At 33.9% G+C, this 144,179-nt stretch overlaps 1 pseudogene; it reads right to left on the bottom strand.

Moving 5' to 3' along the window:
- On the bottom strand, window positions 19,994-98,334 carry LOC106509056 (annotated as a pseudogene).

A 144,179-nucleotide genomic window follows, 5' to 3' on the forward strand; every position in this document is an offset into this window, starting at 1 on the left:
CATCCAATTGGTATGATTTCCTGTATAGAAAATTCTAAAAAAGTGACTAAATTCTACTGGAACTATTAAGTGATTATAATAAGTTTGTAGGATTATAAGTATATTATACTAACAATGAATAAATTGAATTTGATGTTGAAAACAAAATACCATTTATATTAGCATGCAATAGAATAAAATACTTAGGTATAAATCTAAAAAAATACATATAAGACCTATATAAGTAAAGCTGTAAAACTTTGATGAATTAAACCCAAGAAGAATTAAATGGAGAAACAGTTCATGTTCATGGATAGGAAGACTGAATGTTGTCAAGATGTTAGTTGTTTCCAACTTGATTTATGGACTTAATGCAAATCCAATCAAAATCTCACCAAGTTATTTTGTGGATAACAACAACCTGATTATCAAGTTTTTGTGGAGAGGAAAAAGACCGAGAATAACCAACATAATATTAAAGAAGAACAAAGTTGGAGGACTGATGCTACCCAACCTCAAGACTTAGTACGAAGCCTCAGTGATCAAGCCAGTGAAGTACTGGTAAAAAAATTAGACAAATATGTCAAAACAGAATAGATAACTCAGAAATAGACCCACATACATATAGTTAGCTTATCTTTGATAAAGGGCACAGGCAACACAATGGAGAAAAGAAAATCTCTTCAACAAACAGTGTTGGAACAACTGGATATTCTCCTGCAAAAAAAAAAAAAAAAAAATCAATCTAGACACAGACTTCACACTCATCACAAAAGCTAACTCAAAATGGATACCAGACCTAAATATAAAACGCCTAAAACATATCAGCAAAGTCCTATATGACCTGGATACAGTGATGATTTTTCAGATACAGCACCAAAGACAAAAACTGTAAAGAAATAAATAATATTATGTTACATTATAATATTAATAAGATTTTATTAAAAATTAAAACTGCTCTGCAAAAGTCAATGTCAAGCGAATTAGAAGGCAAGCCATGGACAGGGAGAAAATATTTGCTGAGACATCTAATAAAGAACTGTTATCCAGTATATACAAAAAACCCTTAAAACTCAACAATAAAAAAATTAAAAATGGGCCAAAGGTCTTACTATAAGCCTCATCAAAGAAGATACAGAGATGGCAAATAATCATATGACATGTTATCAAATAAATAAAAATTAAAATGATTTACCGCTCTACACACATTAGGAGGGCCTAAACACAGAGTACTGACATCACCAAATGGCAGAGAGAACACGAAGCAGCAGTAACAATTATTCATTATCATTTAACATTATTTAGTATACTTTGCCAGTTATAATAAATTTTCAGAAATATACATAAGGCCATGGCTTGCATTGACAAAAGTTAGCAGAAAACTGAATTCAAATGGTTAAATAATTTAAAATGTGCACATTTTCCAAACAATAAGTCATAGTCTACAAGATAAGAAAAAATCATTAATCTTCTGAAAAGTTAAAAGTGATCTCTAAGTATTTAAAGTCATCGATTAGGATCTATTTTAGCATTGTGAACGAAAACAAGGTTTAACACATCTGACACCAATAAATTGCCACTTATTACAAGGAAAATAATAATTATATTCTTGAGGAAAATTTTAAAAGTATATTTCATAGTTAGATGTGCTAATATATTTTCAATTATATGGTTTAATTATCAATGGGGTTTCAATGTAATAAAGAGGTTGCAGGTTTGAAAGATAAAGGCTGTTTGTTTTACTTTAACCTTCACATACTGAAAAAGAATCTACTAAAGATTCCCCAAGGAAAGCATAATTACTTTGATAAAACAAGCTTTATTGAAAATATTTGGAGGCATTTTTCTTCAGGGCACATTGCATTTGAAGTGCAATTTAGTGGAAATAATTAAGCTCTGTTTGAGGCACTTAACCTGATCCACTGACTCATTTTTTTTGTCCATGGCCACATCTAATAGAATGTAAAACAGAATCAACTTGTTTGTCTATAAAATTAGCAGAAAAATACCACTAATAATTATCTCAAAATTATTATGTCCCAAACTAAGCTTTTATATTTCCTTCCAAACTTGCTTCTCTGCTTATCCTCTTCCTCTGTAACTACCAACTAAACTATTCCCTTGTACTGATCAAAACCCTTGGAGTTAGCCTTTTCAAATACCTTTTTCTCTCACTCTACAAACTATCCTCAATGGCTGTACCTTCCAAGGTACCCATTTACACCATTTCCACTGCTACTCCCTTTGGTCTAAGCCACCATCATCTTTTGGCCTGGTTTATTGCAACCATTTACTGCAATAATACCAAGACAGAAAAATGGAAATAACATGACAAATTTTAAACACAGCATATTTCCTACAATATAAGCTGGAAGGCTAACAGACAAAAACCAGAAAACTTAAATAATTCAGACTTTGACAACTGCAGGGCTCAGTAGCTCCTATAAGGCTGGGGAAACAAAAGAGAAGATATGGCAACATTAGACATTAATAAGTTGGAGTAGGGTCCCTGTGAGGCTGGTGGTTATAAATTTTTTAAGAAAGATTTAAATTTTTATTTTTATTTTTATCTTTTTAGGACTGCAGGTGCAGCATATGGAAGTTTTCAGGTTAGGGGTCTAATTGGAGCTGCAGCTGCCAGCCTAGGTCATAGCCACAGCAATGCCAGATCCAAGCCACATCTGTGACCTACACCACAGCTCATAGCAATGCCGGATCCTTAACCCACTGAGCAAGGTCAGGGATCAAACCCACGTCCTCATGGACACTAGTTGGCTTCACTACCACTGAGCCATGGTGGGAACTCCAGGTGGTTATGAATTTTAAGATATCACCATATTGCTATTTGCAGATCCTTTGACAAAGAGTCATGGACAACAAGTGCTGAAGAAATACCGAACAGGTTCTCATAGTGCACAGTTGGTGCTGTCTGAGTAAGGCTGGCACCTGTAATGGGGATCAGCAAGGCAAGTACTGCTGTGAGTGCCAAAAGTAATGTCTGATTATCTGGATAAATATAGAGCAAAGATGAAAGATGGATACCAAGCATCTCTTGGCACTTTCTGCCTTCCAATATCCTAGAGCCCTCCATGGCATACCTAAAGAGGAGCCAGAGGCGAAAAGTTGATAGAACACTTAGGTTGCCAGATTTAGAAAAAATAAAATAAAAATGATGATTTTATGTCAATGTAATGAAAAAAGCATTTTAGTAAAACTATTCTCCAAAAATGCACAGGACACACTTTTACTGCTCAACTCCTAGCACTAAGAACAGTGTAGGAAATTAATATATAAAAATTAATTTAGTGAATAAATGAGGTTATACAGTAAGATCTAGATTACTGAAATCTATAGCTTTTATGTTTATTAGCTATTTGACATTCACTATAGAAGAATGTAAATTCAAAAGTTACACCCCTTCCTATAATTTTAATCTACATCTACTGATAACACAAACTCTCCTTAGTGTAGCTAATTGCATGTCTTAATTGATGTTATGAAATATATAATATCAAATATATATTACCCATACATGAAATATGGAAAACTGGATTTTAGTTATTAATGTAGTTTTCAATAACTTAAAATGGTATAAACTCAGTAATACTATGTACTCAATTGTAAGTCAACTTTTCTAAACAGAAATGTTAACACACTAAAGACCAGTAATTACTGATGGACTAAAATGCAATCTCCAAGAAAGTGAAATGTATAGATGAAAGTGTGCCCTTTTCTTGACATCTTAAAAATCCAAAGAATTTTTAGTTCCAGTGCCAAATTGTGAACAAGCCAAGTTAGATTACTTTTGTAAAGCAAACACCCTTCCAGGGTAGGAAGTGAGAAGGTAATCACAATCAGAATTGACATCTTTGGAATGGATTAGCAATGAGATCCTGCTGTGTAGCACTGGAAACTATGTTTAGTCACTTATGATGGAGCATGATAATGTGAGAAAAAAGAATGTATACTTGTATGTGTAACTGGGCCATCATGGTGTACAGTAGAAAAAAATAATGTATTGGGGAAATTTTAAAAAACTATATATATATATATATATATATATATAAAAGAATTGACATCTCCAGGAAAGAAATTAATGTGGAACTAGATGGCATTCTCTTAACTACTCTTTAGATTCAAAATTACAATGGATCTCAGAAATTTTTAGTCTATTATCCCTTGGGTAAATATGAAAGTATGTATTTAATGTTTTATAAGAAATTGTAATTTTTTTAAATGTCAGGTTTATTGAGGTAAAACTGACAAATACAATTGTAAGATATTTAAAGTATACATCATGATGATCTATTTATATATTGTGAAAGGATTCTCCCTATCTAGTTTATCAATACACACATCTCCTCACATAGTCTTCTTTTTTTTTTGGTGACAAATTTAAGTTCAACTCTAAATGTCCATTAACAGATGGATGAGGAACATATACACAATGGAATACTACTCAGTGTGATTTTGATTTTTATTTCCCTGATGATTAGTCATATCAATCACCTTTTCATGAAAATGTTGGCCATTTTTATGTCTTCTTAGGAAGAATGTTTATTTAGTTCTTTTGCTCATTTCTTAAATTTTTAATATTTTGATACTGAGTTATGTGAGTTATTTATATAGTTCAGATATTAACTGCTTGTTGGTTTACAAATATTTTCTCTCATTTCATATAGATGACCTTTTCATTTAGCTGGTGGTTTCCTTTGCTGTCTAGAAGCTTTTTAGTTTGTTATAGTTTCATTGGTTTATTTTTGCTTTTGTTGTGTTTGCTTTTGGTACCAAATTAAAAAAAAAAAAGTCATTGCTAAGACAAATGTTAAAGAGTTTAGCCCCTATATTTTCATCTAGAACTTTTGTGGTTTTAGGTCTTATGTTCAAGCATTTAATCCATTTTGAATTGATTTTTGAGCATGGTGTAAGATAAGGGTCCAGTTCCATTATTTTGCTGTGGCTGTTCAGTTTTCTCAATACAATGTATTGAATAGACTGTCCTTTCCCCATTGTATATTATTGATTCCTTTGTCATAAATTAATTGATCATAATATGCATGGGTTTATTTCTGGTCTATTTTGTACCATTGCTCTTTGTGCCTGTTTTGATGCCAGCCCCTTACTGTTTTGGTTATTATGCCCTTGTAACATCGTTGAGATCAGGAAGCATGATGCCTCCAGCTTTGCTCTTGCCAGATTGTTTTCTAACATGGTTGCATCACTTGACATTCCCACCAACAGTAAATAAGATTTTCCCTCTGGCCACAACCTCACTGACACTTTATAAGTCAGTCCTTTCAAATATTTTAATTTTTAGACTTTATAGTTGTTATATAACGATAACTCAGTGTAGTTTAATTTGAATTTCTCAAATGACTACTGATGTTGGCAATCCTTCAATGTGCTTCTTTGCATACTTTGTTCATACTTTTATTGGGTTGTTTTCCTTAATATTGAGCAAGTGAAGATTTTTCAGAATAACATATATTCTATCATTTCTTTAAAATCATTATGTTAAATTTAAATATAAAAAGTTAATTGCTAAAAAACTATCAAGTTGTTAAATATTCTCACTTCAGAGTAATATTCAAAGGAATGTGAACATCCCACAAATTTTAATGATTTGATCTCTGGATAATCAGCTAGTTCTTAATTTGAAACTTCATAATTATTAAATAACTTTGAAACTTCAGAGTTATTAAACAACTTTGCCCTGCTTATATGTAAATTATGCATGTATTTGACAGTGTCTTTAATTACCTTGACATTGCTCAGTAAAAATCAGGATCTGTCCATAACATGTTGGGGCATCATGTACTCAGAATAAGAGGTGAAATTTTTCTAATTCTCACATTTCCCTAAATACTATACATAATTTTTAGATATTATGTTTCATAGAAATTATTTATTTTTACATATTTTTCATTAATCATCTCTTCTTTCTTCTCAATTTAACTCACTGGCAACCCTAGTGCAGTATTTTTTTTTTCATTTTTTTTTATTACTCAAATGAATTTATCACATCTGTAGTTGTATAATGATCATAACAATCTGATTTCACAGGATTTCCATCCCACAGCCCAAGCACATCCCCCCACCCCCAAACTCTCTCCTCCAGAGACCATAAGTTTTTCAATGTCTGTGAGTCAGCATCTCTTCTGCAAAGAAGTTCCATCTGTCCTTTTTTCAGATTCCACATGTCAGTGAAAGCATTTGATGTTGGTGTCTCATTGTATGGCTGACTTCACTTAGCATGATAGTTTTCTAGGTCCATCCATGTTGCTAAAAATGCTGGTATTTCATTCTTTTTGATGGCTGAGTAATATTCCATTGTGTATATCTTCTGGATCCACTCCTCTGTCGATGGACATTTAGGTTGTTTCCATGTCTTGGCTATTGTAAATAGTGCTGCAATGAACATCAAAGTACATGTGTCTTTGCAAGTCGTGGTTTTCTCTGGGTAGATGCCCAGGAGTGGGATTGCTGGATCTAATGGTAGTTCTATGTTTAGTTTTCTGAGGAATCTCCATATTGGTTTCCACAGTGGTTGCACCAATTTAAATTTCCACCAACAGTGTACTAGGGTTCCTTTTTCTCCACACAGTTTAAATACAGTTTTAAACTGACTATAACTTGGTGGTTTAACTTTGGATGCATAAAATATAAATATAGAAGTAAATTAATATAATAATGTCATCTATCATTTTTGAGATGATTACGAAATATTGAATGGGATGTTTTATTTCACTGATCATTATTAGTTGTCATTCTGAGAGTATCTTCTCATAGAATAAGCATCTGGAAAGTATTTTTTTATGAATTAAAATATAATAAAATTCATGGCAGTATTTTCACAGAAGGAGTTGGTGACTACAAAAGATTGCTGCTTAAATCAACAGAACAAAAACACTGATCATTTGGAAGATTTACAATTGGAAGGGAAAGTCTTGGAAGGGTTGCCTGAGTAATATTTAATAATAAGTTAAACAGTTGGCAAAATATATGAAATAATTTCAACTGGGGATAAATTTTTCCTCTTTGCTCTATTGAAAATTATAATGTTGAAGCATATTACGTAAGACTGGTGAATATTTGAATATTTTCTTTAGAAAGCACAGATTCTTCCTATGCACTTTCTAAAGGGAGTGAGAATAACACTATTTTCATCATGTTTTCTTTTTTTTTTTTTTGTCTTTTGTTGTTGTTGTTGTTGTTGTTGCTATTTCTTGGGCCGCTCCCGCGGCATATGGAGGTTCCCAGGCTAGGGGTTGAATCGGAGCTGTAGCCACCGGCCTACGCCAGAGCCACAGCAACGCGGGATCCGAGCCGAGTCTGCGACCTACACCACAGCTCACGGCAACGCCGGATCGTTAACCCGCTGAGCAAGGGCAGGGACCGAACCCGCAACCTCATGGTTCCTAGTCGGATTCGTTAACCACTATGCCAGGACGGGAACTCCCATGTTTTCTGACTATAAACTGTGGAGGAAAGCACATGTAAAACAAAACTACAAATGGCTTTGATTTCACAATCCTCTTTAGAAGGCACTCCATTTCAATGGAGAAAAGGTAGGCACTTGCTTTTTATCTTTACACTGTAATTGAAACTATTAGTATACCATGCAAAAGCATATGGGCAGTGAAAACACTTTGCCCCTGTGGAGACAAAAGCAGTATTTTTTTGTTGTATAAAACATTATAATGTATAATAATAGTGATGTTTCTAAAAGTGAACTACTGTATTATTTCAATAGTGTGTGATGTACTGAGTTCTAGTTTGATAAATTTCACTCTTTGTCCAATTTTATGAAATATTGAATATATTATAAATGAGAGAAAGGACTGCTGAGTTACTGATAATGTGAATTAAAACAACTTAAGGTGGAATTGCATGAATCTAAAATTTTTATTATTTTCTGCCTTTCTACAGAACAGTTCTCATGGAAATTTAATCCTTAGTTTAAAGGGTTATGGTGTGATAGCTCAGTGTTTTCATGTCTTAGTAAAAAGCTCAATCATAATCATTTTTGCTCTGTGTCATTTTAATATCTATTCATACATATAAAACTTGGGTGTAAATCTTCAAATTTTGAATAAGCCCTGGGCATTATGCATGCATCATGCTAACACTATATTTTACCTAGATTTATCAAAATAGGATTGTGACTGATTATCAATGTAAAATAATTCAATTTTGAGATTCTTTTTATTAAAATGTCATTTTTGCTTATATTGTCAATGTAGCTGGGTACAAACCAAAATAACAAGAATATATTTTTTTATTCACTTATTCTTCTTTTGGAATAAAATTCCCAGTTTCAAATAACAAAATTATTGGCCACATGACATTTGTATTCACAAAGGACATATTTCAACTTGATAAATATATTGATAGTTGCATGATTTAAAATAAAAAAATGGGATATAGAATATTATGCATGCTTTTGATGAATCAAATTACATTGCTATATTCATCACAATATGACCCTCACTGTAATATATTTGACAGTTTGCTTATGTTATATTCACAACTACAGACATACAAAATTAACTATACAGAGCTTTGGAGATTCAAGGATGCAAGCTGAATAGCTAATATTTTCTTTGGTATCTTAATGGAACACATGTAAAATGGTTAAGCACTTGTAATTTTTGGAAGGTAGTTTACAAAATCAAATTCAGATGAGTTTATTTTCCCCGTTTAGATTGTTGTAAATTAGTGAAATTTATTTCTTTTTTTGTCTTTTGTCTTTTTAGGGCAAAAAAAGAGTTTTTTTTTTCAGTTTATTTTTTCTAGGATATTATTGAGCACATTGATAAAAACTTTATTGACTTAACAAATAAAGACTTTTGCTTCCTTACAAATACTAGTTCATTTCAGTTTTTAGTATAACTATACATATTTTTTTTCTGAAATACTTAAAAGTTCTAATATAATTTGGTTTTCAATTTTGAACACAGCTAAATCTATAAGATGATTTAGAAATTAAGTGTATTTCATATAGATGCTCATAATGCTCCTGTAAGATCAAAGAAATTAGTAGAAAATTATATAGCGTAAACAGGGATAGCATAGCATAAAGATCTGGATATGTTTTCAAATTAGCTTTACTCAGCGATAATCAAACATCCATTAGACATATAACAAAACATCTCTTTGTGATGACTATATAAATGGGGTACTTAGCCAGCATCAATTGGATTAAGGGTAGTAACAAGATATTACATGTTATTACATGACTTGTAGAAACTGATTTTTATTTTTATACAACTATTTTTAGATATAAACTGGTTATTTAAAAGAAACAGAAAGAAGTAAAGAGGAAGAAAAGATAGGAAGAAAATAACCCTAAAGAATTAACTTACTTTGGGCAATAACATTTTCAAAATGAAATGTAAGTATAGATAGCCTTCCAAAAGATAAATTTAACTCAAAGTGAAAGTTTCTTTAGAAATAGTTAAATCCTATCTGGAAAGAGCTCAGTCTGAGGTGCTAGAAGTGAATAATTACACAGCCAAGTCCCACTCGTATTTTACATATATGTGTATATATACATATACACACACATATATATGTTTTATATTGTTGGCCTACTTAAAAAAACAGAACCAGAAATGGCAAAAACCTATCTCCTGCTGTTAATCTCATCTCCATTAAAGTTTCACCTGGGAGCAATCATAAAGCCTTTAAGGAAATAGGAGTCATACAGAAAATTAGAGTTTGAGTAAGGAGAAGAATTTAAGAATAGAGAATATTCCTGTGAGGCAGAGCCTGGCAGGGTTGGATATTTGCAAAATGAGGTTTTATTAAAGTTGAAAGTAGAGGAGAGTTTCTTATGTTTGGAGTAAGCAGAGCGGAATATTTATGTGTGAAGATGAAGAAAAGAACCCTCAAATCTTTGGAAAGACACCAGAAACAAAAGTTCTCCCAAGACTGCTTTGGAGAATATTGTAAGAATTTACCTTTGCCTTTGGTGAACATTTTATCAACTCAACACTCTTCAATTTCTCATTGGGTGACACAATATATGAGTCATAGACTTGGCAAAGATAATGTTTTAAAGGAACGAATCATCTCAATCTATTAGATGAATCAATATTTTCCAGTAACTCATGCTTTTTAAAAAAACTATTTTATCTCTTCATTTTGTTTCTTGCATACACTTAAATCTAGATCATTTTTTCTTTCCTCAAGTTTGTTTGTTTTTTTGTTAATTTATTTTTGGGCCACACCTGCAGCATATGGAGGTTCCAGGCTAGGAGTCAAATTGGAGCTGCAGCTGCTAGCCTATGCCACAGCCTTGATGGATCCAAGCCACTTCTTCAACCTACACCACTGCTCACAGCAACACCAGATGGTTAACCCACTGAGAGAGGCCAGAGATCGAACTTGCATCCTCATGGATACTAGTCAGATTTTTTACTGCTGAGCCATAACGGGAACTCCCTCTTTCTTCAAATTTATAATGTGTATTACCTTTGTTTTATTATACAGGTTTCTGCTGGCTTATTTTTTGTATACAGTAGTAGTTTGATAACTATTTCATCCAATTAGTGAACATTTTGAGTACCTATGATGTTCTAGGCAAGGTACTCTTTACCAGTACTACCCCAGTGAACAAACACAGTCCCTTAAGTATGTAGCTAACAGAAAAGTTCAATTGAGGAGCTTAAATTAGGATGTGAGTGTTTTAGTTGACTTTTATGCCATTACTACTTCCAAATTTTGTTTTTATTACTCTATCACTTAATGCAATTTAATGCAATTTCCCCATACATAGCCTATCTAATTGATATCATATTTCACAATTAACATTACTTTAGGAGATATTTTTTTGTTTATTTTTACACATATTATGCAATTACTTTTTAGCTGTCTTGTTCTTTACAGTTCTTCAGAAACTGCTTCAGACACATTATTCCACTCATTTTTTTTTTTTTATTGTGAGAACCTTTATTATCTGTCTTACTGGATTTCTTCAGGTTGTTTTCTGCATATTCAAAAACTCTTTATCATAAAATACAACACTTTTAAAACATTCAGTACACATGGCTTCAGACTATAAGCTTTTATTTTTTTAATTTTTTTTTTTGTCTTTTTTTGTCTTTCTAGGGCCGCACCTGCGGCATGTGGAGGTTCCCAGGCTAGGGGTCCAATTGGAGCTGTAGCTGCTGGCCTACACCAGAGCCACAGAAAGGCAGGATCCAAGCCATGTCTGCGACCTACACCACAGAGCATGGCAAAGCCACATCCTTAACCCACTGAGCGAGGGCAGGGATCAAACCCGCATCCTCATGGATGCTAGTTGTGTTCGTTAACCACTGAGCCATGACAGGAACTCCTTTTTTAAATTTTTAAATGCACTCTTCTTATAATACTCTCAGGTATTGTACAGCTAATTTATTCATGTTACCTCCCTGCCTGCCTGCCTTCCTTTCTTCCTTCGACCCTCTCTCCTTCCTGTCCTTTTCTTCCTTCCTTTCCTTCCTCCGTCTTTATTTCCCTTTTCCTTCCTTCCTTCCTTTCTTTCTTTCTTTCTTTCTTTCTTTCTTTCTTTCTTTCTTTCTTTCTTTCTTTCTTTCTTTCTTTCTTTTTCTTTCTTGCCTGCCCAGTGGCATATGGAGTTCCCAGGCCAGGGATCAGATCTGAGCCACAGTTGTGACCTAAGCTATACCTGCAGCAACACCAGATCCTTAAACCACTGAGCCAGGCCAGGGATCAAACCTGCATCCTAAAGTTCCCAAGATGCTGCCAATCCTCTTGTGCCACAGCAGGAATTCCTCAGGTTACCTTTTAAAGTGTTATATTACACTAAAAGATAATAAACCTCAGGATGAAAATATTGTGCTCTCACACATACACATTTAATTCCTGGTGATCAATAAAGTTGGTTGATTTAAAATAAATAGGGTATAAGCTACTAATTTTCATGATTATAATTGCAAAGGGCTATTGTATGTTTTTACTTTTCTTATAAATTTTCTGTAATCATTATATATATATATACACACACACATATACAGTCCTTATGCATGATTTTTTTTTAAATAGAAAACATGAAAAAATATTTTTGCACTTAGTTCTTGGAGTGTTATTCCTTTGAAGATTAGCATCAAATATGATGCATTTAAAATGTGATATCACTAGTTATTGGAATCCTTTGAACTTCTAAGACCTAGTATAGACCTTATTTATAAAATATTTGAAGGTATTCCCAATGAGCAGTAAAATGTCTATCATCTGAAAGGTCAGAGCCTATTTTATTTTAAATACATATATATATAATTTGTATCATAGCTGATGGCACATTGCCTTAAGCTTTATTTGAGATCTCTTCTCCTCTGAGACTTTATATAGGCTTGGCTCAATGCCTGACCTCTCTACTTCTTTACAGCTAAGCGCCAAATGCTAATAAAAATCCACTGCATCAAATGGAAAATATCTGTTAATGAGTATATCTCTCTAACAGATGTAGGCATTTGGAGGATGCTTTATTCAACTATCTATTTCCCTGCACACCAAGAAGTTTGGCACAGGGAGGACAATAAATAAATGTTTGCTGACTGAAGTGATCCTTGAAATATATTCTAATTTCTGATTTCCAGGTATGCTTTAGATTAATAAGACCTCATAAAATTTCTTACTTTGCCTTATATTTTCATTCACAATAGTAAAATGTACAGTACTAAAACAGCACTATAGAGTCTTTTTTTTTTTTTACACTAGATCTTAACTTCATAAGAACAGATATTATTTCTTCTCTTAAAGTACCTGACACATATTGGTACCAAAGAAACATGTCTTGAATGAAGTTAATTACATGCTAACAAAAATGATTACACTATGTCTTTCATAATGAACTATAGGCACCTTTATAACTATGCTGTTAATTTTTGTGTTTTCCATGAAAAACATCAGAACTACTATTGCCTGTTGAAATAATATACTAATTCTGTTATTATATGTTGCCATAAGTTTGAAGCAACATCAAAAAATCAGTATTTGGGGGAAGAAGGCAGAAAAATGAAAGTTTTAGGGAACTCAACATCTAGGCTATGAGTGGAAAAGACTTCCACTTAAGAGAGGAAAAAGTGGATCAAGAGGGGGAATCCTGAAAGAAAACAAGTAAACCAAAAATGAAAATATGTCCTGTGCATCTCTAATTTCTTCTTTAATAGCATTATGTATAAGGTACACACAAATTATATAGCTTAATTACGACCTTTCTCATAAAAGGAGAATATATTTAATATCCTTAAACTCCTTCGTCTTCCTTGGTATTTTTCACAAAATAAAAGCTCAGACCCATTTGTCTTAAAAACAGAGTAGGACTGAATTCTTTTTAGCATTTAGCACCACTAAGCCAGCCTTAGCCAAGGACTAACGTGCCTCAGGATATGTAAACACCTGTCTGCTTGAGTATGTTGCTATTGGTAACATTGGTAGACAAGGACTACATTAACTAATGGGAAGTTTTTGTAAAACATCCACCACACATTTGATAAGGTTCTTTCTTGCTATGTCTAAAAGAAGTCTGACCCTGCTCATAGGAATATGCTATTGTTTTTCCCAATCTCATCAAACAGTAAAATGAAATGAGACATTGATATCTCTATAATGGTAAAATGAATACAATTTATGGTGAGTGCACTTGAAAATTTGGGGGAATCAAAGATGTCTTTTTAAAATGACCCTATGTCGGGCAGCAAATCCATAAAAGTGACATTTTTTGTGGGTCAGTGTTGTGGCTTCTTGACCTTTAAATTCCACCATTAGCAATGTGGATCAATAAATCTTAGAAATGACCTCAATTAAAGTTAGTATGTCCTTATTATACTTACAAGAAAATGACCACAAACAGTTTGCTGTGAAAGCAGTCTGAGTGAATGGAAGCATTTTGCTTTATTCATTATGTGATCTTCTGTGCCAGAAGTTATTGAGAGTCATGCTAACCACTTGTATCAATTTAGAAAACAGATATCCTATACAAAGATGGAAACTTGATGGGATTCTGGACTATGCTTTTGTCAGGACACAGTGGAATTTTATTTCATGTTTCAGAGTTAATAATAAATATACAATCATCAGACCAATAATGTGCCTATTTATGAAATAATAAACTCCAACTTATTTTATGTATTTTTAAGGTGATTCCATTTATCCAGCAAACATGTAATTAATTTCAACTATTTGACCAGCAATATATTGAGTCAGTGGGGATAATGATGAATAAACCAGTCTCACTACTTTAATTAAGAAATCCATGGATCTTAATTTACTTTGTAAACTATTATAATACAATACGATATGCATAGATATAATTTTCAAGTTATTGTAGGGTTATAGAGAAAGAAGGGATTTTGTCAGTTTATAGGGCTATAAGGAAGCTTCATGGAGGAAATTACTCAGAAGACACTGAAAAACAAATAACATTTTAAGAAAGGATGGATGGAGTATGTGAGGGTATATGAGGAGTATGGAAGACATGTTTCTTGGAACATGACAGGTTTCTTGGAAACTACAAGTGATACAGCTTGTGATAAGTTCTATGCTGAATAAACAGACTGGTTTTGATATCGGTTTGCCAGGTAGTAGATAGACTTTAGAGGAGACTATTCACAGAATCTAAAGCATGTGGACTTTGAAGTTGCACAGACTAAAAACTCTGCCTAGCAGTAAAAGAAGCATGACCTTTGGCTAAAATTCAAGGCTTTTGCGCCAAACTTCCTGGGTTCAAATCAGGACTCTACCATTTCTTGGAAGCGTAAGGTTGCTTAAATTTATCTGGAATAATACGTGTCTGCTGAACAAAGGATACTTCTCCTTCCTCTTCTAACATGCTGAAATACTAATAAAAACACCATGGGTGACTCTGTTATTGTTCCTTCTGATCCACTCCTTTTTCTGTGTGAGAAGATATTAGATTCTTACCCAGTCAGAGAACCCTCAGAGTCAGTGGGCTGTGAATAAAATGTCACTTTTAGCATCTCCATGCAGAAGTTTGGGGAGCCACTGCTTATTTCCAGCTGCCCTATTTCCATCTACCCTTGGTATAGTAGCTCTTCTTTCCCTTAAAATCTAGAAAAAGGAATCACTGCAATTCCACAACTGACAAGTAACCTGAAAGGAAAAAATTGACTCCAGAAGTCAAAGAAAAGTGAAGCTCTTAATGGTATCAAGCAATTATCTTACTTGTATTTTACAAACTTTCATTGACCTTAAGTATTGCCTTAGATGCATTGGCTTGTAAACTTAGTCATCATTTTTTTATTTTTGCTATTATACTTATCAGATCTGTTCAAACTCATGCTTAAATTATTCATCTGTTTTTTCCTAGCTAAGTATCCTGCTTCTGATTTTAGAAATACTATAAAGACTTTCTCTCTTCCTCCTAATACTTTGTCAAAAAGGAGAAATATTTTGGAAAGTGTCTGAGAAATATTATTTATATGACCCCAGGCAAAACCAGTATTGTGCATTGATATGTGCAAGTTTAATGAATAGGTAAAATTGCATGTTTCTTGAAAGTTTGTGAATGCTTTTAGGTCACACAAAATGAATAGGTTAATATAAACTATTTCAGAAAGTCAAAGTATAATCACTGAAAAAATAAGCAAGGCTATAATTACAACTATTTTAATCATATTATAATATGCACATAAGAAAGCATGCTACATTTTATTTCAAAAATACAGAGATAAAATTTGCATGTTAAAATACATTATGCTTATGCAAATCAAATACCATAAAAAATGTTTTCAGTATGATGAGTCTAATGTTGCTTTTTAGATATATACTAAAACAATGAAATTCATGTCACATTTTTTTATTCCCCTTAAAATTCTTTTATGTATAAAATACAGTTCACTTATGAAAATGAACCAACTCCCTTACCTGGTATCATGTGCTGAGTGTTAAGATGTTTACTCATTCACAAGCAACTGTGCAAATTTGAACTACAATTTGATTCAAGAGAAATCCTACCCAGTAGTTTATTTATAAATAATAAAGTGGATTCTTTTTTTTTTTTTTGTCTTTTTGCCTTTTCTAGGGCCGCACCCGTGGCATATGGAGATTCCCAGGCTAGGGGTCTATTCGGAGCTGTAGCAGCTGGCCTATGCCAGAGCCACAGCAACACAGGATCCAAGCCACGTCTGCAACCTACACCGGAAACGCCGGATCCTTAACCCACTGAGCAAGGCCAGGGATGGAACCTGAAACCTCATTGTTCCTAGTCAGATTCATTAACCACTGAGCCATGACGGGAACTCCGGATTCTTAATATACAACTATAGCTTATCTTGCCAACAGGTATCTACATCAGTAAATTTTAGTAGCAGAATTGTAAATTCAGTGGTCAGATTACAAAAGATTGTATCTGTACCATCCGTTTTGGATTATAAGGCTATTGGAGTTTTCCCAGAATTCTCTGGCAGAATACAAAAAATGCAAAGCTAACAGAAGTATTCAGAAGAATTTATCTTCCAATGTATGGAAAATATATGAGCAAAAATCTACTGAAACAAGCATAAGTAAACTGACTTGATTTGAGATAAAATAAGATTTCATTAAAATTGGAACTTGTTATCAATATTAGTATATCTCTGTTAACATGCTGCAAGATGCATTTCTCAAAATATATTTAAAAGTTATTTCCACTAATATGAAAAAAAAGGGAAAAAGATGTTTAAAGTTTTACATCTTGACTAAAAGGGATGGTGTCAGTTTATAATATCTCATTTTCATTTTTAAATTTTAGAGCACTTTATAGTATTGTTATATAGTATTCCATTTTATATATATCACTGAAAATGATAAAGTATCATATATGCCAAAGTGTTTTTCAAACAATACTAAGAACACTGAATTGTTTAAGAAATCAGTTTTGTCTTCAAGGATTACTAACTCAATTACTGGAATTAATATACTGTAGGAAATCTATTTGGGAATACTGCACACCTTTGCCTTTTTACTTTTTTTAGGATTATTATAAATGCCATGCCAGCAACTTTGTGTATATTGATCACATGGAACTATTGTTAAAGACAATTATACATTACCTTAATATGAATTATAAATAATAATGGTAGCTTGTACTTCTCAATAACTGAAACTAAAAATTCTTAATTTTTTGAAATCAATATTAAGCTACCTTACAGAAAAGATCACCCATCTATTAACATCTACATAATATCCAAAACAGCTCCACAAATTGATTTGCCAGCAACAGCTTCCCAAAGTAATCTGACTGAATTGAAAGAGAGAAGAATTAAAATGAATGAAGGAAGAGGTGAACTATCTGTGTTTAATATCCAGTTTCATCAGAAATCGATTAACTAGCTGACTTTGGGTCCAAAAGAATTAATTATACTCAGTCTCCAGTATAATTAACAACACTATGGCCATCTCCCAAAATATTCATTAAACAGTCAGGAACAATATGAAATTCAAATTAAAATTGAAAAAGAGATTAAATAGAAGTAGTCATCTCTAAAAAGAATCATACTACATCTGAGATGAAATCATTTGAGCAATACAAAATATGGAAATACATTTTGTGTTACATTTAATTATCATTAATTCCAGCACTGCAAGCTGGCAGCTATTTTAGGCTCATTACAAGGACTAAAATGGGCTAGAATGTTAATATGTATCTATCCTCATTGGAATAATGGGAATATGCTTCAAAGTTAAGGAAAGTTTAAAAATAAAGTTCATAGATTCCATTAATTCCTTACATTTTCAATTAGAAGTATGTGTTATATATAAACTATTGATAATTATGATACAACAACAAAAAATAGTTAGCAGAAAAAAATCCAGCAACTTTTCTCATAAAAAGTTTTTTAAAATATTGGAGTTGCAATCGTGGCTCAGTGGTTAACGAATCTGACTAGGAACCATGAGGTTGAGGGTTCGATCCCTGGCCTTGCTCAGTGGGTTAAAGATCCCACGTTGCTGTGGCTGTGGCGTAGGCTGGTGGCTACCGCTCCAATTCAACCCCTAGCCTGGAAACCTCCATACGCCACGGGAACAGCCTTAGACAAGGCAAAAAGACAAAAATATGTAAATAAATAAAATAAAATATACGTGCTTATTGTGTTTTTATAAAAACAATTTTTGCTTTTGCGGATTTAAATGAATCCCCATTGTTTAATGAGTCAAATTTGAATTGTGTATTCATAATTTGAGAAACATTATTGATATATTTTGTAAAATGAAAGACTGTTATAATATTTGGGTCTTATTTACAATTTTCTTATTCTGCTGAAGGTATGCTATTTATTTCATATTACAACCAGAATGATGACACATGCACATACTAAGTCAAACGTGCACTAAGTGGCATGATACTTCAATCATAGCAGAGTGGCTCAGAAAAGTATGTATTTAAAATGTAAAATATCAATGTATGAAAAATACTAGTGTAACATATTTTTAAACTGATATCATATGTTTATATCTGTGCCAGGAATCAGGTTTTAACTGCTCAAGCTGATAGTATGGAAATGAGTTTTCAATTCACTATAAGAAAAATAATCATATCTATTTTATAGGAAAATATATTTCATATATATGAAAAGTATACATGGTATGGTAATTAATAAAACACTTAAAAATATATTGTTTTAAAAAAGTTAAGTCATGCTTTACTCAAAGGCATAACTAAAGTTAGATTCTGCAGTTTGAAAGTTGCAGTTTGGAAATGTATGTGTGTGTATAACTTGTATAAACTTTATGAAATCCTTTTTAAATATCCATTAATTTTATTGTTAAATTCAATATATGTATGAAGGATTCCCAAATAAAGTGATTACTTTTAAAAACTGTGAGAACAAAACCTTAAAATGATTATTTTTAAAAATGGAGGCAAACTGAAAACTGACTTAGAAAGTATGACTGATATGACACAATTAGTCTACGTAATTGGACCAAAACCATTATTAACTTCAAGTGGAAATGTGGGAAGAGGAATGTAAATATAAAAACACTTTGATGGTCCTTGGATACACCTGAGTTCTAAGCAGTGTCAGTGTATTTTGGAGTTTATGGAGCAAACTTCTAAGTTGTCTATTTCTGAGCAATAAAGGAAAAAATTAAGCTATGTTTCAATTCACTAGGAACACACCTTCAAACACAATTCAAATTTAAATTTCAGAGAAAGAGGAAATAATCTGAAATGAAGTTGGCTTAAAAATATTACAGCAAAACTGATGAATTTCAAAACTGGGGATTTTGGAGGAAAGCATAACATAAAATCTAGGAGAAAAATTAGTTAAATTAGCTCTGAAATACCAAGAAAATTTGAGATAGATGTAAGAAGTAGTCTAAGCAAACATACTACCCAGAACAATGTACAAATATTTAGCTAAAGTGAATATTTTCTTTAAAAATATGCAAAAAAAATGGAAAGAGGAAAAATGCATTGAAACAAACCCAATACTCTTGAAAAGAAGAAAATAAGATACCCAGTCTTAAATTTCAACTCTTACATTTTATTTAATGTTTGATTCTAAAATGGGCTCAGATAACCCATTAATTCTTCAAAGAAAAGGCTTATTTTTCTATCAAAATATTGATTGGACTAGCTTAAGAATATCATACCCTGTTTTAAACAGGGAAGATGGAGGGTTAGTGTACTTTTCAGATTGCATCCTAAAAATACTGCAACCTACTTTAAGACTCTTTAAAGCCTTTTTGGAAGATATATGGAAAAAATATATTGGAAATGATGTCACTTTATATCTCCATTTTTTTATACGCTAAGATCAGCTATCATACCAATCCAAGGGCATTGAGCATATATGGTCCTATTTTTGAAAATAAACCATATGGTCCTGAGTGAAGAACGTAATGAAGAATGCATATTTTCATATAGTAGTTGGTATCTAAATGCATCTGCTGGCACCAGCAACTGTTGCCAGGGAAATTGTTAAAATTTTAATTTAAGAATTGGTTTCCACATAAGACAAATTTATTATGCTGTTGAGTTGGCTGAATTTTCTTTCTTTTTTTAGAAATGCTTTATTTTCCATCCTCCCATTTCTATTTTAAGAACTTGTGGAAGAACTTTGGACCACTCAGTGGTTTTTCCTACCCATTCAGTGGCCTGAAAAGTGGGAGCTGCAGAGCAATCTTCGGTGCAGGCTGAGCACTCCAGTCTTCAGTAGGGAACTGCTGGAAGGACCCAGAAGGCACCTGCATGCCTTTGGACCAATCTGCCACCTCAGGTTGAGTAGCAGTGAACTCAGGACCTGGAGCATTCTATTCACCCTGAAGTTCCTCCTTGGTCACAGCCATCTCAGCCGCTGCCTCCTCCTCCTTTTCAATCTCTTCAGGATCTCTGTAGAAGTAGAAATCAGGCATGACTTCCCATGGGTGTTCACGGGAGATGGTGCCACACATCCTGGGCAAGCATTCACCACATCAGACCCACTGAGTGAGCTCTCTTGTTGTTGCACAGGATGGCATTGTCCACATAACGCAGAGGCGAGTCTGTGTTACACAGAGCAATGGTAGGCAGGTTAATATAAGAGGCCTCTGTGAGAGGTTGGTGGTCAGCTCTTGGATAAGTAACCACCAGAAGTCTTGGCTCCCAGAAGGCTGCCTGGATCTGGTTAGTGAAGTTTCCAGGAGTGAAGTGGCCAGCAATAGGAGTGGCTCCAGTGGCAGCAGCAAACTTCAGTATAGCTCACTGGCCAGTATTCCTGGAGGATGTGACACTGACATCAGCTGGGTTTTCAATGGCAACAACGTCACGAGCCATCCACAGAAGTTTCTCCCGGGTTCTCTTCAGATTTATGATGTAGATGCCATCGCTTTTCCTTTTGTAGATGTAATGTTCCATTGGGAAGTCAAGCCTGGTGCCACCTCAGTGGGTTCCTGCTGCAAAGAATTAGAGGACATCCTCCTTTTTCATTTACAAGACATCAAGGGCTCCAGACAATGTGAAAGTTTCCCTTTAAGTCACAACAGGAACCAAGAACAAAGCCATATGGACTCCTATCCGGGCAGCACAGAAAGAGTTGGCTGAATTTTCAATTTTTAAAATTTTAACCAGAATTGTATTAAGTACTTAAGTCACATAGTAGCTGAAGTTATACAATATATAAAATGTGTAAATGCAGTTCCTTTATATAAGAACAGTATATACTTTTTAATCATACACATATACAAATGCATTGAAATTAGAAGAAATTTTGTAAGATGTTGTCAGTGTAATAAAGGTCATTTTTACTGTGGTGTGGTTTCTGAGTTGATCTGCTTTTGATCAAGCCTAGAATTATCATGTGATAGCCAAGTGAGGATTAACATAATTTTAATGACATAAAGTTAGTGAAAGAAACATTCTGGAGAATAAAAGCACATTAACAAGTTTTCTATTTTACTATGCAAAGGATCTATTAAATGGATTTAACAAGCATGGATTTCTAAACACCATTGAAGGGCTGTAAAGCAGTGGCATCTCAGGAACCTATGCTACACAATTATTAAATATCTTCTTGTCATACTTCATAGATTCCACTTTTAAGTTTGACTGAGTCCTTCCTTGACTGAAAAAGCAGACAATTTTTATTTCCAAAAGAAATTTATGAATGGATAAAATATGTTTATTTTAATAATTGGTAAAGAAATTTAAAGTTTATCAGGTAAAATACTGAAAAAAAAATCCTGAGATAATCACCAAAATATCGACATGGATGTAATACAGATATGTGAAAATTATTATAAATTGAACTATAGACCTAGTAGTCAGAAAATTATAAACAACTAAGAGAGTGTCTGAATTGTGGTAAATCTGGCTGAAATATCCAAACACCCAGAATCAGAACATCAATTTATTGTATTGGGGAGCAGATATTACAAACTGAAAGAAAAGCAAATAGAAGGTAGAAGATTCCAGACCTAATGGAGCAAAAGCCGAGGTTAGAACAAATGCGCAGTTCAGTCTACAGCTGCTGTATCAACTGGGTTTTATTTTTGTAAAGTGAACGCACATTTTCTAATAGGAAGTGAGAACAGCAGGCTGCCCTTTCCCAGTTCCTAAATGAGTGAATCATGTCATCGTCTCATCACAACTACCATCAGCTTGCAGTGTCAGCGGCTTTCCTTCAAGGATCCTCAATATCTCATAAACTCAGCATAGACTGAGCTGGCTTCATAAAACTCTGGGGGAATCAAACTGCTCTCTCCTCTTATAAAGAACACGTAGACTTTGTGCTATGTAGCAATAAAGTACACATCAAATTCAAGGAGACATTTTCATTCACATTTGAAATCCAGTTTAACAACTATTTTGTTGTTCTTAATTGACCTTCACCTCTAACTATTTGTTGAATTTTTCAGTGGAGAAGTATTTCCTCTCCTAATAATTAATTGGTAGACTAATTATCTAACAATGCTGTTAGAGACATGGCATAATGTACACCAGGTGTCAGCAAATTACAACTAGTGTGCCTAAATTTTTTAAAAAAGTTTTACTGGAATACAGCCATGTCTATTTGTTTACATATTGATTCTCACTTTCCTGCTAAAATAGTGAAGTTCAGAGTTTATGAGAGAGATTTCTGGGCTCCAAAGGTGGAAATATTTACAGAGTCTTACAAGAAAAATTTTACCAACTTTTAGCATAGAGAAGAAAAGTTAGATTTAGAAAAGAAAAGTTAGATTTAGAATCCAGGATCCTGAAAGTAAGGTTTGTCTTCACCTATTTTATAAGGCATTCCACTTCATGAAACCTTAGTAAGTACACATATAAAATAAAAATAACCATTTCTATATCTCAAATAGAGATGAATGTTGAAAATTACCTATAAAATACAAAACATATATACAAGTTTTTACCACCTAGGGGATACTTTTTTTCCCCTTTAATTTCTTATTGATCATTCAACAAATAATCACCTAGCACATAGGTATTCTATTAGCTATGAGACATATAATAGTAAATAAGGTAGGAAGAGTTTTTAATCTTAAGTGATTCAAAGCCTTGAATCTCCCAACGCTAAGATAGGCTAAATAAAATTTAGACAAAAAAGGACTTCAAAAAAAAAAAAACTTTAAATATGTCAGTTTTCCTCTTAACCATATTCCATTACCTCTCCAAACTGCAAAGTGACTATTTTATTTTCCCCAGTTCCAAAGTGTACCCTCTGGAAGGAAGTCACTATACAAAATCCACTCTTTTTCTTCTTCTTTTCTTTTTAGGGCCGTATTTCAAATATGGAAGTTCCCAGGTTCCCAGACTAGGAGTTGAATGGGAGCTGCAGGTGCAGCCCATGCCACAGCCACCACGCAGGATCTGAGCCACATCTGCTATTTATGCTGCAGCTTGGGGGAATGCCAGATCCTTAACCTACTGAGCAAGGCCAGGGATCAAATTGCATCTCATGGACACTATGTAGGGTTCTTAACTCGCTGAGCCACAGCAGAAACTCCACACAGCCCACTCTTTTTATTTATTTATTTATTTATTTTGTCTTTTTGCCTTTTCTAGGGCTGCTCCTGCGGCATATGGAGGTTCCCAGGCTAGGGGTCGAATGGGGAGCTGTTGCTGCTGGCCTACGCCAGAGCCACAGCAATGCAGGATCCGAGCCATGTCTGCAACCCGCACCACAGCTCACGGCAATGCCATATCCTTAACCCACTGAGAAGGCCAGGGATTGAACACACAACTTCATGGTTCTTAGTCAGATTTGTTAACCACTGAGCCACAACAGGAACTCCCACACAGCCCACTCTTAAGGAGAGTAGGGTTGTGTTATCTTTCCTTGAGCGTGGAATATTTGTATTAACTATTTAGAGTTATTTTGCATAGGTTTTTCTATTATTGTTGATTATTTTTTGTGTTCAATCATTTATAGTCATTACTATAGTATAGTATGATAGATTTTTTAATACTTTTGTTTATAATTTAGTAATACTTTATTTTGTTGGTAAAATCATTCCAGCATTTGCCATTGGGAGTTCTTCAGTTGACCCTATGTCCTTCATCAATATTTTTCTTTCACTTTCTTTCTTTAGGGAACCATAACATGTTCCAGGCCCTCTTATGTCCCCAGATCAGCCATTTCTTCAAGGTACCTTTTTCTTTATTTTTGAGAATGGTATCAGAAACCAAAATCTGGGGGCAAAGTAGGTTTGTTGTTACTGGGGTTTTATTTCTTTTGGCCTTTAAGGCTTAATAAAATTACCAGTCTTCTAGGAAACATATTTGTTACTTCTTTTGTTTTCCCATCAAAATCTCTGAATATATAAGAGGACATCAAATACACTGTAATCATCAATTTACCTCTCTGGCTGTGATAGGGTTTGCATTGAGTCTAGAGCCATAACACATGGGTAATCAGGATGAGAGAGAGAACAAAACAAGAAGAGAAAGTTCAGTTAATGATGTTGCCAAGTAGATCTTAATGACAAAATTTAACAAATAAGAAGTAACAGTATAATCAGAAACAATCGCAAAGATTTTCCTGCTATAGAGGATATGACATTTGAAATTTGAAAGATTAAAAAGATTTTGTCTATGACACAAAGAGGGTGAATGCATTTATATTGAAAGAAACCATATTTGAAAACACACGAAGCCTTGGAATTTTAGTGAATTGAAGATCTAAATCTTTTCATATGGGAAGACTGAAGATATATTTTATTATTAAAACTTATAACAATAAATCAATAACAAGAGCAAAAACAAATTATGAGGGCAGAATTCAGACTTCCTGTTTGGACTTTCAGACAAGAAATTTCCAAATGTCATTGTAGTCACATCAATCTTTTTAGTATTGTACATTAATTTCAATTATTTGTTAAATAGCAATGATCTTTAAGTCACTTGAATCAATCTTTAAAAATAAAATATACGAAGTAATAAAACAACAGAAATACTTACTTGTATGCATGCCATATGACTATTAATTTTCTTTTAAACTCCATACCACTTGATAAGAAGAAAGACTGTATTGGATTTTTCAGATACATACATAGAAATTTATATTCTGGAATAATCTTTGTGAGACAAACACTGATTGATAGTAAAAAGTGAGAGATATAACTATTTGTTTGGCCTTTTCAAAAACTTTAATTTTTATGTTCAAAAGGATAATTCCATCATAATTGGCCTCAGCCAATTTTTACACCTCACTGCATGAATTATGTCAATCACTATAGACTGTGCTGAATTAAGGCTGAAGTGTTATTTACTAAAGTTCAATAATTTTGATTCCCTTTATACAACTGGTCTCAGCCTGAAAAACAAACAGTAAACTCAGCTTGAAAAAAACAACCAAACTCAACAATTTACCATTTCTAATACTGCTTATGAAATGTTGTAAATCATCTGAAAATTTGTGAGTAAAATGTATTAACTTTATTGTGTATGAAAAATTCTGGATGATTTTGTAAGTAATAATGAATAAAATTGCACATAGAAATCATTCATAAAAGTTAAAATAAAACAGAAAACTGAGAAGAAAATTTGAGAAGCTGCTTTTATGTTTAATCAGCCTAGCAACAGACCTAAGGTCAGGATCAGTAATATCATGGCTCTTCAGTGTATCTGATTAATATATCAATGTGCAAAGGAGGAAGGTCAATGTTTTTAAACTTTCCTCTACTGGATAATTTTTATTGTCTCAAAAATCCTCCAAAGCCACAACCACTTGTGATTTCATAAACAGTGATATTAATTACTCAGAGCGGGTGTTTTTGACACATATATTTGGTCATTACCAAATCATGGGGCTAAAGAATGCTAGAAAGTGGGTGCAATGTTTAGCCAAACCACATAAAAAAGGAGAGAGCATAGTAGAACTGACAGTGGAAAAGTAAATCTGGTTAAACATTCAGGGTGTACTTCTGATAGACAATTGTGCTGTGATGGAAAGTTGAGAGCTGTGCTTTTTCAGCATTGACTCCAGCATTAGACCAGCAATGGAACAGTCAGTCCTGTACCTGACTCCCAGTCTTGCCTTTCCCTACATCTAGACACACAGAGATTCTACTTACTTTACCCCAAAATGTTCATTTGTAAAACAAAGGTGCAAGGTCTCATGTCATAGCTTTCTAGTAAATGGCATAATAGATGGAAAACACTTGGCACAGTTCCTGGGACAAATGAGAATAAATAAATATGTAATATATCAGTTATCATCTTCTATTTAATTCCTCTATTTTTATGTAAATGGGGAAAATAGTAAGGGATGAATTAATGAGCTTAAAATATATGCTTCTCAAACACATATATGTTTGGAGGTACATGCATGATTAGTTGATAAGAAAGTTTACATTGAGTTGTAAGTGGCTACTTAGCAGTCTAAGAAAGACTGTGATTTAGGGAAGATAGTTTATAATTTTTAAAGAAGGTAAATTAAATTTTGGATCTTTTGATCAAAGACTGCCCTTGAAGAACTCATCAAGGTAAGTAGTTTTGCAAGGAATTAAAGTCAGAGCCTGAATTATAGTGATTTTGTGACCAATAATGTACTTTCTGAGGGCTCTTATTACTTGTTAATTATATATTTAATACTAATAGGACTTGCAAAAGATAAAAGATATGATAAAGAGGTATGTGATCTATAAATAGTAATGCTATACCATTCCCAAATTAAAAACAGTTAAGGATGCAATATTATACAAATTAACATCAAATAACTTTGACATATTGTGTATTAACTGACAAATTGTTTTTATTATAATTGTAGCTTTATAAAATAGCTATATTCAAAAGTATTTAAAATTGTTTGAAATATAAAATGACATCTATTTGCATTAAAGAAAAATAAAACCTTTAATCTCTTCAAAGATTCATTTTATTGTTACAAACTTTAAAGTTTTGATAACTTCAATTAAGCCTTCCTATAGATCATACCACTTTTTTTGTTGCTGTTGTTCTTTTTAGGGCCACATCCATGGTATATGGAGGTTCCCACACGCTAGAAGTTGAATTAAAGCTGTAGCCATTGGCCTATGCCACAGCTATAGCAACACCAGATCTGAGCCACATCTGTGACCTATATACCACAGCTCACGACAACACCAGATCCCCAACCCACTGAAAGAGGCCAGGGATTGAACCTATGTCCTCATGGATGCTAGTAGATTTGTTTCAAATGAGCCATGAGGGGAACTCCATAGATCATACTACTTTTAATTGAGAAAATACTCTCTTACTGCCAAATGGAATTTTCTAAAATTCTCCTCCTTCCACTAAAATAGTAAATAGAAAGCAACATCAAACCTAGAAAGAAAAGTATAAATCAGTCCCACCTGATAGTTTCTTAAGAGGATGGCTGATGTAGTTGTTTGGGTTGAGCAACATGGGACAAAGACATATGAAAAGTTGCTGACCAAGAATTAACTACCCTGCCTGCTTATATCAATACCTGACCTTGCCAGGGAGGATGTGACACTTACCAGACATGATACATGGAAAGGAGGCATGCACTTATTTGTCACATTCCTCCCCTGCACATCGTTTATGCCATGTTTTTCTCACCACCAGCCCATCATAAGCAAAATGTCTCCTCACAATCACTGTTGATGCCACCCTGAGCTCAGCCCATCCATTTTGGGTGTCTTAATAAATCTCTATTGCTTTACTGACTTGGCCTTGTGTTTTCCTCCCTTGACAAACCTAACACCACCCTTAAAGTCCTATGGAAGGCAGATGTGGGACCCATTATCCAAGCTTGGTGGCAAATGGCATTAATACATAGAAAGTAGTTGACACAGGCCCTACTCCATAATAAGACTAAATAAATGCTAAAAATAATAATATTTTTCTATTTGATGTCTCTGATTGTATAAAATTCCCACAAATGGTTGAATTTGCATCTACAAGATCACCAATAAATTCACCACAAAACCACAAAGATCCACAGAGGTGACAGTAGATGTAGACACAACCAAGGTGTAGCCTCACCTGCATGTGCTATGCTGTGGTATCTTTGTTATGGCATCTTCACTAGAGAAAATTAACATAGCCTCAAGTATAAAATTCTATGCAACCATCCCCATAACTTTATCCTTTGTAGATTTATATGACCTTGCATCAAATGAAAAAAAAAAAAACCCTCAAAAGGGAAAAAAATATACAGAATGAAATCCATTGAAATGTAGGCTTAAAAACATAAGTTCAGTAACTCAAGGATTTGAATAGCACATTACATCTCGTTCACAGCCTCATATATGTTCTTAGAATTTCCTTTCATATCCATTTCTCTACTGTCAATTCCAGAATCCCGACGTTTCCTTGTCTCAGGGGCTTAACTGATAGTGCAACCCTAAAACTCATTCCTAGGCCAAGATCACCACCTTTACCATCAAAGTTGGACAGCTAAGTATTGAGAACATCCAAATGAACCAAAATGGTACCAAATATATTTTTCCTTGTCTCCAACGTGTAACTGCATCCCTATCTCTAACTGACGAGGAATATCAATGAACCCTTCCAAGACAATGTTTACCTCCTTGCCTGATAGTTCTCTGTCCAAAGTTATCCCAAGTGTCTAATGGTCATTTGAATCTTATGATGAGAATAATAAGATGCTAGCCTTTAACACCTATGTGTTTCCACTTGGCTCTTAATATCTTTGTCTTTTGTCATGGAGCTTTCTACAGAAATGCTCCCCTGAGCCCAGTCTGAGCCCCAGATTATGAACATTTGGAACTGACTTGAGCCCAAACTCAGAGAGAGCCAAGTCCAAAGGATCCATAACATGAAGCAAAGCCTCTACACTGGCCTCATCCTAGATCATCCAGCCCCAGTCAACCCAAAGTTTCATTAGTGACAAATGATGTGTTTTCAACCTAATAATTGTGACTAGGTTTCTTACACAGAGAAAACTAATACAGAAATTGATAACTGGAGGTAGGGTGCTTATGGAATAGAAACCTACACTTTGTGGTAATAATATGAGGTGAGCAAACAAATAGAAGGCCAGAAAATGACTGTGAAACTGTTATATGTGCTTGGTGAAATAACTCATGAAGACATTTTGGAAAACTGATATATGCAGATATTTGAAGATAAAAAAATTTACTAGTGTACTATTAGACCAGATAAAGGTAATTCATAGGCAGAAGTATGTGTGAGCATATGTGGATCATTTCTGAACCCAAACTTGAGTGTCCAAGCCCAGTGGATTAAAAGCCTCTGGAGGAGCTGTCAGCTAAGCTGTCCAGTAATACACCTACAATAACAAAGGATGCTTGTGTACACCCCTGAATTGTGGGGTGGTTTGTCCTTCAGCAAAAGTTAAACCACCTACCAGGGAAAACAAGACAGTTGAACCAATTCTAAATGACCCCTTATAGTTTTATTTATAAAGTTTCATATTTAAAAATCACTATAGTCTAGAGGTGTGAGAAAAATTTAGCAGTCAGTGAAAAAAATACTAAATAAAAGAGAAAAGTAGAAAATTAAGAAACAATTTATAATGCTTATGTATAAAGAACAGGATGGTCTGAGGTAAATGGTATCAGGATTGTGAAGGTTATTTTGCCAGAAAAAGAAACAGACCATAGGAAAAAGAGGATCTGGGGAAAGAAAAACTTGTGGGACAGAGTATTAGGGGAAAATTAAGTGTAGCAAGTAAGGTGGAGAGGAACAATGATTGAACTTAGTAATATTCTATAAATTTGGAGTTGAAAAAATTCATTTAATCATTCCAAAATATCATATGGAAATTTATATTAATTGAAGGATTTGTGTAAATAGATTTTTAGGGCACTTAGATTTTTGTAAAATACTATGTTATGTACTGAGAAAGGCATAACTGTAAGTCTAAAACATAAGTTCACAAAGTGCGTCCCGAATACTAAATTAATGTAAACAACACAATGGTCGGTTGCATGCAAAAATATATATTTCCCCAATATTGTTATTATTTCCAAATATTTTAATTTTTTCCAACATACAATCTCATAGTAACACACAATCAACATACAATCAACATAGTAATCTCAATAGTCATACAATTCCTACTATGCTTGGGAAAAAACAACTCAGTTTTCCTATTATACCCTTTTTCTCTCCCTCCCTGTCTCTCTCTCCTTGCTCTCTCTCTTATTCTCTCTGTATTTCTTTTACCTCCCCTCCATAATATGTAAACCTGATGTTGGATGTGTCTTAAAAGTTTTTAAACACTGGAATCTAGCCTTGATTGTTCTTTTTTTTTTAAAGTTGTTCAAATGATTGATTATGGATATGCTACCAATATCTTGCTTTCTGTGGACTGTGATGTTTTCCAGTGGAGTTTAAAAATAAATAAATAACAAAGAAACTTTTAAAATGCATTGTCCTTTGGCTTTGGGGTTTGGAGTAATCATAGCGAAAATGCTTTGCTGGCTGATTTCATGTTATGGACTGGGCTCCTTTCTCCAAGTACAGTCATAAAATTGCTTTGCCATTTTTTTCAATTACCAATAAAAACTGTCAAAGAGCCGTGCTCAAAAGTGAGTCGTTAGCTGAAGTCAGCTCTTTTATTTATATTTAGTGGACCCACAGTACCTCTAGCATCTAATACACCAACAAAGATTTAAGCATCCAAATGATTATCTGCTACCCTAATGCCACATAATGCTGTAATTATTCTTATTCGCCTGTTCCAGTATAATCTATAGAGACAATTCTAAAAGGAGAAATATTAATCATTTTCAATCACAGATGTTATTCTAGGGAAAATACTTCTGATGCAACAAATTACCAAAATATCTGAAGCATAGCACATATGTAAGCATTTGTCAATCTAATAAAACTCTATTCATTAAGACACTTAAAGGACTTTTTGGTTGGCTCTGTGTAGTAAAGTAGGTTAAGTGCTGCAAAATTATATAATATCTAGGTTTTCTAATGGCAGGCTTGAGCACAGATATCATCTGTTCTTAATCACTAGTGCTGGTGGCAAAAATGTTATCACTCATGACTTGCAGGATTCAAATAATGATGCAATTATTATTAAACAGGGAATAATAGTGCTGTATAAACAATGACTTTACAGAGAAAGGAAAAACCGATGATGCGCTATTTATAGGATTAAAGGGTATAAGCAATGGTTGCACAAAGCCTACATGATTTCTTCACTGAAAGAACAATTCATGAAATGCATTGAATAGCTTCCTAGTATATTTAGCATACATCAGAATTGCATGATGATGGCAAGGAAAGTCTTCTGCTTCCCTATGAATTTCAAAGAGTCATAGATGCCTAGATGAGTGAAAAGACTTGACATAAATTCAATCTCCATATTTTGAATACATGGAGGCCAAATAATATGCTTTATTAAACCATTAGTCTTACTCATTTATAATATGACCTGCGATTATATGAAAGTAGGAGAATCCAAGAGGCCAAAAATACATAGGGCAAAATGCCATTTAAAAGCAAGGGCAGTCTTCCACTGTTATGATTAATTATGTCTCCATCTATACTCTGCACGATGAAATTTTTGTGCACCATCCATACAAATGAGCAAACACACAGTGATTTAGTGAAAAGAGCAGAGGCTTTGGAAAAAAACAGAACAAAGGGCAAGCCATTGACTACTGTCAGGCTGTGCAAGTTTTTATCCATCAGTGAAATAAAGTTAATAATACATATTTTATAGGATTATTGGATGGAAGCCAAGTGATGAGGTGAAAATTTCTTTCACACACTTAGAAAATGGCACTCCACAATGAGTGGTTCCATTTCCCTTTTCTTAGTACCCTCTTACAAAATAAATGTAGTGAATCTTCTATCAACTACATCTAATTGTAAAATTTAGATGCAGATGCCAGTAATTTAAAAATTTGCTTTGGAAATTCTGTTTACTATTATTTTTGCCTGAAGAAATACATTCATAGACGTTTTAAAAGCACCTCAGTAAACCAGGGTGAGACTGTGGACTGATACACAGTGTCAAAGATGGTAAAGATGTTTAGCATAAAAGAGGGACATAAATGGAGTATCTTGAGAAAAGTGAATGAGACAAGCAATAGAATGGATGGAAAGCAGAGCTGATCTGTCAACATGATTTCGGAGATGTGTACTGTTGTAGACCACAGCATTGATTCTTAAATGAACTACTGATGCATTTTCAATGCTTTCCTCTTGACAAATTCTGAGCCTACGTAGTACTTTTTTTAAAAAATTAAAAAATAATAATTTAATAATAATTATTAATTATTTAATAATTATTAATAATTTAATAATTCTTCCCATGGTATAAAGAGTACAAGAATATCACAGTAGTTATAAGAAAGGAAAGAGACTAATATAAATATGTCAAACTTATATATCTAAATGGTCATAATGTATTTATTCTAATATGGCCCTAAACAAATTAAAACAAGCGCCCCTTTAAGCCCAGTCCTCTGTATATTTTGCTCTCCTATTCTTTCCCATTTGTAAACTATATAAATATTCAACCAGGCACTTAGGTTAATTATTCTAGGATGAACACTAAAGTCTCTCTCTTCCTCATACCACATTCAATTTATTGACAAACGCTCTCAACTCTACCACCAAAATTCATCCTACTTCAAGAATTTATCTTTGTTAGAACTATACCCGCCATAGAACAAAGCACATTTTTCAACCAAGTCTTCTAAAAAGCCTCCTCCTAAACCCAGAATAACTCATCTTCTGCATAGTTCTTTTGAAAATACAAATTATGTGACATTACTTCTCTATTTGTTCATCTGAATCATGTGGCCCCACTTTCTGTTCTGCAAACATGTTAAATTTGTGTCTGTCTTAAATGTTTCTCCTCTTCAGTGCTGTTTCTCTTCAATGATGTTCCCCCAGAATGTGGCCTGAAAGGCTCTTTCTCAGCTTTAAATCTCAACTCAAATATCATTTCCTCAGAGAAGATTCTCCTCTGGTACAAAGTCTTAAATGCCCTCCCCCATTATATTCTCCTCATTTAAATGCAAACTTTTGGAAAACAGTATTTAAGACTCTTGCTTGTTGTAGTCTGGAGATTAGCATGTTACTCATTTATGGATACTGGCAGAGGACTAAACACTTCTGAGTCAGAAACAAAGGATGTTATTTATTTTGAAGCAGTAAGTATATGGAGTTTCATCATCACTCTTCCCCCCCCCCCGCCAAATCCCATCCATGGGATCTAAGAAGAGAAGCACAGGTAAATGGTATACATGCTGTGGGTTTACCTTGCACATAAGGTACAATCAGTATGGGGAGTCTATTGGTTTCATGGTGAGCCACAAGCAAGCATGCCCCTTGTATGTTGCCAATAAAACTCTGGGGAATGGTTGGATGAGCAGTAGTTAGGACCTCATTCTTGACACTTTTCAGAAAGAAGATGCAGGGACATTCAGAGCCCGTGGCAGATTGCACCTCCCCCAAAGACATCCCTTAACCTGACAGATTCTTGTGTGATCTTGAATTTTACCATGAGTATGTCATCTGCTCAACTACTGTTATTAGTCTGACCAAGAAAGGCTAGTTAATTTGTCTTTAATAGCATGACATTAAAGCTACTATCATGATTCCAAACTGAGCACATAAGGCTATACAAATGAGACCAAATAAAAGTACTAAGTTCACCATACCCTGTTCCCAACCCCCAGGCCTAAGACACACAAACCATTTAAAAGTCCAAAACTGACTGAGATGAAAGTAAGTTTTACGGTGAACACCCAACAATGTTGGCATCCATATTTCAGACCTCCAGCCTCCAGAACTGTAAGAAATAAATCTCTATTTTTTACAAACCATCTGGTCTGTGGTATTTTGTTAGAGCAGCCAGAATGGACTAAGACAAATCCCATGAGCGCCTTTTGGAAAGTCTATCACCTGGAGGGAGAGTATATCCACCTAGTTGGCCTGAGATTGCTGTTAGGGGAAAGAAAGTAGTTCTAAATTATAAAAAATATAAAATTTTAAAAACATTGTTTATGTATTTAACAGAAATTTCACCTTTCAGCAAAACCAACTGGGTCCTAAAGAATATTTAATATTTAAAGGACTAAAAAAAATTATATTTTTAGTTATTACTCATCCATTTATTGAGAAGTTATAAGTTAATTTGAGCATTCTAATCACTGTATTTGAACATGTATAAATGATACTGATAATTAAACTTTGGGGAAGTCATTTAATTTATACTCTCAAGAAGGCTTAAAGTACATTTTGCATCTCTATTGTTAGAATTGGTCACCCTGAATGTGCTATATCAATTCCATATCATGTGTGTGAGAGAGAAAAGGAGGGAGAGACGGACAGAACATGAATATCCAAACATGTTTTCTGAGAAGTAAATGTAATAGAGTCCATGTCTACTGAACTTACTTTAAAGCCCTTATTCATAGAGTTTATATTTACAAAAATGGTAATCGCTTATTTATTCAGCAACTAAAGGCATACTATTTCAGTATTCTTTATTTGAAGTATAGTTGACTTATAATACTATATTATTTTTGTGTGTACAACATAAAGATTTGATATTTTTATGTATTATGTACCATATAAAGTCATTACAATATAATTGATTGTTTTACCTGTGTGGTACATTAGATCCCTATGACTTATTTATTTTATAACTGGTACTTTGTATGTCCTAGTCCTCTTCTCCCATTCTTGCCAGATCTCATATGAATATCTTTGCAAGTGAATCAACTGACAAGGGATTGATCTCCCAAATTTATAAACAACTTCTACAGCTCCATACCAAAAAAACAACCCCATCAAAAAATGGGCAGAAGATCTAAACAGACAGTTCTCCAAAGAAGACATACAGATGGCTGAGAAGCACATGAAAAGATGTTCAACATCACTCATTAGTAGAGAAAGGCAAATCAAAACCACTATGAGGCCAGAATGGCCATCATCAAAAAGTCTACAAACAAGAAGTGCTGGAGAGGGTGTGGAGAAAAAGGAACCCTAGTACACTGTTGGTGGAAATTTAAATTGGTGCAACCACTGTGGAAACCAATAGGGAGATTCCTCAGAAAACTAAACATAGAACTACCATTAGATCCAGCAATCCCACTCCTGGGCATCTACCCAGAGAAAACCACGACTTGCAAAGACACATGTACTTTGATGTTCATTGCAGCACTATTTACAATAGCCAAGACATGGAAACAACCTAAATGTCCATCGACAGAGGAGTGGATCCAGAAGATGTGGTACATATACACAATGGAATATTAGCCATTAAAAAGAACAAAATACTGGCATTCTTAGCAACATGGATGGACCTAGAAACTATCATGCTAAGTGAAGTCAGCCATACAATGAAACACCATCAAATGCTTTCACTGACATGTGGAATCTGAAAAAAGGACAGATGGAATTTCTTTGCAGAACAGATGCTGACTCACAGACATTGAAAAACTTATGGTCTCTAGAGGAGAGAGTTTGGGGGGTGGGGGGATGTGCTTGGGCTGTGGGATGGAAATCCTGTGAAATCAGATTGTTATGATCATTATACAACTACAGGTGTGATAAATTCATTTGAGTAATAAAAAAAGTAAAAAAAACACTTTTAAATAAAGCTCATGTATAGTATAGGGATAGAATTAGTAGGGTGCAAATAAATAGTTAACAGCTGTCTCTCTAATAAGATTATGCACATATCTACTATGTATGGCTTTATTATAAATTTTACTGATGTGAAGGAAATGCATCATAAAATTGACAAATGATAATAAAACATTTACTATACTTTATTATAAAATCATAAGTCTTTGATTCCTGGAGAATATACTCATTGATTTTTCCTGAGCTCTTCTACCTAAGTCCAAATAAGAGCTGCAATTGATAAACAAGTGTAGCAGGGACATGAATGTTGTTTAGCAGTTTCCTTTATACCAGGGAGTAATATGAAAATGAAAAATAAATCCAGATGTTGAAATGTATCTTGTTGGTTAATGATGTGAACAATTTTCAAACACTTGGAGAATATTTTCTTAATTATTTATGCTGTTCATAATATAACAGCTATAAATACACACATTTTCAAGTTTAGGCTTAATTAAACACAACTTCTTAACATTTTCTCAATCACATTTTAAGTGCAGATAGTTAGCAAAATTGTAAATCAACTCTGATTTATAGTGCTTATCAAGTTCTCGGTGAGTAAACTGATAGTGTTGTAGATTTCCAGATAACCCATTGATATTACTAAATGCAATGTTGTTGAGAAGAAATGCACATTAGTACATCATTTAATAGTATTCTACCATGCAGACTCTCAAGACATAAATGACCTCAAAAGCATAAATACATTAAAATGCAACATGACAATTAAGAAATGATGAGTCTTGAGTATTTATTAGCTTTCATTTCAACATAATTCATTCAATTTTAGATTAATATTATTTAATTGTTTAACAATAAACTCACAAAAATTTGTAAAAATTTAACAGTCACTCTCTCAAACTGGTGCAATCCCAGTCCAGTATACTACTGGGTAGAAGGAAGATGAGCAGAAATGTACATTACAAACAACTGTAGAAACAGCACAGAAATGGTTTAGAATGGGTGAGGATTGGGCAAAATATTGCCTTTAAACATTTAAAAGAGTTCATGTGGGAAAGGAACAGTTCCTAATTATGAATCTAGGGATTTGTTATTCAATCAATGATACAATTTAAAAGAGATTATCTTTGATTTGATATAAGAACCCATTGAGAACATTTAATCCTCACAAATGTAAGGTAGGCAACTGTTTGTAGTCATGAAATGAAGAGAGCTTGAAAGTTGTCAGCCCTGTAGTTTTGAAAAGAAAAGAACTGAACGAATTCAAAAATCAATACCTTTCCTTGGATAGAGAACCAAGTTCATATGATAAACTCCACCACAAAATCTGGAGAGACAGAGGAATCCAGTGGGACCTGTTTACCTAAGGAAGAAATAACTGGAGTCCTTAACTGAGAGTAGGCTTCAGTGGCAACTTTATAAATAAAAAAATAAAATTAAGAAACTACTGATGGCTGCAGTCTTGGAAAGACTCCCCTACTTTTGTTGGGCTTTCCTCCAGGAACCACCAGGTTCTCACAAATTAAAAACAAAAACGAAAACAAAATTCTCTATGTCTCTGGAGTGAGGAAAGGTGAGAACAATGATACTGTGGAAGACACCTAGTATTGGACTTCAAGGCTCCTTCAAAGAGATAGAACTCAAAGTCTCTGGCCAAGACAAGAATTACCAGACCCTTATCATTGTTCCACCCGTCTCATTGTAATGCTACCACCCCTTTGAACAACCTGGCCTACTCCTTCCTGTCTCTCCTAGGAAAGGTATGTGGGCCATTCCTCACCCCCAAAGATGCAATATATGCCTCCAACTAACCAGCAAATATATTGTATGACCCCTTTTTCCCTAGCCAATCAGCAAAACAACAGGTGTAGCTCAAGACCTCTCCTCTCTCAGGGCTATACAGACACAACTGGGGTCAGTTTCCCCTGATTGTCAGGAAGTCTTTCTGATGCACCAGCACTGTCTTTTATCTCAATAAACTCTCCTTTCATTTCACGTTGCTATGCTGGAAAAAAACATTTTTTTTCTGACCGCATGCACAGATCAGGACACCAAGAGCTTTCTCCATAACAATAGTCTACTTTCCAAGGAAAAGACCAAAGCCTTATTCACACTTCAGCACAGTCCAGCCCTTTTATCTCATCTGAGGTGGGCAAAGAGGGAAAGTTGTGACTAGAGGAAAACTTAGACAAGTGTGGCAGTCCAGAGATACAGACCCAGTACAAGGCTGACATTTAATCATAATACAGATCACACCCTTCCTTGACAATTTACCATCTCATCTACAGTGCTCCAATATGATAACTGCTGAAAAGTTTCTGAGGTGGAATAGTTACAGAAGCCCAAAGTTAAGAGGGAAAATAAAAACAAGGACAATAAAGAGATCCAAAATCTATGGGAATTATAGCTATAGAAAACCTTTAAGAAACGAAAGAGCCAGGTTAACATATAACCTCATACTATAGGCTGACTGAATTAATTTCATATTACCTAATACAAATGTTTATTTTCCAACAAAAGATTATAAAGCATGGTACAAGGCAAGAGAAAAAAAAGAGTCTAAATAGACAAAGCCAGCATCAGAACCAGACTAAGATACAGCATTGATGTTAGTATTATCAGACAGGGGATGTAAAATAAACATGGTTAGTCTGTTAAGGATCCTAATTCATGTTGACCACATGCAATGACAAATGAGTAATATAAACATGGATGTATAGATAAGTTTAAAAAATATTAGAAGTCAGAAACTCCACAACTGAATGAAAAATACCTGTGATGAGCTTACCAGTACTGAACATGGCCAATGAAAATCAGTGAGATTTATGAGAGGTCAATAGAAACTCTCAAACTGAAATGCAAAGAAAAAAATTAAAAATCCAGTACATTGAACAATTGTGGATAATATCCAAAAGTGTAATATACATGTCAAACCCAACAATGTTTAAAAATTTTACACCACAACTAAATGGGATTTATTGCAGGAATGTAAGGCTGGTTCAACATTCAGAATTTGATCAATGTAATCTACCACACTAACATAAAAAAAACGATACTATCAATGAATTCTGTCCCCCTGAGACAAAGAAAAAGAAAAGATGCCCTCTCATCAGTCTTATTCAGCATCATACTGAAAGTCCTATCTAGTGAAAGAATACAAGAAAAAGAAAGATTAAAAGAAAGACATGAAAGGTTATTTTGGCTCACTCGCAGCATGCAGAAGCTCCCAGGCCAGGGATCGAACATATGCAACACTTGTAATCAAAGCCATAGCAGTGATAACACCAGATCCTTAACCCACTGAGCCATAAGGGAACTCCAAAACATGAAACTTCTACCAAAAATTCATAGGTGACATGAATCTCTTAGAAAATTCCAAAAAAATCAACCAAAAAACCCTACTAAACTAATAGCAAGGTCACATAAAACATCAATGCACAAATGGAATTCGAAAATGTTAAAAAAAACTATACCTGGAGTTCCCGTCGTGGCGCAGTGGTTAACGAATCCGACTAGGAACCATGAGGTTGCGGGTTCGATCCCTGCCCTTGCTCAGTGGGTTAACGATCCGGCGTTGCCGTGAGCTGTGGTGTAGGTTGCAGACGCGGCCGGGATCCTGCGTTGTTGTGGCTCTGGCGTAGGCTGGCAGCTACAGCTCCGATTCGACCCCTAGCCTGGGAAACTCCATATGCCGTGGGAGCAGCCCAAAGAAATAGAAAAAAGACAAAACAAAAAAACAGAAAAAAAAACAATACCTTTTCAATAACACCAATAAAAATGAAAAATTTAGGTATAAATTTACAAAATATATACAAAATACATGTGGAAATATAAAATTTTGATTTAAAAAACTTAAAAAGAGTCTACTTCTAGATTTATGGATTAGATGATTGAACATTGTCAAGAAGTCAATTCATTACAACTTGATCTATAGATTCAATGTAACTCCAGTTAAAATTCCAGAAAGATATTTTGTAGACACTGACAAACTGATTCTACATTTTATAAGGAAAGTCAAATAGTCTAGAATAACTGACACAATATTGAAGAAGAAGAGCAAAGCTGGAGGTTTCACATTGCCTGATTTCAAGATGTACCTCAAAACTACTGTGACCAGTAGAAGATTTTATTGGAGAAAAATAGACACATGCTTCAGTGAAATATGATAGACGCCCACAAAGAGCCCCCTATAAACATCAGCAACTGAGCTTTGACAGAAGATCAAAGGCAATTCAGTGATACTGGATATTATTTTCAATAAATGGTGGTAGAAAAAATAGATGTTTGTGAAAATTTACAGACACAGATCTTACACTTTCACAGAAAATAATTCAAAATGGATCAAAGACCTACTTATAAAATGCAAAATTATAAACTTACTAGAAGAAAACATAGGACAAAATCTTCATAACTTTTGACTTCATGATACAAGTGGGCAAGCCATGAAAAATGAATTGATACATTTAAATTATATAAAACTAAAAACTTCTGCTTTGAAAATAATCTTATTAAAGACAAGTCACAGATTGAAAAAATAGATTTGCAAAATACATATCTGAATAAGAACATAGAGAAAAAATACACAAAAATCTTTAAAAACCTAGTAAAGCAGTATGGAGATTCCTCAGAAAACTAAATATAGAACTACCAAATGATCCAGCAATCCTACTCCTGGGCATATATCCAGAGGAAACTTTCATTCAAAAAGATAATGCACCACTATGTTCTTTGCAGTACTATTCACAATAGATATGGAAATAAGCTAAATGTCCATATACAGATGAATGGATTAAGATGTGGTTCATATACACAATGGAATACTACTTAGCGATAAAAAGAACAAACTAATGCCATTTGCAGCAACATGGATGGAACTAGAAGTGCTCATACTAAATGAAGTAAGTCAGGAAGAGAAAGATAAATACCATACGATATTGCTTATATGTGGAATCTAAAATGTAGCACAAATGAACCTATCTTCAGAATAGAAACGGATATAAGGACATAGAGAAGAGACTTGTGATTGCCAAGGGGGAGGAGGAGGAAATGGGATGGATGGGAAGTTTGGGGTTGGTATATGCAAACTATTATGTTTTCAATGGATAAACAATGAGGTCCTGCTATAAAGCACAGGGAACTATACTCAATCTATTGGGACAGAATATGATGGAAGATAGTATGTGAAAAAGAATGTATATACATGTATGACTGGGTCACTATGCTGTATAGCAGAAACTGACACAACAGTGTAAATCAACTGTACTCTAATAAAAATAAAATCTACAAAAGAAATTTTAATAATTTTAAAATGGGCCAAAGATAATACAGATGACTAGTGTAGTAAAAGATATGCAATATTATTTTCCATGAGAGAATTTCAAAATAAGATACTACATAATTATTAGAGTGCTTAATATCCTAATACCTGACAATAGCAAATTAATTAAGAATGCAGACCAAGAGAAACCTCATTCATTGTTAGTGGAAATGCAAAATGATACAGCAACTTTTGAAGACAATTTAGCAGTTTCTTACAAAGCTGAAAATAACCTTTATCATATGGTCTAGCAATTATACTTTAAGATATTTACCCAATTGATTTTTTAATTTATGCTCACACAGAAATCTGTACCCAATATGTAAATATTTTTTCATAATCAACAAAAACTGGAAGCCATCAAGAAGTTTTTCAATAAGTGAATTGTTACAACATATTTTTATTGTAGTTATTATTTTCATTATACAATGAATTATTACTGAGCAATAAATAATGAGCTATCAAGCTGCAAAAAGATGTGGCTGAATCTTAAATGTCCATTGATAAGTCAAATAAGCCAGTCTGGAAAGGCTACATAGTGCATGATTCCAGTTAGGCTATAGAGAGAAAACTATAGATCCCATAAGAACAGTGATCTTTGGACATCGGAAGCAGAGTTTAAAAAGGTGAAAAAAAGGACAACTTTAAAGAAATTTCTCTATGCCATAATATAATGCATTATATGATATAGATGATTCTGAAGGAATGCAGAGGGCTCAGGCTGGGGTGGGCAATACTTGTCCTATTTAATAACTTGCACTTTAGTTTTATATTCAAAATGATTTGCACTTTAAGCGTGAGAGATAACTCTTCTGTCCCCTCAAACAAATTGCTTTTATTCTAAATTTGTCATAAAAATCAAATAAGTACTTTTCCCTGTTCTGCTTTGATGCAATTGTTTAGCATGAACATTTTTTAGGGTATAGTTTGACTAACATCTGGATATTATTGCAAATTTGCCTTCAGGGATATTTTTCTGAATGGCTGCTTTGAAGAATAAAATTATAACTTTTCTCGTTTGAAAGAACACACTAGATTTGTTTTTTTCCCAAATAGAGAAAAAAAATCAGGACACAATGGAATCAGGCATATGTCACTCATTCATTAAACATAATCTCAACCAGTTTCTCTAAGAACAAAAGAATGTGCATAGTGGTTTTCATACATGCAGGTTATATCCCTTTAAAACTCTTAAAGCAACAGTACATTTATGCTTAGATATTTTTTAAAAGTATTTCAAGGATTGATTTCTGCTCATGTGCACAGAATGTGAGAAGCAATGAGAAAGTCCTTGAACAATAACTAAAATACCAGGTGCTGATTTTGTAGTCCAGAAATGTTTACATAGACAATGGGTTCTCATCACACATACTTGTTTCCCATTACTTTTCTCCCTGTGATTCAAATAAATGTTCAAGGCATGGATCTTTTTCTAATTGTAATTTCTTAATTAAGTTAATAGAGACAAGCACTGTGAATGTGCATCTCATGGTGTGAAGAAAATATCACCCACCAAGTAACATATCCCCTACTGAGGTGATTATATTAACAGAACTGTAATTAAATGAACAGAAACTGTTGGTTTCATGAGTTTTCTCCTGCACAGTATTTCATAAAGTGATTAAAGGCTCTCTTAAGCAGAGACCTTATATGGCCTTAGTATTGAAATAAACTCTATAATAAAAGTTATTTTGTTAATACTTATTTACATGATGGTAACCACTATAGAACCTGTCTTAGAGAACATCTAAAATATATACTCATAGATAAGCCATGCTCACTGAGCTCAAAAAGAATAGACATTCACAACACTATGATCAGTGTAAAACTTTTTAAGGTTCTTAAATGTTTGATAATAAATATATTGTCCAAAACGATTGTTTTTCATGGTTTTACAAATTACTGTATGTACCTCTAATTTTTTCTTTTTCTTTTTTTTTGTCTTTTTGCCTTTTTTCTAGGGCCGCTCCAGCAGCATATGGAGTTTCCCAGGCTAGGGGCTGAATCAGAGATGTAGCCACTGGCCTACGCCACAGCCACAGCAACGCAGGATTCCAGCCTCATCTGTGACCTACACCACAGCTCATGGCAATGTCGGATCTTTAACCCACCAAGTAAGGTCAGGGATCGAACCCACAACCTCCTGGTTCCTAGTTGGATTCGTTAACCACTGCCACGACGGGAACTCCTGTACCTCTAATTTTTTTATAGCAGTTCATTGAGTAGGGGCTATAGAATTGGATGCATGGGAGTTTATAGAGTTCATAGAACAGATTAAGTCATAGACTTTCCAAAAAGTGAATGAGGATGCTTATTGATTGAGAGCATAGATGATTGCCAAGTACATCTGGGTTCAAATATTGGCTCTGATAACATTTTCTATTGAGACCCCTTTGGAGATAAGCATTTACAAATACCTGCCACCCCAGTGTGTTTTCTAGGTGGTACACTCCTGTCCATGGTGGCCTAAACCTTTAAATAGATACAAACACATTGGCACTAGGCATTCCTCACTGTGAGCAGCCAATGGGAAGAGAGGTCTCTAATTTTTCATCTATTTCATCTCTTGTCCCATGCCTTTAACTGATCTTCCAGAGTTGTGATTATGCTGACAGTTAAGAGTATATGGCTTTTCCACAACTGAATTGAGTAAATTTGGGTAAATCACTTAATCTATCTGAACCTTGCATCTTCTACATGTAAATAGCAATTATGTCTTAATTTAGGTTCCCTAAAAATTTTTTTAAATAAGTTTTGATCAGGAATTTTATTTAAAAGGAGATAAGAAAGAGTAATGAAGGAGTAAAGAGAGTGAACAAGAGAATAAGAAACAACCAATAGAAAATGTTGTAAGCAAGGAGTTCAAGACCTCTGAGAAACTGACATGGTGCCTCCCAGCATTGTCCAATTATGAAATGTAAAGCTGGGAACTTATCTACTAGATTTGCTCGCCTCGTTAGTTAAAGCCCACTAAGCTGAAAGGCACTGTGTGCTGAAGGAAGAAACTGTCAGTGTGCACCTGGGCTCCATAGGAACTGCCCAACATGGCATTCATTTTTATTGTCATTATTATAATGATGCTTATTTTTTTAAATTATTCTTCAATGAATCACGTGTTTTGAGACAGTTCATCATCTACTCATTCTCTCACATAGATTGAAAATAAAAGACTTTTAATCTACCAGTTTATAAAGTATATCATATATAGACTGTGCAGAATGTGAAGGAATGGACATAGTTTATGTCACTTTTCTTATCTAATTGCTAATGGTCTTAAACAAATCCAACAATCTTTCTTTAATTTCCACTTCTAATTGGCTGTGGTAATCACCAGCATTAAATTAGTCTCAGATAAATTTGAATAGCATCATATATTCTTTTTGTCAAAATACCTATATGAAGCCCTCTTATTGCTGAATAAAGTGCTCCCCCTCTCTCCCTCCCTCTTTCTCTCTCTCCAACCATCCCTCCCTCCCACTGCTTCCACTACCCCCAAACCTGAATTGGCTCTGCGAGATCTTGTGTAATTCCTAACTATCCTATCAGTGCAGAAATGTCGTTCTTTGTCTTCTTTTCTACTTCCAGTCTTCTGCTATACCATTTTTTCTCCTTTTCCCTCTCATAGTACAATCTGTCACATGTTTTTAAATTATTTTCCCTCTAACTCCTTTTGTTAATTTATCCTTTCATTTAACTGTATAACTGTATTCCATATGTTGTACAAGGTGCAGAGTTTTATCCATCAAATATGAAATTATCTCTGCTTAATTATATTATTTTCCTGTTTTTTTGTGAGGTAAGTAACAGATTAATTGCTAATCTATTTGTTTATTTCTAGTATTTTTAAATTATCTTTTAACAGTTTTTATATACTAAAAGAAAAATATTGACATGATTTTTTTTTGAACTATGTATATATATATACATAGGCAAATAAAGAAAAATATACAATAGTTACAAAGTTTAAGAATGTTTCAGAATAGGTGAGACACTATTTGTACCTATTTATTCCAGTGTTCTTGTTTATTTTTTGTGCTTCATTGCATTTACGTTTTCTTTACAGATATTTTTCATGTTTACTGATACATGATTTATACAAAACAAAATATTCAAATCTAAGTTAACTTGATGGATTTGTATTTCACATCTGTATTAACACAATTCTGAGTAAAATATACAATATTTATCCTAAATTTTTATACTTTTTAAATGTAGATATATTCAAATAAACAACTGCATAGCGATATAAATATTATATGTTTTCAACTTTTAATGATCCTAGGAGTTCCTATATGGCTCTGTGTGTTAAGAATCTGACGTTGTCACTACAGTGGCCCAGGTCATCTCTGTGGCCCAGGTTTGATCCCTGACCTGGGAACTTCTGCGTGCTGTGGATGAGGCAGAAAAACAAACAAACAAAACAACTTTTGGAGTTCCCATCATGGCGCAGTGGTTAATGAATCCAACTAGGAACCATGAGGTTAAGGGCTTGATCCCTGGCCTTGCTCAGTGGGTTAAGGATCACGGCATTGCCGTGAGCTGTGGGTAGGTCGCAGATGAGGCTCGATCCCGCATTGCTATGGCTCTGGCATAGGCCGGTGGCTACAGCTCTGATTAGACCCCTAGCCTGGGAACCTACATATGCTGCGAGAAGCGGCCCTAGAAAAGGCAAAAAGCCAAAAAAAAAACCTTTTAATGATCCTAATGAAGTCTTAACCATTCAAAAATTTTATCCAAAATTTGTGCTCCAGATTAATAGTTTTTAATATTATTCTTTCATTTAATTTCAACCTGATTTTAACCATTAATAGTCATTTACTCATTTTGTATCATGTTTTTCCTTTCAGATTCTAGGAATGTGAAAATTTCTTTAAAAATTCTTTTCATTGAAAATACTCAAGGTTAAGTTCTTGATATGCCAGTTCCAAGCTCTTTGTTAGAACGTTTATTCACATATACATGATAAAAGCTAATTAAGATAGTAATGTTTGAATTTATTGGTTAGAATTTTTTAAATATTTGTGCTTTTTTTCTGTAAAATGCATTAGAAATGATTAGTTATTCCACAATGCCACATATAATCCTGTTAGTTTTCATACAAGATGCTTTCTCAAAAAATTTTATCTAATTTTTAACACTTAAAATGTTTATTGTTACCTCATTACTAGCAACGCCCCCAACACACACACAGAGTGCATTCTTGGTATGGCATCCAAGATATTTTTTTTACCTGACCCTCAAACTAGAATTTTTGTAGTCTTAAATCTCAAACAAATTTGCCTAACTTCTCAATTAAAATAAGTATTTTCAGTTTTCAGCATATTTTGTTTTCTTCTTTATATGTGTCTACATTTCATTTGCTGCTCCTTTAGCCAAAGATATGCTTTTCTCTTTCTCTCTCTGTTTCCCTCTCTTTGTTTCACTGTTTCATTTCTTTTCTCTCTGCCTAAATCTAAGATCCAGTTTAGAGGTTAAATTATCTGTGTGGCTTCTTTAAACAATGCAATCTGTCACTTTTGTCTCAGCACCCAGGTCATACACTCCCTGACTCTATGGAACATGTCCCACATTAAGTTATAATAATTTATTTACCGGACTTCATTTCTAAGAGAGTATAAAATTAAGGGGAGGTCCCATATCCTAATCATCTGCATATTCCCAGGTGTTTTTGGAATATGGTACATTGGCTGAATAAAAGAACAAATGTGAATACATCCCTGGGTACTAGTGAATTAGGCTGATGTTTCCCAGTTATTTTCTGGCAGAATTTTCTATATGGAATGTGTGTTTCTTTCTTGATTTCCATGTAATTTTGAACAAAGTGTGTATCTAACCATGAAATTGTTTGTGACAAAACAAATCCCCCATCTAAAGTAGGTCATAATAAAACTCACTATTTTAAGGATGAAAGAAGCAGATTGGAGCCACAGTATTTCTTTTATAACATTCACTTATGGACTTGTTTTCTAAGTATTTGAATTAATACAAAATGTCCCAAATGATAGGAGATTAGGTTCTTCACATTAGCTAATCCTTTGGGAAGTAACAGCACGCCCAAATGTCATTTATCCTAAATCAAAGGCCTCAGACATTTGGTGAAATACAGCAAAAGGAGAGCTACTTTGACATGCTAATGATTCAATGTGTTATTCATGAAATGTCACTCACCCTGGACACTGATATCAACTCTAGTAGAGAAAACAGTTATTATACTTTGTTTTATTACATTTCCATGATTTACTTGAAAAGTAAATATGAATGAAGAGGATGATAATCTTTGTTTTTGGAAAATCAAATTTTCAGGGAAAGAATTTTTTTTTCCTTAGACCCAATTCAGATTTCTAAAGGGCATATCACTATTCATAGAAGTATGTGTCTACATTCCTAACATGATCTTTTGCTTCCATACATCAGTAGGTTTTTTGGCATGAATGTGTCTAATGCTATACTGTAGACTAATAGATACATTCTGTTGAATGTCTTCTATACTAAGTGTTTTTGTGTGTACTAGTGTATACTATGACCAGTAATAACAATTCTTAGAAAACTGAAACTCAGAGAATATACAGAACTTCCTACAGTCACATTCAAAAACATAGCAAGAAAGGATTTAAGTTCATGTTTACCTTCTTCTAATGGCCATTCTTTCAACATCCTTGTATTAGTTAGTAGGCTACCTTTTACTATAGACTCAAACAACTGCTAAGTCTCAGTAAATAGCAAAAAGTAAGTTTATCTTTTGCTCATTTTATATATCCTATGTGAGTTACCTGAGAGAATCTGCTAATCAGCATGACAGATTTCCTGCATCACCACAGCAGTGAGTAGAAAATATGATAAAAGACACTCTGGTCCTTCAAGTTTTCACATGTTAAGGAGCACATTTCTGTTTATAGGACATTGACTAAAGCAATTCCCATGGTTACCACAAACTCTGAAGAGTGCTGGAGAGTTCAATTTTTCCATTAGCCTGGAAAAACAGAGCTGTAAATATTTGTTAAATGGTATTGATGACTGTGCACCATGTTACATCCCAAATGCATTCAGAAAATACTGTCATATTTAAAAAAAAGAAAAACTGTCATATTGGTAGCATAGTTCAGATAAATATATATTATATACATTCTAATATATATTGTTAGATACATATATATGTATTCCTATAAACCTGAAACAAAATAAAACATCTTATAAGCAGCAGCGTGTGAAAAAAAAGTATGTACAATATTCATTTCCAACACTTCCTAATAGTGGACTTTGAATGCTCTGTTTCAATTTCCTTATTTTACCCCCCTTTAATTTTACTATTTTTTAAAAGTGAAAATTGTACCTTATTCTGTTCTCCATATTTCAAATAAAGCTGAAAGTGTGCTGCCCATTACTTGCCCTAAAGCTCTGCTTATTCATTTCAATTTTATACATATAATTTCCAAGTGTTTCCGTAATATGATTGGTTTAAGTGAGGACTACAAACCAGGCACGTGTTAAATACTTCCTGGTTTTTATCAGCTTGGCACTAACACTCCTGTGGAAGATTAGTATATTTTTTTTCTGAAATCCTATTCCCCTGTGCTTTGCAATGAAAGTTGCTCACATGAAATTTGCAAGCTAGAAGTGAAGAAGAAATAGTAACACATGACTGGTCTTGGGAGTCACACATAGCTGCTTACTTAGACATGGTGGTCCTCATTCACTGCCCCATAAACTCCTGTCACAGTCAAGGCAAATTTCACAAAAGCTCCCCAGATGCTACCTTGCTGTCCCAGTTTATTTACCACATGGCCCCAGTTGCTCAACTCTCCTATACTAATTCTTCCTCCTTCCCTGATATTTGAGGTTGGGATGCTTCATGATTGTTTCTATGACACCCGACTTCCATTTTGCACATTCTTCTCACAGCTCCTCCAACATTCCTGTGGATGTCTCATTCCTTCATTGGACACCTATAATATGTATTTTCCAGACCAATCACAACTTGATACAATAGCCACATCATTCAGCCTGGCACGCATGGTCTTCCATACTGAGGCATAACCATATTCTTTACTTTCTTCTTATACCTCTTCTTAAGTAGGTTACCCTCAAAATGAAATATTCACTGCATAAAAATTCATATTTCACTCTACATCACAGTTCTGGTTACTGATTCCTTCTTCGTCATGATTTACCTTACTAATGATTACTAATTTTTTAATGAGCTTTTTTAAATGCTGCCTCATTCTTGTTATTTCCTTATTCACTTCAGACAGAGGTAAAAGACTCTCTTTAGATATTCATAGTCATCTCACATACCTTTCTCCTCTTTGCATTATCACATTAATCTTGTCATTAAAATAAACATATGCATATTTGGTAAAAATAAAAATGGGAACTAGGATCCAAGATTTCTTGTTCTCATTTTTGTTTGTTTTGTTTTGTTATTTTGCTGAGATTTTCAGAGTTGTTTTTAACAATGATTTAGAGTTCTGGTTAATGTGAAAAATGTTTGAGATAAAGTGATTTTGATGCTATGTAAATCACTCATATAATTTATCACTAATCATGAAATATTTTGTGGTGTCGATATTAGCAATTAGTTGTAAAGGAGAAGAAAGCAAACATTAAACACATACAGTCTTTGTTTTGTTTTGTTTTGTCTTTTGTCCTTTTTAGGGCCACACCTGCAGCATATGGAGGTTCCCAGGCTAGGGGTCTAATCAGAGCTGTAGCCATCGGCCCACACCAGAGCCACAGTAATGTCAGATCTGAGCCACGTCTGTGACCTACACCACACCTCATGGCAACACTGGATCCTTAACAAACTGAGCGAGGCCAGGGATCAAACCAACAACCTCATGGTTTCTTGTCAGATTCGTTTCTGCTATGCCACAATGGGAACTCTAGACCCGAAGTAAAATTTGAACTTAAAATTATGTCTTTAAGCATGAGTCCCCTCATCTTTTAATGGAAATGATACTTTAGAGATCTTAGTTTAGTGACTTCTCAATAGTACTTGACACTTGTGATCAATTAATCTTTCTGAAGACTCTTTTCTTTACCTCAATAACAGGTCTTAATTCAGTCATTTTTAATTCCTTCACTAGAATTGTCTTTCACTCATAAAGACAGATGACTTTAATGATCATTTTTCCATACCTTAATGTAGTAGGCTATGCCTTGCCTCCATTCAACCAAAATACATAACCAGATGATTCAAGTCTCACAAATTCCATGCAGACACTTTAAATTCAAAAGGTTCATGTTGAACCCAGATATGGTCTTACTCCAGCATAACTTACATTAGTAAGAAGCATCACATACAAACTTGTGAAATCCAGTTTTACAAAGCAATCAATTTTAGTATCTTCTTTTTCCTTACTATCCACTCCCCATCCCCAATACCAGTAACTAATGACTTACAAAATCTTATATATTTTACCTTATAAATAGCTCATGAAACTCTCCTTTTTCCTTCACCTGGAGTAGAAACAACCCTAGTTTCTCCTAAAAAAACCACAATAGTAATAAATTCTATTTTTTTTTCCTGTGTCATTCCTTCCTCTTTCCAATAGATTCTTCAACAAGTGAGACCATTAGAAAATGCACATTTAAACAGGATGAAAATCTATGGATGACTTTTCAATTTTCTTAACAGAAAGTGTGAATAAGTAACATTACCTTCCAGTTTCTTTATGATGTTTGCTTCCCTGAGTTTCCCTGATCCCTTACAGGTATCCCATGTCTTCCTTTCTCTCATTCACACTGATATCACTGTTTCAAGAACTTTGGCATCTAAGCATCATCGTCACTATGTTTGGAACTTCTACAGATTCTCAATGCCAACTTACCTATCTTCACCAACTAACATCCAGTTTTAACATAGTGATGTCTTCCCTGCTGTTATTTCAGGGAAGCCATTGATCCTATGACCTAGTTAAACTCTCTTATGTGTTGCAAGAATATGTTGTTGTTTGCAGATTCCTTGACATTTTCCATATTAACAATCACATTGTTTTCAAATAAGGGCAGTTTTATTTATTCCCTTCCAATTTGTATCCCACTGATTTATGTTTTATTATACCAGCTAGATTTTCCATTCCAATGTTGTATGGGAATGTAAGAGAGGACTTTGTCTTATTAAATCTTAGCTGGAGAGTATTTAGTCTCTTATAATGAAGTATGTTAGATATAGATATTTTGCAGATACACTTTATAAGATTGAGGAGTTTCCTTCTATTACTACTTTTCCAAGAGTTTTTTTAGCATGAATGTATATTGAATTTTGTATAAAGCTTAATCAATAATCAAGTGTAAACTGTGGTCTTTGATTCTAGCCTGCTTGGGAATAAAAAAAGGTAAAAATATATTTTGCAGATAATCAAGGCCAAATAGTCACTGGGCACTTAATAATTTGGGGGAATTATTTTTCTTTCTTTCTTTCCTTCTTTCTTTCTTTTTTTTTTTTTTTTTTTTTTTTTTTTTTTTTTTTTTTTTTTTTTTGTCTTTTTAGGGCTGCACTCATGGCCTATAGAGGTTTCCAGGGCATGGGTTGAATTGGAGCTATGGCTGCTGGCCTACGCCACAGCCACAGCAACACCAGATCTAGCCCATGTCTGTGACCTACAGAGCAACTCACAGCAAAGCCAGATCCTTAACTCACTGAGAGAGGCCAGGGATCAAACCCGTGGTAACAAAGGGTTTATTACTGCTGATCCACCATGGGAACTCTCAGGAATTATTTTTCAATTGGTAAGTGTGGTTTGAAAATCTGTCACTATTTTCTGGTGATTCATTTTCATATATTTTATGATGAACATCCTTATGATCTATAAATGATTCACAGAAAATTACAGCAAAATATTAAAAATGAGTTATCAAGTCAGTGCGTGTGTGCATGTTTGATGTATTTTCTACTTCTTTTTTTTTTTTTTGTCTTTTTAGGGCCCCACTCATGGCATATGGAGGTTCCCAGGATAGGGGTCATATAGGAGCTGTAGCTGTCAGCCTGCACCACAGCCACAGCAATGGAGGATCCAAGCCGCGTCTGCAACCTACACCATAGCTCATGGCAACACCAGTTCCTTAACCCACTCTTGGTTAAGGGATCAAACATGCATCCTCATGGTGGCTGGTCAGATTCATTTCTGCTGAGCCACGACAAGAACTCCGATGCATTTTCATTTTTACATTTATGAATATTTGGTTATTTTCATTGGGGAAAAATATATGTATATTTGCCAGAATATCACAATTGTACCGTACACTATTTTGCATATATTTGTTTTGTTAGCAAATCTCTAAACATTCTAATGAAATATTTTACTGAGTTAGCTTATTTATAAATAAACATATTTGTGCTATTTGAAACACTGTACATTATGTCACTCAGTTCTTTACAAATACGTTTCACAGCCAATTTCTGGAGAAATCCTTGCTCATGAATTTTTGTACTTTTAAATATAAACCAAATTCTAAATATGTTACCTTAACTTTTAGGTTTTATATAGGCTTATGAGTGTACATAAGCATATATGTTATATATACACGTGTATGAATATCGATATACCATATATATAAATACATTTAACTTCTCCATGCGTGAAACAGGGAAAATAAAAGTTACTTGTTGAAGTGAGTTCAAACTATGAGGTTCTAAATTACAAGTCGGGAAATAACGAGTACCTGGTCATAAAAAAACTCTGAAGACAAGGTATGTAGCTTAGTCAAGTCATGGTTCTATGAGGATATGTGAGGTGAAACCAGAAGTAAAAGTCAGGAAATCAGTGTCTGCTATGTCACGAATCATTTTCCATCCTAAAAATGTGTTCAAATTACATCAAAGAAAGAAGGTTTTAAAATTTGTCTTGGAGATTGTTATGGAGTTAAAAAATTCTAAGGCAGAGGAGATGGTATTTACTCAACAAATATGCTTCTTTTCACAACCTATATTTATTGTATAGTTCCTTTCATCCTGAAGTGCTTCACAAATTGATTTACAAACTCTGTGTACTGCAATCATTTTCATTTCTGAAATGTACCTCATCCGCTATGCATACATATATTGCATTTTATGAATTTCAGGATGTGGCATAGTAATCCCCAAATATCACTTTGAGTCTGAAATACTATTTTATGGCTTCATGAAAACAATATGACAAATTGCTTACTCTGGTTTCTGTGACAAATCTGACTTTGCAGTAAGCAGAGCCCTAATTGAAATGTACACTTCAACTTGCAGGCAACAGAAGACAAAAAATATCAACTGGGGGCTCATGAATGGGTGATGCATTAGTTAGAAGGAAATTTATTGGGTTGCCGTTGTGTATAGAAAACCTATTTAGGTGTTATATGGGGGAAATAAAAAGTGCAGCCTCTGGCCTTGATGATCATACAAATTAATTTGCACAGAAAAAACATATCCACATCTAGATTTCAGTATTTTCTTGAGGTAGCATGCCAGCAGATGTGAGCAACATGTGGTTTAACCTCAGTTCACAGGTGCTAAGTTAGTGCAGTGAGAATAATCAAAACGGGAAGGTCTTAGAATCCTGAAGGAAGTTAATTTGAACCAGGTTTTTATTGGTTCAGAGGTTAAAATACTCCTACCATTTATTGGTATGTTTATTAATATAACCATAAATATATTGATTGTAACAGCACTTAAAATTAGTCTGATTTCTGTATAATTTTTTAATTTATTGGCTCAGAAGATGATTCATCCATTCATTCATCTACACATGCCAGTAACCAACCACATATTCAAACCATCATTTACTAGACACTTCATTTATGTCAAAAAGTAGGGAAAAAGTCAGTAACAAATTTAAGAAAAAAGAGAATCACTGTCCTCAAGAGACGATTACTATTATTAAGATAAATATTTTTAATAGCTGTAACATACAAATTTTTAAAATTAATATATATTTAAAATCCTATTAGCTAAAGTCTGGTATATACCTGTGTGTATTTATGAATACAGAGTAGGCTGAATTGCATGCTCCCAAAATTTATATATTGCTGTCCCAACACCCTGAACTTTAGACTGTGACTATATTTGGGGACAGGGCCTTTAAAGAGTTAAGTAAGGTAAAATGAGGTCATAAGAGTGAACCCTAATACAATATGACTGGTGTCCATATAAGGAGAGTAAATTAGACACAGACAATACACAGAACATGCATGTTTGAAAAGTGTCTTACTAGCAATATCTTTTCCATATTATGAAAATATTAGTAGAACTGTTCTTTTCAAATCAGTAGAGGAAATTTTAACATAGTGTGTTATATTTTCAAATTGATATTCACTATGAAACTGGAGGTATATTGCTATAGAAACAATTTTGTCCTCAAGATACAATAGATTGCAATGTAAAATGCAGAGAAAGGGAAAAAGGGACCCCAGAACCAAGTAAGAAATAGGAGAAATAAGGAATATGGACTGTGAGAAGAGAAAAATTTGTAAAATGAATACCCAAAGAAAAGGTGAATATAGTTTTTATTCCTATTTATGATTACTTTTCCTAAAACAAATAGAAAAATAGATAATAGAAACAACAAAAAAAGATAAATTTCCCTGGGTGTATTTTACTCAGTAAACATAGTCTTTCATTTTTTCCTGCCTATAAGTATATGCTTATATTAAAAATATATCTCCTTTTCTTTAAAATTTCCTGAGTATACACAAAGCTCTTTGCTTACACCTGAATAGAAATATGATTTTAGATATTATGGGAAATCTGAGGTATCTGCTATCATATTTATGAAAGTTAGTATATCATATATGTAATACATTCATGAACAAAATTTATTTACATAATATAATCATATCTATAAATATACCCATATAAATGTACACAATATAGAGCTAAACACAGTACTTTATTCTGTGAAATTCATAGATTATTCATTTAATTTCCATTATTATGCTACTAAGAAGATGTCCTCACAGACCTTTCTTTGGAAGATCTTGCCACTTTCAGGGGCCCGAAAATTTGTTGCAGTTCACAAAAATAATAATAGAGCCATAATTGAAAAGCAAACTTAGTAGATGGATAAATTGCTACAGGATATAAGGAAATAAAGATATAGATAAATAGATACCTAGATTTATATTTCTAGATGTATGTTTCTTCTTAGGTATTGAGTTCGTAACTTCCCACTTTTCAGTAAAATCAAAGGATGGTGTACCCACATTTACAGATAATGAAACAGTATCAGAGAGGATGTCTCTTATTTATTTTCAAAAGTCCATGCTATATATTTGGTAACTAATATAGATAGCTATACATTAACACAAAGTATTCCTATGAAAGTAAATTTTATTTTTATTTTTTTGCTTTTTAGGTCTGCACCCATGGCATATGGAGATTTCAGGCTAGTGGTTGAATTGGAGCTACAGCTGCTAGCCTACACCACAGTCACAGCAATGCAGGATCCAAGCCTCATCTGTGACCTACACCACAGCTCATGGCAACAATGGATCCTTAACCCACTGAGCGAGGCCAGGATTCACAACCTCATGGTTATTAGTCGGATTTGTTTCCGCTGCACCACAATGGGAACTCCAAATTTTGTATTTTTAAACTGTTTTTAGAACTTTTCATTGCTGACAACACATTGTTAAGAATGTGTTTATATATCTTTGTTGTTATATTTAGACATAGATGCCCTCAATGTGGACAGAATATACAAATGAGCAAAGGATCCATACGTGAATTACTCTGTGTTGGAAAATTAGCTAAAAAAGACTGAATTAAAAGCAGAGTGGCTGCTTTAATATATATGAACTATTTCTGAGTTTTACAAAATAACCTAATTTTTGAGTCATTATGATATATATGATATGTGTTTTTTCTAGACTCCTGAGGGGCCTTTATTCACACAAATTTTCATGCAACTATATAATTTTCTTAATCTTATTATTTTATTTTTCTATTTTTCAATGTGAGTGTACTTGGTAAAAAATATGTAACTTAAGGAAGTGAATGCTAAAATTATGAAAAAAGTTATTTTATGTACCCAATACATATTGTGTTCTGACTAAAAGATCAAATTTTAAATTTATTAATTGAAAAAATTACACATTTTAAATTGTATCTGCCATGAAATACATAATATTTATATTTTGTTTATGTTTTTACTGTCACTTAATCCACAAAAGTGGCTACACTTGATGAAATGGGTGTGGTACCTGGCCTTAATATTTAGTTATAGTCAGCACACTCCTGTTCAAAGCTGAATGGACCATATATTCTCTGCCAGGAGCTAATGGTCATTTACCAGGAGGAAGCTAATATAAGATCCTACATGACAACAAAAATATATGACCTTTGATCAAATTAGTAAATCCACATGGGCTAAATGAGAAGTGAAGTGGGCCAAAATGCTTATTCTCAAAAGTTAGAAAAGGAGAAATACTCCAAAAATAAGGGTCAAAATATTTGATAGGGGAAAACTCTGAGGGTGATCATTTGAGTTAAGCTTCAAATAATTTCGAAGCTTTTAAAATTTTTTAGTTTCTTGACTTTGCACACCATCATAGTTAAACATGTTAACAGGTGCAGAATATATGACATGTTTTTCTTAGTAAGATTCTTACTTCTTTTACAGCCATGCATAGTCTTCAAGTAATGTCAGAGATTATTTGCAAGAATATATTTTTACATGTAATTTCAATTTAAATTTAAGAATATTAAAATGTGATATTTATTGATTCTGAACATAAGTAATATTATTCTTATATTTCGAATTGGTAATTCACCAGTATTGCATTAAAAAAATCCATTCCTGGTGGTTAAAGCTATAGTAAACTCAGAATTGATCATTGCTTATATTCTGTCACCTAAAGAGTTTTTGTCTCCTATAGATAAAATTTCATAATAATTATTTGGGATCTGCCTATGCAAATATTGACAACAACATATTGAAAACAATATCAATTCTTTGAATTTATTTAAATGGTAAAGTCTAAATTTCTATAGCACTCCCCCCATACATAGTAGTTTTATTCATGTGCAATAATTGTATTTGTTTATAATAGTGGTCATATTAGGAATGATAGGTATCAATTGCTTTCTTAAACAGAAGAGATTCAAGGAATGTGGGAGTAGAAACAGAAATCTTGATCTTCCATGTCTGAGCTCCTGTTTTTCTTAAAGTCGATGGTAATTGGCCAGTGAAATGGAAGAAATTACTTGACTAAGTTTTATAAAACACAATACTTGAAACCTATCCAGGACAGACTCAAATGGAATTAAATTTAGTTGAGAGGAGGGATGCTCATTTTAAGTATTCATTTGATTCTTATATACACATTTGTCAAAGAAACAACATAATTTATAATTCTTTATACTTTATAAATACAATTGATATTTATAGTTCCTTATAACATAAATTCATTCCTTAGTTTGTAAGAAAGGTCATATGATGAATTAAACATCAAAATGATTCAATAATCATGCTCTTATTCTCAATGTTAATTATTTATTTTGAGGAATTCCATCTGTCCATAAGTTATTAATAATGGTTTCTGATCTTTCTAGACATATCATAATCTAGAGGCAGTAAATAATTAACAAACTAAATAATATATTTGAATATTATGTGTAAAGAGATCCTACATTGTTTTGAATACTTTTATATATCCACAAAAATGTGTATATAAAATAATTATCACTTACATATATGCATAAATATTTATCCTCTATTTATATTATATATTTTATTTAGATATCCCACATTTAATATAGGGAGGCAATTAATTTTAAAAATTTTAGCTTGCACTAAGGTAAAATTGATTACTTTTTAAGAGTGTACTTTGAGTGAGAGAGAAGTTATAGACATTCTCAAAACAAGAGGAAACTTATTTCAGATGTAACTTAGTAGGCCCAAAATGTTTTTTAGGATGTTAAAATTACTAGTTTCCTCAACTTCCTGATAGGTTTATATAATGAATGGCAATTAAAGGGCCACTGAATGAACAAGAAGGATAACAGAAAAATGTTAGGTATCTAGAAGAGGAAATTGAAGAGAAATGAAATTTCAGAGAAATCAAAAAGGAAAGGAGAGTGGATAATTAGAGTGAAGGCAATTAGCTAAAACTGAGCCAAGAAACAGAGATCAAATATAAATTTAGACAGAAATTGCTTGGATTGTCCTCTCAATATTGAAGATGAAAAGTCATTATTAATATAAATTATGGGACAAAGTCTTCCCTGTTAAAAAAACAGATGAGCAGTGTTTGTATTTTTAAAACATATAGTTTGATAAATATCTCATTTATGTCATTTAAATTTTCAAATACATATCTCCATGAAATTAGCCAAAGAAAAGTTTATAAGTTTTAATATAGTTCATTTTTGCTGTTTGTTTCCTTTGGTCATTTGATGTCAATCTTCACATGTCTAGTTGCTTGCCGCTAGCTGGTCAATACAGTAATGTGGAAAATAAAGCACAACTGATACGGTCCTAGACAGTTATATTTCCTGCTTTGCCTTCATAGCTGGAAATGGAGAAAGGAGCTCTATCACTGGATGTAGATAGAAACAGATAATGATCCATATAATCTCACTTTTTGGAGTAAACAAAGAGATGTTCTACACTATAATTTTCTTAAATACTTTTCTAGAACTTATTCTTGAAAACTAAATCAAAGAAATTCCCAAAACTCTTCTACGAGGTATTTTCAAAAAGACATAAGATTGCATACACCTCTAAATAGGATTCTCAATCATGAAATAAAGAAAACGTTGCCTTAATTCATCCTTCACACAGAATGAATGAGAGCTGAGTTTTCCTTCAAATAATTTTCAAGAGACTGAGGCTTGAGTGCTTCATCAATTTGAAAAAGTGAAGAGACACTTCTAGAACCAATTTGCAACATCAATAACTGGAGTTTGCTATAAATACTTGAAGTATATCACACAGAAGAGTGATGTAAGTGTTTCATTTTTAAAGTTTCTAGTTCATTGTATTCAAAACTTTAAATACAGTCTTACCTATAACAGACATGTCCTCCTGAAAGATGTAATTTTTTAAAGTATGAAGCAGTCATTTCCAGTTATTGCAAAACAAGGTGAACTTCTATTTTAAACTTATAAATCCATCAAACTATATTTACTTTCAACAATCAAAGACAGTTCACATGGATAGCTGAAAAAATCTTTGCTTAACATTCAAATCTTAAAGATTTAAGTCTTCTTTTAAAAAATAAAAGACTATTAGATAAAGTACAGCATTTCTCACTAATGATATGCCAATAGTTATAACACAGATAATCCTAGAAATATATGAGGCTTTTTCCCCACTAATTTTTGCTAGTAACCCTGATTATGAGTCTAAGTTTTTAAGATATGGTATAATTCATGCTTTTAGATTTAAACATATCACAACTTAATCATCTTTAATTTGACTTATAACCTATTTGAGTTTATGTTCTATTAGCAGAAAGTAACCATGGAAAAATGAACTAAATATACTGGCTGCTTTCTTAAATATTTCAGTCATCTCCATTATGCAGATAATGAATCTTAAGATCAGAAGGGAAAATGGAATAAAGACAAAGCTAAAATCCCAGCTTTCAGTCCTCAATATTTATATTCCTTATATTTCAAAATTTATATTGAATATTTATATTTTATAAATTATATACAATAAATATATTTATATTAACTTGACCACATTACCCAATTCTCTTCTCTGAAGAGAGCAGTTACAATTAAATGCATGTTTTACTTTCTTATCAACCCTTCTAAATCTTTCATAAGGCTCTTAAATTCATTTAAACAGACATAAAATACTATATTAATAAGTTATTTTTTGAAGTCAAAGACAATATGCTTCATATCTGTGTCTGTGCAACATTAACAGAGTATTTGAAATATATTTTTGTCAATCATTGGCTATTTATATATATATTTTTTAGTTTTTTATGATTTTTATTTTTTCCATTACAGCTGGTTTTCAGTGTTCTATTTTCTACTGTATAGTATTTCTTTATCACCTGTTCTTGATTCAGAGGAGTTTTTTAATTGTAGTATTTACCCAACTTATATTTACTTTGTAATACTGAAAAATTCTAGTGTTTAAAGCAGTAACCCCAAATAATTGTCTATGTGTAAAAAATGAAAGCTATCTGCTACCTAGGCTAACAGCTATTAAACCTATTTAGTAGTAGAATTTTTAAAATCAAAATTTTCTTTCTGTATGTAATATTTTCTTAATAGTTGATAATTATAAGGTGATAATATTTGCCTGCAGTAAAGCCCATATTTGAGACCATGAGATTGTTGTATCAATACATTACTTGAAATAAGGAATAGTGAATGAATGACATAACAAAATCAATTTATTTATCTGTATTTATTGAGTTAAGAGGTATCACAACACAAAGATTTATTGATATATATAATTGGAAATATTAAGATATGGTAATGGTTTCCCTAAAGTCTCATATAAATTTCATTTAAAAATGATGCAAAAATTTGGAAGAAATAGAATGATTTGCTTTCGTTTGTGTACATGTTTTAAAATTTCATCACTATCAAACTCTTAACAACCCACTAATTTATTGATAAATATTCATTTTAAGGTGGTGGCTAAACATATCATCCAGCCAATTCAAATTTTTACTATATATCACATTATTTAAAAAATTTATTGGATATTCAAAAATATATTAAAATATATCAGTACTTCAGTGACTATACTGTCACTCAAACTTAAAAATATATATTCTTACTTTTAGTTTTTAAATGTTTACTTTATTCCACTTAAGTAGTATCGATTACATCTGAGAAAGAGATGGCCACAAAACTGATTTATGATGAAACAATAACTCTTAAGAACTATAGTCCAATTTTATACATATCCAGGCATCCATAGACAAGCATATCACAATTAAGAAAGGTGGGTATTACTACGGTATTTTACATAAGATAAAAGGGAAATATCAATAAACTTCAGAAAGTAGTAAATTCAGCTGTCCCTTAAGTATGGGTATGCAGTTGTAACAAAGCCATAGAAAATGGCTTATAAAATGTTGTTTTATTTTACACTACTCTTCTGTCTCAAAGGATATAACATTTTTCACTATACATTTGAGGACTATAGTCAGTGATTAGCAACATACAGCAGTGGTCCAACTCCCCAAATAACAATAACTATTCTAGTGATGGTTATATTTTTTCTCTATGCTACCATAAGCCATTGTACAGACAGCACAGTGAAGCTCTAATAACCTACTTAAACTCTTTCAGCTTATTGAACATCATCAAAGGCACCTCAAAAATAAAGTAAAAATGGAAAAACTATCAATTTAAAATGTCATCTTAGCGTGATAAAACTTTGAGGCTAATATAATCCCCCCCAAAAATACGTTTGAGTCTTAAATTTTATAATACTGGAACTTCGTAATACTGAACTCAGAAACAGTCTTTTCATGCTATGTGGAGATATTAACAAGTACTCTTTAAAATACTCTTCATTTTGTAAAATAAAAGAAAAAGTGCACTTCTCAGTTCTGGTCAGTTTGGCTGTGGTAAAAAAAAGACATACAAATCCCTTTGGTTTACAAGACAGGTATTTACAATTCAATCAAATGAATGTTCTGCTGACATGGTATGGCCCATAATCCATGTTTCTTTTACAACATCCAAATAGCCTAATATTTTTAATAACAGTATCGAGATATGATTGATATACCACCTTTTTAAAGTATAAAATATAGTTTTTTAAACAATCTTCACAGAGCTGTACTATCATTACCAACAATTTTAAGACATTTTTATTTTCTGAAAAAAATCCTATCCCTCTTATTAGCCACTCCCAGTTCCACATGTCTACCCATCAGTCCCTGGAAATATCTTTTCTACTTTGTGTGTACATATTAACCTATTTTGAACATTTCATATAAATGAAATATGTTGACTTTTGTGACTGAGTTCTTTCATTTAACATAATGAAAGTTTGGGAGGAATAGAATGCTTCCACACTGCTGGGAATGTAAAGTGGCACAGCTGCTAAAGTAAACACTATGGAAGTTTGTCAAAAAATAAAAAATAGAACTATAATTCCCACTGCGGCTCAGCACTGTGGCTCTTCAGCAGGTTAAGAATCCTACTAGTATCCATGAAGATGTAGTTTCAGTCCTTGGCCTCACTCAGTGGATTAAAGTATCCAGTATTGCAATAGGCCGGCAATTGCAGCTCCAACTAGACCCCTGGCCTGGGAAATTCCATATGCCTCTGGTGCAGCCCTAAAAAGAAAAGAGAACTACCAATGATCTAGGAACCTTACTTTTTGGGTATATACCCAAAATATTTGGAATCAGTATCTTGAAGAGTGATCTACACATTCATATATATCACAACATTATTCATAATAGCCAAGCTATGGAAACAACCCAAGTGTCCATCAACAGAAAAAAATGGATTTTTTTAAAGAAGGTGGTATGTACATAGAATGAAATACTATTCATCCTTTAAAAAATAATGAAATTCTACTATCTGTGATAGCATGTTTGAATGTGGAGACATTATGCTAAAATTATTGTCAGCACAGAGGACAAATACTGTGAAATTCCACTTATGAGGTATTTGATAGTATCTTAAAGAAGCAGAAAACAGAATGGTGTTTTCCATGGCTCGGGGAAGAGAAAATGAAGAGTTATTCAATAGGTATAAAGTTAAAGTTACACAAAGATGAATAAGTTTCAGAGATATGCTATAGAAAATAATATCTACAGTTAACATGATACTGTACATTAAAAAAATTTGTTAAAAGGATAAATCTCATGTTAAGTGTTCTTATCAAAAAAAAAAGCAAAGGAACACAAATATTTGGAGGTTATTGATATGTTTATTACCTTGTTTTTGTTATGTTTGATGTGTATATGCATATGGCAAATTCATCGAGTAGTATATATGTGAAGATTTATGTTCATTTTAAAATCAGTACATTTTATTTTTTTAATTTTACAAGAATATAGTTGACTTACAATGTTGTGTTAGTTTCATTTATAGCAAAGTGAACCAGTTTTACTTACATATATGCATTCTTTTTGAGATTCTTTCCCATATATGTAATTACACAGTATTGAATAGATTCCCTGTGCTATACATTAGGTCCTTGTATATCTATTTTATACAGATTAGTGTGTATATGTTGAAACAACTTGACCAAAAAATCTTTCTCAGAATTTTGAGATCCATTAAAATAAGGCTTAGTGAGAAAATAAATAAATAACAAAAAGCATTTCTCATATATTTTGGGTTTTTTTTTTTTTTTTTTTTTTTGGCTGCATCTATGGCATGTGGAAATTTCTGGGCCAGGAATCGAACCCTCATCACAGCAGTGACCCAAACCACCTCAGTGACCATACTGGATACTTAACCCATTGCACCACAAAATAATTCTCTCTCATGCATTTCTTTAAGTCTTTTTTCTTCAGTATTCTATTTTATATAGGTTATCAGGTGAATATCTGAGTATGTCAAATGCATGGGCAAAAATAACATTAATTTATTTAGCCTTATTTTCTTATTTTAATGCCCAGCACAACATTCTATTGTATGCACTTGATAACATATTGTATAATAATAAGAGCAATTTTACTAGTGTAGCACAACAATCATACACTAAATTATCATAAATTAAGTAATTGAAAGAGCAAAAGAAGACAAAGCCATAACCAAGGGCAAGCTTTTATTTGGTCTTTAGAATTTATTTTTCATAAGGAAGGAAACCATTGATGCTATTTGAAAAAAACATAATTGAATTAATGAATAACGATAGTCATGCTCTGATTTCCTTAAAAGAGATTTTATGGCCACCTTTTACAATAAGAGGCAATTGCCATACCTGTTGAAAGATAATGATGTTTTGGATTGTTATGGAGGAATGTTACGAAGGAAATGGAGTAAGCAAAACAGATAATGGATATATTTCTGAGGTAGAGTCAATCCTTTGCAAATGATTTAAATCTAGAAAGATAAGAGTCAAAGATGTCTCTAGAGTTTTGCATTGGCAGCTGAGTCAAGTGGGGTTGACAGCCCTTGAGATACAGATGTCCAGGGAAGGAACATACTAAACTGCATGAAAAGGAGATTTTAGAAGTTTGCATTTCAGATGCTTTTAATACATTCATATAGAGGTGATTAATTGGACATTAAGGTTCAGAACTTAGCGAAAAGGTCTGGGGTAGTATTATTTGGTAGTGGTAGTATCACAGATGGCTGAATTATCAAAGCAGATGCACACAGATAATAGATCTACCTCAGCATCAAACTTTCCGAATACTTAGTGCCGAAAGTAGGGAGAATTGCAGCCCAACAGTATCAGTCTCTCAGATAGCCACAATCTCAACAGATGCAGCTTTCAATACAACATAAAACTGAATACAAAGCAAAACAAAACGAAACAAAGCAAACAGGCCCATTTCCCACCCTGTGAAGAGTTTTGATATTGGGGGAAGAGACCAACACGAGGTGTATGGGACAATTTAGCTCAGAGGAAGCAGTTTTAGTGTGAGTTTTCCTGGTTTCTATGCTCCACTAATCACACAGGGAGATAGTCTATGCAGCTAACTTCCACTCTCTAGCCAGCTTTGTCCTTTACAACTCTGCATATCAGGTTTTTTTTCAATAATTATAGTAGAGGAGTTCCCCTCGTGGCTCAGTGGTTAAAGAATCTGACTGGGAACCACAGGGTTGCTCAGTGGTTAAGGATCCGGCATTGCCGTGAGCTTGGTGTAGGTGGTAGACGTGGCTTGGATCTGGTGTTGCTGTGGCTCTGGTGTAGGCTGGCGGCTACAGCTCCGACTGGACTCCTAGCCTGGGAACCTCCATATGCTGTGGGTGTGGCCCTAGAAAAGGCAAAAAGACAAAAAAAAATAATAATAATTACAGTGGAAAAATGGCATGACCTGTTAAAAAACCAAAAAACCAAAAACAAACAAACAAAAAAACTCCTAGGTAAGAACTTTCTCAGAAGACTTGAGGCTATAAATCCCCTTGGTATATTTACAAGTAGATTTTGCTGAGATCAGCAATGCCTCCTGCATGCTCAGGAGAGAGGGAATGAGTTATTGACCTGCTGTTAAATCCTTTGTTCCTGGAGCCATCAGCATGCAAATGATATCTATATCTGAAGAAATGGGAGTAGGACACACATAGTAATGTTGTCTACCACAGCAAGAAAGTATGAGCAGCAGTATTTGCTTTCACCTACTCTTATCCAGGAGTAGAGTAGAGAAAGAAAGTATGGGATATGGGAGAGGAATGGACTGAGTGTTTGGGGTTAGTAGATGCAAACCGTTATATTTATAATGGATAAACAACAATGTCCTATTGTATAGCACAAGGAACTATATCCAATCTCCTGGGACAGATTATGATGGAAAAGAATATAAAAAAGAAAGTATATATATGTGTATAACTGAGTCACTTTGCTGTAAAGCAGAAATTAGAACATTATAAATCAACTAAACATTAATAAATTTTTAAAAGGAGAATGCAAACAAAATTTTTTATTTAGGAACTTTTTTTAATCCTATATATATATATTTTTTTTTTACTGTACAGCATGGTGACCCAGTTACACTTACATGTGTACATTCTTTTTTCTCACATTACGTGTTCCATCGTAAGTGACTGGACAGAGTTCCCAGTGCTACACAGCAGGATCCCATTGCTAATCCATTCCTAAAGCAACATTCTGCAAACAAAATTTTTTAAAAAAGAAAGCATTGATTACAAAATACCTTGAGGTCCTGCAAGGTGAATACCATGGAAAGAAAATACATTTGTGTGTGTGTGTGTGTGTGTGTGTGTGTGTGTGTGTGTTATTGGTGTAGGGGATGAGAAAATGTATCAACCAAAAAAGAGCTTGCTATAGATTTTCTTTGACTTCCTTGTCACATATGCTGGATATCTGAGACTCTAAATATGGGGTCCATAGTAAGACATGGCAGGAAACCTCAAACAATAATCAGGGACTACATATGTGGGTTCTCAAAAAAAAAAAAATGACAGAGAAGCTCGAACAGTAGTGAAAAATAAAGTACATTTATACTGTCATCCAGGTTGGATGGCAATCTCTTATTCCATAAAATGGACCACAAGTCTTCAGTTTAGTGCTATTGGCCAAAAAATATAAATTATGTTTCAACTATATTCTATAAGCAACTTGAATGTCAGTTTTGATTTGTGGTAATGCTATGACTTAGATTTTTATATAAAAATTTATATCTAAAAAATATTATCTCTCTCTGTATATATATATACAAATATATTCCCCTAATATGTGTGTTAGAACATGACAGAATCTACTTAAGATTTGCTTGCTTCCATTTTCAAATAGATGTCCTCCTTTTGAAATTTCTGTGACTGTAAAAATTAGCTCACTTGGATAGAAATAGCTTTGCTAACTATACCTTCTCGGACAGGTATTGAGTATTTTGTTTTTCCAAGTCATCACTGCTGAATTTGGAGACAAAATTAAGGTCATGTACACCAAGTCCATTTATCTCTATCATAAATACAAACATCATTGGACCACATGAAGATTATATTTAAATTAATTAAATAAGAAAGGTTTGCTATAGGAGATAAGAACAATATGTATTTTATTTCAGCACTAGGTTGGGCATAATTACATGCAACAAATGAGAAAGTATATCATAGTCATCATTTTTTAAACGTACCTGTCCAAAACTTCATTTTGTTAATTCTCTACACCTCGAGTCATACCTTCCCTCGTCAGAATCAAAGAGTGATGTTTCCAAAGATGTTATGTCACAAGTCAAGGCCAAATTTGAAATTTGTCATAAAGAGAGAGTATGCTTTCAGCTCTCTTAGCCATTTTCATTGTGGAGGTATTACTTCATTTGTACCATTTTTGTCAGAGATATTTATCTGGTATCTGGCCGCTAGCTTTTTGGGTGTCTAGGAGTATTCAGTGGATCAGATTATTTGTTAACAAATTGTGCTATTTGGACACAGGTTAAGTCCTGGCTGTGTATCACCAAGTTTGATTTCCTGACCCTTCCAGAAACTGTCAGCCACCAAATAACCAAACAGCCACCAAATAATACCCTTTCTGTTTAAGCTAGAGGAAGCAGATTTTGTAACTGAATCTTGGCAAAGACATAATAGTCTCATCTATTCAAAGCTGAGAAATTGGCAAAAAATACTTAGCCATATGTGGCAAAGGTAATTGTCTCTGTTTTTGCCTGGTGTGACTTCATAAACTGTCCAGAGAATTAGTGCTAATTCACTCTTGCACATCCTGAAATGTACTTGTCCTCTCTATGTATGCACCAGGATGAGTTTCCTCATTACTTTCCCTTGAGTCTATTCACATTCATTTGAAATGCCAAAACCTTATTAACTATATATCTAAGATACATTTCTTTACTCTGTAAAATATTTGTCTCCTAACATCTAACTTGTCAAGGTGGTTCCCCATTTACACAGGGCTACAACTCACCTCACAGAACCTGTTGTTCTCTCAACAATTAGCAGGTGAACACTGTTCTTGGACCACTATCTTTGTGGTCAATACATGCTGTGTATTAGATCTCCAAAATCTATTTATCTACTAGTTACAAGTTTATGCCTTTAACCAACATCCCCCAATTCTATTAAAGCCCAGTCTCCAGTAACCATCATTCTACTCTTTTTTTTAATATAAGTTCATCTTTTTTAGATTCTACACATACATCATCTCATACAGTATCTTTTGTTTTTTGTCTAACTTATCTCATTTAGCATAAGGCCTTCCAGGTTCATCACTGTTGCTGCAAATGGCAAGATCTTTTTTTCTTGTGACTAAATAATATTACATTATAGAAATAAACCACAATGTCTATCCAATATTTTGAAAAATTTAAGAACTAATAAATATGAGTAGAGATATGGAGCCAATATCAATGAAGGAAGCACATTAGAATATGGGAGTTGAGCAACTTGAAGGAATTTATTTTTAGACACACAAATCTAAATTATTGATTTAGCTAGAATTAGTGGATACACTTAGGGTCCCAGAATTTTCCTCTATGAAGTTAAAGCATATATTCTTAGTCAAAACATCTTTTTCATAAAAGCTCAGTTGTATGGTGAAAATGAGAAGGGAATAGACTTAATATATTAATATGAAGTAACCATTATAATGAAAATTAAATAGTAAACGTTATGGATGGTTAGTTATAATTCCTCTGATGTCTCAGAGAGGACTTAGTTATTCTCAGATTGTAATTGGTATGCAAATCATCTTAAATAGAAAAATGCAACATCCCTTTATTGAAAACATGAGTTTATAGAGTGCCTATAGTCAGTATACGAAGGGAAGGTGCACACACACATGCACACACACACTCACATATGTCCATGTATATATAGTATGCATGTATCACAATTGGTTTATCTATTCCTCAATTGATGGGCATTTGATTATTATTGCATAATTTGGCTCTAATGAGTAAAGTAACTATAAAATTTTCACATAAAGGTTTTTGAGACAGACATATATTTTATCTATTTCTGTATAAATATTTAGAAATGGGATAGCTAGTTTTATGATATGTGGTTAAATTCATAACATAATGCCAACTATCCTGGAAGTTGTGATTACATTTTGCAATATGCTAATGTATGAAGTTCAGTTGCTCCATTCCCCTTACCAGAACTTTTAGTTGTCTTTTTTTCATTGTGCTTTTTAAAATTTTGGACATTCTCAATGTGGTGGTATCTCAATGTAGTTTTAAACTGATTTCCTCTGATGACTAATTATGGTGAGCACTTTTTTCTCATGGTTATGTTTCTCCCACATATCTCCTTTAGTGAAGCTGCACAATTTTTATTGGGTGCTGTCTTACTATTGAGTTGTAAGAATTCATATCAGCTTTGTGTTTTGTTCATATTTTCTTCCAGGCTGTGATGAATACTTTTGATTTGTTAACATTCTCTTTCAAAGAACATATGCTTTTAATTTTTACAAAGTTCAATTTATCAAGCTGTTTATAAATCATAGTTTTTATATCCTAAGTAATCATTACCTAACCAAAAGTTGCAGGGATTTCTCCTATATTTTATAGATATTTTACATTTTTAAATTGTGTATTTGGGTCTATGAACCATTTACTTTGAATAAGATTTAGTTTCTGTTGCAAAGTATGCATAAAAGTTTAGGTCATTTTTTTTTCCCCATAAGGCAAGGGTGGAGATGGTGATAATTTGACACAATTCACAACAGGAAAAAAAAGAAGATCGTGAAAAGGGAAGAAAAATAATTCTACTGTGGAAGTGCAGGGGCTATTCAATCTATACTATCAAAAAAGGAAGAGTTTTACTTTATCATCCACCTTAATATAAAGAGATATATTTCAATAGCTAAAGCAAAAGAGAAAGTATACATTGAAGTTTTCCAAATTATAAACAAATCTCCATGTAACTTGAAAATTTGGACGAAGAATGTGTTATAATTTTTCTTAATAAACTTTCCAAATTTAATACCTAATAATCTACAGACATCCTTAAAAATGTTTTCTATTTACTCTAGTGAAAGTGCAATTACAAAATAGAAAATCAAATCTCAAGTGAATTGCACTGCTTTAAGGAATACAATTTCTATTGTATGTAGTGGCATTGTTCCTTTGTGTAGGAGTTGGGAGGAATAATTATCTCAGACTAATTTCAGTGCATGACAGTTCAATTAACCAGAGAATATATGAATTAATATAGTGTTAATATCCATGGGGGAAAAACAATGTAAAAGATGCACAGTCTTACTGTTGAAAAACCAGAGGAAATACCTCTTTGTGACAATGCAGGTGGTATAATACTGCATACAATCAAATTTTTACTGTACAACATTTTGGAACAAAACTGAATTCTGTCACATATGGTAGTTCATTGTATTATGATCTGCTACCCTCTATGGTGTAGGTAAACCACATTTCCAGATGGCAGAAGTAAATATGGACTCCCCATGATGAAAAAACACTAGGCAATTTTAGTTTTGGCATACTACATAATTGTTGAACAGCAAACAAAGATGAGAACAAAGAGACATTTTGGAAAGTTTATTGATTGCTTTTATTATTTCCTGCCTCAATAGCTAACACATGTTCATGTGGGATATTCTGGGGAATGGAAATATTTGGAATTCTTAGGGAAAAAAAAAAGAGAAAAAAATGACCTCTAATCATACAGTACAGGACATATTTTGAGTGCATGCACCTGTCTGCACTTGTGTGTAATATCTGTTTATATATAACTCATATGTATTTAACATACATTTGGAATATAATAAATACAGAGTTTTATGCTGTAACTATTTGCTAAATATCTTACCATATAGGATTTGAAAGTGTAATTTAAAAGTTAAATACTATAGGATTGATTATTTGGATAATTATTTGGATAGTAAACACTGTGGTATCTTAAACAATCCAATAGAGTAGGTAAAATTATTTTCTCTACTTTATAGATGTCAAAATAGGATAAGTTATGTGATATCACAGAGCTGGGTGATGGGAGTCCTCACAGAGTTAGTTTTCTTAATAAATATGCCATAACATATCCTGAATAAAGTTGTATAACTAGGTCAAATAATATAAATTTTTTGAAACTAGGTCCCAAAGAGATATGCGTAAATTTTGTGTAACCAATTCAAAGTTAAAAAATATTGAAAAAAATTTGAAGAAATTTAATTTTTTTAGTTCAAATAGCCAATTTTATGCTTGCTTTAGAGAGAGAAATAAAAAAAACCTTACTTAGGTTATGTATTAATCATGTACTAGGTGTGTAGATTTTTCCTAAGAATTTTAGGAACAATGTTTATAATAGAAATATTTCTATTTTTTTCTATTTTTCTTGTTATAGTAATTTAATATCAATATTTGATTTAAATATAAATTATAGTTTTGTATTTTCTCACATAAGAAAAATTTAATTTTTTATTTGGAAAAAATATCAATTATCTGTATTGAATTCTATTATTTCTATGTTTAAGAAGTCGTTTTATATCTCAATATCTTGAAAAATCTCAATTTTTCCTAGTTTTTCACATTTATAGTTAACCATTATTTATCTGAAAAGTATTTAGCTCTCAGGCAAAAGACAATTGCTACATTTTTTAAAATAGCCAATCAATTGCTTTTACACAATTAATTGAAAAAAATTTTTTGGAGTTCCCATTGTGGCTCAGTGGGTTAAGAACCCAAGTTAGTCTCTGAACATATAGGTTTGATTCCTAGTCTCCCTCAGTAGGTTAAGGATCCAGTGTTTCCACAAGCTGTAGCACAGGCCTCAGCTGCATCTCCAATTTAAATCCTAGCCCAGGAACTTCCATATGCCATGGCTGCAGCCATAAAAAGAAAATTGTAATAATAATAATAAGGGATCAGATTCTAGCCACAGTTGCAACCCATGCCACAGCTGCAGCAATGACAGATTCTCAGTCCACTGTGTTGGACTGGGGATTGAACCCATATCCCAGTGCTCCAGAGATGCCAGCAAACCCTTTGCACCAAAAGAGCAACTTTGAAAATAATTTTTATCTGATCATTTTTATAATAATTTCTACTATTATATTTATTTAAGTATAGAATTTTTTTCTGAACTATCTTTCCTATTCTATTGTTTGCCTGTAATTTAATCTGGCAAATATAGGCCTTTATTTATTTTAATACAACATTGGACAACAACCACATACTATTTTTCTCCCCATTTTCCTTTCTGTTTACCCCCAGTTTTTATATAGAACATGTTCATTTCAATGAAGTGCATTTTCTATATATAAATTCCAAGTGAAACATAGAAAAAATACAAAAATATACAAAACAGATAAATATACTAATTGTTCTATGAATAAGTGATAGCTACAAAAGAAAAATAGTGCCTCTGGATCTATGAGATAATACCAAATAGTCTAACACATGTATTTCGAGCCCCAGAAGGTGACCGAAGTAGGGAAAAGAAAAGAATATTGAAACACCATCTGAAAGTTTTTCAGATTGGATGAAAACTTGAATCCACAGATGTAAGAAGCTCAATAAATACCAATCACAAGGATTCACTCTGGGGAATATCAAATCTAAATTGTTTCTGATTCATGCAAGGAAGTAGACATTAGACATATTTCCCCCATTCTTCCTGCTAAGTACAGTTAGAAATTCTGCACATAATGTTATATGTAGAAACACTCTATAATATAAAAACATGAACAAACTCTGTAAGTTGAAAATCTAAAAAAAAATCCTGGTTTAGAAACTGGCAACAAAACAACATCAGGGAAATTGCTTCTCTGGGCTTGCTTTCTGCCTCATATACTCCAGACCTAGAGCTAAGGAAGCCAGCAAACCAGAAATGCCATTGAGCAGAGGCAAAATAAATTAAAATTAAAAATAAATAAAAGCCTGCTCTCTCTGCCAAAAGGACCAGGAAAAGGAAGTCTAATAAGGCAGAAAATCTTTAGACAATAACCACCTGACTCCAACCAGTACCATGAAAAAATATGTGATAGCACACCAATGAGGTGTGCATCATTATAGCTGGTCGATGGTGGAAGTACAGACTCTCCAATCAGTTGCTAGAAGAGATGGGGTACAGCACAAGTTCAAATGAGAGAGAGCTGGGAATTTCTTCCCTACCCAGTGGTAATGAGACACACACACACAAACACATGCACTCTCACAGTGTCCCTGGAGAACATTTAAGTAGCCTGACTTTCACATCCAACCAGCAGCAATAAGTAACCTCTCCATCCCACTCCCTCACAGTGTCAGAGGAGCCTAAGTTGAAACCAGAACTTTCACCACTGCCCAGAAGTAACAAAACCCTCAATCCCATGTTGTTAGTGGAAGCCACATAGGGAACAGAAACAGGATGATCTTCCTTCTCACAGGCAGGGTATATCAGTAGTGTCTTAGGAAAGATAGCATTTACTGCTGACAGTAATAAGCAAGTGCCCCATTCCCCTATTGGGGAAGCATAAGAGAAAGCTTTCCAAAACAAAAGATTCAGATAAAAGAGAGAGATTGGAAAAGTACATAAAAGAACAACCTGTCTGAACTATAAGCTCTAAGAAACATATTTCAAATATTATACTAGAGATAGGGTTAGTGGAATAATTGAAAGGTTTAACATGTACATGTTAATCAAATAAAGCAGGAATATCTACATTAAAACCAAAGTTAAGGAGTTCCTGTTGTGGCTCAGTGGTTAACAAATCCAACTAGGAACCGTGAGGTTGTGGGTTCGATCCCTGGCCTTGCTCAGTGAATTAAGTACCCTGCATTGCTGTGAGCTGTGGTGTAGGTTGCAGATGTGGTTCAGATCCCGCATTGCTGTGGCTGTGGTATAGGCTGGCAGCTACAGCTCTGATGAGACACCTAGCCTGGGAACCTCCATATGCCATGGGAGTGGCCCAAGAAATGGCAAATACACACACACACACACACACACACACACACAAGACAAAAACCAAAGTTCAGAGCAAAAGGAATTACCACAAAGAAGGACATTACACAATAATAAAAGTACAGTGAGAAGATATAATAATCCTAAGTGCATATGCATCAAAAGCAGAACAGTTATATGCAGAAACAGTTTCCCTAAATGAAAAAAAAAAATCCACAATTAAAATTTCAGAAATCCTTAGTACTTTCATCAACAACTGGTAGATGATCAGACAATTCACAGTACACAAAAATCATCAAGAAATAGAAAAACTCAACATTATCAACCAACAGTATCTAATTCTCAATTATAACATTCTATCAAACAATATCAGAATATATAGTCTTTTCAAGTTTCCAAGGAACATTTAAGAGTCCATATATTTTGCCTTAAAATGAATATTGGAGTTCTTGTCATGGTGCAGTGGAAACAAATCAGACTAGGAGCCATGAGGTTGAGGGTTTGATCTCTGGCCTCGTTCAGTGGGTTAAGGATCCAGCATTGCCATGAGCTGTGGTGTAGGTCACAGACATGGCTCAAATCTGGCGTTGCTGTGGCTCTGGTGTAGATCGGCAGCAACAGCTCCAACTAGACCCCTAGCCTGGGAACCTCCATATGCCACAGGTGCAGCCCTAAAAGGACAAAAGACTATATATATATATATATACATATATATATATATATATATATATATATATATAATAAAATGAATATCAACTAATGTAAGGTAAATAAAATAATGTGGGAAGTATTCTTTGATCACAATGGGAAAAAGAATCAATAACAAAAACATGACAGAACAATCTCCTAGAAACTAAACAAAACAATGTTAATATACCATTGTCAATGAGGAAATTTCAAAGGAAAATTTTAAATATATTAAACAAAATACAAATGAGCATGCATCATATTAAAATGTTTAAGGTGCAGCTAGTGCAGTGGTGGAAGAGAAATGAGTAGCACTGAATACATACCTTTTAAAAAAGGACCAAAAAAATCACAGAGTAATAATACAAGCACATACCACTGGAAACAAGGAAAAGAGCAAAATAAACCCAAAGCAAGCAGAAGGAAGGAAATAAGAGTAGAAATCAATAAACTTAAAAGTGAAAAAAAAAACTATAGAGAAAAATAAATGAAACACAAAGCTGGCTTTTGAAAGGATCAATAAAAATGACAAAGCTCTAAGCAAGACTGGCATGTGTAAAAAAAGAGAGAAGAAACAGATGACTAATATTAGGATGAAACCGTGTATATCAGTACATCCCTGAAGATATCAAAAATCTTCATAAGAGAACACTATGACCAAAGCATTGAAGTACATTTGACAACCCAAAAGCACAAGCTACTACAACCCAAGACTTTGAATAGCCCAATAACTACCACATAAATTGAATTTGAAATTTTTTTAAATGTTAAAAAAGAAATATCTGAGTCCAGATGGTTATACTGAAGAATTTAGAAAATGTTTAAGACAGAATTGATAATGAAACTCTATAATCTACGCCAGAAAATATAAAAGGAAGGAATGCTTCTCGTCATTTTTTTGGGGCCAATGTTATTCTGATTCCTTAACCAGACAAAAAGAACAAGAAATCTACAAAACAGTACCTCATGAATATAGACATATAAACTTTAACAAAATATTAGCACATCTAGTGGATAATCAATAATACATAACACTAATTATCCACTACAACCATTTGGAAATTATTCCAGAGATACAACACTGATTCAGTATTAAAAAGCCAATCAGTATAATCCACAATAACAAAAGTCTAAAGAAAAATATATTATGATTATATTAATTGATGCAGCAAACAATTGACACAATTCAACACATATTCATAATAAAACCCCTCAAAAATCTAGGAATAAAAGGAAACTTACTCAACTTCCCAAAAAACATCTACATAAAACCAATAGCCACCATTACACTTAAAACTGATGCTTTCCCTCTAATTTGGGGAATAAAGTCCTAGAAGTCTTAACTAGACAAAAAGGCAAGAAAAGGAAGCAAGAGCATCTAGACTGGAGAGAAAAAAAATAAACCTGCTCCTATTTGGAGATGATAACCATAAAACTTTAGAAAGCAATATAGGTGAAAATCATTAAGAACTAATGGTTGATAAAGAGTTCTTAGACATTATACCAAAAACATACCCTACAAAAGAAAAAGAAATGGACTTTATTGTAATTTAAAATATTTGCTCTGAAATTCTAAGAGAATGAAGTAAAACAAGATAAAGAATAGTAAATACCATTTGCAAGCCATATATTGGTATAGGACTCATGTCTAGAATATATATTCTCCAAACTCAACATTTAAACAAGAAACAAATTAGAAAATGGCCAAAGCCATGAAGGGACATTTCACCAAAGACGACATATGCATGACGAGTTAGCACATGACAAGATGTTCAGTACCATCCTTACTTAGGAAAATTTAGGCCATAATATTTTGATAGGAATGTAAAGTGGTACAGCCACTCTTCAATATAACTTATCAGTTTCTTTGAAATTTAAATATGCACCTCGCCAACTTAAGGCTCACCAATCATACTCCTGAATATTTATCTTAGAGGAATAACACTTATATCAACACAAAGAATCTGAGCTAACTAATGGAGATGAAACTCTTTTAAAACATTCAGTTATTTTCCTCATGCATCTTACAGTCTTGAGGTAAAATTGGAATTGATCAAATTATCACATATATATATTAAAAATATTAACTGTAGTATATCTTGTAAAGGAGAAATAATCTTTTCATAAGTTAATAGAGTAGGACCAACTGTCAAAACTCAAAAAATAATAGAATGATTCTGAGGAAGAGATGATTAAATTGATCTGAAGGAAAGTTCAAGTTCAAGAAGTAATGAGGCAAAGAAAAAGTGTCAGGGCAAAATCAAGTCCATGGAAAGATGTTTGTTATCCAAAATGAAAGTATTTAAACAGGAAGTATGCATGTGTGCATGTGCCTGCGTGTGCTATATCATATCTTTCATGATTAGTTAGAGAATAATTCAGGTTAGAAATAATGGTGTCTTGGACCAGGTAAGGGTGATGGGGATTAATGAGAAAAGAGATGCATTCTAGAAGACAGGAAGTGAGAGGAGAAAGACTGATTGAGAATCCAAAACTCTCAGTGAATGAAATGACTGGGGTTGGGTTTCTTTCTCAATATTCAGGGTATTTTCTGTTTCCTCTGAAGGGAAGAAAAAAAATCACTGAGAAAGTGAGCCACTTTGCACTTCAGAGAACACTGAAGTAGAAAGGATTAGGGAGTGCTACAAAATAACCTAAGAATTGTTCATGAAGCAGCTCATACTAATTTTACTTGTTGTCATTTATCTTCTGCCATCCATCTAATTCTAAAAATGAGGCAAAAATGAGTATCAGTATAACCACTCATACTACTACTGTCTGCTTAAATTTCTCGCTAGAACTCAGGGTATTACATACATATTATTCTATCAATCTTAATAGCATTGCAAATAAGAGCATTGACATTCCAGGAGCACTGGGAAAGAAGAATGAGTGTGATAACGGTCAATTGAAATTTCAGATTAGTTCTAGTAGCTCAGTGCAAGCTCATTCAGCAAAGGTTTGGTTTAAGAACTATATTTTACTAACTTTTTTATGAAAGTTGAACATTCATATCAATTAATTCACACTTTCTCTAGTATCCCTGCCTCACCACTGATTTAAGAGAAGATCACTGATATAGGTCAGGGAATATATCCAAGATTAGAGATATTTTCATTTATTATTTTTATATGTTATTTTCCCCTTTTTGATTAATTGTTAACACATTCTAGTGTTTAGAACACACAAAAGGACAAATACTATATAGATGTAAGGAACTATTAGTTTAATTTGTATTTCCCAGAAGCATGTATTAAGATGAGGTTCTCCAGGCAAATGACTTTTAAGGAAGAATTCTTAGAGGTAAGGGGATAAGAAAGCCAAGCCAGAGTGAGGTGTCAGTAAAAATGTTCTTCAATAGGTAGGCATGAGCTTGATCACAGAAGAACTATAGAATGAACTATATGGTTTCCATGGAGAAGGAGCTGGGATCTCACAGGAGGGCAGTGCTGTCATTGGTTAACTGCTCTCAAGGGGAAAGAGGTGGCAGAGATGTAAACTACTAGTTATGTTAGCTCTCTGTTACTACTGATGATATGTCTCTAGGGGCCCAAGGCAGTCTTTGAAAAAGGAAGTACAGAAGCTGGCTTCCTAATGTGTACTGAAGCACTGAGGTTCACAGACATTGTGATGTGGTAAAATCTCCAAGAATGTGGGCAGAATAGCGATATGGTATGCCACCAGTAACTGATTAGATGAAGTAAGGAAATATAGGAGACCTACCTTAGGAATGATTGAGGGGAGTTCCCATCATGGCTCAGCAGTAACAAGAGTAGTATACATGAGAATGAGGGTTCAACCCCTGGCCTTGCTCAGTGGGTTAAGGATCTAGTGTTGCAATGAGCTGTGGTGTAGGTCACAAATGAGTTTGGATCCTGTGTTGCTGTGGCTGTAGCTAGGACAGCAGCCACAGCTCTGATTCGAGCCATAGCCTGGAAATTTCCATATGCTGTGGGTGTGGCCCTCAAAAGACAAAAAAATAAATAAAAAATAATGATTGAGATTTATGGAGAAGTAAGCTGAGCAAATAAAATAGAAAAATAAAAACAGGAGAGAAAAATATATTTCAAACAGACTCTCAAATCTGTAGATACAAAACACATATCTGTTCAAGAAAAATAAATAGAAATAATCAAGATCAAGTGTTCTGACAAGTTACATGTATAAACTTGTAGCAGTTGAGCATAAGAATTAGGTCAGCTTCATATCTAAAATAAAATAAACATTTTATGTTAACTTCAGAAATCTTAGTAATATTAAATGACCAGATATTATTCATATATCAAGATAGAAGAAATCATTTTTAATTATCTACATAATGTAGAAATTTAATACCTAGGAAATCTTTTTGAAAATGTACCTGAAGATGTAATCCTGCCAGCTGAAAAATAAAGGAGAACTTAAATATCACAAAAAATGAGAGTTTTGAAGTGAAATGACTAATGCACTTAGGCTCTAGGGTAAAAAGAAACATATTTTTATTGAAAAGTACAACCATATGAAGAATGTGATTGTTAACTGTTATATTTGGTAGAAAAATTATACAATTAAAATGCCATAAAAGATTCAAACATATTGCATACTCTATGAAGAATTTCAATTTGTTAATAGATGCCATTCCACAAAAACGGCACACAGAGCAAGATGGCTACACTGCTGAATCCTAGGAAGCATTTAATGAGAATATGTGCTAATCCTATGCAAACTTCTTCAATAAAAGGAAATAGAGTCTACATACCTTAATTCATTTTTGTTGCTTGCACAAGTTGATTCAAAGACTTGGCAATGTATTATACATAATAAATGCTATCATAGAGGTTGTAGAGATCTCAAGAAGCAGATATGCACATGAATTTCTGGATTGGGTTATTCAAGAATTTTACGAGCATGTGGACAATTTTTGTGCTGAGTAGAAATATGACACCAGCAATCTGTATCAAATGGTGACATCATAATGATCCATGTTTGACCGGGATTATGATGGAGGAATAGAAGGACTGGAGCTCAACTTCTCTTCTAAAAACAACAAAATTTACAACCAAATACTGAGCAAACTTCAACCAAATGGACTGGAAACTTTCAAAATGATATCCTACTCCAGAAGACAGAGAGGTGGCCACAGCAAGAGGTAGGAGGGGCGATTACATGACATAAACAACCCCATACCTCCCAGGTGGGAAGCCCCACATACTGGAAAGTAACTGGTTCACAGAGATTCACCTACAGGAGTGAGAGTTCTGACCCCATATCAAACTCCCACGTGTGGTGATCTGGCACTGGAAGAAGGAGGGCCCAGAGCATCTGGCATTGAAGGCCAGTGGGGCTTCTGCACAGGAGTGCCATTGGACTAGGGGAAACAGAGACCACATTCTTAAAAGCTACACACAGATTTTCATGTGTACTGGGTCCCAGGGCAAAGCAAAGTCTCCATAGGAATCTGGGTCAAACCAGACTACAGTTCTTGGAAGACCTCCTGGGAAAACAGGGGTGAATGTGGCTTGTTGTGGGGGAAGGACATTGGAAGTAAAACTCTCTGGAATATTTAGCAGTGTGCCATTCTCTGGAGGTGGCCATTTTGGGAAAAATCTGGCCCCATTCATCAGTGCTGATAAGCCCCAGGCCAAACAACAATCCAGCTAAGCATTGAGGAGATTCTCAGCCTACAGCAAAAAGACTTTAGACTGTTGATGCTGAAGATGATGCAAGACATTGGAAATAAACTGGAGGCAAAGATGGATAACTTACAGGAAACACTGACCAAAGAGATACAAGATATAAAACTTGAACAAGAAGAGATGCAAAATACAATAACTGAAATAAAAAATTCACTAGAGGCAGCTAACAGCAGAATACAGGAGGCAGAAGAACGTATAAGTAAGGTGGAGGACAGATTAGTGGAAATCACCGATGTGGAACAGAAAAGAGAAAAAAGATTGAAAACAAATGAAGAGAGCCTCAGAGAACTCTGGGACAATGTTAAACGCACCAAAATCCGTATTATAGGGGTGCCAGAAGGAGAAGAGAGGAGAAGGGGAGAGAAAAATTATTCAAAGAGATAATAGCCGAAAACTTCCCTAACATGGGAAAGGAACCACTCTCTCAAATCCAGGAAGCACAACAAATACCACATAAAAGAAACCCAAGGAGCAACTCCCCAAGACACATATTAATCAAACTGACCAAAATTAAAGACGAAGAGAAAATCTTGAAAGCAGCTAGGGAAATGAAACAAATAACATACAAAGGAACCCAAATAATGTTATCAGCAGATTTTTCAGCAGAAACCCTGCTGGACAGAAGGGAGTGGCAAGATATACTTAATGTGATGAAGGGAAAAAACCTCAACCAAGATTGCTTTACCCAGCAAGGCTCTCATTCAGATTTGAAGGAGAAATCAAAACCTTCACAGATAAGCAAAAGCTAAGGGAATTCAGCAACACTAAGCCAGCTTTGCAACAAATACTAAAGAAACTTCTCTAGACAGAAAAGAAAATGCAGCAACTAGAAACCAAAATACCACAAATGACAAGGCTCAACAGTAAAGGTATATATACAGTAAAGATATGAAATCATCTACACACAATTACGGCGCCAAAATCAGAAATCATGAGAAGAGGAGGGTACAAACGCAGGACACTGGAGATCCAGGTGCAATTAAGAGACCCTAAACTTAAAACAATCTCATTTGTATATATTTAGACTCTTATATCAAAACTTCAGAATAACTGCAAACCAAAAATCAACAATTAACCACACAAAGAAAAATCAACTCAAATACAACACTAAAGATATTCATCAAAGCAGAAGAGGAGAGAACAAGAAAAGAAGGGAAGAAAAAAGAGCAACAAAAACAAATCAAAGCAATTAATAAAATGACAATAAGAATATACATATCAATAATTACTTTAAAAGTTAATGGACTTAACACCCCAACCAAAAGATATAGACTGGCTGAATGGATACAAAACAAGACCCATATATATGCTGTCTTCAAGAGACCCACTTCACTTCTAGGGACACATACAAATTGAAAGTGAGAGGATGGAAGAAAATATTTCATGCAAACGGGGATCAAAAGAAAGCTGGAGTAGCAATACTCATACCAAACAAAATAGACTTTAAAATGAAGAATATTTTAAGGGACAAAAAGGTCACTACCTAATGATCAAAGGATCGATCCAAGAAGAAGATATAACAATTTTAAATATCTACGCACCCAACATAGGTTCACCACAATATATAAGGCAACTGCTAACAACCTTAAAAGGATAAATCGACAATAACGCAATCATAGTGGGGGACTTTTAACACCCCACGTACAGCAATGGACAGATCAACCAGACAGAAAATCAATAAGGAAACGCAGGCCCTGAATGAAGCATTAGACCAGATGGACTTAATTGATATTCATAGGATATTCCATCCAAAAGCAACAGAATACACATTCTTCTCAAGTGCACAGGGAACATTCTCTAAGATGGATTACCTCCTGGGCTACAAATCCAACCTTGGTAATTTTAAGAAAATTGAAATCATATCAAACATCTCTTCAGACCACAATGCAATGCAACTGGAAATCAACAACAAGAAAAAATATGCAAAAAACACAAACACGTGGAGACTAAACAACATGCTACTCAACAACCAATGGATCACTGAAGAAATCAAAGTGGAAATTAAAAAATACCTAGAGGCAAATGATAACAAAGATATGACACTCTAAAACATATGGGATGCAGCAAAAGCCGTTCTAAGAGGAAAGTTTATAGCAATACAAGCCCACCTCAGGAAACAGGAAAAAGATCAAATAAACAAGTAACTTTACACGAAAGCAGCTCCAGAGAGAATAAGAGACAAAACCTAAAGTTAGTAGAAGGAAAGAAATCATAAAGAACAGAGCAAAAATCAATGAAACAGAAACAAAGAAAACCATAGAAAAGATCAATTAAACGAAAAGCTGGTTCTTTGAAAAGCTCAACAAAATTGATAAACCCTTAGCCAGACTTATCAAGAAAAAAAGAGAGAGGACTCAAATCAATAAAATTAGAAATGAAAAAGGAGAAGTAACAACAGACATCACAGTGATACAAAAGATCATGAGATTACTATATGCAACTATATGCCAATAAAACAGACAACCTAGAAGAAATGGGCGAATTCTTAGAAAAGCACAATCTTCCAAGACTAAACCAAGATGAAATAGAAAAGATGAATGGACCAATCAAAAGAACTGAAATTGAAACTGTGATTTAAAAACTTCTAGCAAACAGGAGTTCCCGTCGTGGCGCAGGATTCGTTCCTAGTCGGTTAACGAATCCGACTAGCAACCATGAGGTTGCAGGTTCGGTCCCTGCCCTTGCTCAGTGGGTTAACAATCCGGCGTTGCTGTGAGCTGTGGTGTAGGTTGCAGATGCGGCTCGGATCCCGCGTTGCTGTGGCTCTGGCGTAGGCCGGTGGCTACAGCTCCGATTCAACCCCTAGCCTGGGAACCTCCATATGCTGCAGAAGTGGCCAAGAAATGGCAAAAAGACAAAAAAAAAAAAAAAAAAAAAAAAAGTCCAGCACCAGATGGCTTCACAGGCGAATTCTATCAAACATTTGGAGAAGAGCTAACACTTCTCCTTCTGAAACTATTTCAAAAATTTGCAGAGGAAGGGATACTCCCAAACTCATTCTATGAGGCCACCATCACGCTGATACTAAAACCAGGCAATGATACCACAAAAAAAGAAAACCACAAGCCAATATCACTGATGAACATCGATGCAAAAATCCTCCACAAAATACTAGCAAACCGCATCCAACAATACATTGAAAGGACTGTACATCATGATCGAGTGGGATTTATCCCAGGGATGCAAGGGTTCTTCAACATCCGCAAATCCATCAGTGTGATATACCACATTAACAAACTGAAGAATAAAAACCATATGATCCTCTCAACAGACGTGCAAAAAGCCTTTGACAAAATCCAACACCCATTTCTGATAAAAACCCTTCAGAAAGTAGGCAGAGAGGGAACATACCTCAACATCATAAAGGCCATACCTGACAAACCCACAGCCAACATCATTCTCAATGGTGAAAAGCTGAAAGAATTCCCGCTGAGATCAGGAACAAGGCAAGGATGTGTGCTCTCGCCACTACTCTTCAACATAGTTTTGGAAGTCCTAGCCACAGCAATCAGAGAAGTAAAAGAGATAAAAGGAATCCAAATTGGAAAGGAAGAAGTAAAACTATCACTATTTGCAGATGACATGATACTACACCTAGAGAATCCTAAACAGTCTACCAGAAAACTGTTAGAGCTCATCCATGAATTTGGCAAAGTCAAGGATACAAAATTAATACACAGAAATCGAGGGCATTTCTATACACTAACAATGAAAGAGCACAAAGAGAAATTAGGGAAGCAATCCCATTTACCATCGCATCCAAAAGAATAAAATACCTAAGAGTAAATCTACCTAAAGAGACCAAAGACCTGTACTCTGAAAACTATAAGACACTGATGAAAGAAATCAAAGATGACACAAATAGATGGAAAGACATACAATGCTCTTGGATTGGAAGAATCAATATTATCAAAATGACTATACTACCCAAGGCAATCTACAGATTCAATGCAATCCCTACCAAGTTACCAAGGACATTTTTCACAGAACTTGAACACAATATTGTAAAGTTTGCTGGGAAGCACAAAAGACCCAGACTAGCCAAAGACATCCTGAAAAAGAAAAATGGAGCTGGAGGAATCAGGCTCCTGGACTTCAGACTATACTACAAAGCAACAATCACCAAAATCGTATGGTACTGGCACAAAGACAGACATATAGATCTGTGCAACAGGATAGAAAGCCCAGAATTCAACCCACACACCTACAGCCAACTCATCTATGACAAAGGAGGCAAGAAGATACAATGGAGAAAGGACAGCCCCTTCAATAAGTGGTGCTGGGAAAACTGGACAGCCACAAGGAAAAGAATGAAATGAGAACACTCCCTAACACCATACACAAAAATAAACTCCAAATGGATGAAAGGCCTAGATATAAGACCAGACACTCTAAAACTCTTAGAGGAAAACATAGGCCAAACCCTCTCTGACATAAACAACAGCAACATCTTCTCAGATCCACCTCTTAGAGTATTGACAATAAAAACAAAAATAAACAAATGGCACCTAATCAAATTTAAAAGTTTATGCACAGCAAAGGAAACCCTAAACAAGTGAAAAGACAACCCACAGAATGGGAGAAAATCTTTGCAAGTGAATCAACTTAACAAGGGATTGATCTCCCAAATTTATAAACACCTTCTGTAGCTCCATACCAAAAAAAGAAACAACCCCATCAAAACATGGGCAGAAGATCTAAACAGACAGTTCTCCAAAGAAGACATACAGATGCCCCAAAACTCATGAAAAGATGTTCAACATCACTCACTATTAGAGAAATGCAAATCAAAACCACTATGAGGTGCCACATTACACCAGCCAGAATGGCCATCATCTACAAAAAGTAAGTGCTGGAGAGGGTGTGGAGAAAAAGGAACCCTAGTACCCTGTTGGTAGGAATGTAAATTGGTGCAACCACTGTGGAAAGCAGGATGGAGATTCCTCAGAAAACTAAAAATAGAACTACCATTTGATCCAGCAATCCCACTCCTGAGAAAACCATGACTTACAAAGACACATGTACTGTTCATTGCAGCACTATTTTCAATAGCCAAGACATGGAAACAACCTAAATGTCCATTGACAGAGGAGTGGATCAAGAAGATGTGGTACATATACACAATGGAATATTATTCATCCATTAAAAGAAATGAAACACCGGCATTTTTAGCAACATGGATGGACCTAGAAATTGTTGTGCTAAGTGAAGTCAGCCATACAGTGAGACACCAACATCAAATGCTTTCACTGACATGTGGAATCTGAAAAAAGGACATAATGAACTTTGCAGAACAGACGCTGACTCACAATCTTTGAAAATCTTATGGTCTCCAAAGGAGACAGTTTGGGGGGGTGGGGGGATGCACTGGGTTTGTGGGATGGAAATCCTATAAAATTGGATTTGATGATCATTGTACAAATATAAATGTAATAATTACATTGAATAATAAAAAAAATTTTTAAAGCACCAAAAAATAAAAGAATCACCTATGTTCATTTTGGATGGCATGTTATTAGGTCACCTGAAGGAATGACAGCAGAAGACCATGTGAGCAAGGAAAAAATAGTGTGTGTGTGTGTGTGTGTTTGTGTGTGTGTGTGTATATATATATATATATAATGAACAGAAATCTCAGAACACTACTAAAACACACACACACACACACAATCTTGTGTGTGATCGTGTGATGTGCTGACCTGAGATAACGTACCATGATTAGGTTGGTACTTAAAAGTTTGGTTATAAAACCTGTTAAACTGACAATCTAGCTATATGTGGTCACTTGGTCACTTGTTAGATTTGAATGGTCTCTCATTTGGGGATGGCCATTTTTGGATAAAAGGAAACAAACCTAAGAAACTTGAAAATTCACACTTCAAAATTAATATATTTGAAAGCAAGCTTTCTTCTAAACTAAGAAAACTATCATTCTGATGGAGAAAAATGAAGAAGAAAAAAAGGCATTTTGATTACAAGGGAGCTAACACTCAAGGGGTATTTTTTCTTCCTGGGACCTACCACCACAGTTCAGCATGTTGTTTCTAGAACCAAAATATAATTTCAGTAGAGATCAAAGAACTTTTCTATTACTAAAGCCACAGTCTAAAAATTGCCTCATAAAATCAAATAACAATCATAACAACAGGAGTTCCCATTGTGGTTCAGCGATAATGAACCTGACTAGTATCTATGAGGATGCGGGTTGGATTCCTGGCCTCTCTCAGTGAGTTAAGGTATCCAGCTTTGCCGCGAGCTGTGCTGTAGGTTGCAGACAAGGCTCAGATCTGGCATTGCTTTGACTGTCGCATGGGCCAGCAACTGCAGCTCCGATTGCAACCTTAGCCTGCAAACTTTCATATGCTATGAGTGCAGCCCTAAAAAAAAAAAAAAGCTTAATAGAAAGTTCCACTTCTTCAAAACTGACAAAATAGAAATAAAAACTGTGCAAAATTAAATTATTTATAAATATTGGTGTATATATTCATTATACATGTAATCATAGTGTGGCTTTTTTGGTATTTGCTATAATTTAAAGTACTAATCCTAATGTACATAGAAATTTTAGATCTATAAAAAACTCTGAATCAAGATCATTATTATTGATTACTAAAGATAATATCATTTAAAAAGAAAAAAATTAGAGCTGCAGAGCATAATCATTCTAAAATGAACATAAGAATAATCAGCAAGGAGTGAGAAGTATAAAAAGTTGATGAAAATTTTAGTTATTATTAGAAAAAAGTGAGAATTAAAGTAATTATTATAACAGAGAAAAGCAAGGAGAAATATATTATGCATAAATTCTTCCTAGGGAAAAATAGCACTGTTCAGAATGAAACAGAAATTGGAAAATGAGTCTATGGGCTCCTATTTGACCTTATTGCCTTTTTTGCTCTTGGATCTAAAGTTCATATGTTATGTATCAAAATTCCTGTGTGGATTAAATGGGCAAGAAGATATTACCTTGGTGTTGTATGTTACAGTGCATAGCTTTCATCAATGACTCATAAATCAAAGTCAGCACAAATGCATTTACATAGAGACAGCATGAAGTTCAAGGACAAAGTTAAGCTGCACTCTCAGGAAAATCAGGAAGAACATGAGAAAAGATTGTGTATGTCAGTTGATACATTTATTTTTAGCTGCTGCTATTAATGAGTATTTCTAACCAAATTTAGATTGTTCAGACTTCTAAGATAGTCATGGATATGCAAATGGAACTTCTATTTGTATATGCTCCCCTAGCTTAAAGATGATTGTTGGTTCAAATTCAAGGCTATTCCTTTAAGGGAAAAATTATCAATACATAAACACTTTTTTTTTTTTTTTGGTCTTTTTGCTATTTCTTGGGCCGCTCCCACGGCATATGGAGGTTCCCAGGTTAGGGGTCTAATCGGAGATGTATCCTCCGGCCTACTCCAGGGCCATAGCAACGCGGGGTCCAATCCGCGACTGCGACCTACACCACAGCTCACGGCAACGCCGGATCATTAACCCACTAAGCAAGGGCAGGGACCGAACCCACAACCTCATGGTTCCTAGTCGGGTTCGTTAACCACTGCGCCACAACGGGATCTCCAATAAACACGTTTTTTATTATAGTTGATTTACAGTGTTGTTCCAATTTCTGCTGTATGATATAGAGACCCAATCATACATTATATATACATGTGTATATACCACATTCTTTTTCCCATGCTATCTTCCATCATGTTCTACATTTATAAAATACCAAGAATTTATTTCCATGTGATTGAAAAATACTATAAACAGAATGTTGCAAATTTTACGCTAAATACCACAATAATTTTTTTTCTCTCAACAGATCTTAAAGTGTGAGATAATTTAAGGCTTTTGAAATTATTTGATCTGTTTTTTAATTTTTATGGTATTTTCATTTAATATTTCTTACACTTTCATTCCTCAATTACTTTAAGAGTAATTTTACTCCATTCCAGTTTGGTTTTTATGTACATTACAAATGAAGAAAAAAAGAGGTAGTAGTTTGTTAGATTACATGAACAATTGCTATGAGAAAATCATATAGGTTTTAGTTTTTGTATCTTTAATCTCTGATGGACAGGAGTGTATGATTTTTTGACTCACATTAAATTATTTTTTGAGCTTTTGCTATTTGAGGTAAAAGTAAATATCTTTTGAAAACTGAAAAACTGAGTTTTCTTTCCATTGATCATTATCTAAAAATGTCTAAAGGATAACTAAGACAAAATATTGTCCTTGGTAGATAGTATATTAAATGAAAGTCCAGGAGTTCCCATCATGGTGCAGTGGAAACAAATCCAACTAGGAACCATGAGGTTGCAGGTTCCATCCCTAGCCTCACTCAGCGGGTCAAGGATCCAGCATTGCCGTGTGAGCTGTGTCACAGACATGGCTTGGATCTGGCTATGGCTGTGGCTGTGGCATAGGCTAGTGGCTACAGCTCCAATTAGACCCCTAGCCTGGGAACCTCCATATGCTATGGGTATGTCCCTAAAAAGACAAAAATAAATAAATAAATAAATGAAAGTCCAATATTCTGGAAGCTTTTAACATCTGTTAACATTTAGAGCAGTTCTAGAAGGTGAAAATAATAGCTAAAATGTTTAATTAATTCAACCTTGACTGTAGTGGTTCCTGGTGCTGTATCATACAGTTAGGTCATTAAGGATAAAATTAGGTTGATATTCTTTCTAAAATCTATACGAATATAGATTCAACTTTATTACTGAATCTGATTTACAAAAGTTTACACAGATGTTAAGGTAGAAGCATCAGAACATAATTAAGGATCATTTATTTCCTGATAATTTTCAAAACATATTCTAAATATGTTGATATAGTATGTCCCTCATTATAAAGAACAAGTCTGAAAAACATTAAGAGTAGATAGGTGATATATACAACTATATACAGAACATGTAGTAGACATTTGAATTGATTAGCCAATGTCCATTCTATCCCAGTTCAAACAGTGGGTCTTATGTGGCCTAAGCATATCATAGTAATCATGTAATTTCTGCACTGATTGGTTCAGCATGTCAGGCTTCAATTTTTGGCTACTTGGATCATAAGCTTAGGAAAGGATATGCGATATTATTAGCCCAAGGGAAGGTTTACATGAGAGTTTATAGGAAATTTTAATTTCATCATGATGTATGATGTGCATGTTTTCATATATGTATTTGATGTATTTGTGTGTGTGTGTGTGTCTCTTTTTGGCGAAATGTCTGTTAAGATCTTTTGCCCGTTTTGTAATAAGGTTGTTCATTTTCTTATTGTTGAATTTTAAGCACCCTTTGTATGCTTTGGATAGAAGTCCTTTTTCTGATAAGCTCTTGCAAATATTTTCTCCCAGTCTGTGGCGTCTTCATTCTCTTGACAATGTCCTTCTTAGAGCTGAAGTTTTTAATGTTAATGAAGTCTAGCTTATTTCTTTCATGGATCAAGCATTGGTGTTGTATCTAAAAAGTCGTCACCAAACCCAAAGTCATATAGATTTTCTTGTATGTTATCTTCTAGTAGTTTCTAGTTTGGCATTTTTTATTCAGGTCTGTGATCCTTTTTGAGTTTTTTGCGATATGTGTACAGTGTCTGCTTTTTTTTTTCATGTGGATGTCCAATTGTTCCAGGATAACTCGCTGATAAAACTCTACTCCACTGTATTCATTTCTCCTTTGCCAAAGATTAGTTGACTATATTTGTGTGGATCCATTTCTGGACACTCTATACAGTTTCAATGATTTATTTTTCCATTCTCTCTTCCAAATCACACTGTCTTGATTACTGCAGCTTTATAGTAATTCTTAAAATCTAGTAGCATCAGTCTTTTGACTTTGTTCTTCTCTTTTAATATTTTGTTGGCTAATCTGGATATTTTTCCTTTTTATTTAAATTGTAGAATCTGGGGTTTTTTTTTCGATATTCAGACACACACACATACACAAAAAATGCTGGAATTTTTATTAGGATTGTATGAAACCTATGTATCAGGTAAGAAGAACTGACATCTTAATACTGAGACTCCTATTTACAAAGGGGAAATGCTGGAGTTCCCGTCATAGCACAGCAGAAAGGAATCAGACTAGGAACTATGAGGTTGAGGGTTCGATACTTGGCCTTGCTCAGTGGGTTAAGGATCCGGTGTTTCCATGAGCTGTGGTGTAGGTTGCAGACACAGCTCAGATCTGGCATTGCTGTGGCTGTGACATAGGCCGGCGGCAACAGCTCTGATTAGACACCTAGCCTGGGAACCTCCACATGTCGCAAGTGCTTCCCTAAAAAAAGACAAAAAAAAAACAAGAAGAAATAAAGGGGAAATGTTTTTACATAGGATTTTTCTGCTATGCTTTCATTCATATCTCAAGGTCAACACAAATTTTTTTTATAAATATTTTTTAAAAATTTTTAATAGTTATTTCCCAAATACATTTTTTTTCTACTGTACAGCATGGTGACCCAGTTACACATACATGTCCACATTCTATTTTCGCACATTATCATGCTCCATAAGAGACTAGACATAGTTCCCAGTGCTACACAGCAGGACCTCATTGCTAATCCATTCCAAAGGCAATAGTTTGTATCTATTAACCCCAAGCTCCCCAGCCACCCCACTCTCTCCCCTCTCCCCCTTGGCAACCACAAGTCTGTTCTCCAAGTCCATGGTTTTCTTTTCTGTGGAAAGGTTCATTTATGCCTTATATTAGATTCCAGATGTAAGTGATATCAAACGGTATTTGTCTTTCTCTTTCTGACTTACAAATTTACCTTAAAGAGAAATGTGATCTCATTTATCAGACCCATGTCTTCAGTGCCCAGCACAGTGACCTAAATAATACATTTGTGTTGTATCGCTTAAGTAACTATAGAGGATTCATGTTAGAGAACACTGAAACTCACTTTCAGAAAAATAAAGATGGACTACATAATGTAGGTAACTTTATTTTATGCATTATTAGACATGGATTAATACTTCTTGATTAAGTGTATTGCTTCAGCTATGATCAAAAAACCTAGAGCCTCAGTTACCTTCCCAATATTTTCTTGATGATCTCATGTAACCTAAAGTACACCTCTGCTTTAAGAAAAAATGACTTACTTGGATGCAACAGAGGATAAAACAGAAGGAAGGAATGCAAATAATGATCATTTTTTTAAATTTGTTACAAAAAATAAAAATAATAATACATACCTTGTTTATTTATTTATTTTTTGTCTTTTTGCCTTTTCTAGGGCCGCTCCCGTAGCATATGGAGGTTCCCAGGCTAGGGGTCTAATCAGAGCTATAGCTGCGCGCCTATGCCACAGCCACAGCAACAACAGATCTGAGCCACATCTGCAGCCTACACCACAGCTCATGGCAACGCTGGATCCTTAACCCACTGGGCAAGGCCAGGGATTGAACCTGCAACGTCATAGTTCCCAGTCGGATTCATTAACCATTGCGCCACAACGGGAACCCCTTACTTAACTTGTTTAAAGGGAGATAGATGATTAATGAATGAGTAGATGATAGACAATAGATGAGAATTATCAGTAAATATTATAGATAATCAAGCATAGGGATAGAAGAGAGGCTCTGAGGATTAACAGTAGTCTCAGATTTTATTTGAAATCACAGTTGTAGCTTTCATGTTCACACTACAGAGGAAACTTTAATTAGTTACATTTAATATATTAAGTGACCTTTTCATGAAACCAATGAAAAAAATCTTCCGAAACAGACTCAAAGGTGAATAACTATTTCATATATTGAGAATAGACATATTCAAAATTAGCATATTCATCTATAATAGTAAATAAGGGAAAATATTGGTATTTTAAACAGGAAATCTTCAAAAGATCATTTTCTTGACAAAATATAATGCACAAAGACATTCTAATTAAAAACTTAGAGCTTACCAAACAAATGCAAGTCAATAATTTTACCAAGATGATGCTGAATAAGGTATTTGTGATATAAGACAGACACTCTCCCAAATTTTAAAAGTATCATTTAACAGATACTGTTACTTGATCTTCTGGCTTACCTTTCCCACTTATATAGTGTCTATACATATTCTTGACCCTGACACAAATAATTTTTATCGTTTATGTGCATTGAGTCATATGAGTTTTAATACGGATTCTGAGCCAGCCGTTTTAGGCACTGGTCGTGAAAAAAGAAAGAGAGCAGAAAGAAAGAAAGGGAGGGAAGGAGGAGAAAAAAATTTAACTAATTCAGGAAACCCACGTCTTTGGGAGGAAGGGCCTCATTGTATTTCCAATGAACACATAAAAATATGATTAAATTAATTAGCAATCAGGCAAATTATATTAAACTTAAAACCACAGTTTGATAGAGAATATACTTCACATCCATAAAAATGGCTAAATTATTTTTAGGTCAAAAAAATGTTAAGGTTTGGCATGGAAACAGAACTGATAATCGTAAATTGGCAAAATCACTTTGGAAAATTCTTTTGGCAAAATCTATTAAAGCTGAAAAAACACAATGTTGAGCACATCACCACATTAGAGAATTGTTTTTCTGTTTTATATTTGGTGGTAAAAATAATCAGAAGCTACTCTTTCTATACTTATATAAATGCTATTAAATCAGCAGTCTGTTTTTACTTTACAATAGATTGAAAGTTAGGAAATAAGAGATAATTAGGATTTTTAACATGTAATCCTAATCAATCTCTAAAATTTATTTTCCAAATATTGCTTTTGTCTATTGTTGTTGATTTTGTCTTCCTAAGACTTTGTTTTCTCATTTAAGAGAATACAACTTGTGTTATTTTGCAACCATTAACCTTAGAAATTTACCTGATCTGTTTATCACAGAAAAATTAATTTACTGATTATAGGAATATTACATTTCATTTTACAAAATATATAGAATCAGGAAATCAGCTAGTGAGGGTTTCAGGTGGAAGGGTTTAAAATAGTATTGATGGCAAGTAATTACATTTTTAGAAAACATGCCTTATTCAAACAGAGCTGTTGCTCATGTAGAAAAAGCAGAGATCTAATTCTCATGTAGATACGCATATAAGATTATATAGGTATATATGTATGAATATAAGAAATGCATTTAAGGACTATGTATATACATATTTTGTGTTCGCATGTGTGTGTGTGTACTAATTTCACTTACGAAATGGTAAATAAAATCCTCCCAATATACTCTTACTCTCTCTGAAATTAATATATTGGACGAATATTTTACCTGAGGAAATTCAGAGTGATTAAACATTAAAACATTTACTTGGAGTTCCCATTGTGGCACAGTGGTTAATGAATCCAACTAGGAACCATGAGGTTGCAGGTTTGATCCCTGGCCTTGCTCAGTGGGTTAAGGATCCAGCGTTTCTGTGAGCTGTGGTGTAGGTTGCAGACGTGACTCAGATCCCGCATTGCTGTGGCTCTGGCATAGGCCAGTGGCTACAGCTCCGATTAGACCCCTAGCCTGGGAACCTCCATATGCCGCAGGAGTGGCCCAAGAAATGGCAAAAAAAAAAGACAAAAAAAAAAAAAAACATTTATTAATTAAATATTCTTTAAATTATTGGATAAAGAAAATAATGGCATGGCCATTTCAAAATATATGGAGAAATCTTTCAATAAAATTCCACACACAATGTCCCAGCAATTTAACAAAATCCTTTCTATATCATCATAAACTATTTACCACAAATGTCAGTACTTTATTAACTGTAAGTAACATTAACAAGCAATGAAATATGACTACTTGGTCCAAAAAGATTTCATCTCATACAAAATCTTAACAAGGAATATAATTATCTGGGACTGTGTAAAGTTGTATAAAATACTAATCCCATTTTAACTTTTAATGAATAATAAGACTAAAATGGATTCTAGTTCTATAAAATGTAATAGGCATATGAGAATAAAATTTGTGATTCTTTTTAGGAGGTTGGAGATCAAAGAGAAATATAAAGTTAGCTACTTTTGTACACGACTACACATCATTTTTAAATGATCACAAGACAATACATATAAAAGGTAAATCAAGGGAGACTTACAGATGGTCATGTTAGTAGTTACCTTAAAATTGGCAGTTGTTTCAGATGGAATTTTATGATGATCTCTAGCACCACAGAAGGCACCCTGGATTTTGTTCTCATCATCACTAGCAAAGACTTAAAAACATATATTTATGAAATATTTTATAAAACCAAAATGCAATTCCTTTCCAAATGCCTCACATGTGTATCACTATTGCTATCAAACAGTCATATAATTGCTTGCACTTCTGCTAGTGTATCAATATTATTGGATACAAAATATTTCAGAAAACATTTTAAGAACTAGTCTACTTTGCCTTCATGTTCTTAAATAGTGTCACTCACAATGCTTTCCATTCCTTTCATAAACTTCAGTAATGAATAGTTGTTACGTTCAATAAAAGAACTAATTATTGTGTCCTAGGTGTATTATTATAAGTAAAACTTATGAAAGTATTCTTACAAACATGACTTTAACAGATCATTATTCTCTAATATTACTTTATGGTATCTTACTGGACATTAACTTTTGATTACTACTTTTATCTCAAATCTTGCACATACTTAAATATAAATACATCCACTTGGTCTTTATGTTATGTAACACATAAATCCATTATTTTTCAGTTCATGATTTTTAAATTTTGTAACTGATTTTTTTAAAACCTCATTTTTTAGATTTATAACTTATTTTATAGTATATAAAATTTTATAATAATGTGCATATTTTCCAACTTGGATGCTTTTGTAATTTTTCTTAATAATATTTTTATTATAACAAGAATTAAAGAAACAGTTTTCTTCTGATCTGGAAATTTCTTTACAAAAGTAATTCTCATAATTTATACAAAAAATTCATTTCTTTCTTTAGTCTATAAACTCTTTAAAATTGACTTAAAATAGTCTGAAAGTTATTAGATTTTCTGTATCTGTTTTTGAACTGACCACAGAAAACATAGCTGTCCAATTACCAAATGTTTTATTCATTCAGCAAATCATCACTGACTCCTTATGCTGTTCAAGCACTAGAGTTTGGAGAATACAGTGGAGAATAAAACAAATTTATTGTCCTTTTATTGTCCTTATTAACCATATTTTAGCAGTTTTGAAGGAAAAAATACATTTATAATGTACTTCTAAGTAATAACTGCTATGGCAAAAATAAAGCAGAGACGTGACATATTTTCAACTAAACCTTTTTAAGGAGATATCTTTTGAGGAGATAATATTTGAACAGAGATAAGAGTTAAGTGAGAATGGATACACAGAAACATCGCGGGGGGGGCATCCTAAAGCAGTGTCACATTTTAAAAGTTAGAAAATACCGCAATTAAAAGACAAAACAATATATTAATAAAAACTGAATTTCTATATATCAAAAAGGAAGTGACATGAAAATGTACTATCTACATACACACATATGCTAGAACATTTTTGATTGTGTTCCTGGCATTGTGAAATTTTACCTTGCTTAGGGCTATATCTTTGTATTCCTCTAAAATTTGGGAAATTTCTTCTGGTGTACAACTGAAGTACATGGTTATAGTTTGATCTTCCAATGTTTGCTTTTAAATTTTGTTAAGTGTGAAAAGAATAGCTTTAGTTTAAGTCTAATTTTGTCCCACTACTGAGGCGGGACCATTCTGAATAATCTGCTTTATACTATTTTTCCTTCACAGATAATGGGGACAAACTATTCCAGGTACTTCATGAGCTCTGCAGATTATTCCTTCTGTCCTTTTCAGGTGGATTTTTTTCTCACAGGAATAGTTTTCCCCTTTCATCATCAACATCCTTGACTGGAAGTTTAAAATGGGTCTCTGTTACTCTACTCCGAATAGAAGTAAAAATATCTCTCTCTCGGGATATATCTTACTGACTGAGATAAGCAATCTAAAGTGAGGATTCATTAATTTCTCTATAAAGAAAGTATAAAGTATAAAATATCAGAGAATATCTTTGATCAGTATTTTTCAGATGAGGAGTCAGATGAGAGATTCCACTAATCATATGCAAGAAACGCAGTAAGGATAAAAACATTTAGAGATTGTGAACCTGGTTGCCTTTGACTTAGGGAACTAGTCTTGCCCAGGTGATATGACCTTACAAGTCATTTAAACATATTAATAGACTCACTTTCCTTATATTAAAACTGATATTAATGGAATGAACGGACTCTAAGATCTACTGTATGTTTTCAACTTCAGTATTTTGTGACCAAGGATAAATAGATTAGTGTTAGACACATTACAATTTATCTAAATTAACACCTCCAAGACAAGTTTAATTTCATTTATGTATATTGCAGGCGATTATTTGGGGAGGGGTGTTAATCTATTTCCTTCTTAGCCAGAATTTTTGTTAAAAAACATGAAAAATCATTTTTATGAATATGCAAAATGACTTTAGAAATACCTAATAAAATTAAATAAGCAGTAGGTATCTGTAATGCAAAATAAAAGATATATCAACTTCCTTCAGCCTATCATAGTGCTAACTTTGGTTATCTCATGCTGTCAGGTCAAGCTACTGGGATTAAGACTTGTGGATTTTCTTTGGGTCAAGAAATTATGTTCTGAATACAAGTATTGCCCCACTGTCTACCTTTCTTGATTCCATAGGACATGTTCTAGTTATTAGTGGTCTCAGCTAAGATATTAAGTAGATGTGACATATGGTTCAGCAGGATCAACTACAAAGCACATCCACAAAGATCTGTGAAATTAAAGTAATAGATCATGGTATAATAAAAGGGGAGATTTTTCTGGTTTTATGACTCTCTGTTTAGAAAGAGTTAAATTGCTAAAAATATATATCTTTTAACCAAAAATAAAAGTACACGGCGAGGTTAATCTTTTGCTGATTATTATGAACTGAATTGTGTCTTCCCGAAACTCAAATGTTAAAACCCTAACCCAAATATGATTACATTTGGATATATGGCCTTTATGGAGGTAAGAAAGGGCAAACAAGTTCATTGTTGTGAAGCCATAATCCTTAAAACCTAGCCCCTTATAACAAGAGAAAGGAGCACAAAATCTCTTCTCCCTCTCTGCACATAGAGAAGAGTCCATGTGAGTTCATAGCCAGAAGGTAGCCATCTACAAACCAGGAAGAGAGGAATCACCAGAAACTAAATCTGCCATCAACTTGATCATGAAATTTTAGCCTCCAGAACAGTGAGGGGGAAAAAAAAATCTGCTGTTTAAGTCAAAAAGCTTAGGCTGTTTTTGTTATGATAGCCCAAGATGACTGACACATTGACCTATGCATTTATTTATGTAAACATTATTACATAAATTAGTTTTTTTAACAAATAATTGCTAAATTGTTCTAATGAAAAAACAAAACAAAACAAAACACCATGAATCCACTGTGGCCTTGGAAAATAGTATTTGGGAAATCTTCAAAATTAACGATAAAAAAGGATGTGAGCTAGCACATAATGGGAGTTAAAGATGGATGACAGAACTTCTTGATGACAACAGAAAGAAGGACTAAGCTGGGATTTGATTTAGACATTGACAAATAGGAAGCATTCTGATGGGTGGATATAGTGGTAGGAGGATTCTGTCAGGGAACAGGATAAACAAGTTTGTCTGTGAGCAAACGAAATATGTTCAAAACCAGCTAGAAAACTAATTGGTGTACCTTGGGCTCACTCTCTTTCACAGCAGCGGACAAGTGCTTATGCATTCCGTGTTTGTCCTACTTCTCTGCGTTTCAACTATAACCATTCAGTACTCACACTCACACAAACTCTAAATATTTCAAAACCAGATTTCACAAGTGAATAGGTGCACCACAAGTAATCAAGCTGTACACTTTAAAAATGGATTTTTGGTATATTTCCTACTTTAATGCATTCTAATTCCTATACCGTCTCAGATGCCTTATCTTTAGATATGCTTAATTAATAGAATATTCACAATTCTGTTAAGTCCTAAAGATTAAATATTCAGTAAAGTAAAAATGGATTTTTGTTGAATTTGAATTATACCTGATAAAGCTGTGGGGAAAAAACATGAAATCTTGTGGATTGAACAATCCATATATCAGAAAATTGAAGAAATGATTTATCATAATGCAAATAAGTAATGTTAACTTATAATCACATAAACTCTAAAACGTGTAAATAATGGATAAATGATGGTTGTTTTAATCTATTGCTTTAGAATAAAATTTCTATATTAATTAAGAATATAGTTCTGGGAGTTCCCATCATGGCGCAGTGGTTAACGAATCCGACTAGGAACCACGAGGTTGCGGGTTCGGTCCCTGCCCTTGCTCAGTGGGTTAACAATCCGGCGTTGCCATGAGCTGTGGTGCAGGTTGCAGACGCATCTTGGATCCCGCGTTGCTGTGGCTCTGGCGTAGGCGGATGGCTACAGCTCCGATTCGAACCCTAGCCTGGGAACCTTCATATGCCGCTGGAGCGGCCCAAGAAATGGCAAAAAGACAAAAAAAAAAAAAAAAAAAAAAAAAGAATATAGTTCAAAATGAACAGACCTGAAAAATTTGAACTCTAATTTACTACAAATACAGATCTAAAATTTTTGATTTGTAAAAAAATAATGAAATGTAAATTCTAGAAATTTAGTTAAATGAGGAATCCTATAAAATATATCATTAATTTACATAGTAATAATAGGAATAACAGAAAAGTAACACACAGCCGAGAAGTGCATAAGAGCCCCGGTGCACTTCTCTGGTTTGATAAACTGAAAGGCTTGTGCATTTCTGCTTTTTGCTATTTTCAAATTCTTACGCATGCTCAAATACAGAGTGCCTCTAACTCCATATACTCGAATTTATGTCATTATGAATTCACTCTAAAAATTACTTAAGTTCAATTCAGTATTGTTTCTCTTAATTTGCCAATAAAAAGAAAAGCATGAGATCTCTATGGATTGCTGAAATAGGTCTCTCTCCTATAATCACTTTTCTGTTAGAAGGATAAAGCAAAACAAACTGTGAGAAATTGCATTATATTTGTACAAAGTTAACTGGGAGGCCAGAAGAGAGCAAACTTCATCTGGCAAAATGGTCAGGGAAAGATTCATGTGGTTTCTTTTTATATTGTCAATGTCTTAAAACGTAGATGAGAAGTGATAGAAATAATAATAAAAGTTAGGTTCTTAAGCATTAACATCCTAAATAAGATGAAGTTGAAGCAAAATGTCTCTGAGATGTAGATGAATGTTTACATTTTGGCCAGCATGTTAGTCAGGTGGAGAGAGAATCATGAGAGACAATCTTCTGAGATTGCATAGAGGCAGCAAAAATGAAGAATGATATTTGTCTTTCTATGCCTGACTTACTTCCCTTGGTATGGTAACCTCTGTAGTTACAAAAGGGGAAAAGTTGGAGAAATGGATTGGGAGGTTGGGGGTTGGCAAACACACACACACCACTATATTCAAAATTGATTGGTATCAAGGACCTATTATATAGCTCAGAGAAATCTATCCAACACTCTGTGATAGCCTATATGGGGAAAGAATTTGAAAAGGAATGGATATATATGTATACATATGGCTGATTGTAAGTCACCTATACTCCAATAAAATTTATAAACAAATAGGAAATGAAGAATGATAGAATGATAAAGGCAGAAATCAAGGCAATCCTCCTAAGCACCTATCTCTCCTTTGTTAAATTTGACATTTGGTAATGGTATACAGAATCAGAATTTGTTTACTCCTTCTTTTATTAAAGATTAAGAATCTTAATGAACCTTAGGTTGAAGGATTTTATGCCTTCAACCCATAATGTACATTCCTAATTTATACTACATCATTCAAGTTTGCAAAGCTATATAACTATAGGACAATTTATAACACAGTTACCTTGCTTAACTGTAGCTCAATACCTATTATTAAAGCCATTTAAACTGTCTTCTGAGAATAATAAATTTAAATAAGTCATTGTCATAGCATTAACCTTGACGGATCACAGTAAATGATCTTCCAACAAATGAAAGTATGACAAAGCAAGATGATTTTGAAAGAGATATTAAAATAAATACTGTTATCATAGAACAAAAGGGAGAGAGTAATCTGACCTAAATTATGCTTGCCTACTAATGGCAGTCCTTTGATTAAAATTTCACTATTTTTTAAAATTTATAATTAATTAAATCAGATTCAGTCAAATTTACTCAGTTTGGTCTTAGGTATTTCAATCTAATAATAATGCAAATTAAATATCTTGGTCATGAAAATTAATACCTTGCTTATGCAGACATTTTGATGATTATTGCTACAGATGTTTCTGTTTATAGAACAAGTGGTATAACCAGTTATTTCCAGTATACAAGAAAAAATAACAAGAATTAATCATTATTTATGAACTAGAATGGGGCTGAAAAATGATTGGTAAGCTTCATGAATTTTATGTTATTTTGCCAGAAATTTTTGAAACTACTAATTGTTAAATTATGATATGTAATTATATGTAAATATATCACTAAACAGTACAACGTATGTATTGAAAATTTTAATTAAATTTGTCTATATTACAAAATCCAAAAAAAGTTAACAAGTTTGATGCAGTTAGAAAGTTAAAACAAACAAAAAATTATCACAAAAAAGAAAGAAGAGTTCCCACTGTGGCACAGTGGATTAAGGATAATGAAATACCTCTAGAGTGGCTTGGGTCCCTGCTGAGGTGCAGGTTCTGTCTCTGTCCTCTGAACCTCCATATGCCGTGAGTGCAGAAAAAAAGAAAAATAAAAAAAGAAAGAAAGAAGGAGTACATGGATCAATAAATTAGTAACCAAGTACTTTTGTCCTCTTGCCTATCAACATGTGCAAAATCTCTGGCATTCTCAAGATATTACTGCCTGATAACTACTTGTCTTTTGCCTTTTACTCAAAAGTAGTTTTTATTGTTGTTGTTAAATGCATTTGTGACTCTCTTTGCTCAAATTTCTAGCAAATTTTTTTCTGTCTTTAAACATCATTGATAGTAAATGTAATACTAAACTTCTCTCTATTGTGTTTGACCTAATAAAATGAAAATGTTTTCACTGAATTATTTCTAAATAACATTATTTTAGAGAATGGTTATTATTCTAGACAGTCCTCTTATTTCTATTCGATAAAGATGTTCTTTAATTATTTCAATTGCAATATTTAAATATCAATTCAAATTCATTTAGCATTCAACTTGGAAAATTTTGAATTAAGCTTGATATTTATTCACTTTCCTCTACATCTTTAACTCCAGATCTCTTTCATCTAATTAAGTTTTATGTAAAAGATTATTTCAATTGTTAGCAAAATACATGCTGAAGTGTTCAAGTTTATTTTTAAGACTGAATAAATGATTCTAATTTTTTTTACTGATAATGTATCTTCATATATATGTGTGTGTGTGTATATATAAATCCTCTCAATTACTGAGACATTTTATTTTTCTTTAGAGTTTCCTCAAAGTACTGTTTTTTAATTACTCTAATTAAGAATCTATTTTTGTAGAAGACTATGCAGTGGTTTTCTCTTGCTTCTACACAGTATCCAGTTGGAAGCTTATAAAATTGCCTAAGTTTACAGCTTACAGGACACTTTGATGCCTGAATATGCTGAATTCCAAAATTTCCTTGAAATATTCCCTTTCTCTTTGTCATAGAATAGTCATTTCTTGACTATAGACCAAGTAATCTCACTTGAAGTAGATGCCTTCTAAATGATTTTTGTTCTCCTCCCAATCCATCTGTCTTGTCCCTTGCTGCTAAAAACCAGCACTTGAAACTCAGTTTAGCCAGAGCAGAAAAAAATAACCTCTGCTCTGGGAAGAAATGAGCTAGTTATCAAAGAGATGCGTGCAGTTATCTAGTATAAAAGCAGAATCTGGGGACACATACATGAGAATGCAGAATCAAGGACTCCAACACGGATACAGTGTTGATTCTGAAAAGGAGAAGGGGGAGAGAAATAGGGGAAAGGGGAGGAGGAGGGGGAGGAAAAGGAAAAAGAGAAGGAGAAGAAGAAGAAAAGGAGAAGGAGGAGAAGGGAGAAGAAAGGAGGAGGAGGAAGAGGAGAAGAAGAAGAAGAAGTCGCTTATGAAGGTTTTGACAAAGGTACCTGCAGCTGGTACCAAGTGTTTGCTGAATGCTACTTAAAACATGGACCCGGTTAAATCCTTATTAAACTAAATGGAAACTTCATAACTGCCTTATATCAATATTGAATACATGAGCATTCGAATCCAGGAAGTGGGATCATCAGGCTTGATTTATCATATTTGTCCTGAGAAGTCATCATCTGATATATTTATTTTGATGGTACAGAGAAACCCCAAATTTTGTTATGGCAAAAAAAAAACCAAAAAAAACAAAAAACGCATTTTTGAGGAAGGCGCAGGGATTCCTGAGAAATTTAGGAATAGTTTTCCTCTGCTGACCAGATATTCTGTCACAGAAATAAGCTTTCAAATAGCAACAGGAAAGATGTCATTTTCTCCATCCCAGAATGACAGAGAGGAAATAGCATCGATTAACAGTGGGGCCAAGGTAGACATAATTTCAAAGTGAGCAGCCAGACCTTAGTGGGAAGCAGGATCTCTTCACCTACAAGGATGTATGATAGTAGCTGATAGGTCTTAAAGCCACTAGCATTGAGACAGATAAATAGCTAATGACAGTGGAGCTTGATTTATATAAGAAAATGAAAACAAAAGTTGGTAGACAGAAAGCTAATGAGTCAGTCACTACAATGAAAAATTACTACCTCTTACCCAATTCCAGATATAAGTCAAGTTCACTGACCCAGAATAAAGAAAAGGCCAGGTCAGGCTGAGGTGAGATGTTGCAAACCCATCATAAATATATTCAGTACACATTCCTTCCCAAAGACACTCTGAAGTTTTCATCAAGGTAAATGTCACTGAGGAAAGGAAAACCCCCAGATTTTCAAGGTCTGCTGAGTACAGGTACTGATGTGGAGCTGTCACTTGGAGACTTGAAATTCCACTGTGATTTTATAATGAGAGAAGCAGTGGGAAAAAAAAAAAAAAAGCCAGGTGATGAATGGAGCATGGGCACTATTCAGTGAGTCCTATGGATCAGTAATTACTATGTAGGCAAAATAATGCCCCCTTCCCAAATTTCTTGTTCTACTCTCTGGAACCTACAGAACATCAGCCTACAGGGCAAAAGGGACTTATTTGATGTGATTAAATTAAAAGTGTTTGTGCTAGTGAGATTACCCTGGATTATCGGTGTGAGCTTAATGTAATTCAAAAAATTCCTTATAATTCTTTATAAGAAAAAGATGAAGCAGAAGAGTTAAAGGAAGGCATGTGACAGTGGAAGCAGCAGTAAAACTGGTTTAAGAGCCACATGTCAATGAAGGAAGTAAGCTTCTAGAAGCTAGAAAGGCAAGGGAAAAAAATTTCCCCTAAGACCTCAGAAAGATCTCATCTTCATGTCAGTACCTTAATTTTAGTTGTGATGAGACCCATTTTGAATTTCTGACTTCCAGAAATGTAAAATAATAACTTTGTCCTTGTTTTAAGCCACTAATTAAGTTATAGGGGCAATAAGAAACTAATGGAACTACCTTGCCATTATTTTATTATTGAAGTATAATTGAACAAATATACTTAGCAACTGGTAGAAGCCTCACATTGATTCTCTGGCCTGTGAAATAAGGGCCATTACCTTACAAAATATAAAGTTCAAGCCCATGAAATGCTTTCCTTGCCCCAAAATACATACATGTACCCCAGGGATAGTTAAGTGAAAAATAGTCACAGAAATTAATGCATCTTCAAATAGTTGAAAAATGCAGTGATAGATATTTCTATATTAGCTGTGCTTAATTTACCTATCTGAACACTTTAGAAATAAGGATCATACTTGATGGTTGTGGACAATGATAAACACAAACAGGTCGTAATTTAATTGTAGTTGCTGTCCTGGATGGTTTATGTTTATGAGAGTAGATAAGCATGGCTTCAGACACCTAGCATACAGATTTTGCTTTAGCAAATATTTTTTTCTCAGTGCATATAAAGATCAAAAGCAAGCTGCCATCATATGGCAAGAAAATAAGAAAACCTTTGCTCTCTAGAATCAGGGGTATTTTGATTGCTCTGCTCTCTGTAATAATATGGTATGGGGGTTCCAACTGTAGCTCGGTGGTAATGAATCTGACTAGTATCCATGAGGATGTGGGGTCGATCCCTGGCCCTGCTCAATGGGTTAAGGATCTGGCATTGTCATGAGCTGTGGCATATATCACAGACATGGCTCGGATCTGGCGTTGCCATGACTGTGGTTTAGGCCAGCAGCTGTAGCTCTGATTTGACCCTAGCCTGGCAACTTTCATATGTCATGGATGCGGTCCTAAAAAGCCAAATAAATAAACAAATAAAATGGTATGAAGGGATCTCAATCTTGTTGAACTTGGGAAAAACACCATGCTGTTCAATATATTGATGATAGCAAGCTAATTCCTAGTGGACAGGAATGGGCAAGAAAGATATATGCATGTCAGAGGTAGGAGAGAAGACCTATCTGTGGGGAAGCCTTCAGGATCCCAGTTTCCCAAGGCATGCTAGCACATCACTGCTTTTAAAAGGTTAAGATGCTATACTTCATGGCTTCTACAAATAATAATAAAGCATGGAGTTTGGCAGAACTTTATCCACTTTGGGGGCAACACACAGCATACTTTGGAATAAAGCTTTGATTTGCTTTTTCAAAAACTCAGGAAACTGATGGTTTTAAATAGGTACCAGGGAAACAGAAAGCGATATAACAGTTCTAAGCTGTGGTACAAGCTGCACTACCCTTTAGAGCATGGGATTCAGGATATAGAATGATGTTAGATGTACTTAGTATATGGATGCTCTGGAAACACTGAATTGGAGAATCAACACAGACCCCACCCCCTGCTAGGATTCTGTTGAATGGTCATGTCTTCCAAAGAGAGAATGGTTCTGCTTGAAAAACAGCTCAAGACTTTTGGTTTCAGCAACAATACATAAAGATCTAGGAAGTTGTCTCTCTCATTATGAGAACTACATACAGTTGGACAAACTGAAAATCAATGACATTCTTACACCCTTCAGAGAAATGTGTTTGAAAGGCAAAGGGGCAACCTGAAATTTGGAGAGGCAGGGGCACCCACAGAGATCCAGCAACTGAAATATGCTTATCTGAACTAGAAGCCACTGGAGTACTAAACTGCTGGGAACATATAAGTGATGACTTTAACACGTACTCTAGGAAAAAAGAATTCACCAAAGCTTGTTCCAAATATCATCCCAGATGGCTGAAGGGAATGGCTACCCACTCCAGCCTATTCCATCCTTTGTCTCCTCTAAGGGGGACAACTACAACAGCCTACCAATCAGGGGAGGAGACTTTAAGAAAAGAAATTAATAATGCTGCAGCCAGCTAAAAAAGTAGCGGGCAAGTAACACAAAACTCTATGAGGAAACAAAAAGCGGAAAAACTTGTCAGTAGCACTGAGACATAATCCCACTAAAAGACTAAGACTTAATCAGACTATTATGGAAAACTATCATCTCCCACACTATCCTACCAGAACATAGGCTCCAGATTAATAACAGTGGATTATGATGAAAAGAGTTGTGATACACAGACTCTCTCTTAGAAGCAATGTCCCACCTTCAGCAAAAAAATTGCAAGGCAAAATTACAAGGAAATAATGAGCATAAGCACACAAAGTAAACATCAGAATCAGAATCAGATATGACACAGATGTTAGAATAATCAGACAGGGAATTTAAAATAATTTTTAAATATGCTAAGTACACTAAAAAAAGTAAACAACATTTAAGAACATATAGGTTATATATACAGAAAGATGGAAACTAAAGGGAAAAAAAAAGCAAAAGCATCTGCTAGAAGTTAAAACTCTGTAACTGAAATGAAGGCTGTTTTCAAGTGCTCATCCATGAATGTAACATGACCAAACAAAGAACCAGTGAACTTGAAGACATATCAGGGGAAATATTTTAAATTGAAAAGCAAATATAAAAAAAAAAGAGTGAAGAAAAATGCTTAAATTCTGGGAAATTTCGAAAGGCAGAACATCATGCAAAGAATATTAAAAGGAAAAGAGAGAATGGAAGATATATTGGAAGTAATAATGGCCACAAATATTCCAAAATTTACTAAAGTATTCATCTAGAAAGCTCTAAAAACATTAAGCAGAACAAATGTCAAGCACATATACACACACACATTGACATTTATATAATACCTCATCCAACAACAGCATAAAACAAATTATTCTCAAGCACATATAGAACATTCATGGGGATAGATCATATTATAGGCCACAAAATATTTCTTAACAATTTTTTTAAATCATAAGAGTATGTTTTTAGACCATGGTGGAATTACTCTAAAAATCAACAACAGAAAGATAGCAAGGGAAAAAAATCATATATTTGGAAAGTAAACAATACTTTTTTATAAAACACATGGCCTCAAATGGCCCTTTTTTTTTTTTAATTGAACTGAATTAAAATAAAAATATGAAATCAAAATGTGTGGGATACTGATAAAGCAGTGCTTTGGGGGAAAATATCATTAAGGGCATACATAAGAAAAATAAAAGAATAAAGTAAAAGCCCTACCTAAGCTTCCACCTTATTAAACTAGAGAAAGAAGAACAATTAAACATTAACATGATTGTGGAATCATTTTACAATGTATCTGGATAATAATTCATTATGTTTAAATGCATTACAAGCTTGTTCACTGATTATAACTCTAAAAAGGGCAAAATAAAATAATTGTTTATATATTTTTAAAAAGAACAGAGAAGCAATAGAGAAAATGACTGAAATCCAAACTGACTCTTCAAAAAAATCAATAAAATTGATTAAACTCTAACCGGATCAACTGAAAAATAAATTTAAAAAAATACCAAAAATCAGAAAAGAAAAAGGAGTCATCACTACTAACACAAGGAACACGAAAACATTAAAGGTAGAGTATATATTTGCTATTTAGATGATATGGACCAATTCCTTAAAAGTCAGAAACTACCAATAGCCATCAAAGGAAAAGTGATAAAAGTATTATGTGTCTATCAGAGAAAGAGAAATTAAATTCTTCCATTAGCCCTGGGCACTTCTCCAGAGAATAGGATAGTTGGTGGGGCATTAGCCACAAGGCTGATAGTGGGCGGGATGGGCATGCCAGCCTATGAGAGTCACCTCGGCAGGGCTTACGCACCCACCATCTCCTGGTTCTATGGAGGGGGAGTTGTCACACCTTCCAGGGTCCTCTTCAGTTGCATGAACTTTGTGATTATCTGCAGCTTTATCTGCTCTCACTGGTGAGAGCCCGCAGCACATTAAAATTCTAAAATTTCCCCTATAGGCTGTAAAGTGAATACATCAAGGGGACAAAGGGATACAAATATCTGGAGCTTAAAATAAATTCAGGAGAAGAAAAGAACAATGAAAAAAACCATACCTCTAAGGCAGAAATTAGATCAGATCCCTATTGTGAGTAACTTTTAGCAGCTATTCTTACACACACACAAAATAATAATAATTCTGTATACATATTTTCATTTTAAAATTTCTCTGACAACTCTTTTATTTTCTTACAAACTGTGCAATAATTTTGAATGTCATGCATAGTGGATGACAGAGCTGAGGCAATCATCATCCAAGTGACAGCATATCATTTAAAATCAGTGAGATAGTGAAGATATATGCTTCATCTCCAGTGACAGGGATTTCTGATAGAAGAAAGACGGTGCTAAATTTTTAAAAAAAATCAGAACAGAAACCATGTCTCTTCCAATAATCCCAAAATCACAACACATGCTTTAAAAAAGCACTTATACAGAAGATGCACAATGAAAAGAATTTTGTTATTATTTTAGAAACTGACACACAAAGCAATAAATCTATATTCATAAAAAACTGTAATCCAACAGCAGTCAGAATAAAGATTCCTATTGACTTCCATAGTAATCAGACACTACACTATTAACCGATACTACTTAAAAAATAAAGACAGGAGTTCCTGTCATGGTTCAGCACTTAGCAAACCTGACTAGCATCCATGAGGACACGGGTTCAATCTCTGGCCTTGCTCAGTGGTTTGGGGATCTGGCATTGCCCTGAGCTATGGAGTAGGTCACAGACGCGGCTCAGATCCTGTGTTGCTGTGGCTCTGGCGTAGGCCAGCAGCTACAGCTCCAATTGGACCCATAGCCTGGGAACCTCCATATGTTGTGGGTGCGGCCCTAAAAAGACCAAAAAAATATAAATAAATAAATAAGTAAATAATCAAGACAGGTGTTTGCTTCACGGAGGTTACTGAATTATTTATAAATAATGATTGAAAGTGTGTACTTTGAAAGAGCAAAAAAACAGTTGAGATCACTTCAAGAGTCAAGGGATAAAACATTTGCATATGTTGTATTATGGGTGACTAACTTCATTTCCTCAATTTAGCCATGATACCCATTAATAGAAATCATGTAGATGGAATAGGAGATTTTTCCAAAAGAAACAATAATTAAAAATCTAGATGAGGAGTTCCCTTTGCGATGCAGCAGAAACAAATCCCACTAGGAATCATGAGGTTGTGGTTCGATCCCTGGCCTTGCTCAGTGGGTTAAGGATCCCGCATTGCTGTGAGCTGTGGTGGAGGTCGCAGACACGGCTCAGATCTGGCTGTGCCTGTGGCGTAGGCCAGAGGCTACAGCTCCGATTGGACCTCTACCCTGGGAACTTCCATATGCTGTGGGTGTGGCCCTAAAAAGAAGACAAAAAAAAAAATCTAGATGAAAGATATGACATTTTTTATTCAAAAGAAACATAATTCTTAACAAAAGTACATTACTCATTTTAATAAACTTTAGTTTATTACATTATGTTTGAATAATTTTCATGATATAGTCCAGGAGACAAGTAAGATAAGTACCTGGGATAGTTGTGTGCAAGATATAAAGCTGATTATTTTTTCACCTTTATCAGCTACGAACTAGCTTCAAAGTTCTAAATTAACTGGACATCATATTGTTTGCCCCTCTAATAATTTTCAAACACTTTATTAATTTTGATTAACTATTTTTTTGCTTACTTAACCAAGATTTATATTTGTTCAGTACGATAGCATGTTCTTCAAAGATACCAAATTAATCTTATGACCATTCTCTTATTAAATAATATGAAATTTCAGCTCAGTTTCTAACCAGGCATGCACTCATCTAACAGGATAGTAGATGTCTGAACCACTTCAGTGATAGACCCTGGACCACTACATAGTGCAGAGCTGGAAAGCAACCATGAGGTACTGTTACAAAAAGAAGAAGTTTGTAAATCTTATCATTAAGTAACCAATCTGTGATCATGTACACAAACTGGTAGATCTGGGACTCTCAAAAACTGAAAAAACTTTAATCAGTCTTTTGTTCAAGATGAAAGGAGAGGAAACATAGGTTTGCACTCAGTTAAATTTTGGTCATAATGGCTATCAAAAACATGTGCCAATTTTAGACAACACATTTTTCAGGATAAAGCCTAATTTTACTTTTTGGCCATGCCCATTACATGAAAAATTTCCCTGGCCAGGGATTGAACCCACACTACAGCAGCAACCTAAGCCGCAGCAGTTAAAACACTGGATACTTAACCCATTGAGTCATTCTGGGGAACTATCTAAAACCTTATTTTTTATCAAAACCACACAATATAAACAAATTTGCCAAGGAATATCTTCAACATTTTACCTGCAGGAAAAATTAGCCACACCAATTTATGTCAATATTTTTCTTAAAGAAAATATATAAAATAAATGCAATATATATACATATATGATAAATGGAAATATTTTAGCATGTTTAAAAGAACTGAAGCAAATATTTTAGCTTTTTCTTTTTTTTTCTTTTTTTTTTTGTCTTTTTGCCATTTTTTGGGCCGCTCCCAGGGCGTATGGAGGTTCCCAGGCCAGGTGTCTAATCGGAGCTGTAGCTGCCAGCCTACACCAGAGTCATAGCAACGCAGGATCTGAGCCACATCTGCAACCTACACCACAGCTCACAGCAACACTGGATCCTTAACCCACTGAGCAAGGCCAGGGATCAAACCCGCAACCTCATGGTTCCTAGTCGGATACACTAACCACTGCACCATGACGGGAACTCCTATTTTAGCATGTTTTGGAGAACTGAAGCATTCTTCTTGTCACATGTATGACAAAGGAGAATGCTGAGAAAGTATGATCTTTTCAACTCTTTAGGTTTTTTTTTTATGTGTACTATCTCTATATGTTTCAGGAGAACTTTATATTTACTATTTTGGCCTAAAACTGTTTTATGCCTTATAACTTAATGTATGAGAGCACGTTAATCAAAAGCACCACAATGTGAAGAAAAGTATTTAATGAACACTAAAATAGAGTTAGAAAGCCTTACTCATTGAGGAAAAGATAAATATACCAAAGAGATACAGAAATAAATAATATTAAACTATCATTGGGGTTGGCTTAATCTGTGATTTTTTTGCAAAATAAAGGAAAATAAGAGCAAATTCTGAATCAGTTATAGATTCTGTGAAATTACATTTTGTCATTCAAAGTGGCTTTCAAGAAGGTATATTAATTTAAACTTGGAGAAGACAAACATAAATCTATCTAGCAATTTTTTGACCAAAAGAATCCGTCTCTTCTATGGTTATTCCCAAGCTTTCTGCATCAGAACTCTTGCTAAGTGTCAAGGTTTCAAAGAAAAGAAAATTATCATCAAGGTTGACTGATTCTCATGTGGAATGCCTGTCTGAAGTTCCATCACACCTTCCAAAAAATGATACCCACACTTCTTCTTCTATCAATGCTTAAGTCTTTTTTCCCCTCCCTTGGCTAGTCAATAAACTAACATTATATTGATTTTTATATGCAAATATGCATTTATTTACAGTCAAACTGGTGTTTCCTGTATAAATTTATTTTAGTGATACAATGGATAATTGTGAAAATCAGGTACCTAGGGTTGTCATAGAATGCAACACAATTTTCCTTTTATAATTAATAAAATTCTTCTTCCCCCCTCTTTCATTAAAGACCTTTCCACTTTGTGTCAGAATTTTGAGAAATGAATTAGTCTATAAGTGAAAGATGGGTATAAAATCATGCAACAATAAATGTCCTAAAAGTGAGGCCAGTATTTAAATACGGATATCTTCTTGACCTAATAGTAGTGAACATGTCTGAGTGCAAAGATCGAGAGTAAGAAACTGCAAATAAAAGATGAAGGAAAAAGGAGAACATAACTGAAGTAAGCATAACTATGCCAATATTTTCACATTTAAATTCTAAGAAGAGGCATGTGCTTGTCATAGAGGTGGCCATCAGAAAGTACCCGATGAGCTGATGAAATTCAGAGGTTAAGGGTTCTCAATTTTTACATACTACTTGCTCATTACCATCAAAGAAAAGAGAGGAATTAATGTGCTAAAAAAGTTTTTAATCACAATTCTACAATTCATCAGAGTTGCTGCAAAACACCAGCCTTAGAAGCCCATCAGGGCTTACCCAAACTATGATGCCTTCAAAAATCTTGATATTCTGCAGAATTCAACACTTTGGGCTTTATTATTTTATAGGCATCTAATTTTTGATGTGTTTACTTCTTATGCTGCCATTATATTGAACATTTCTACCCAAACACTTACACAAGCATTTTAAAAACTGCATTTAAATTTTTTTGGTTGTCCAAGAGTATCTAGATTAAGGATTTGTATAGTTATTCTGCTTTTTCTCTGGTATTACAAATAGGGAAGACAAGTTATATTCTCCCTGGGGCATTGATCATATATTCCCAGCAACATAAACCTTTTATAATTAGCAGCACTATAACTTTCATGAACATAAAGAAATTAGACTTATACTATATATATGCATATGTATATAAACATAGTTGAGTATGTATGTCCAAATAACACGAATTTAGCATCTGTTCAGAAGCCCTCTTTCTTCCTGTCTCCTCACTGCCCTATTTTTGACATGCGAATCTTTTCAGTTTCCCAAGCTTTCCTCTAAGAAAGAGATTTATCTCTGGGAGCAGGAATCACCAGGTATATTTAGATATCTGACTTTCATTTTTGTAAGGTTGAATTACTCATGAGACACGATGAAACTGTCTTATTTTCTCCCTCATCATTTTCTGTTTCCTTTTCTTCTGGCATGTATTAGAATTATTTTTATCTAATTCATTTTTATTAGCATTGTTTTATTTATTTAACAGCAACAGAGCATTTCATTCTTGATTGCTAATGCAAAATAATTCCATGCTGTCTCAGGCAGTTCTTCACTCCCTGTTTATGCTTCATTAAATAAAAAGCAAACTCTCTAAAAGAGATCAGGTGATTTTCATAATAGCACAGGAATACATACCATAACATTTGTCAGGAGAATTTTCTCAGTAAAAAGCAACATCTCAAGTCTTTCACACATATGCATCATCCAGACATCAAGCCTAAAACTTAGGAAGTTTTTATTCACAATTAAAACTATTCATTTTTAGACTGACTATTTATTTAAAAGTGTGTTCCAGATACTGTATCACATACTAGGGATTCAAAACTAAAAAAGAGAGGTAGTATAAGAGGCTGGGAAATTAATAAGAAGGCAGATTGTAAAAGGCATTATATAACTTTTCAAAGTATTCATGTTTTCCAACCTCATTATGGAGACATGAAATAAGTTTAAAAGTGTCAATACTAGAGTATTTTAAAGAAAAATCTCTTATTAGCACATAGTAAGAATAGCTAGGGAATGGGAGAATTAGAAGCACTAAAACTAGTCCAAATGAAAAATGATGAATGCCTGGCTTTTAACACTGACAGTGGGTTAATGAAGATGGAGCAGATCTGATATATATGTTGGTAACAAGCTGTAGACAAGTGCAGGGATTCAAGGAATTTGGGAACCAATCTAGGAACACAGGACAAGTTCACAGCAGCACACACAAGCTTTACTGGGTGATGCCTTGGCAGTTTTACCTGTGTGGTGTGGTTAACCTCACAGCAGGAGGGAGCATGAAGGAGGTGGGGTTACCTACACTACTCAAAAGAGGAGGAGGGTGAGGGAACTTCCAGGAGAGACGGAAATTGAAAAATTGAAAAGGGGGACACATCTGTCTAGGTGACATCCCTCCTTAGCTTGGTGGGGAATCTCTGGGTCTCTGACTACGAAAACTGAAAAATGCAGGTTCTGCAACTTAGAACCTTGTAACTGCAAAGCCTTCTTTTATCAATAGGTCACAGATATTGGGTGAGATTCCCCCATTATATTAAAAGCAGTCAGGTTCTTTGCCTGTTTGGGTTCTTTTTGCAATAATAGGATGTGTAAATGTAGTTTCTGATGGTGGTCTTTTGAAGTAATGGGTCTCAGCTACCAGTGGATAAATCACCTAGGAGCCAATATACTGAACATATGTAACAACACTTAAATTAACTCACTATGGAATTATAATGAATACTTGGTGATTTATTAGATAAATACCCACTTTACTTTAAGATAAGGATTTGGAGTCCCCGTCATGGCTCAGGGAAAAACAATCCAACAAGGAACCATGAGGTTTCAGGTTCCATCCCTGGCCTTGCTCAGTGGGTTAAGGATCTGGCCTTGCTGTGAGCTGTGGTGTAAGTTGCAGACACAGCTTAGATTTGGTGTTTCTGTGGCTCTGGTGTAGGCAGGCAGCTAGAGCTCAAATTTGACCCCTAGCCTGGAAACCTCTGTATGCTGCAGGTGTGGCCCTAAAAAAAAAGCTAAATAAATAAATAAATGGAGGATTTTAATTAACACCAATTTTCTGATGTTATTTTATCTTGTTTGTTAGCCTCCTGCTTTTTTTTTTTTTCTGTTTCTATTTGCACATGATGATATTTGGTTATCAGGGCTGTCTAAAATATACCAATAATTCTTTTTTTAGAAAATAAAATTTTAATAGTTCATATTTTATTTATTTTTTAATTATTTCCCCAGTACAATTTTTTTTCTACTGTACACCATGGTGACCCAGTTACACATACATGCACAAATTCTATTTTCTCACATTATCATGCTCCATCATAAGTGACTAGACCATAGTTCCCAGTGCTACACAGCAGGATCTCATTGCTAATCCATTCCAAAGGAAATAGTTTGCATCTATTAACCCCAAGCTCCCCATCCACCCCACTCCCTCCCCCTCGGCAACCACAAGTCTGGTCTCCAAGTCCATGATTTTCTTTTCTGTGGAAAGCTTCATTTGTGCTGTATGTAAGATTCCAGATATAGGTGATATCATATTGTATTTGTCTTTCTCTTTCTGACTTACTTCTCTCAGTGTGAGAGTCTCTAGTTCCATCTATGTTGCTGCAAATGGCATTATTTCATTCTTTTTTATGGCTTAGTAGTATTCCATTGTGTATATATACCACATCTTCCTAATCCAATCATCTGTTGATGGACATTTGGGTTGTTTCCATGTCTTGGTTATTGTGAATATGTGGGTGCATCTGTCCTTTTTAAGCAAAGTTTTTTCTGGATATATGCCCAAGAGTGGGAGTGCTGGGTCATATGGTAGTTCTATGTATAGTTTTCTAAGGTACCTCTGTACTGTTCTCCATAGTGGTTGTACCAGCTTACATTCCCACCGACAGTGCAGGAGCATTCCCTTTTCTATACACCCCCTCCAGCCAATAATTTATTATACTACTTTTTTCTAAAATGCAATTTGTCAACAATAAAAAAACAATTATTTGTATTACATGAATATCAAAGTTGGTTGTCCATATTGGAATTTATGTGTGCATATATATACACACACACACATATATATTAATTTATATGTGTATATATGTATATAAATATATATTTTATACATATATAGAGAGAGATGGAGAGAATGATGAATGTGCATGAAAATGCATACACATATGTAAAATTATATGTGTGGAAAGCTATTACTTTCAAATTTGTGTGGGGCTTATTCTGCTTGTATGTTTTCTTTAGAAAATAAACACATAAAATTTGGTAATTTTATCTCTCTAGAAGATAAGTGAACATACCTTCAAAATTTATATTTTTTCTCTAATTTCTTGAGCAGATTTGCTCTGAAGAGTATACTCAACATTTCAATTTTCCATTTTTCCTCATATAGGGTTTCTATTTCTGCTTTAATTAATACCATAGCGCAGTAAAAAACAATAAAAAATGGCAGACAGGATGAGGTCTTAGCAGATGTCTAGAAAATTTACATTATAAGATTTTCAATTCCAGAAAAATCTAAGGAACAATTTCTTCCACTGAGAATCACTTGTCCTTCAATGCTGAAATTAATGGATAAACTAGAAAAATTCTAAAACAGATAAATTTAATTGTTTATATGTTGTTTTGGTCTGTGTCACATATTTCTCCAGGCTCTTGATTTCACAAAATATTACTTTAAATGTTTAGTCACTTTTCCACTTATTAGCAAAATGTTGGAAATCTTGATGTAAGCCTCATTTACTATGCTCAGACATACTCAGTATAGAAGAATGTAGGGAACAGACAAGTCTTCTAAGAAAACTCTTTTGTTTACACAGAAATTTTTCTGTAGGAAATAAAATATTTTGGCTATTTCTTCACATAAGACAAATGATAGCCCTTAATATGTAATTTCCTTTTTTCCACAAGACAAGGAACTGGCTACAATTATCAATATTCAAATCTAGGTCAAGGATAATTTTCACAAAGAATACCAGAATTTTTTTTTTTTTTTTTTTTTTTTTTTGCTTTTTGCTTTTTCAGGCTGCACCTGCTGGCATATGGAGGCTGCCAGGGTAGGGGCAGAGTCAGAGCTGCAGAGACCAGCCTACACCACAGACACATCAACATAGGATCCAAGCTGCGTCTGTGACCTACAACACAGCTCACAGCAATGCCAGATCCCTAACCCACTGAGCGAGGCCAAGGATTGAACCCACAACCTCATGGATAGTAGTTGGATTTGTTTCCACTGTGCCACAACAATAAATCCAGCAGCGTTTTTTGTTTTTTTTTTTGTTTTTTTTTTTTTTGGTAATAGAAATTCAAGGTTCCTATTTAGCTCATGGGACCAGTATCTTGCTTCCATATAATAGAGTTAGACATTTTGAGCTTTGTTTCAACACTGCCTTTTAAAGAGAAAATCCTGTGTAAGTCAAATGGACCATATGAATAAAGATGTTGTTTATAAATAAAGACAGGTACAAGGAGAATCCAGAATTTATGAAAGCACGCTATCATTAATTAATACGCAACAAGGAAATTAAAACAGAAATGAAATGGTATTGCAAATATTTAATTTACAGCATATAAAAATGTTTTCATTTTCCAAACTTAATAACTAATGAGGTGTCAGCAGTGCAATATTTGTGATGCATTTTCCAGAAAAATTTAGTAAACAGAAAACATTTATCAGACTGATCCTCAAAAGGACTCGACAGAAGAGAAAGTGCTAGCCAGAAGCTAAAAAATAATTTTAACAATTACAAGTTAAGAAAGAGCAGAAGACATAGTTGTGCTAAGTTGCTTCTAAAGTCTTTACGTCATACCATAACTTAAAACTCCTCAAGGAGACAATTAATACCTGTAGCTTCAGAGAAAACAATGTCAATGGTGTTGACTGAGCTGCTCAATCACAAACATGAACTGTCTGTTTGTCTCACATCTCTACTTTATTTGTAAAATACTAGGATATGCAATTACAAAACAAGATATATATTTGGAATGACAATGTTGTGCATATCTTGCTAATTTTCATTAAATTGCCCTTATAATGCTAAGGTCAGGAATGCGGAAACTGCTCAAATATTTGTTAGTTTATAATTTCAAACTAGCCAACATTTTATATTTTTAAGATTACCTTCAGCAATCCACAGAGAAGATTAACGTAGTGATTAGCTTCCTATTATAGAGGTCAGTATTTTCAATTTTGTAAATGGAATTCAAAGTTATTTTTTAAATTATAGAAGTTACAATTTTAATGTCTTTGAATTTTTTCTTCTAAAGAAAATTATTCATGTGATTTAAAGCTAAAATATCACCTTATCAATGTTTTTATGCTTAATAGTCACAAATGAAATAATTTATTTTCTGCTTAACTTACCTAAACACTAATTATACAGTGAATACTTTGGGGAACTATGCATGTTAACAGACATATTTAATTGATTATTGAAAGATGTTCTAATATCTTATACATACTCAGAAAATGCATTCAAGAAAAAGGCTATAGCAACTATTCTTATATGGTATAAAGAGTTTTTTTGGGGGGGTTCCCATCGTGGCTCAGCGGAAACGGTTCGATCCCTGACCTCGCTCAGTGGGTTGAGGATCCGGGTGTTGCTGTGAGCTGTAGTTGCAGATGTGCTTGGATTTGGCGTTGCTGTGGCTGTGGCGTAGGCCGGCAGCCACAGTTCCGATTAGATCCCTAGCCTGGGAACCTCCATATGCTGTGGGTGCGGCCCTAAAAAGACAAAAAAAAAAAAAAAAGTTTTATTTTTAAGAGAGTTATATCCAATATTGAAATAATAAATCTATATTGAAAAGTACATGGTACACATTGACATTCTTTTAAAAACTAAAGTTTTTACAAAATTAAAAATTTGAGAGTAAAAAGCATAAGAAAAACAATTTTCCTATACAAAATGAAATTAACAATGTGAACTATTTATAGTTTCTAGGTACGTTTAAAGACATGTCTTTCTAAAAACAGTAGTACAAATGAATTACAAACAACTAAAATGAATTACATGTTGTCATCATAAGCACTTCTCTGTTTTTTAAAAAAATCTCATTAGTGTCAAAAAATATTTCTTCTAAATTTTCCATAAAACACCTTCCATTTTCATGGTTTGGTATACAGTTTTAATCTTTCAACTCACTGAAATGTTACACATAATAAATTTTGGAAAGATACCTTATAAACACCATAGCTTCTGCTACCATAAAATTTTTCGCTAAATATATAATTTGACTGATTCTTGTATATACATAAATGAGCAAAAAATTAGTGTTTTAAACAGTATAAACTTATTCTTACAGCTCTGAAAGTCAAAAGTTTAACACAGGTCTTACTGGGTTAAAATCAAGGTACTTTCTGTGCTGTATTTCTTTCTAGGTGTCTAGAGGAGAATCCAGTTTCTAGAGTTTCCCTGTTTTCTGACTCATGGATTCCTTCCTCCCTTCAAAGCAAGTCTTTCTCATGCTGCCATCTCTCTAGTTTTATCAATTCTTTCACTTATAAGACCCCTGGTTACAATAGGTTCACTGAAATCATCCAGGACAATGTTTCTATTTTCAGGTCAGTTGTTTATAATCTTAATTCCATCTTCTACCTTAATTCTCTTCGGCTGTGTAACCTAATATATTCACAGATTTTGGAGGTTATAATGTGGACATCTTTGGGGTGGCCATTATTATATCTACCACAAGATGAAGTATTTGGTAATGATGAGTTTTTATATTGTCTACCACCATACCAATTATAGTAATCTCCATGGCATTTTTTGGTTTCAAATTAAACCTGGCCATCTACTATGAAGCTGAAATAAAAGTGATCCTCTGAAGTAGAAAATAATTGGGTAAAAGTAGAAATAAGTACTGGTTTTCAGATTATTTGCCTGATTGCAAGTAAAATAATACAATTAAAAAATTTAATAGTAGCATTTGATTTATCAAAATTTGACCCTTAAGATTGATGAAATTCTAGGTTTTACCCCTTAGGATTGAGTAATGCACATTCTCTAAATACATAGTAATGTAAAATCACACAACTGTGTCCAGTAGTTTTCTATATATTTTTTTAAATATTTAAATCTCATTTTGATGTGGATTAGGGATTGCTAGATATGGGTTACTGATGCTTTCATGGTATCATTTTAGTAATTATTCAATTAAATAAAGTATATGTACTAGAATCAGTGGCTCCTGAGTTCTAGGAGAAAGTATGGCTGTATAAAAAAGTATTTTTTCAAACTATAAAGATATTTAGTATATTTCAAAATAGGTAGCTTAAGGTCCAAGTGCAGTGTTGATTAATTCATGACTCAGCATCAGCACCATCAAAGACCCCAGTTTCATTGATGGAAGCCTGTATCACGGGATGGTTACAGAAGCTTAGGCTTCTCCATGCACCAATTTCCAGAGCCCATTTCTTAGACATTTTTACCTATATTATCTTAGTATAATAAGTATTTATCCTATGAAACTAAGGATGGGGCTAACCTTCCCTAAGACAGAGCACATGGAAGAACACAAACTTAAAAACAATTTTGGTTCTGTCAGCAAGAAAGAGGGAAGATATTGCTCTGTTGAAGTATCTAGCTGTCTATGACAATCATGGGATAGTAGTGTATTTTCATGACAAACATGAAAATATGTTATTTGACATTTGTTTATGCTTTGAGATTTTACTTAATATTCTAAGTTCATTGTTCTCAGTTACATTGAATTCAATTAATTATTGAAATTATATGACCTGCATACATCATGCTTTTCTCAAGAAAAAAATTATTTTGCAAAGTAGCATAACAGAAAGAAGAACATATTGATTTTTTCACTTGTAACATTAAGTTCATATTCTTCAAAACAAATGGACCATTGACAAAACATCCCAGTTATTTGAATACGGCTTTGACTAAGGCTGAGTGTTCAGAAATAAAATCAAGGAATGTGGTACAATTATCCCTTACAATCCTCTTGTAAGCTAAAGAGGATTGGATGTCTTTTGCGATCTTGAATTATCCAGAATATTTGTGTAAACCTCTTAAAGCCACTATTTTGTATTTTATTTTTAAGCATATGCATAAACACAGCATAGGAAAATAAAAACAACTTCCAAATATTGTCACTCACCCAATCACTTTTAAGTAAATCAAACATTATATTTTTTCTTTTTTTATTTTTTTATTACTCAATGAATTTATTATATTTATAGTTTTACAATGATCATCACAATCCAGTTTTATAGGATTTCCATCCCACACACTCAGCATGTCCCCCCACCCCTCAAACTGTCTCCTTTGGAAACCTTAAGTTTTTCAAAGTCTATGAGTCAGTATCGGTTCTGCAAAGAAGTTCATTGTATCCTTTTTTCAGATTTTTTTTATGGCTGCACCTGTGACATATGGAAGTTCCTGGGCTACGGGTCAAATCAGAACTGCAGCAGCCCTGCCAGTCTATACCATAGCCATAGCAATGCCAGATCCGAGCTGCGTCTGCAACCTACACTGAAGCTCATGGCAACATTGGATCCTCAACCCACTGAGCAAGGCCAAGGATTGAACCCACATCCTCATGATTAATAGTTGGTTCTTAACCTACTTAGCCATACAGAAACTCCCAAATATATTTATAGAAGATCAGCTGTAATGTAACTTCTGACACCGGCCCTTACAAGGGCTTTCAAAATAAGATCATAATCTCATTGATATACATGATCTATAAAATTTAGAAAGTATATCAGGTAAGAAAGGAAAGGACAGAATGGATTTAGGAGTCTCCTCTACGTAAAGTTTCCAGATTTAGGCCTATCAGTCTATCATAGCCTCTCACATTCAGAATCAAAAGCCAAACCAGTTGGTATATATTCAACGCATGAATTCAGAAACATAGTTTAGCTTAATAATAAGAAATTAGGAGTTCCCGTTGTGGTGCAGTGGTTAACAAATCCGACTAGGAACCACAAGGTTGTGGGTTCGGTCCCTGGCCTTGCTCAGTGGGTTAACAATCCGGCGTTGCCATTAGCTGTGGTGTAGGTTGCAGATGCGGCTTGGATCTGGTGTTGCTGTGGCTGTGGCATAGGCCAGCAGCTGTAGCTCCGATTTGACCCCTAGCCTGGGAACCTCCACATGCTGCGGGAGCGGCCCAAAGAAATAGCAAAAAGACAAAAATAAAAATAAAAGAAATTAAATGTCAATAACATGTTAATTCATTAAATTCTTAATTAAATTAAGCAAAATGCTGTTTTAGTAAAAACAGAGTTGTGTATTTCAAGATCTCACACATTAACTCATTTAATTCTCTTAACCTGAGAGGCACTGACACTTGAGGAAACTAATGTTTGACATATCTTGCCCAATGTCTCACATCAACTGAGTTTTAGAGGTCATAGTGTGCTCAGTGGTTTGGGTCCTGAGCTCATGGCCCTGAACATCACTTTTTTTTTTCATCTTGCTTTGCAGATTCAGCTTTTGCAATAATTTCTGGGATTTTTGAGTCCCTAGCACTGCAATGTAAACATAATTCTCTTCTGTGAGAAGAAGTATCTGGCGGGTTGTGTCTCCTATGATGTGGAGGCCCTGATAAGGCTCTGGAAGGACAGAACAATTAGATAAGTAGATACAACGATTGTTCTTAAAATTGTTCGGTATCGTTTGGGAAAATTATTAAAAATCCAGCATATTTAATTCTTCCCTAGATCTACTAATTTTATTGAAATCTCCAGTTTATTCAAGTCCACACAAACTCTGAGAATCACTGCTATATTTACATCACTGGTTTGCCTAAGGCAGATTCTCTGAACAAATTCAATGAAATGTGACCTCAGCTCTACTTCACTTGAGAGATGTATGATTAACAACAAAATTACTTCAGTCAGTTTGGGGGGGAATAAAAGGGCAGACATCATTGCAACCTTAAGCTACCAGTTTTTCCCCAATGATGCAGATATTTCAAATTTTGCTGCCGTTCTATTTTGAGAGCTCAAATTAGATCAGTGGAGCGGGGGAGAAAGGCTGGGGCAATTAGATAAATTCCATGGGCAGGAGTTCCCGTTGTGGCGCAGTGGTTAACGAATCCGACTAGGAATCATGAGATTGCGGGTTCGATCCCTGCCCTTGCTCAGTGGGTTAACAATCCCGTGTTGCTGTAGCTCTGGCGTAGGCTGAGGGCTATAGCTCCGATTTGACCCCTAGCCTGGGAACCTCCATATGCCGCGGGAGCGGCCCAAGAAATGGCAAAAAGACAAAAAAAAAAAAAAAAAAATTCCATGGGCAGGCATTATTCAAATATTAGATGTATATCTTCAAGTGGATGGGGAGGATTAAGAAATTTGAGACACTTGAGCAAGACTTAGAAACAAAAGAGGACGTACTTTCCAATTCTGAATAAAATAATGGAATTTTAAAATACTATGTCTATTCTTATAAACAACATGATGTAATTTTGCACCTTTGGTCAATATCCATTTACACATGAATTAAGCATATTGTTTACTTATTTCATTTTTTAAATATTTTATAAAAAATGTCTGATACAAACTGTACATATCAATCAGATTTTCTTCAGGTGGCAATAAATATGGACCCAGACCTTGTCTCTAAGAAAACTGCTCACCAAAACATTATAACAATACTCTGCATCAAATAAAGTAAAATTTTATTGGACTAAATCTATTATTTATAGATTTCTAAAGTGGAATATATATAAGCAGTAAAAATAGCTGAATATTTTTAAGCGGTGATGTATGTCAACACAGAGTCATCATCACCATTATAATGTTCTTCTTTTAAAATATATATTTGAAATATTTTCTGAGGTTATTTTCCATGTATAAACTCACTCAATATAATCTTGTGGTTTTGGCTGTTGCTTCATAATTGAAAAATTCTCATAGTTTTTTGAACACCGTATAGAACAGCAGCATGGAAAATAAAATTGGCACATTAAATCTTTTGAAATGAAATGGCTAAAAAAAAGACAACATGATCAAATCAGAAGATGAAATGAGAAGGGGGATAAAAAGAACACTGGATAGGATATAAGTAGAGCAGATAACACATCCTGGCTCAACCTCATAGTCTTGATGGGATTTTATACTCCAAGGTCCTGAGTTTTTTCTCAATTAGTTTTCATGACTACTAAATTCACATTTGTTATCATTCTGTGGTTCAGTGTCACTACAGTAAAAAATGTAAGTACACGGGACATATTTATTATTCAATCACTAGATGGCAGTAAATGTGCAACTCTGAGGGACAACTCTTCTGCATACTCAGGAAAAGCTTAAAGCACAGGCAAGACTATCACTGTTTGACAGATTGCCTTCAAAGGTTACCTAGAAGGAGAATATATACACTATCAAAAGAAATCACTACAGAGTATAAGGAGAATAAAATGTCGTGGCTCAATAATATAGCAAGAAATATCTTCAAATAGTAATTTAAAATACTTTATCTGAGGTAAACAGAATTGCTACTTTCCCACTGGAACCAGCTAACAAGAAATAAACAAAGCTATAGATCCAGACTTGTAAAAAAGGATGAAAAGCACATACTTTACCACACACATCATATGTTTCTGCTCCATATACACTAAATTATACATATCTCAGGAACTAGCAAGAATGGACATATAACCATTTACTAAGTAAAATTAAAATGGATTTATCTTACTGAAAGCAGTGGTACAAGGAATTCTATTCCCTTACATGTAATGATTGTGTCTATATTGTCCATAATAGTTCATTCTTCATAAGTGGAACAAGCTTCCCAGCATATCCACATAATGAATGAGGAAAGGAAAATTCTGTTAAATAAATCTCTAATCCTATTTCTTATAAATCTGCTTGTCATTGACTGCTTATCACTTAACTCATAGCTACATTACTTCAACAATGTAGTCAATAAATTTGTCCCTCTGTCCATTTCAAGTATAGCTGGAAGAAGGGTTATAATTTAATTGTCATTATTTATAGATTTCTAAAGTGGAATATATTTTTAATGTACTTTGAAGCATAAACATAAATTACTTTAAAAAATATAGAGTGATATATCTAAGAAAGATAGATGAATAGGTAGGTAGATAAATAGGCAGACAGATTTCTAAATCTCTCTTTTATAACTAGGGATTGAACATATCGCATGTTGGTTGAACATTACTGACAAAGATGGTTTTTATTTAGTAAACTGCCTTTCTCACAGGAATTGTACATCTGTCTACAATTTATGGCAAGCAAAAAGTTGTGTAGAAAAGAGGTCACAGTGATATGAACTCAACTAAGCATTATATTTTGCTTGAAGATACTTGTTGACCAGTTTTATGTCTTTTATATAAGCTTTGGCAATAGGAAGGGAAACATTTCAGGTTTCCTAATTTTAAGGCTTGCTTGAATAATATACTGACAATTATTTGTACAGAAGAGAAACGAATCGAGTGTCTCATTCACAAAAGTTCCAATGTGATTAACAAAGCCATTTTTTCCCCATAATAAGAAATAAATAATACCCTTCTAATGCTGCTCACTATGGTCTCAGTGGGTTGGAAGGTCATTTTCAGGCGTTTATTTTAATTGAGCTTTTTCAAAATGTCCAGCCCTTTTCTCCCAAGTATTTTTAAATCCTCCTGGGTGGAAAAAAATAGGAAAGCAAAATCAAAGGGGATCATGAAATGTGTGGTTTAATGAATGGGCTTTTGCATTCAGCCTAGGTTCAAACCACTACTCTACCTCTAATTGAGTGGTCTTATAAAAATCATTACATCTCTCTGAGTCTCACTTTATTTATTTATTTATTTTGTCTAATAATAAGTACCACGGGGTTGTTGTGAGGACTAAATAGGAAAATGTTTATAAAATATAGTTATAGTTCCTGAAACCTAGAAATACTAAATAATTGAGTCAAGAAGTCAAACCACTATTCTCATGGGGATTGTTTCTGGTTGGTAATAGCTAATGAAAATCAGGAAAGGAAAGTGTCTTTGCATTAGATTGAGTGCCACCAGTAAAGCATGTGTAGCTAATTTGGAAATATTGGTCTGGGCCTCAGACTGTGCTCAATGAAGAAGCAGAACTGATTCTCTGAGGACAGGGATTCAATAGGTTTTTTCATAACCAGAAAGGGATCAGCAGGAATTTAGACCAAGAATGAAAAGCAGGGAACCGAACTCATTCAGAATTCATTCATTCACCATGTATTCATGCCAGAATCTTACATTCAGAATTCATTCATTCACCATGTATTCATGCCAGAATCTTACTGATTCTTAATATAAGCCATATTAAGAATAATATTTGATAAGTCCTAAATATTTTAGTTTATTCCTCACACTAACCACATACAGTTTGAGTGATTACTCTTACTATATTCATTTGGGAAAAGAGAATACTGAGGCTAATAAACTTTAAGTAACTTGACCAAGTCTCTCTAAAGCTACTTCAAGACAGAACCAGTTTTGTCAGTTTGGATAATTACAGAACAATATGGTGAACACATGGAAAGTGTTACATACTAACATATGAGAGAAAAGGTGTACTCCTCTCACGGGTATTAAGTAGAGTATGGAAAACCTTCCTGGAAGAGGTGATTTATAGATTAAGTCTTGAAAAATAAGTAGGAGTAGGTCAAATGAAAACATACGGGTTTTCAGATATGGAATAAGGTAGCTCATTACCAAAATCAGAGAAACAAAAACAAAATATATAGGGAAAAAAACCTAAATTGATCAATGTTGTTGGAGTGCAGAGAAGACATCAAAGAATGACTGAGAGGAGCTTGAAGAATGAAGGGGCCAGATGAAGTGTCCTTCAAACATTTCAGTTGTAGTCAAGAAGTTATTAAAAGTTTTCATACAGTGGAACAAAATGGACAGATGTTTCAAAGGATGCATTTAAGAGGGAAACGCTGTAAGGAGGAAGGAAAAAATTTTAGTCATGTTGGTAGGGTTAAGATAAGAAATCTTGAAGTTTTTTGTTTTTTGTTTGTTTGTTTTAGGGCTGCACCTGCAGTATATGGAAGTTCCTAGGCTAGGGGGACTAATCAGAGCTACAGGAGCTGGCCTACACCACACAGGATCCTAACCGCATCTGCAGCCTACACTGCAGCTCACAGCAATGGCGGATCCTTAACCCACTGAGTGAAGTCAGGGATCAAACCCTCATCCTCATGGATACTAGTCAGATTCATTTCTGCTGTGCCACAATGGGAACTCCCTTGAAGTTTTAAACTAAGGAAGAAAAGTAGAAATGGCATGAGTAACATTTGAGCAATAAGAGTTAAAAGAAGAAGACTTGGTAATACATGGCAATTCGGGGGTTTTGAAGGATGAATATCACCATTAAGCAAGTTAAGAAACATAGTTCACAGAGCGGTAGTTAGATTTCAGACATGAAGCATCTAAGGTATTCAGGGAAAACAAGTTTATGCTTTAGAATTTGAATATATGTTTCAGAAACCCAGGAGTGAGATCAGAGTTTAAAATATTAATTTTGAAATCAACAATAGTCAAATGATACCTGAAATTGATAAAATTATTGAAATCACTGAAACAGATCATGAAGACCATCTTAGGAACCAAAATCATGAATGTTTTGAAATCCTCTCTAACCAAAGTAGGAATGAAATCAATTAAATATGCATGAAGCGACTTCTGAGTTACAGAACAAAAATATTATTAATTATAGCCTAAGATGGAGCAGAGCAGGAGGTTAAATAGGATTCAGGAAATATAAAGAAGAGGTAATAAGTTTATAACATGGATGGATATTTAAACACTATTTTTTGCCTCTCTAGAAAAGAATCATTTTATGAGGAAGTCGAAGTCCATTTAGCATTCTTGATTTTCTAGAAAGAGTATCTAAGTTAAATGTTCTCAATTCACTACCTATGCAAATTCAGAATATTACTTCTGAAAAACATATTCCCTAATTTAACATAAAAATGTTACATGTTCACAGTATATGTAACACTGAGTGTTGAAACATGTTCACATCAAGTGTTTACATTTTCCCAGCTGTCCTGGCACTTTCTCAGTGAAACTAATGATCCCTGATTTTCTTGAGGGCAATACCTAACTTATTCTTTTTTTTTTTTTTTTTTTTTTTGTCTTTTTGCTATTTCTTGGGCCGCTCCCGCGGCACATGGAGGTTCCCAGGTTAGGGGTCGAATCGGAGCTGTAGCCACTGGCCTACACCAGAGCCACAGCAACACTGGATCCAAGCCGCGTCTGCAACCTACACCACAGCTCACGGCAACGCCAGATCGTTAACCCACTGAGCAACGGCAGGGACCGAACCCGCAACCTCATGGTTCCTAGTCGGATTCGTTAACCACTGTGCCACGACGGGAACTCCCCTAACTTATTCTTGATCTACCACTTCCTGCAAATTGAATAATCTCTTTTCAAAAATTGTATTTCCCCCAATATAACAAGCCTCATTGGCAAGTCTTGCTGTTAACTAGGAATTTTAACCCTATGATGACTTTTGACCAGTTTATTCCAAGAAGGTAGAATTGTGCTTATTATGTATATAATAAAAATGTGCGATTTTTTAGTATATAACATCAATTATGATATTTATATTAATATTTTGCTAATTGATTAATAATCATCATATAACCACAGTATGTGGAGCACTGCTTGACTTCAACACTCTCACATTCCCAAATTACTATTTGAATTATGCAATTAAATTTGAACTGAACAATCTATAAAACCTGAGAATAACCATAAAGCCATAAAAATACTATATCTGACTGGCAAGAATGCTTCCTCAAATATAATAAAATTGATATGTAGCCTTAGTAAAGCCAAAGAAAATATATAACCTTATTGTCCAGAAAGCAGAAATATTTTAAAGGTTACATTATATATATATATATATATATATACATATATATATATATATTCTATACATAGTCACACACACACACACACACAGGCACACACATTAATCTTACTTAAGATTAAAGTTACTTGAAACTTATCTTGACCTCTATATCTGGTAGTCATCCCTCTGAGCTCACATAACACTTAACACTACACATGTAAAACCTTATTTTCTACTTCTCACACTAAAAGTGCAGGGTCTTTAAAATAACATCTTTTTCTGAATAATTTTGTTTCTTATTCTTCCTATTTTGCCCATAGAATGTTTTTGATGATTATCGATTAAATTAATGAATGTATCCTGTGGTGCTCCATGAAAAGTACTAAAGCAGGATTAAAAATAAAGAATCTAAGAAGATTAAAAATAAAAGAATCTCTGAAGGATTAAAAATAAAAAACTCTATGCATTTGATAAATGTCCAGATTTTTATGTTGATGAAAGTTACAAAACCAGTCCAAAAGGATGGCCAAGTCTATCATAAGAAGAATTAAAATCCATGGACTCCCTAAACTTCAGATTTATGATAATTTCTGAAGTACCTGGTGTTTGGTTTGGTGGTTTCACTATTTAACAAATCTTCATTGAGAGGTTTCTATGTGTATGGTAGCATATTGTATAATCAATGTCATTCTCTGGATTATTGGGGTAATTGTCTCACCAAAACTTGGGGCATATTTTACGTGAATATTATTGTATGAAGAAAAGATGCTGGTTTCACCTGTTGATAATTAAATGGTAAAACGTCTTCTGTCCCCGCTAACCAATAATGACATGAACACATTCATTCCTCCTATGACCCAGTTCGAAGAAAATAAATGTTTTACTTAATATTAAACTATTGCTATTATAAGACCTATTAGATTTCCAACATGAATACTGTCCTTGTTCAAGAAGTCGAGTGGTTTTCTCTTTAGGTTACTTAATGCAAGTCAGAGAAAAAAGTTTAAGGCAGTCACTTCCTCTAGGTAGAATTTGCTGGAGATATCATCCCTTGACAAGGCTCTCTGCTTAACAGAAAATAGTGTTTTGCTCTTAATGCCGATTTGCTTTTGTATTAGTAATGACGAAAACAGTAATCTAAGCAGACTTCTTATCTCATCTTCTACCATTAACCTGGACTAAGGATCTTGGAGAATGCCATGGTCTGTACCTAGAAGGGTGATATATCTATTGTCATCAGTGAGCACTTTTCATTTGGTGAGGCTTGCAAAGGCAAAGCAAATATAGATGACCCAAAAGATTGCATCCTTGGGGGCTCACGTAATTATACCTTACCTGACGAGGTTAATAAAGGCTTTTAGGTGGCGAAAAAAACCATTGCCTCATTGAGGTCATGTTATTTTTGGATTGTGTGTTCAAAACTATCAAGTGTTTAAAGAGATGTACATCAGAATGTCACATCCCTAAAGAGAGAGTCCTTTACTAATATTATGCAATTACACAAACATGCAGCATATGTAACACTGAATGTTGTGTTACAGGTTTTATTGAATAATTTGTGAAGTTAAGATCTCACAGTGTTGAGAATTTCAGATTCCCTAGGGATAGCTTCATGCTCTCCCTTCTTTTCGATGTGCCTTTTTTTATTTGAAGTTCGAGATGAAAGACTTCTTTAATGTTGCCATCAATCATATTTGAAGACTTTTAGATAATGCTATCCAGTTAAACCAACCTTAAATCACAAGACGACTTTAAAAGTCTTAATGTGTCCTCTAAACCTAGTTTTGATTCCTAGGTTTTTTTCTGTCAAACTAGGATAATTTTAGGAAGTATTCTTTAAAATAAAATCAATTTTCCATGATATGCGTAATATATAATTATTTTTAATGCACTAAGAGTAATAACTAGAAATGAGAAAATGTCTTACGTGGCTTACGTGGCAGTTCCCATCGTGGCTCAGTGGTTAACGAATCTGACTAGGAACCATGAGGTTGCAGGTTCAATACCTGTCCTCACTCAGTGGGTTGAGGATCTGGCGTTGCCGTGAGCTGTGGTGTAGGTCGCAGATGAGGCTCGGATCTGGCATTGCTGTGTCTCTGGCGTAGGCCAGCGGCTACAGCTCCAATTAGACCCCTAGCCTGGGAACCTCCATATGCCATGGGAGTGGCCCTAGAAAAAGGCAAAAAGACAAAAAAAAAAAGAAAAGAAAAGAAAAGAAAATGCCTTACTATATTTAAACTCCTCCTTATTTAAATAAAAGAATCAAAAAGGTCTGTTTGGCCCATTCTTTCTATAGGAAATTCTTTCCAAACTTAATTGTTATATAAATTGGTTCAGGCAGTGAGATCACAGAACTCTATTTTTATAGATAAATCCTGATTTACCATAAATAAATGAGAAAGTATTATAACAGCCACATCAAATACTGGCAACCTTGTGAGTAAAATCGTACTATTTTTGTTTTACTTATTGGGAAACTAAAGCATGTGATTTAACTGACCTGAAAATACAATAATTTATACATCAGAACTCAAGTCACCTCTATCTGATTCTATCTAATCTGATTACACATAATTACATTGAAAGATCCATTTATACAGATAGATTATAATTACACAGATGCTAAAATGAAGAGGGATTTTAGCAACATGGACAACTGGAAAGAACACAAAATTGTGAAATCTGTGTTTTTGTATGCAAAAACCAAAATACGTGAACATCAGTGTAAAATGCAGTGTGGTCTTGGTGCCTATGGCATCCAGATTCCCTTTGGCTGTAGTTGCTGTACTTGGGGTGGAAACCACAAGGTCTCAGCCTTAACGGAAAAATAGAGTTCTGGATTTACATGTGACATGGGTACTCAGATTATGTGAATAGGGTGAATGTTTCCAGAAGCAGTAGCCATGCCTCTGTGATGATATTCCCACCAAGAAATTTACACAAGCACTCACTGAGGGCCATAGCAGAGTATATGCTCAGAAGAGATGAGTCATGGACTTCTGTTAAACCACCTTTGCACCTTCTCCTTTTCTGGATGATACCCACTTTGCTGACCTTTAATGCTTTTGGATTTGCTCTCTCACCCATCTGGAACCTCTCTTTTCCTATTTGGCCCCTCTGGTCAAACAGAGTTCTATCAATGAGAACTTCCAAATTTTTCATGTGTACCATGTCCCCTCCCCAAACCATGGACTATGTTCTGCTATATGTCCTTCATATAATTTATAAAAGATAAGATTTATTTATTTGTCTATATGGTTATTCTATTGTCTGCTTTCCCCATACTAGACTCTAAGTTCCAAGAGTGTGGTCTTCATGAAAACTTTACTACTTTTGTTTCCCCAGTGTCTACATCAATTCTGAGGCATAGCTGGCACTCAATAAGGGTAATTACTCCTACATTCATAGTAAACCAAACATAAGATTCTCTCTCTCAGGTTGGATGGGGCTGGACTTTGAGTCATGTGCTTGCCTTATGGTGACAGGGCTCTAGATAATGAGGAAAAGAGAGTCCAAGTTTAGGGTTGGCATTCAGTTCCTGACCAAGATGGACTGGATACACATGTAAAATAACATGGTTCAAGGCAGCCGTTAAATGTCAGATCAGTAGCCGGAATAGAGAGGCAGATACCAGGGGAAAAACTAGGATATTAGGAATAAACACCAGTGAAAAAAAATTTTGGAAACTATTAAGAAGGTAAAAATTCTTCAAAAGATTGTAATTCAGTAGATGTGAGAGAAAGAATACAAGTTCCAAACATATTCATAGAACCAGTTCACGAAGTAACAAAATTTTTCCTTCCTTAGTAAATTGCAAACATTGAGGGAAACAGAAAAGGATAATGTTTACTAGGATATTGCTTTTTCTTTCAAATCTGTATCTACTCTATAAATTTCATATACCCTCAGTACATGAGGAAGATAAACCATAACCCAGGCAGAAAAGATGAGGAAACAAATTGCATCTGCAAGCACTCAATAAGATACTGAATTCGATTAATTTTTTTGGAAGTCAAATTGTTCACAAGTACTAGAGATAAACATTTAATTCTAAGTTAGGGTTTTGAAGAGACACAGTGCTCATTTTGTTATCTCTTCATCTGATTATTCCTTACACCACCAAAAGATTATTCTATCACTAAAAGGTACAGGCACTGTATGGGGCATTCCTCTAGTCATTGCACATGAATCTGAAAGAGAATGGATGTGTGTGCATGCATAAGTGAATCACTCTGTTGTAACAGCAGAAATTATCACAACCTTGTAAATCAACTTGAATAAAACTTAAAAAAAAGTGAATGAAAAATAAATAAAAATACAGGATGGCCAGTTTAACTTCAAAAAAAAAAAAGTGCATGAAATACTTTCAATTACCTAAAGGAATATTGGAACTCAACAGAGAAAGCTGGGTTATGTGTACAAATTATTGTTATAGAATATAGAGACTTCTGGAATCATAGAAAAGTGTACTGCCTATAAATGCAGGGCATGGATAGAAAAGGCTTCCAGGAAGCCTTCAGAAAAAGAGGCACTTGGAAGTGGAGGATTAACCATAATAAGAACATGAAAAGTTTAAAATCTCCTTCAGGTACCAGAAACACACCCTGACTGTCAAGTTCAGAGTAAGTGGAAGCAGGGAGAAGAAAAGACAAAAGAAGCATTTAAAGCTAGGTTTATTACCATGCTAAAAACCAAGAAATTTTTTTTTTCTCTTAATAAGAGATGTTTATAGTTTTTAATCAGATGTAATACAACATTTGAAGATCCCTTACAAATCTTTCTCCACTTTTTTTCCCTTTTTAATATATTTCCTATGAATTTCTCCCTCTGAATGCAAAAATAAAACATCCAAATAGCAAGACAAAAAACAACAGAAACCCCAGATGATATGGGCAATGGAGGTGATGCATATCTGTCAATTATTGCCAAGAAGACTTCTACTCTATTTGGAAATACATTCAAAAGGCTTTTCACTAATATTCGTAGCAATCTGCCAAGATTTCCCAAAACCTTTCATTATGCTAATGGCATCATGAGGATGCATTTGATAGTGAAAGGAACTTAATGACAAAGAAGTTTGATAGTATTCTGTGTATAAAAATTTCAATTTTATAAACATTTATTTTTAAAATTCTCCAAGGTAAACATTTAGAAACAAGCTAATTTTATATGTTTGGGAACTTAATATTGTTTGAAATGTCAAATGCATTTCACTTAAAATTTGGGCTACAAACATATCTAGTCCAGTGGCTCTTAAACATTATAACAGACTTTCATATGACTGAGAGTAGGTGAGGAATCCTAAAAAAGGCCTCATGTAATTTTGAGCAGTTAACCTATGCACTTCTTTTTAAGAAATGGCTAGTAATCAATTGTCTGAAATGTGAAAAGGATTAGATAGGTTATTAGTAGACCTCACCTAAGAAGTTTGTTATTTCCTATATCAAAAGCCGAAAGAGGTCTACAGAAATCTGATATATTTTATAAACATTTGAAATGGAACCATAATTTCATAATGGTATTAAAGTTAATAAAGAATCAAGATACAGGAGGGATTATTCTGTGTATAGCTAAAGAAAGTATGAGTCAGATAAAAACTAGTTTGTCAGCATCATTGCTGAGGAATAAAGGTTTATCCCACATTTCTACTGCTATGACCAAGCAATTATCAACTAGAATTCCATTTGTGACCAGGAATTTCTTTTATTGTTTTCTCTAGTTTTCATATTCAATTGATAAGTTAGCAGTTTGATTTTCCTATCAGACTTTTGTGAATACCATTTGAGTGAGTTAAGCATGTAACCCAGGTCAACAAAAGATGCAATCACAAACTTTGTTTTCTATTCTTGCAAATCTCTGAACCAGATTCTGGACCTTCAGGGCCATAGGAAGGTGTGACAATTTTGGAAGCTAAGTTGTAAGCTGTATTCTCCAGCTCATACTGCTAATGCAGTTTTAAGACTTAAATTTCTCATTTATGTAAATCTCAAATAGTTTGTTTTCCTATCATTTGACTTGTACCTGTGCTTCACAATACAAAAGCATGGTCTCTCCTCTCTTTAAATCAGATTGAATGTTTGGAAACTATCTCAAGGTATCTGATAAATTTAGAGATTACTTTGCTTACTGTACACCTAGTAACAATGTAGAATTGTTCGTGTTCTCTGGAATTGTCTGATGTGCTTTGTTCAGTGAAGTTTAAATTGCTAAAGGGATCACAAGACTTGGTCTCACAGCTTAAACTAATTTTTCAACAAATGATAGCATTTATCACGGTGGCAAATAGCAGCCTCTAGTATTAAAAAAAAAGCAAGAAAATTACCTATCTTTCTGATTCTAAACAGCACTGTGTCTTGGTCAGCCTCTAACGCAGAGCATTTATGCTCATGGGAATAACCTGTGACTCTGGGCTTTCTCAGGGCTATCTAGTCACCACAGCTATGACAGGGACAAGGTGCCATTTTCCACGCTTGTCTGGATGTTTCATCTCAATGTCCATTTGTGTGAGGATTGATGGTTCTGTGAGTGAGTGGAAAGATCAAGCTGGTTTATAGTGCTGTGTCAGTCAAATTTCAAAGTTTAGTAACGTCTTAACGTGAGATTTTGCCCTTGGATGAGTGTCCCTTATCAAATACAAGGGAGTGAAAAATGCAGTTCAACATGCAGGACTTAAGATTCTCAGGGCATAAAAGATATGAGGCCTTAAAAGGCAGTGCAAATGCACTGATTATCATTGAACAACTGAGACATTTTAGGATGACATAACTCGTGAAACATTAGTTGAAAGGATTTGTTCCATTAATTCTTAGACAGTTAACATTTCATATAGAAAAAGGGGTAATTAGCACAAAAATTGTCTCCATTCTCATGAGAAGTTTTTGGCCTTAATACCTACTAACGCTGTGCTACACAAAGGTTACTGTTATTTATTGCCATGACTTCCATCTTTAACAGGAGTCTATTCAATAAAAATTACTAAGACTTTTCTGCTGCTTTCTTTAACATCCCAAAATCAATGACTTGAAATAAGTCCATCTGTTAAATGCTAAAATGTCTTTTTCACAGATATTCTTTTGCCCAAGATACAAATTACCTTTTTCTTTTTTTTAAGAAAGAACAGTGGTGAATAATGATTTCATTTTAAGTGAAAAAAAGTATTTAAGGACCAAGGATGGAATAATTACAGTGAGTTCAATCCATTTGTAGTGAAAATAATATATATTTCAACAATTGAAACAGAATTGGAATTTTTAATATGTTTTAAGCTTTGTGACCAAAAATAATAAAAATTTATTTAGTGGTACAATTTTCATTTGTATGCCTAAAGACTAGAAATCACCCCAGAAGTAAATATTCAAATTTAAATTTTACTATATTCAGTAATTATGTTTACACCATCCCCCCTTTATGCTGAAATACTCAAATGGCTCATTTACCATTGCATTTCTAGCTCTATTATTCTACAAATTATTTCTGAGTATCTGCCATGTGCTACTCCAAGTATATGCTACATTAAAAAAATACTAGTTTTTACTTCCAAATGTTTTTAATGGGTTACACAGACAAAAATAAAAATTCAAAATAGATAATATGTAATGCACCACATAATAAAAGACTTTGCGTAGATTTTTTGTAAAATAAGTATATCAAATTCTCCCATGAAAGGCTGAAGTTGTGTAACCTTTTTTTCTGATATTTAAAAAGAAAATGCAATGCAAATGTAATGACCACCTACATTACAAATACTAACATTGACAGTCTTTGCTCTTCAAAAATTTTATGTAATTTGCAGGTTTTTGGACTGCATTCTGTAATATTTTATTGCATTTAGTTTTTGGATAACCTCAAGAAAAATGGTATTTGTGAATCTAAAAGGGGAATTTAAACTGAAAAACATTAAATTACAGTAATTTATTTTCACATATTTAGATTTTTTTTGACACAGTTCTTCATTACAGTGTGTTATGGCTCGTTCTTTTCTCTCAACACAAATAAGGAAAAGAATCCATTGCCCTCTCTAACAGGTGGTTACTCTAATAGTCTTTTAATAATCACAGGCTGAATTTAAAGTGTATATTGTTATCAAGGACATAACTTTTAATTTATTGAATATCACAGTTGGAGATACTTTATGCATTATTAATTAAAATCCTTCCCTTGGGCATATTATTACATTATTATTGTTACATTGCAAACCTAAATTTTGCTCATTCTTCTTGTTGAATAGTATTCCACCGTATGGGTGAAACACAGATTCTTTATCCTTGGAGGTGTGGATCAGCATTTTGATTGTTTCTAGTGCTTACCTCTCTACTTGGTTGTTTGGTTTATCAAGGCAGCCATAACAATGTTTCACAAACTGTGTGGCTTAAAACCACAGGAATTAGAATCCAGAAGTTTAAAATCAAGGTGTTGGCTGGGCTGTAATCCCTTTGAAGCCTCTGAGAGAATCCTTTTCTGCTTCTCCTAATTTCTGGCATCTTCAGGCATCTCTTGGCAGGCAGATGCATCATGCTAGTCTCTGCCTCTGTCTTCTAATGGTCTTCTCCCTGTGGACCTGTGTCTTCATATGGCATTTTTCTCTTCTTATAAGGACACCAGTCATATTAGATTAGATCCACTCTAGTGACCTCATCTCAAGTAACTTGATTACATCTGGATTCTGGTTCTAAATGAGATCACACTCACAGGTTCCAGAATTTAGAATCTCAATATATCTTTAAGAGATATGGTGCTACCTGTAACAGCTGTAAAAAACCATCATGTACAAGTCTTTATATGACATATGCTTTCATTTTTCTTGTTTAAACTCCTAGAAGTACATTTGCTGCTTTAAGTATATATTAGAAGTATTTTTACCATTTTATGTCAATCCTATTAAAATATTAGAGTTTCAGTTGTCCTATCTCCTTGAAAACACAGAGGATTACTAGTCTATTTCAGATTAGTGAATGGATCATGGTATACCATTGTGGTTTTTAATTTGAGAGCAATAATATAACAATTTTATATGTATTTAAAGGTCATTCACATATTTAGATCAATGAAAGCTCAACTACCTTAAACTATCCCATCTCTACTGTTCTCAACTTTTAGCACACTTAGTGCTATATAGTATGTGGTCAGAAAACTTGTTTTATCAACCAATCCACTATTCCATTTTGCTTATTGTATTTATTTGAAAGAAATATGTTAAAACACATGGAGCTATGATATTTCTGCCAATATCTCCTTATGTTTCCCAACATTTTTACTTTGTAAATTTCAACCTCCTTTACACATGTGTATAAGGTATCATATTGATCACATATTCATTGTTGCTACCCTCCTGATGATAATTGTTTAACTTTTATACGTCAATATTTTTAAAGTATGTCCCCACTGTGCTTCTCTATGCAGGAAAGAATTTGTCTTATGTCACTGATTCTAGTTCTCTTTATCTTAACAGGTATCCCTGCCCATACTTCATTTATCATTAATCTCATTATTTTCATTCCAACTCAAGATAACTACCTTTTGTTCTTTTGTCAAATGTCATTATTTTCCTTCTTTTAATATCTATTCATTAAAAGTCTCTATGACATTATTCATGACAAGTAAATATATTTTCCTGTTAAAGATATCTCTACACTAAGATAACAAATTATTGTGAACATCAAGAAGTTAATACTAATATCAAAATATAATATCCAGCCTCTCTATAACTAGTAGTGCCTTATGACTCTGTATAAAAGATAAGGCCCCATAACTTTCAATCATATAAATTTCTCTGAAATGAAGCCTTAGCTTAATTCCAAACCTTCTAATCCTTTTCCTATTCCCTTAAAAGAGTTTAAAAGAAATATTAGTACCATACTTATCTATTTAGTCTTTTATATTTGACATTTTGACTAGTAGACACAAACTTTTGAAAGGCTTGATTTTCCCACTTTTCAAAACTTTCATTTGCTATTCATTACTTAAATGAAAGATTTTTAAAAATGAAACTGGGAAAATTATAGAAGATGTCTTTAGTATATAAAAGAGGAATGTTTCTTTTCTTTCTAAAAAGAAATACAGTTGTTACATTGTTCCTTTTTTATAGTTTTAGATGTTTTTATATTAAATTAAAATTTCACTGAGTATCTCTTTCTATACCTATTAAAACAAGTTAATAATTTGTAATATCTTCTTTTCAGCTTCTTTCCTTTTTTGACATCTAGACTATGAAACACAGAGGAAAAATTATTTGATTCTGCTTAGTTATGCTAAACATTAAGCCATTTTTCTAAAATTATAAGACATGATCATGTTATCAGAAAATACATAATTTCTAAATATCAGTTTTTATATATACCTTCTGAAGAGGCTCAATATTTACATTTGAATTACATGTCCCTTTGTTGTTTTTCTAATGCCAAAGAAATGCAGTTGTTACATTGTTCTTTTTTTTTATAAAGTCTTTTTTCTAAAGTTATCTAGAAGCCACAAAGATCTTTCCCCAGACAGATTGTAACTTTCACTAATCCCCAACAGTATAGAAAATGGTAACATCTGCATTTAAATTACTTATTTATGCAACTTGTTCATATAAAGTGTACTAAACCTAAAATTCAGTTCTGGAACACTGCTCTGAACCTAGAGGACATCCCATTTTGTATAGTTCATCCACAACTGTCTCTAATAACTGTCACACCAATAATCTATACAGTGTTGCACTGCAGCATCATTCAATTGTAGCATTTTGGAAAGCCTAATAAGGAAACTAGACCATAAAGTAGGCTTTTCTAAAGTGGAAAAAAATCCTATTACCACTTGAGATTATCTGCCATCCTTTAAAAACATCTTAGCTAAACTGGTTCCCTCTGGCTCCAATGATTGTTTCACACCATCTGTTCATTAAAAAGGGTGCTAATCATTAACACTTAGTAGCCACTTTGGAAACAATTTCAAAATATATTTTCTAGAATTTAAAGCACATTCAATAACACTTATTCAGTTGGGCAACCTCTGTAATAAATATACCATATTTTTATGTATTAAAAAATCACTAATTACCAATTTAGTTACATTAAGCAAATATTGAAAAGTTATTATAGGCACAGAATTCTGTTATAGTCTGAGAGATACAAAAACAATTAAAATTTGGATCTGTATTAAAGAAACTTACAAGGCATAGATTATGGTGAAAGAGAACTATAAAAATAAGAAGAATGTCCCGACAAGTCAAGACTATTAAGTTATTACTATATACTAGAGAAAAGGCAGCTTTGCCATTATTCAGGAATCAATAAAAAAATTAAAAAAAAAAAACCTCCATAGAGGAGAGAGTATTTCAGCTGACATGGAATCGGAAGTATTTTAATTTATTTTATAAAAATAGATATACAGCAATGGTGTGGAAATTGGTGTAGAAAAAAAATAAGTTCAGAAAATGACAGTCATCTATATGTGTGAGTGAAGAATTTTTGGAACGACATTGTGCAAAAGTCTGAATAGGTGATTTGTATTTGACAATAGAAGGATATGAAAGCTACATTAAAGAGACACTTGTATTCTGTGGGAAAATGTGTAAACATCACAGGTTACAGAGGTTATCCAACCTTTAGTTTAAAATACAACTTTCAGTAAGTAAGAGAAGAAATGGATATAAAAGATAACTGGGACAAGACCATAATGCTAGTGGGATACAATGACAGTCTACACTGAGATTGCTATGACAGGATACATAGTATAGGCATTCCGTTTATTTGTGTGTGTGTGTTAATGAAAATGGTAACTATTTCTTAGAAGTTTCTGTATATTTCATAAGTACCCCATTTAACCAAAAGTATTATATGAATATTAAGGAAACACTTTTATTTTTTATCTGCAAGAAGTTTATCTTCTTTTATGTGTAAAAGCCATGAAATAAAGTGTTTTGTATCTTTGTGACTCACTGTATGAATGGCCTAGACCTTTGAGTCATACCCCTTATTACTTAGAAGTCCCTGTTTCCAGAACTGTATCCCTCTTATTCAACTATACCAAAAGCTTTATATTTCATAATTGTATACTCATCCCTGTCTCTTCCTCTCTTATTTACTTAATCTTTTCAATTTATTACAAAGCCCAATCAATTTTTCTTTAAAAATGTCTCACAAGTAATATGGTATCATTTTACTTCAATGTTACCATATCGATCTTTCAAAGGGGAAAGTGTTGTGGAGGGGTAAGTGGGAGGCAGTGTGGCACTGAGTAACAGCCATAACCTTAGGTGTCAGGGAAGGCAACCTAGCTCCAAGTCCAAGTTCTGCAGCATTCTAACCTCAAGACTGATGTAGTTGACTAACCTCTTTTACCTTGGTTTCTTCTTTGTTTGCAGGAAAATAATAATCATTTGCCTTTGCAGTAGTCAATGTCAGACTACCATAAAAATGCCATGTAATAAATGATACTAATATTAAGTGTTATACCTCATGTGCAGATATTTCTCAGGTGTCCCAAGAAGAGCAACATTTAGCTATCATATTAGAATGCAAACTGCAAATTGCATGTTTGGTCCAGACATGCTCCATATTTGTTTTTAGTATTAGTTTGTTTTTTTAAATTTCTGTCATAATTTCAACAAACTTGCAAGCTTAAAACAGCACTGATATTATCTTACAGTTTTGTAGGTTAAACGTGTTGGTAGGCTGTGTTTCTTCAGGGGAGAATATGATTCTCAACTATTCAGATTGTTGGCAGAATCTGACTCCTTGTCATTGCGGGACTGAGATTCCCCTTTCTTCCCAGGCTATGAGCTGATGGACATTTCAAGCCCAATATCAATGGATAAAAGAAGTATACTCTGCTCATGAAGATATAGAGAGAAGAGAGTGGATATTTGCTAACCAATTATATATATATATATATATATTTTGTCTTTTTGCTATTTCTTGGGCCGCTCCCGCAGCATATGGAGGTTCCCAGGCTAGGGGCCTAATCGGAGCTGTAGCCACCGGCCTATACCAGAGCCACAGCAACACGGGATCCGAGCCCCGTCTGCAACCTACACCACAGCTCACGGCAACGCTGGATCGTTAACCCACTGAGCAAGGGCAGAGACCAAACCTGCAACCTCATGGTTCCTAGTCGGATTCGTTAACCACTGCACCAGGACGGGAACTCCCAATTATATATTTTATCATACTCTTTGAACATACAGAAAATAATCTGTGTGAAGAGCTTAGCATTTTATCTGATATATAGCTGGAGCTTGATCTGTGTATTGTTGTCCAGAGAAAAGGAAACAATAGGATATATACTGTGTGTGTGTGTGTGTGTGTGTGTGTGTGTGTGTGTGTATACATATATAAATACACAATATATCTTATACATATGATAAAGAAAAATTCTTTTTTATCTTTCATTGTCAATAAAGTTGGTCTTCTATATCCAAGGGTTCCAAATCCTCAGATTCAATCAATAATGGATCAAAAATATTTATTTGAAAATTCCAGGAATTCCCATGTGGTTTTGCAGGTTAAGAATCTGGCATTGTCACTTCAGTGGCTTGGGTTGCTGCTATGGCATAGGTTTTACCCCTGGTCAAGGAACTTCTGCATGCCAGTGGTACTGCCAAAAAGAAAAAAAAAAAATCCAGAAAGTTTCAAAAAGCAAAAATTTGAATTTGCTGTGTACTTGCAACTATTTGCATAGCACTTACACTGTATATACAGCCACTTACAAATAATTTACTTTGAATTAGGTATTTTAAATTATCTATAGATGATTTAAAGTATATGGGAAGATGTTTATATATTATATGCAAACACTACACCATTTTATATAAGGGACTTGAATATCAGAGGATTTTAGTATCTGTGAGGGGTCCTGGAACAAATACCCTGTAGACACCAAAGGGATTTCACTTCTGATACCAGATGTGTGGGGCTTTTTCCACACCAAGCAATTCATAGACACCAGCGAGGTGTGCTACAATTTTATTTAAATCTGAAACTATCTACCTGGAGATGGTATCAGATTCCATAGGTTGGGAGCTCAGTCCCACCCAACTGCCTTCACTCCAGATACTAATCATAAATCCAGATCTCACCTGTGAATCTGACTGACCAGCTATAAATCAGAGGTTCCCACAGCCCCTTCTTTCGGTCTGATCATTTGATAGAAGAGCTTATAGAACAAAGGAAAATAGTTTTCTTACTAAATTACCATTTTATTACAAAGACTACAAATCAACAGCCAGATGAAGAGGCATATAGGGTGAGGTCCAAAAGGGTTCTGAGCACAGGAGCGTCCGCCCCATGGAGCATGAGGTTTTGCCAACCTCCGAGCATATGGATGTGTTCTTGTTCACCACTCAGAAGCTCTCCAAGCCCTGTTCTTTTAGGATTTTGTGGAGGCTTCATTACATAGGTATTGGTTATTAATTATTAATTACATAGCAATTGGTTATTAATTCAACCCTCCCTAGTGGTGGGGGTAAAGGGGTGGTAAGGACACCTGAAGGCACCTCTCCCCTCCCTGAGGTAGTAGGGTGGGGATGAAATATCCAATCCTCTAATCATCTGGTCAGTTTCCTTGACAACTAAGTCCCAACCTGTTGTTATCTAATGGCCTTAGAAAAATTTCTGCATTAACATAAACTCAGGTGTGGTTGAAAGAGAGTTTCCTTATCTTTGCTTTGCCAGTAATTAGCTCTTAGACCTTGATTAAAAGTAAATGTGGGGAACAGTCACTGAGCATTTACTATGTGTATGTCATCCCGATAAGTTAACGTATCTCTGAATACTCATATATTATACCCAAATGGAAGATGTAGAAACTGAGGAAGAGAGTGTTAAGCAGTTCACCCTAGTTTGTAGGGCTAATAGAAAGCAAATGCAAGATTTGGATTTAGGCAGTTCAGCTCCAGAGCTATACTCTTGACCAAATTTTGTATAATGAAAAGTTTATCAATGTAGGGACCAGACATACCTGTGTTAATATCTGGGCTTATCACTATTCTATTTATTGATCTAGGCAAATTGTGTAGACTACTAAGTCTCATTTCCTGCAATGGTAGAATATTCAACCTACATTTAAGGATGTTTATGTGACTTAAACCAGATCATAGCAGTGTACCTCTGCACAGAACTTGGCAGACTATTGGCTTTCGGTAAGTTTTAATGTCCATCTTTCACCAAGGCTTCTAAAGTAGTTATGTGGTTTCAATTAATACGTTTAACCTTGTATATCTTTCTTTAAAGTATCAGGTTTATGTTCTCATTTTATATAACAGCTTTTTCAAAATTATTTTGCATTTCAAAAACTCACTTTTTTCCACTACTTAGTTCAATAATAAAAGTTAAAAAGTCTTATATTACCACATTCTGTGCTTTTTGAAATAACTCTCCAAATGGAGGATTAAATGAAAATTCCCTCTCAGATGTACCTAAAAATAAATGTTAGATGTGGTCATATAATTTAATATTTGAAAAATGATGCTTTCTGAAATAATTTACTTAAGAGGTCAACTAATTCTTTAAAGACAGGTATTATAACTCTTCATTATGCATGATTATAAATTCTATTTTATAACACATATATAAAATCCTGACTTCATAATGCTTTTCCAATCAGTTAACAATGTGTTTGTTATAAAAGAAGCTATAATGCCTTGATGAGAATACTGAATAGTTCATAAAATCCATGCAGCTTGAATTGGTCTCATAATCTCTTTGCAGTTAGGGTACAAAGTGGTTTATGTTATTGCATATATTATTACTGATTCTGATCATTTAATTATCAGTTACGTTTAATCCAAATATTAACTTTGAGAGTTCATACATATTTTAGAACAAATATAAACAAAAAGACACCTTGGGGAATGGTTTATTATATTGATATAATTAAGCTGCAGGCTGCCAACTAAGAACACATGTATTATTGTGAATTCCTAAGCTTAAAGACAAAGAAAATTACATAAATTCAAAGAAAATTGCCTAACTGAAAACTGAAACAAAAAAGTTTTCAAGTGATGGTTTATAAGCTAACAACATAACTGAGTTTTGTTTTGCTTTTTTTCCTCTAGGAAAAGAATGCAGTCTTACATCATCACAAGATGAACAACTCAGTCAGATAATTATTAAATAATAGTGTCCTGTTTTAAAATTTCAGACTCAATTTTTATATGATGGATAAGTATAAATTTAAGCATAGAGATGATCTTTCAACTTCCTTTGTACACATTGGAGGCATATTTCCTATACAGACTTTTTTCTCACAAGCTGCCAGGTTTCACAGAAATTTTAGAGGGACGTGATAGCAGAAGTTCAAGGCACACTATGAGGAAAAACAGTCTCATTTTCTTTCTTTATCACCACCTAACTTTAGGCTCTTCCCCATGAATCCCAAGATTTAGTATAGAGGATTTCTTTAACAAAATAAATCGGCTTGCATTATCCATTTTTAATATAGCTTGAATTATGTCCCTAAATGTGTTATTTCCTATCCTAACAATGTGCTATATATTTAATTTTGTCAACTTCTTGTTAAAGTTTAGCTTTCTTATAAATGTAACTTTCTAGGCTAATTAGCTTAACATTGTAATTTTTTTCTATCATGGTGAAAATCCCATGGCCATAGAGTTTTGGGATTGAAAATTTACATATCTACCATCTGTACTGCATTTTTAAGTTGGTTAACTTCATTGAAATACAGTTTTCTCATGGATAAATTTAAGATTATGTGTATGGATTGAATGATTATATGAACTACCTGGCATAGTGATTGATCAAGTGATATTTAAACTAAATGGTTCTTGTTTACAGAACTGCATATTTAATTGCTTAAATATTTTCCAAAGAATGCCTGGCATTTTCCTTAACAATCAATATTTACCAGGTGCCAAAGGTTGTTTTGATTTGCTGTATTAGAGTACTGTTAAGGAGAGCAGGTGTGATGGAAGACTCCATGTGATTATGCCATTGTCATATCTTAGATGGATCTTTATTAATTGTTGTCCAGCAGACTACTTTTATGGTGATAGAAATTTCCACCCTAACTTTTAGAGGATTTAATGTCCACACCAATCTATAGCACCTCCTCATGGG

Source organism: Sus scrofa, chromosome 1 (genome assembly GCF_000003025.6).
Source record: "Sus scrofa isolate TJ Tabasco breed Duroc chromosome 1, Sscrofa11.1, whole genome shotgun sequence".
Classification (NCBI taxonomy): domain Eukaryota; kingdom Metazoa; phylum Chordata; class Mammalia; order Artiodactyla; family Suidae; genus Sus; species Sus scrofa.